This window comes from Colossoma macropomum, unplaced genomic scaffold (assembly GCF_904425465.1).
Source record: "Colossoma macropomum unplaced genomic scaffold, Colossoma_macropomum, whole genome shotgun sequence".
Classification (NCBI taxonomy): Eukaryota; Metazoa; Chordata; class Actinopteri; order Characiformes; family Serrasalmidae; genus Colossoma; species Colossoma macropomum.
Genome location: NW_023494794.1, coordinates 29,950,525 through 30,087,241, shown reverse-complemented (window position 1 = coordinate 30,087,241; position 136,717 = coordinate 29,950,525). Strand labels below are relative to the sequence as shown.

The 136,717-nt window shown below is 40.9% G+C and overlaps 10 protein-coding genes across 12 annotated transcripts; 6 read left to right on the top strand and 4 right to left on the bottom strand.

Annotated features, from left to right (window-relative positions):
- Positions 1-1,486: 1,486 nt before the first annotated feature.
- Positions 1,487-8,525, bottom strand: LOC118814952 (thiosulfate:glutathione sulfurtransferase). The gene is made up of 4 exons (XM_036580864.1): positions 8,226-8,525; positions 4,194-4,316; positions 3,233-3,395; positions 1,487-1,903 (listed from the first exon to the last, which is right to left on the bottom strand). The coding sequence occupies exons 1-4, from the start codon at positions 8,350-8,352 to the stop codon at positions 1,849-1,851; spliced, it is 468 nt and encodes a 155-aa protein (XP_036436757.1). The 5' UTR covers positions 8,353-8,525; the 3' UTR covers positions 1,487-1,848.
- A 4,875-nt stretch (positions 8,526-13,400) lies between these two features.
- Positions 13,401-17,391, top strand: LOC118814958 (cystatin-B-like). Its single transcript, XM_036580870.1, has 3 exons — positions 13,401-13,544; positions 16,272-16,373; positions 17,068-17,391. Exons 1-3 carry the CDS (start codon positions 13,473-13,475, stop codon positions 17,194-17,196), a joined length of 303 nt encoding a protein of 100 aa, XP_036436763.1. The 5' UTR covers positions 13,401-13,472; the 3' UTR covers positions 17,197-17,391.
- Positions 17,392-22,794: 5,403 nt separating this feature from the next.
- LOC118814960 (cystatin-B-like) lies at positions 22,795-25,632 on the top strand. 2 transcript variants are annotated; one of them, XM_036580873.1, is made up of 3 exons: positions 22,795-22,927; positions 23,901-24,002; positions 25,447-25,632. In XM_036580873.1, exons 1-3 carry the CDS (start codon positions 22,865-22,867, stop codon positions 25,504-25,506), a joined length of 225 nt encoding a protein of 74 aa, XP_036436766.1. In that variant the 5' UTR covers positions 22,795-22,864; the 3' UTR covers positions 25,507-25,632. The 2 variants fall into 2 exon arrangements, with proteins under 2 accessions (XP_036436766.1, XP_036436765.1); XM_036580872.1 differs by having other exon boundaries at positions 25,381-25,632.
- Positions 25,633-26,690: 1,058 nt separating this feature from the next.
- On the top strand, positions 26,691-31,372 carry LOC118814959 (cystatin-B-like). The gene is made up of 3 exons (XM_036580871.1): positions 26,691-26,853; positions 29,188-29,289; positions 31,063-31,372. The coding sequence occupies exons 1-3, from the start codon at positions 26,785-26,787 to the stop codon at positions 31,189-31,191; spliced, it is 300 nt and encodes a 99-aa protein (XP_036436764.1). The 5' UTR covers positions 26,691-26,784; the 3' UTR covers positions 31,192-31,372.
- A 19,028-nt stretch (positions 31,373-50,400) lies between these two features.
- LOC118814941 (lipocalin-like) lies at positions 50,401-54,822 on the top strand. Its single transcript, XM_036580847.1, has 6 exons — positions 50,401-50,557; positions 51,211-51,350; positions 51,738-51,817; positions 52,823-52,936; positions 53,161-53,262; positions 54,596-54,822. Exons 1-6 carry the CDS (start codon positions 50,462-50,464, stop codon positions 54,607-54,609), a joined length of 546 nt encoding a protein of 181 aa, XP_036436740.1. The 5' UTR covers positions 50,401-50,461; the 3' UTR covers positions 54,610-54,822.
- A 3,920-nt stretch (positions 54,823-58,742) lies between these two features.
- On the top strand, positions 58,743-64,612 carry zgc:153704 (uncharacterized protein LOC767759 homolog). Its single transcript, XM_036580858.1, has 6 exons — positions 58,743-58,916; positions 60,978-61,117; positions 61,438-61,517; positions 62,443-62,556; positions 63,274-63,375; positions 64,382-64,612. The coding sequence occupies exons 1-6, from the start codon at positions 58,821-58,823 to the stop codon at positions 64,393-64,395; spliced, it is 546 nt and encodes a 181-aa protein (XP_036436751.1). The 5' UTR covers positions 58,743-58,820; the 3' UTR covers positions 64,396-64,612.
- Positions 64,613-73,391: 8,779 nt separating this feature from the next.
- LOC118814907 (zinc finger Y-chromosomal protein 1) lies at positions 73,392-89,407 on the bottom strand. Its single transcript, XM_036580788.1, has 8 exons — positions 89,281-89,407; positions 85,645-85,742; positions 84,163-84,492; positions 82,533-82,682; positions 77,687-77,812; positions 77,219-77,353; positions 75,810-75,953; positions 73,392-75,257 (listed from the first exon to the last, which is right to left on the bottom strand). Exons 2-8 carry the CDS (start codon positions 85,709-85,711, stop codon positions 73,891-73,893), a joined length of 2,319 nt encoding a protein of 772 aa, XP_036436681.1. The 5' UTR covers positions 85,712-85,742; positions 89,281-89,407; the 3' UTR covers positions 73,392-73,890.
- A 2,020-nt stretch (positions 89,408-91,427) lies between these two features.
- Positions 91,428-98,917, bottom strand: cunhxorf58 (chromosome unknown CXorf58 homolog). The gene is made up of 8 exons (XM_036580317.1): positions 98,843-98,917; positions 97,858-97,966; positions 97,461-97,555; positions 96,810-96,915; positions 96,019-96,150; positions 93,653-93,810; positions 92,207-92,315; positions 91,428-91,652 (listed from the first exon to the last, which is right to left on the bottom strand). The coding sequence occupies exons 1-8, from the start codon at positions 98,851-98,853 to the stop codon at positions 91,428-91,430; spliced, it is 945 nt and encodes a 314-aa protein (XP_036436210.1). The 5' UTR covers positions 98,854-98,917.
- A 173-nt stretch (positions 98,918-99,090) lies between these two features.
- Positions 99,091-120,060, top strand: apooa (apolipoprotein O, a). Of its 2 annotated transcripts, XM_036580849.1 has the most exons (10): positions 99,091-99,174; positions 100,678-100,779; positions 102,652-102,771; positions 106,523-106,555; positions 109,275-109,329; positions 110,199-110,294; positions 112,246-112,337; positions 117,276-117,365; positions 118,486-118,533; positions 119,776-120,060. In XM_036580849.1, the coding sequence occupies exons 1-9, from the start codon at positions 99,166-99,168 to the stop codon at positions 118,531-118,533; spliced, it is 645 nt and encodes a 214-aa protein (XP_036436742.1). In that variant the 5' UTR covers positions 99,091-99,165; the 3' UTR covers positions 119,776-120,060. The 2 variants fall into 2 exon arrangements, with proteins under 2 accessions (XP_036436742.1, XP_036436743.1); XM_036580850.1 differs by lacking the exon at positions 106,523-106,555.
- Positions 120,061-122,702: 2,642 nt separating this feature from the next.
- sat1a.2 (spermidine/spermine N1-acetyltransferase 1a, duplicate 2) lies at positions 122,703-125,567 on the bottom strand. Its single transcript, XM_036580862.1, has 6 exons — positions 125,350-125,567; positions 124,962-125,013; positions 124,358-124,441; positions 123,674-123,775; positions 123,490-123,530; positions 122,703-123,057 (listed from the first exon to the last, which is right to left on the bottom strand). Exons 1-6 carry the CDS (start codon positions 125,413-125,415, stop codon positions 122,890-122,892), a joined length of 513 nt encoding a protein of 170 aa, XP_036436755.1. The 5' UTR covers positions 125,416-125,567; the 3' UTR covers positions 122,703-122,889.
- Between the last annotated feature and the right edge of the window lie 11,150 nt (positions 125,568-136,717).

The following is a 136,717-nucleotide window of genomic DNA, read 5'->3' as shown; positions in this document are numbered from 1 at the left end:
GAACCTTCTTTTTAAGAGTGTATAATTAGAGGATTATTAATGCGATAAAAGCTTTCATTTCCATAAAAACTCATCCAGAGGAGAAAATCACTTCTCCAGAATATTTATCTAATTATGTAATACAGTAAAAGAACATTGGGCCTCGTTCACCAACCAGTCTAAAGAAGAAGCTTAATCTTAAAACCCACTTACGCAGTTCTGACGAAGACTCTGACTCTCCAACGTTCTCTTATGTGGGTTTGTTCTTAGGTAAGAACAGAATCAACACACTCAAGAGAACAGAGGTGAGAACAGTTCTGCACTTTAAGAACACGTCATGAATCTGACGGAGACTTTTTCTTAGGATCTTTCTCAAGAACTCACTTAAGAACAGACTTAGGAAGATACTGGTGAATGAGGCCCAGTGTTCTTTTCTTAAATTATTTAACCCCTTAAAATCTCAGTCTTATTACACACTAAGGCTTATTATTCAGTAACTACAGGGACTATTCTTAGATATAATATATAATATATAATACATATAATAAAACTTTGGGTCCTGGTTATTTAAGGGGTTAAACTGTAATGTAAATATTGTTTTTCAAATCATTATTATATCCCATTCTCAATGCAGTGACGATGCAAACAGCATTGCAAAACAAAACTGCTTTATTTTGATGCAAAAATACAGACAGCACCGAAACAGAAACTTTACCTGAATTGTTTCTGTGCACTGAATTTACAGTTTCTCCTGAAATTCTTAAATAGTAATCTCCAATAAATTACAGTGTTCTGTAAACTAGTTTACCTGTAAACATTGCAGGCTCCCTGACCGATGTCCAAAATAGCAGCTCTTAAAAACATTTATATCTTACATTATATATTATATGCACCTTATATTTTTATAAATAATAATAAATCCAGGTTTCTTTCTGGTTAGGGTTAGGGGGAAAGTTTCTCAGAAGTGCCCAAATCATTCACACTGGTGCAGCACGAAACCTTGCATGCAACTGTTTGACAGTTTTATTCACTATTTATTTTTATTTACTGCTTTATTAATTATTAATTATTGCTGTCATGCATTACTTCCATTTCACTTGGAGTTGAGGGCAGTGGGGTGTTCTAAAGCTGAATGTCAGTGTTTAACCCTCTGAGGTCCACAAACTCGCCCATGTGTCAGATTCTCTATTATTATATCTGTGTCTGTATCTTTGTGATGATCCAGCTCAGAAATCCAGTTCAGACACTTCCTGAATCTGTAGAGTCGCCCTTTCCATTCCATCTTATCACGAGATCATACGAGACTCACATCCGGAGTTATGAGCCTATGAAGAGGGGCTGAGATACACGTCATCTGCCTCTCACCGTGTGGAGCTGGTGGATTGGTGTGTCCGTCTACATTCTGTGTGAAACTGACCAATGGACACTCAGGAAATCACTAAGGACTGACCATCACGCCGGAAACCCTTCATTCTTCATTCAGTCCACATCGGAGACTCATGTGAAACGGCGTGCAGAGAGTTTACAGCTGCTGAAGCTGCTGCAGCGGTTTTGGAAAGTAGTGATGAAGATAACGGAGCATTTAGATATGAAACATATGAGGATCATGATATATGAAGAGCCTTTAAAGGACAGTTTATCGAGAGAATGAGCTCAGACCCCCCAGAGGGGTAAAAAGTCCCTACATGCAAGTTTTCATGCTTCTTCACCACAGTGAATGATTCAGTTGCTGATCTGGACTCTTGTTCTGTTTTCACTCCTCATCTGACCCAAACACTGAACTCTGAAACTAAATCACTGGCCTGTCCTTTTATATCATCAGTAAACAACGTGAGTCTGATCCCAGAACAGCTGATGTTACAGCCGCTGTCACTGCGCCTCGAGCTCGGCCCACTCACTGTAACCTCCGGCATAGTGACGAGCTCTAAAAGAGAGACAGAGAGAGAGAGATACTCACTTAGTGGGGCTTAACTGACCTAAAAGGTATCAATTAACATTTAGTGATTATTAAACCTGTCACAATTATTACATAATGGCCACAACGATTTTCCACAGCTGTTACATTTCACAGCAGTGCAGCAGCACAACACCAACACAGAGAGCTCATATCACCCCGTTCACACACCGCACTGACCGCCTGGGTCTTTTAGAGAGAGTTTAAAGCTCTGCTGCTGGCTTTTAAAGCTCTACACTGTAAAAAATTAGGTCAGCTCAACTTAAAATGATACAGTAACTGATTTCATGTTCACACAACTCAAACTTCTTAGTTGAGCCTAAAATTCTCTCAGCTACTGTTTCCACATCTGCATCTCAGTTAGATAAACAAAACTGAACTTGTGTTTTTTACTCAGTTTCCCCACTAGCTGGCGCTCCTTCTATCACACAGTCAAGTCTGGCATATTTTCCTCTTGGGCTTCCAGATATGGATAGCTGTGGTATTGCTGGGATTCAAACTCATGATCTCCTGATGTTGGGATGAATTATTAGATAGATGCACTACATGAAACTGTGCTCTGCTTTAAAGTTAAAATATTTTCTCCAGTGTTTTAAACATGTGTAGACACAAAATCTGAGCTGCTTCATGTGTTCCTGAGTGGTGCAGTGGACGAAGCTGTCACCCCAACAGGGGGTTGTGAGTTTGAGCCCCAGTGATGCCACAGCCATATGTAAGTGAGTACCCAAGAGGAAAAATGAGTCCTGTCAGGTGGGGAAGTTAAGTATAAAAAACAAGTTAATTTTATTACCAAACTGAGATACAGAACCAAAAAATTAAGAGAGCTTTTGACTCAACTAAGAAGTTTGAGCTGTGTGAACTCTAAGAAAAGCCATGGTATCAGTTGAACACTCAAAGAACCCTTTGCCTGATTAAAGGGTTAATTGCATCATGAAATGGTTCTTCAGATTGATTGAGAATGTGCTGTAGATGGCTCTAAATAGAACCTTTTTGAAAAGGGTTCTATATAGCACCAAAAGGGTTCTTCTGTTGTTACAATGCCAGGCTTGTCACAATAGAAGAACCCTTTTTGGTGCTATATAGAACCGCATACAACACATTCTCCATCAAACTGATGCAAAGAACTCTTTAATCATGCAAAGGGTTCTTTGAGTGTTCAAAGTTCTATATAGAACCATTTTCTTTTGTAAAGAACCCTTGAAGTACCATAATTTTTAAGGGTGCAGGCTTATACTGTACTCAAGGCACATCATGAAAACAGAAGACAGTCATAATGATTTGATTGCACACGTTGTGTACCTGCTGTAGCCCAGACCCTGAACAATCTCCAGTGCAGTGAGACTGCGGCGCCCCCTCTGGCAGTACAGGATAAAGTGTGGGTCATCTTTCCCCGGCATGGAGACTCCGTACAGCTCTCTGAACTGATCCGGGGGCAGCGTGAAGGCCTGCTCCAGCTCTGACACTGCACACATTACACACAGTCTCAGGCCCGAAACACACACAACGCAAGTACACAAAGAAAAACACTACAGTACAGCCTCCACACGGGGGAGCTAGTTCAACACACTGAGTGTGTTTACTTAATAATCTGATAACTGCAGAAAATCAGATTTTGTCAGTAATCCAATCAATACGTTTACATGCTCTTGGGCAATCAGATAATGGGGAAACTCTGGGTCTACATGAGTCAGACAGTAATCAGATTTCTGCTTTACAACCAGCCAATAAACACACAGAAGAAGACGTGACGTAAACGTAATGTAAAATTAAAACTTCACGAGCGGCTTTTTTAAACTTTACATGAAAAATATGAACATACATCATCTAGAAGATGAAAAAAAATTGGTCATCATTGAAGTGTTTTGCTGTGTCTCGCGGCAACACTGCTTGTTTATTTCTGGTACCGCCAACTGTCCTCACGCACACGCAGACTGAGAAACCCGAAAGAAATCAGAGTAAGAGTTTACAACACTGAGAAATCTGATTACTGAATTTCTTACTCACATTTCTAGATCGGAGCATGGTGTTTACGTGACCATTTGAATAATCGGATAACTGCAGAAATCTGATTATGATCGGATTATTGAGAGCATGTAAACACACTCATTGTTACAGCTGAGACCCTGAGAGAACTACATATAATATCCCCCCATAATCACAACAGGACATTTTACTGATATATTCATTTTGTTAGTGTGTGTGTGTGAGTGTGTGTGTGTGTGTGTGTGTGTGTGTGTGAGTGTGTGTGTGTGTTACTCACAGGGAGTGTTAGTAGCTCCTGCAATCGCTCCTTCTTCAAACTCATCTGGCTCACGAACGTCAAACAGCTGCACGTTTCCAGACTCCAACATCTGTTTCAGCTGCTCATACGATACTACAGTGTCTGAAACACACACAAGTACAGAGGAATGTGAGGAATATGAGCTGATTCACGTTTAACACACACACACACACACACACACACACACACACACACACACACACACACAGACGTATAGCACTGTAGTCAGAGACCCCGTCATTTATTTAATCTCCATTCAAAAGAGCCATTTAGTACAAGGCACTGATTTTCAGTAGGCATTTCTGAGGAGATGAGATCTGATATAATGAAATGAAGGACTCTGCAAACCATGACTACAACCATCAGACAACATGGTGGAGGATCTGAGCAGGTTTTGGCATGTAGAACAACATCTGGAGTTCTTAATGGACACTGATACTGAATAATTCATAACAGATACTGAATAATTCAGAACAGATACTGAATAATTCATAAAACATATTGAACAATTCATAGTATTTACTGAATAATTCTGTATTTGGAAACTAACCTATAAGAACACCTCATTTTATTGGAATGAATAAATTGGAAACCAACTAATTTACATATTTTCTCTTGTTCAGCCTGCAGCAGTTTAGCCCCGCCCACTCACACTGAAGTTATAAGGAGTCATCAAGTCACAAAACAGGGCAGCTAATCAGAACAGAACTTATTCACATATATCAGTCTTACAGGTGCAGTAATAGAAACAGTCTGTTTAAATGTAAATGATACAGAGAGGTTTAAAATGATCATAAATTATGAATTATGACAGATTAAGCATGTTTCTTGTGAAACTGTAGCACTTTTAGATGAATAGTTATCATTTTTTCTCTCAGGAACACGTAGGAGCGAATGAATATATTTATTCATACTCTGAGGAGAAGATCAAACTTGTTCTCAGAACAATGCACTGACCACCCCAGAGTCCAGAAAATTACTTCAGAAAATGACCAACCAACTACTTAGACTGAACTTTGGAGGTGTGTCTGCAGATTCTTTGATAGACAGACTTTAATGTTATAAAAACCTGATATTATATTTAGTTGTTGAGGCTTCTGTGTGATTTTGGTGTGTTTTCTGCTGTTTTTCCCGACACTGAAAAATGAAAAACTTGTACTTTATGACTGTTTTGACTGGAAATTAAACAAATGAAGGGGGTCTCTGACTTTTGCACAGTGCTGAACACACATACACTACTGTGTGACACTTGTAACCGCAGAGCGTGAAAGACGTGACACAGCTTTCACAACACTGAGGTCACACCCATCCCACCGGTCACACTCACACACAGGTCATACAGGATGCAGCAGTCATACACTGGGATCTATTTGCTTTTATTTATTTATGAATTTCTAATTAATAGAGCTGGCATCTCGTCACTCTTACTTTTCCTGATTCCAATACTGATTCCATAAAAACTTATAAATTATTAAATAATAATAACTACTAATATTTAAAATGATGTTTTTAACTGAAGCACATAAAGGGAAATTACACCTATTTCAAAATCAATTAAACAGTTAAGATGTAAACAGAGCGGTTCAGAGCGGTTCAGAGTGTTTTGGTGTGAAACGCTCTGTTCTAGATAAACTTACCGAGTCAGAACTGTTCACAGTGGTGGTGATAGGAACCAGACGTCCACCTCTAAAAGCTCCCTCACAGAAAGTTCCTACATGAAATGGTTATGAATTCACTGCCTGATGACTGAGACACTGTTTTATGATAGTTTAGAGAACTTAAACTCCATTCATGGTGGAGGGATACATGCAGGGCGCTGTGAGGCAAAATAGTCCCCAAAGAAAACTTATTATTTCAGATTTTCCACTATTTTCCATCATCAACATTCCATATAAACTCAGAAGACTCGTGTAGGTTCACTGGTGGTTCTGGATAGTAAATAAAATGTCTATATTTGTGTTGTAGTCATGGCGACCCCTGGTTCCCATCACCACCACTGTAAAGACATCTGAACCATTTCACACCAAACCTCTCTGACTTCCCCTTTAAGATCTCGTCTCTGATGCTGAAACTCTCTCTACAGGAAGACACAGCTAACATTACATCACACACTGTGAGTGAGTGATACTGTGGGATAGAGCTGTTAAAACAGGGGTGCCCAAACTTTTCACCTTGGTAAGGGGGCAAAGTACAGTGGGCCGAGGGCCGAAAAGATCAAACATTATACTAATAAAGAAGATTGAAAAATGCATTTTATAAAATTGCACTGTAGTTTGTTACTAAAATACTTCACAAATAAAGTTTTAAAAATAAAATAACATTCATATCACAATAACAATGATATGGTATTGTCCATAGTATACAGTATATAAAGTCCCTGTTTTCTCATTGGGTGAGGGGAGTTAGGGTTGCTTTCTGGCAACCAACTTTGGCCCGTGGGCTGCACTATTTCTGCTGATATCAGCTCCACACCAGCTATACCAATACACCTTCTCTAATCATTAACATGACGTTTAATAATACAACGGACACTGTATTATTAATATATAATTACACCAGTGCATTAATGACATTAAAAACAGCTTAATATTATTTACAATTATTATCAATATCTTAATATAAACATAGTTTACTATTGTCAATCACATAAACTACAGTGTTTAATCTTTAAAGCCTCTATTTTAACCTCGTGAAGGGCTTTAATGAGCTTCCTTGGTTGCACTGGAGACGACAAAACCACCAAAATGTGCAGAAACAGCTGAAAATTCGAAGTTTTAGAGAGGTCTAAACAATCAACAGGCACTACTTGCCAAGATATAATGTTTCCAGTGTAGTCGACCAGCTTGGTTGTACGGTTCGTCTCTAATAATGAACACAGTGTTTAGGCCTACTATTAAAAACAACACTGTATTATTAACATATAATTAAACCAGAACATTAATAATAACACTTATTATACTGTAACAGCTCACCATTATGGTTGATTGACCTTCACTTTCAGTGCGAAGACAAATTCACTGGATAATTTTTGTCTATAAAGCGATTATTGGTCAGCATCCGTCATATTTGTCTGCATTCATATCAACAAACAAGTCTTGATAGTTCTGATAGTTTGGTCTGAATATGGTGAGGCAGCTTTAGTTACAGATCAGCGTGGAATGATCCGCAAAATTGGAAAAAAAAATTGGAGCAGCTTATTTCAAAGAGTGATTTAAAGATAACGGTTAAAGAGCTGAATCATTCTATTTGCTCTTATTTTTAATTTGGTTTCGACTCTGATTTGATGTTGGTTTGCTGGTGTTTCTTTGTTGATTGTTTTGTGTGCTGCCTTCTTAGTCAGGGCTCACTTGTAAAAGAGATTTTAATGTTAATGTGACTACCCTGGTTAAATAAAGGCAAAATAAAATAAAAAATGAAAAAATAGAAATATGTATAGAGATATATATAGAAATATAATGGCAATTATTATTCATATGCATACATCATAATCTAATCACACTTTACTGTAGTTATTAACATACATTACAGTGTTTTCAACCTTGAAAACCTCTAATTTAAGCTGGTTTAATGAGCTGATTGGTTCTAACAGATGTGCTGAAATAAGACAAAAACACTAAAACGTTTTAAAAGGGTTAAAACTCTGAGTTTAAGAGGGTTTTAAACCTAAAACAGACACTATATCTGTTCTACTGACCTCACTCTGCCTGAAAACCCTTATTAGTTTAATTAGACATATAGAGTTTAATACGTGTCTCTATGAGGGAGAGATTTCCTGACTCGCTGGCTCCACCTGCTGTTTCCTGTGTGAATGACTCACAGCAGATACGTGCAGACCCACATGTGTTTGGGAAGTAGAGACTCTGCTGCTGAAACTAAACCACATTCGCTCTGTTCTGAATAAGCGCAGGGCAGAGTGAAGCGTCTGGGAGATGTAGAGGAGGAAATATTCATAAAGACAGAGTTTATGACCGTTTAAAACTTCATAAGGATGGAATATATGGGCACACTTACCTGAGCCGACGGGCTCCTTGTAAGGGTTTTGTTTACACGAGCTGTCGAGATCATCTGGACAGAGTCCTTCAGCCCAGCTCCCCAAACTCAGCAGCAGCACCAGGTGCACAGCGGTGTGGGACAGCATCGTTGGTCCGGTCAGTCTTCTCCTCTTAAAGCGCGGTTTAATTCACTGTAAGTTCACTTTTACAGCTAAACAGACGCTGCTTCTCCTGTGTCGCCTCTGAGGTGAGTCAGCCTGCTGAACCTCTCCGTATCGATCCTGTTCGCGGTCTCAGGTCATTCATAAGTGACCGACAGCACACTTATCAGCAAACCGGGGTGGGCGGGGCTTACGTGTGGTGCATTATCATTGGCTGAGAGGCAAAACGACACAAGCACAGTCACTTCAGCCTCAGCAACGTCAACAAAATAGAGGAGAAAACGCACCACGGGAAATATTTAGTCATTAATTTCTCAGAACAGGTTTTTTTCCCCGATAGATTAAAGTTAGAAAATAGAAACTGCCCATAAGATGAGGTCAGGCTCATTAAAAGTGGTCAGTTTTCCACTTTTGTTTTGTCCTAAGTTATAAGGTTTCAAACTTTTGGATCATATTACAGGTGGAAAGACTTATAAGGAGATATTGTGCAAAGATTTGGCAGACAGACATTTAAAAATCAAATAGGATTGGAGTTTTTATAATGATTCATAGTTATAATGCATCCTGCCTGATCAGGTTTCACTGTCCAGTCTCACAATGATCAATAGTTTTCACTGTTCATCTCTAATAATGAACATAATGTTTTATTAATAATAACAATAGCAGTTTACTATATTATTGTCATTCATATTGAACAGTTACAGTAAGACAGTCTTGTTTTGTGAAAGTAATAATATTATTATTATTATTATTATTATTATTAATAATAATAATAATGATACATCCCTGCTGAAATGCTTGTTAAACTGTAAGATTAGATGGTCATACTGGTCACGCAGTTTGACTAGCTTGGTCTTTCTCCCAAAACAATGGCAGATAATTCTACTTGTTTCCAGCATATTTAAAAAAATAAGCAAACTTTTCTGCCAATGTGGATCATTTTGCTTAATAACATGACAACAAACAAGTAGGAATATGTCAAATAACCATAATATTCCCACAGCCGTCTCAAAACTAAAATACTAGACATACAGATTTAAGATGTCCATAGTATATATTATATAATATGCCTGTTTTCTCATTGGGTGAGGGGGATTAGGTTTACTTTCTGGCAACCAACTTTGGCCGTGTCTGCTGACATCAGCTCCACACCCAGCTATACCAACATACCTTCTCTAATGATTAACACGACATTTACTATTACAATGAATGCTGTAATATTAATATATAATTACAGTAATTACATTAATCACAGTAGAAACATCTTCATATTACTGGCAATTATTATTAATATCTTATAATATCATAATATTAACACAGTTTACTATTGTCATTAACATAACTACAGTGTTTTCAGTCTTTAAAGCCTCTATTTCAGCTCATGAAAGGGCTTTAATGAGCTGATGGGCTCTATCAGATGCAAAAAACCACTAAAATGTGCAGAAACAGCTGGAAACTCTGAGTTTAATGAGAGTCGTAAACCTGTAACAGACACTACCTCAATACCTCATATTTCCAGTGTATTTGACTAGTCTGGTCATACTGGTCATGTAGGCTGCACTATTTCTGCGGATATTGTTCCCAAACCCTCCACATCAACACGCCATCTCTAATAATCAACACAGTGTTTAGGCCTAATATTAAAAACAACACTGTTTTGTTAGTATATAATCATACCAGTGCATTAATAATAACAGATATTATAATGAAACAGCTTACTGTTAATGACATTCATTTTTAATAATCATATCATAATATAATCACACTTTACTGCAGTTATTAACATACATTAAAGTGTTTTCAATCTTTAAAACCTGTGTTTAAGCTCGTTTAATGAGCTGATGGGCTGTCAGATCAGACAAAAACACCAAAACATGCAGAAAAGGCTAAAAACGTTTAAGAGAGTTTTAAAGAGTTTAAAGAGTTTAATACGTGTCTCTGTGAGGGAGAGATTTCCTGAATCACTGGCTCCACCTGCTGTTTCCTGTGTGAATGACTCACAACAGATACGTGCAGACCCACATGTGTCTGGGAAGTGAAGACTCTGCTGATGCAACTATATATATATATATATATATATATATATATATATATATATATATATGTACATATATACATATACACATATATACTGTACATATATATGTACAGTATACATATATATATAGGGTTACAATTTATTTAGATTTTAAAATAAAACAATAAGTTATTTTAACAATTACACATTCCTGAGCCTCAGTTTAGCAATATTGGTTTATAAATCAATGATCTAGAATTCCAGGCACCACAGAAGAGCTCGTCCCCACAGTCGTGTGTGAAGGCTGAGGCCATATTTTGAGGTAAAAACATGTTTTTCTGCAATTGTAACTGCAATAATCTATACATGACTATGAAATATGTGATTTAAATGACATAAAGAAAACAAAAGCCAAATAAATATTATAAAATATATAATCAAAGTTGTTCCACTGGTGTTATGACCTATGAAGAAAAGCTCATGGTGAGTCCACTGTGTCTATCAGTTATCAGAGATTTTCTCATTTAGCTCATGATTTCATATGAAGCTTTTAGCTGAAGTCACTGGTGTGACCGACTTTATTCTGAGGTAATTGTGAAAAAATAGAATACAAATGGATTAAATTACATATTTATTGCAATTCTTTGAGTGTTCATGGCTCTTTACTAAACCCTTAAGTATGTGATATGTATGTATATATATATATATATATATGTGTATATATGTATGTATGTATGTATGGACACCTGACATCTTTTCTTCGCTGAAGTTCATCCTTGTAATCAGTGTCTGAGCTGCTGAGTGTTTATGTTGGTTGAACCTTGGCTGAAACACAGCCAGTGTGTTTGGTGATGTGACTGGTGTGGTGGAATTGTGGTGGAACCAGAGCTGGTTTATGAGGAGCCTGGCCACTTCCTATGTCTCCCGTTATATCAAAAACAGGACTGCTAAACGCCAGAGGGCGCCTGCGAGCAAGTCCTCAATGAAAGGGGGGAAATAGAGATGAGGTAACGTATTTCCTGACCTGCTGTCCTGGACTGTCCTTTCATTTTAGACAGTAGAAATAGAGTTTCACTAAAAAAGCAAAGAAATCTCACCTGTATGTTTCCTTTACTACAGCAAACAGGTTTTGGGCAGCAGGACGCTAACATTACTGTACTGAGTGCTGATTGGTTAACATTACTGCTACTGAGAGCTGATTGGTTAGCATTACTGCTACTGAGAGCTGATTGGTTAACATCACTGCTACCGAGAGCTGATTGGTTAACATTACTGCTACTGAGAGCTGATTGGTTAACATTACTGCTACTGAGAGCTGATTGGTTAGCATTACTGCTACTGAGAGCTGATTGGTTAACATTACTGCTACTGAGAGCTGATTGGTTAGCATTACTGCTACTGAGTGCTGATTGGTTAACATCACTGCTACCGAGAGCTGATTGGTTAACATTACTGCTCCTGAGAGCTGATTGCTTAGCATTACTGCTACTGAGAGCTGATTGGTCAACATTACTGCTACTGAGAGCTGATTGGTTAGCATTACTGCTACTGAGCGCTGATTGGTTAGCATTACTGCTACTCAGCGCTGATTGGTTAGCATTACTGCTACTGAGCGCTGATTGGTTATCATTACTGCTACCGAGCGCTGATTGGTTAGCATTACTGCTACCGAGCGCTGATTGGTTATCATTACTGCTACTGAGTGCTGATTGGTTAGCATTACTGCTACTGAGAGCTGATTGGTTAGCATTACAGCTACTGAGCGCTGATTGGTTAGCATTACTGCTACCGAGCGCTGATTGGTTATCATTACTGCTACCGAGTGCTGATTGGTTAGCATTACTGCTACTGAGAGCTGATTGGTTAGCATTACTGCTACCGAGCACTGATTGGTTAGCAGTACAGCTGCTGAGTGCTGATTGGTTAGCATTACAGCTACTGAGTGCTGATTGGTTAGCATTACTGCTACTGAGAGCTGATTGGTTAGCATTACTGCTACCGAGCGCTGATTGGTTAGCAGTACAGCTGCTGAGTGCTGATTGGTTAGCATTACAGCTACTGAGTGCTGATTGGTTAGCATTACTGCTACTGAGTGCTGATTGGTTAGCATTACTGCTACCGAGCGCTGATTGGTTAGCAGTACAGCTGCTGAGTGCTGATTGGTTAGCATTACAGCTACTGAGTGCTGATTGGTTAGCATTACTGCTACCGAGCGCTGATTGGTTATCATTACTGCTACTGAGCGCTGATTGGTTAGCATTACAGCTACTGAGCGCTGATTGGTTAGCATTACTGCTACTGAGCGCTGATTGGTTATCATTACTGCTACTGAGTGCTGATTGGTTAACATTACTGCTACTGAGTGCTGATTGGTTAACATTACTGCTACCGAGCGCTGATTGGTTGGCGAGCTGAGCAGCATTAGCTGAATGAAGCAGTTTGCGCTCATGAATGTGAATGAGGTGTTATGAAGTCCTATAGCTGTAATTTTTAATATAATTTTTTATCTCTTCATTATTGGACATTATTGGACCATTCCTGGAACGCCAAGTGTTGCTTCCTGCCCCCTTGGATAAACAAGAGCTCAACAACAAAACATAGACTCTAAAAAACAGCCTCAAGCAGATGAGCACTAATACTTAAGCAGATCTCATAAAGCATTAAGTTATACCTGTAGAACATTAGGTGTAATTTCTCACACGCCCACCAGGTGGCACTGCTGAGGCGGCCACTCCTCAGAATGTACCACTATATAGCTAAGTAGGAGAGGAGCAGAGAGACTGTAAAGCTCTACATTAGAAATAAGCATTTCAGAGAGTTTACAGTCGACTCTTTTGTTGTGAGTTCAGTTCTGCTTTAGGCCTGATTTGCTAAAATGTGTCTGTGTGTGTTTTTACTGTAATTAAACCCTCCTAACACTGGAGAATCCCCTTTTTGGGAGAACCTGAGCCAGTTTTCATGCTAATGAGATGATTCAGGTCTGTAGAAATGGGGAAGTGGAGCTGCAGCTGGAGGGTATTTAAGGTGGAGCTGTGAGGGCACATGTAGTTGTAGGCATAGTTGTCGGTAGTAGCTGTAGTCGACCATCATGGCCCAAGTTGTTGGAGGAACCGGATCGGTGCAGATTGCCTCCCCTGAGATCCAGAAGATCTGTGATGAGGTGAATCAGTGAAGATCTGCTTTTCATTCATTCAGACTCTGTTTTGTCTTTTGAATATAACTATATTAATTATTCTAACTTATCTTTATGTTTATGTAATTTTAATTAACTCTCCAGTAAAAGTATTGAAAAAATAACTACATTCTCAAAAAAGATGGTTCTTCAAGGGTTCTTTACTAAAGAAAATATATAAAATATACATTCTATATAGAACCATGAACGCTAAGAGGACACTTTGCATGCTTTCGTGTTCTTTGCGTGGTGAAATTGATGTAGGATGTGTTGTATGTGTGTAAATTTCTATAGAAAACCTTTTTGAAAAGGGTTCTACATAGCACCAAAAAGGGTTCTGCTGTAGTTACTATAGTTACAGTGCCAAGCTTGCCACAATAGAAGAGCCCTTTCTGGTGCTATGTAGAACCCTTTTCTAAAAGGTTTTATATAGAAATATCTACAGCACGTTCTCCATTCCACCATGCAGAGAACGCTTTGATCATGCAGAGGGTTCCGTGAGTGTTCATGGTTCTACATAGTACCGTTTCCTTCACTAAAGAACCCTTGAAGAACCGGCTTTTTAAGTGTGTAGGTCAGCCTTTTCTCTCATTAGGTTCCCTTATACAGTGCAGTCTGGCTGGTGTTCTAATCAATAGACTCATATACACTCACTGAGAACTTTATTTCATGATGCAAAGAACCATTTAATCATGCAAAGGGTTCTTTGAGTGTTCATGGTTCTACATAGTACCGTTTCCTTCACTAAAGAACCCTTGAAGAACCATCTTTTTTAAGAGTACAAGTTCCTTTCCAAAAACAAAGTAGCGACAGTGATATACATCATTTTAGATATTCTGAATTCTAGACGTTATAAATAAATTTAAAAAATTAAACTGTTGATATTTAATATTTACAATTTTCAACATGTTATGATTTTAACATGCCAAACATCATTCATTCAGAGTTTATATGACCTTTTTAAAAACTTGTGCATATATAGATTTGGAAAATGGTAATGAAAACATGAGAGTTTTGGCAAATAAAACAACACAAACATTATAAGTGAACCTCAAATGCAGGGAGAACAGTCTGTACTTGATTTATAAAAATTCTATCTATAACTCAGTGTGTGAGATGTAGTCAGAGAGATTCAGAGAGGTTTGGTGTGAAATGGTTCAGATGTCTTTACAGTGGTGGTGATAGGAACCAGGGGTCGCCATGACTACAACACAGATATAGACATTTCATTTACTATCCAGAACCACCAGTGAACCTACACGAGTCTTCTGAGTTTATATGGAATGTTCATGATGGAAAATAGTGGAAAATCTGAAATAATACGTTTTCTTTGGGGACTATTTTGCCTCACAGCGCCCTGCATGTATCCCTCCACCATGAATGGAGTTTAAGTTCTCTAAACTATCATAAAACAGTGTCTCAGTCATCAGGCAGTGAATTCATAACCATTTCATGTAGGAACTTTCTGTGAGGGAGCTTTTAGAGGTGGACGTCTGGTTCCTATCACCACCACTGTGAACAGTTCTGATGATCTAGAACGAAAAATTTTGGTGGAATTCCCCTTCAACACAACGAAGGCAGACAGGTTGCTGACTTAAGTAGACGGTGCTGTTCAAGCTCAGTTCTCACACTGTACTGATCACTCTGCCTCCTCCTTCAGGGTTCTAGATGAACTATTGTAAGTCTGTCAGCTCGTCTTAAGCAGGTCCATGCAGTTCAAATGTACAAACACTGCTGGAATGCTGCTGATCCGGGCGTGTCGGGTCGTTCCGAGTGTGTTGGGCGTGTTCCTTATTTCACCACCTTTGCATACACTGCCCACCCAAACACTCTCACTGCACACTTTTCAAAGCTTTTAAATATATAAACGAGCAGAGACTAGCATTGTTTATGTTACAGAACATGATTGAAAAACAGGAACAAAACCTCCATGTGAGGTGACTAATGCACTCCTGACTGACCACAGCAGATTTGCTTAAAAGGGAATTTTTCATCATAATCAGCATAAATTAATGGCTGAGATGTAAACATGATGAAGAACTTAAGAAATTAGAGAGCTTACAAATAATGAGTTTCTTGTTTTGTTCCTGTTTTTTGATCATGTTCTGTAAAATAAATTCTAATTTCAATCCCAATTTTAAACCTAAACTCAGTGAATAAAATCTACAAATGTTCCCACATTTTCATAGTTCTTTAGTTATTTACACCATAATAAAGTGGCTGCTGCTCCTTTTAAGGTTTCATGAAATTTTAAGAAAGGAATTCAGTCAGCAGTTTGTTTGTTACACTGTTAGAAATAAAGGTTCTGTGCAGGAACGTTCTTCACTCATCAAGGTAGAAACAGTGTAAATGTTCCCTCAAAGCTCCAACAGTGGTTTTAAGGTCTGATTGTGAACCTTAAATAAGTGTTTCCAGGTGAAAAGTTCGTATTTGTACATTTTCATAACCGAATGTTTTAAACAGAACAGTAAAATAAAAGCCTGGAGGCGAGACGGGGTGTGTGGAGTCAGTACAGCTTAGAACATATCATTTCAGTGGATTATGGTTCAGTTATGTTCCCTGACTGAAGGTACTGAGATGGAGCCTTGAGGGTTCCACCCCAGTGACAATAGGGGAACCGCCCCAGTGCCAGTCTAGTACCTTTATTTCTGAGAGTCTACAGTGTTTGTTTATTACAGACGTGTGTTACTGAACCTGTTTGGTTCTTTGGTACAGGTGAAGCCGCAGGTGGAGCAAAAGGCCGAGAAGAAGTTTGCAGTGTTTGTGGCTAAATCTTTCACCACTCAGGTTGTGGCAGGAACCAACTACTTCATCAAGGTGTGGCTTTAACTCTGACACTGTGTCCTTCAGACATTTCAGTCTCCACAGACTACAGTATTTACATTATTTAGGACTGTGAGTTTCTGTCTCTGTTTATTTTAAACTATCGGAATATAAAAATAACAGTTACAATATAAATATATAATTGCTGCTGCCATTAATATGAGTTACAAAAATGTTTAGCCCCTTAAAATCAGCAGCGGCCAAGTTTTTATTACTTTTAAGTCCCTCTGAAAATTACAAAACCTAAATGTGGTTTGTCAATTCATAGTCATTGAAAAATTCATAGTAGATACTGAATAATTCATAGTAGTTACTGAATAATTCATAGAAGATACTGAATAATTCTGTATTTAGAAACTAAGCTATAAAAACATCTAATTTTAAATGAAATAAATAAATCGGATACCAACTCATTTACCAATGTCTTTCTATTCAGCGTACAGCAGTTTAGCCCGGCCACTCACAATGAGGTCATAAAGGGTGATCAAGTCACAAAACAGGGCAGCCAATCAGAACAGAGCTCATTTACATATATCAGTCTTAAAGGCACAGTAAGAGAAACAGTCTGTTTAGCTGTAAATGATAAAGAAAGGTTTAATATGATCGTGTATGAATGAATTGTGACTGAGCACATTTTTGGTGAAGCTGTAGCACCTTTAGATGAACAGTGTGCTGTTTTGTTTCTCAGGTGGACGTAGGTGGGAATCAATACATTCACCTGAGGGTGTTCAGGTCTCTCCCACATGCTGGACACAAACTGCAGCTGCATGGAATCCAAACCGGGAAGAAACTCAACGATCCCATCGGCCACTTCTGACCAGTGTGCAAGTGGAACACACACTGTTAGTGTTAGCAGCTGTTAGTGATCTCGTCCTGCAGCAGCACTCCACTCTGACACACAGCCTCAGATCTGACAAACAGCCTCAGATCGGACACAGATTTTTAAAATGTATAATAACAATAACAGCTGAATTTTCTTACAAAGGAAAATAAAAAGATCTCTGAGCTGTAAGATGCTGGATTTTGTTTGTTTGTTTTTTTATGGTGGTGGATTTACAGTTAGTTCACATTTTTCATGTGAAAATGTTTCCTTGCAGTAAAGTTGATAACAGCCTGCAGATAAAGGATTTTAATAATTTACTGTGAAAAATTTCCTGAAAGGTTTCCATGCAGAGAAGCTGCCTTTAAAGCTGGCATTAACAGATATTCTGCGTTATTTGACCAGAAGTGGGCAGCATTAATTCCAGGTGTGATGGAGGTGCAGTGTGTCTCAGAGACGGTCATTCAAACCACTTTCAGAGGCCGTCAGAATCACTCATATGACCACTGGACATCAACGATAAATATGTAAATTTAATCAATTATTTACTTCATTTTTCATTTTTCTACCTTTGTGTAAAACTGACCGATCCTTAACTGACCCTTTAAAATGCTGGAAACCCATTTTTAAGAGTGTACATTGGGAAATTTTCCCTCGACCAGCACCCTCAAAAATCAATGTCTGGCCCTGATATTAATAACAGGTGTCATATCTGTTTTATAGAGTCTCAATAAGCCAGCCTGGATTATTGGTAACACTTTACCCTATATAAATGTTTATTAATGTGTATTACAATAGATGTCATCTGTCATAAAGGTTACTTTGATCAAAATTGGCAAATGTAACATTTATAACAAATAATGCCTATTGGAATAAGCATTTATAAACATTCATGAAGGGTTATATCTGTTATCATGATCAGCTTATGAGCTTATGTAGGTGTCATGTAGCCTTATGAACTGTACCCTACAGTAAAGTGTTACTGGATTATAATAGATAATGGCTCTCAGACCTATTAAAATGACATTAAGGCTTCAAAAGTATAGCTTGTTATAGCACAACAGCGCCTCCTTTAGTGAGGAACACTCAATACAGCACTGTCTCACCCACCAACATCATTATACAGACAATTATCAGCACAGTGTTTAAATCTTACACTCTCAAATGTGCTTTTAGGCCATTTTCAACCTCATGACTGAGTCACTGTTGGACTCAGAAAGCAGGATCAACCATTTAACTCATATTTTGGTGCATATTGACTAGAATGCTGGGTTCATTTTACCCATACTTGGTTTATTATCATCATAATGTTCCCTTCTACAGTAATTTGTGTAAAAATAGGATTTATATATAAATATATAAATATGCTCATTCCTAAATACATATAAGACGTAGTAAAACGAATCTAACATTTTTAATGTTATCTAACACTAAGTAGGCCAAACTGTTTTACTCATATTGTTAGCACCTGATCACAAGTGACTGTAACGGTGGCAGATGGAACCAGACGCTCACAGACAAGGCTAGTTTTAAGAGCTTTGTTAACAAAGGGGTGATCCAGAAACACAGTCAAGAACAAGGTAAGTTCAAATAACAAAGATCCAAAACAGAACAAAAGGACGAGGAAAAAAACAGAGTCAAAAACGGAAAACAGGTCATACACGGAAACAGACCTGCTAACATGGAGAAAGGCTCGGTACGCACAGCAAACGGTGACGATACTTCACAACGAACTGATACAAACAGAAAGGCTAAATACACAAGAGAACAGGTGGAGATGATAAGAAGTCCGGAGAGGATGACTGGTGATAGGTGAGGTGGATCTGGTTGAGTCCTGAGTCATATGATTAAGCAGGGGATGCTGGGAAATGCAGTTCGAGGCTGTAGTTCCAGCAGGGCTGGAGGAAGGCGTGACAGTGACCTGCATCCGTTTTAGAGAAGCAGATCATACATGCATTTCATCAGCCATTAAACAAAACAGTTAACTTGGAGTATAACGTGAGGTCAGTGAGAGACGTTATAAAGGAGGAGGAGACGGTTACTGGTTAAAATATGAGTGGGAAAGCTTCTAACGCTAAACATGGTGTCTGTTCGAGGAAAAAAGTCCCGCCCTTCAATAAAAAGAGAGATCTCTGCAAAGGCAGCAGCCAGAACAACCTGAAAACAGACATTTTCTGTGCATTAATGAGCCAAACGCTACAAACTATTTATGGTTTTATCAGGGATTTGAAATCTGTTCTTGAACAGTAGTTTCACCATCAGTTTGGAGTATTTTGGTCTCTCTCCATTCACAAAGATTCCCATGAGGACTTTGGTTCAGTTAACAGTGAGCTATGCTATGCCAAGCTATCACTTCACTGAAGCTTTGTTGTTATGTCATTACGAAAGCAGAAGACACTTTCTTCTACCACACCTTGTTTTTTTATTGAGATCTCAGTAAACAAACACAGACTCCATACAGCACAGTAAACTCGCACAGCGCTGTGATCCTTCTTCCCTACGATTTCACATTAATGCAATGGAAAATAAGAGTAGCATGGGAAAAAGTTGTTTGCAAACAGTTAAATGAGGATCTAATTTCAAACGACTTATATGGAAGGTTTTCATTCTAACCATAGTACTGAAACAGCACTGGGTCGCATTGTGAATGACCTCAAGCTCAGTGCTGATGCTCAAATTCCTTCTGTTCTGGTCTTATTGGATCTTAGTGCAGCTTTTGATACCGTTGATCACAAGACTCTAATCCACCATCTTGAATTCTGGATAGGACTCTCAGGCACAGTTTTAGTTTTTTTGATCATTCATCAAAAAACATTTTTGTGGAGTCCCACAGGGTTCAGTTTTAGGGCCTTAGCTTTTTTATTTGTACGTTACCTCTAAGTGATGTCTGTAACACACAAACACAAACACAAACACACACATCATCTCAACCGCTTATCCTTCTGGGTTGCGGTGGTCATTGGGCGGAAGGCAGGAAACACCCTGGACAGGTCGCCAGTCCATCGCAGGGCAGCCAGACAGACATACACATTTCTGTAACATAACATTTTTTCGTAGCTATGCTGATGACACAATTTCTTAAACTAAATAACGAAAAAATGAAATATTGATTGTTGGTACAGATTCTTTTCCTCATCTACTCTTCTGTACTGATCTGGATTTATGCTGTGCTCTCTTAGAAAATCAACAAGGCTTCTGTTATTGTTCAGGGCTGTTCAAATGTTTGCATATCTCTGTACATCATAAGATTTGAATGTGTTCAGAGCACAGCAGGCCTGAGGAAATGAGCCCCACAGTGCAAGACAGAGCTGTACTTATGAAAATATTTCTCTGCATGATATTATGAGCGCGGAGTCTGTTAGGTCCTGGAGTGCCGACGCTCTGAGGCGTTCACACGGATCTGACTGGAGCAGATGACGATGAGGAGCTGGTGGGTTTATTTACTGTATATACACTGCAGCTTTCACAGAGCACTTTACAGCTACTGAGTGTTTACAGGACAGACTGTACATCATCATCATCATAATGAGGGGCTAAATGAGTCGATATGGAGTGTTTTTGAATGTTTTACTGAGTCAAAGTAACAGCACTTTATAATGACCATTTATGACCAGGCTCATAAATATGGAGTTTTTAATCAACGTTTTAAAGGGTCCACAAACTAGACAATGTGTTAAACAGGTTTAATGGATTTTTTTATAATTATTCACAATAACAATATACAATCCCAATTCCAAAAAAGTTGGGATGCTGTGTAAAATGTAAATAAATGTAAATAAAAACAGAATGCAATGATTTGTAAATCTCATAGACCCGTATTTTATTTACAATAGAACACAGAACACATATCAGATGTTGAAAGTGAGATATTTTACCATTTCGTGAAAAACATTAACTCATTTAGAACTTGATGGCAGCAGTCTGTAAACGTCTGGGAAGTGAGGAGACCAGTTGCTGCAGTTTTGGGAGAGGAATGTTGTCCAACTCTTGTCTCATGTAGGATTCTAGCTGCTAAACAGTTCTGGGTCTTCTTTGGGTCTTCTTTGCCGGATTTTTCATTTCATCACCAAATGTTTTCTATTGGTGAAAGGTCTGGACTGCAGGCAGGTCAGTTCAGCACCCAGACTCTGCCTCTGTGAAGCCATGCTGTTGTGATGGATGCAGTATGTGGTTTATTGTTCTGCTGAAATATGAAGGCCTTCCCTGAAAGAGACGCTGTCTGGATGGCAGCATATGTTGTTCTAAAACCTCCATATACTGTTCAGCATTGATAGAGCCTTTCCAGATGTGTAAGCTGCCCACTCCATAGGCACTAATGCAACTGTGCGCTGATAACAAGCTGGACAGTCCCTCTCCTTTTGAGTCCATAGGATACAGCGTTCATGGCTTCCAAAAAGAATTTCAGATTTTGATCCATTTGACCACAGAACAGTTTTCCATTTTAAATGAGCTTTGGCCCAGAGAAGACGGCAGTGTTTCTGGATAGTGTTGACATATGGCTTCTTCTTTGGCTTTGTGGATTGTACAGCGAACTGTGTTCACAGACAGTGATTTCTGGAAGTGTTCTTGATCCCTTGCAGTGATTTCCAGTACAGAATCATGTCTGTTTTCAATGCAGTGACACCTGAGAGCCCGAAGATCACGAGCATCCAATACTGACCATTGGCCTTGTCCCTTGCGTACAGGGATTTCTCCAGATGCTCTGAATCTTTTGATGATATTATGTACTGTCGATGGTCGGATTTCCAAAGTCTTTGCAATTTTATGATGAGGAGCATTTTTCCAAAATTGTTCCACAATTTTTAGACACCGTTATTTACAGGTTGGTGAACCTCTGCCCATCTTTGCTTCTGAGAGACTCTGCCTCTCTAAAATGTTCTTTTTATACTCAGTAATGTGAGTTAGTTACAAATTGCTCCTCCAGCTGTTTTTTATTAGTACCACTTACTTTTCCAGCCTTTTGTTGCCCCTGTCCAACTTTTTACAGATGCGTTGCTGCCATGAAGTTCTAACTGAGTCACTGTTTTTCATGAAATGGTAAAATGTCTCACTTTCAACATCTGATATGTGTTCTATGTTCTATTGTGGATAAAATATGGGTCTATGAGATTTGCAAATCATTGCATAATGTTTTTGTTTACATTTTACACAGCGTCCCAACTTCTTGGGAATTGGGGTTATAAAAAAATACAGAAATACAGAAAAATAAAATCCTATCTGACCACATGGTGACTCGACTCCCCAGCCTGCTAGCTTCTAGCGTATACAGCATAAGAGAAAATGAATAAAATGATGAATACAGCAAAATACAGTCTAGCTCACCAGAATAGCAGCCACAGAACACAGTTTCACTCATAATGTGGTCTAGAAAAGCTTCATATAACACCAGTTTCTTTAAAGATGAGTATATGAACCTGTGGTTTAGCTGGATGTCTGGTCATGAGCTTTTACAGACACTCAGATATCAAAATCAATCTGAATGCACATCCCTAAAGTACAGCTTTGTTTATAACACCTTATCAGCTCATTTTAATGTGATTAATTTGTTCAATCTCATTTGTGTGAGAGTATCATGCCCTGGTGCCGGAGGGCGAGAGGCGATCATTTAAGGTGGATCTAGCTGTGTGGAGGTTGTAGTTGATGTGCTGGTAGCTGTAAGTGAGAAATGTCCACAATCGCTATGAGGCCGCAGGCTGCCACCGCCGAGATCCAGTCTTACTGTGAGATGGTAACGTTTCCCTCCTTTATGTTCTTTTGGGCATGTATGTGTGTGGGTATTTAGCTCTTTGTGGGGACCTTGAATGATAAAAAAACCAGCATTTGGTGCTTGTTGGGGACATTATCCTTACTGCTAGATAAACTGTGGCAGCTCAGTGTCTTTCTGCTACTGCATCCACAACTTCTTGTCCAACAGAAAACAGTGTGTCCACATTTTGGGCCTGTTGGCAGACCTGGTTATTTAAACAGTTAATTTGCTCTATAGTTTGTGTGAAGTTGCTGTCATTCATTTGCTCATACGCTCGTCTGAGCAGCTTGTTATTGCAAGTCATCCATCCTGCTGACTATTTTGAAGTCCTTTAGAGTTTGGAGCATAAACTTTGTTTGGAGCTTAAACTTTGAACGGTATAAACTTTCACTATGATGCGACACACATGCAGAATGGACTTAAACTTTCCGATAGGGAATGTAATCAGATGCAGGCGTTTACACGGATATTATTCTTCTATAAATAATTCTAACGGATTATTTACAGGTTTACCCACCTCGATCAATCGGATAGAGACTGTATTCCTATTGGCTTCAATCAGGCGAGTCTATCCCAACTGAGGTGTTTACATGGACGTATTCTATTCTGATTGAGCTATTAGTCAGATTATTAATGAATTATCAGTAATATTGAGTCTATCTACTGGGAGGAAGTAACATGACTGGTGTCAAAACGCATGAAAAACTGTGGAAAAACTGTGATTTCAAAGGAGCCTCCTTACATCCCTATGCCTTCATTCTGATTGGATTGTTGAGTGTATGTAAACACACTCAGTGAAAGAAGAGCAGAACTGTAATATCTGCAGAGTTTAAATACAATCATGATTCTATTAACTAAATGTAGAAATTCTCTGAGGGCCTAAAGCCCCGAGTGTTCCCCTCTGGAGAGGCAGGGGTTGTTGTGTGTTTCTGACCTGTGTGCTTTTTCATTAAAGCTGAAGCCGAAAGCGGAGGCAAAGGCCGAGAGAACCTTTGGGGTCTACGTCGCCAAAACGTTCATCACTAAAGTTTGGGAAGGAACCACCTACCTGGTTAAGGTGATGTTTTATGCTTTGTCTTCATAAACCAGAAAATCTAGAAAGCAGATCTCAGCTTTTTTAGTTAAAGACAAACAGACTCAACTAGATTTTTATGTATTCAGATTGATTGATTGATTTGGGATGCCGGCTCGTTGGGATGCAGGTTTGAGCGCTAAATAGAGTCAAATGAATTGTAAAACGGAAATACACCAAAACACCAAAGCCATCACATTTCACAGTTTCTACAACAAGGTCACCAGATTCCTGAACTTAGGTTTCCATGATTGGTGGTCAGTATATCCAAATATCCGATATCTTTATCTGTGATTAAAAAAAGGGTGTGGGGGGGGGGGCAGTACCAGTTGTATTTTGTCTCTGGTAACTGTTGTACTGTAATAAACTCTGGTGAAGCCCGACTGATAAAACTGCGTACTGACTAAGTAACTTTGTATACTGTGTCAGAAAATCATACAGTGGCTACCATAGTGAGTGAAGCTGGTCAAATATGGAACACCCAGTAATGGTCAGCATGCATGGAAATAAATTACAATGGTCTTAAAAAACATTTTCTATTTCTTGCTTTCCCCTTTTAGAGATTTGTTGTTGGTCGTATTTTAGAAATATAGCTGGTGATGTCAAGCGGCTCAGTCAGGGATGAGGCAGAGACATGTTTACAACAAATAATTCAGTGGTTGTATGAGCCCATAATTCAAATTCATATTAAATATTTTGGCAGTAAAATGAGACCCCTGTCTATAGAAAAAGCCCTGTATCTGTAGCCCAATATCCAGACCCTAAACTCACCCCTGGGCAGCTCCAGTTCTGGACAGACAGAGACGCTATCAGCATACGCCATATGTCAGATATGGAGGCTGAAAAAGTGACGCAGTTTAAAATGATGCTCTGTTTGTATCTCATAGTAGCTAAACTCTAGTAGACTGTCTGTCTGTACCAATCAGAGTCCACCAATCACCTGATCATTCAGTGCCGTCACTCCACCCCTGCTTTAACCCCTGGGTCACCTCGAGTCCTGAAAATATGTTTGTGGTGATGCTGTGGACTCACTGGACACTTGTGAGCTTCTGGTGGAGTTTTACACAGCAGTGTTCTCTAAAACTAGGCAAGTGAGCGGTAGAAGTGGTCAGTAGATAGCAGCAGCAGCAGCGCCCTCTGCTGGCCAAAACAAGACATCTGCCCATCTGCTCTGCTCCAGGTCTTTCTAGGACTTTCTGGTGTGTTTTATAATTCACAGAAAAAATAGGGACAGTCCCAGCCAGGGACTTCCAAAAACAGAGGCTGTCCCTGGAAGACAGGGACATCTGATCACCCTGTTCTACAAGGACAATCAGCACATGACGGCTTTGTTTACTGTCTTTCCTCTCTGTTTCTCTCTCAGGTGCATGTAGGTGGAGAAGAATACGTTCATCTGAATGTGTTTAAGAACCCCTTTACTTCTCCACAGAAACTAGGACTGCTGTCCATCCAAACTGGAAAGAAGCTGAATGATCCACTTCAGTTCTGAGATACGGGACGTCGTGTCCAGCTCTATCAGCTGCTGCACCCAAACATGCTCTGCTTTCAAATCAATCTGTAAATAATAATACTTGTCTTTAAAGGCAAAGGAAAATAAAAAACTTGTAAAATTCTGCTTTTCCTCTCTTTCTGAAGGAATATCACAGGTTATGTTCACATTTCCCTTTGGCAGTGTTTCTCAGCCCTGGTCCTGGAGGCTCACCGCCCGGCATGTTTTAGTGCTTTTCCTGCTTGAAGACAGCCACTCTAACCTAATATTGAATTGATAATGAGCTGATTGGTTGGATCAGGTGTGTTGGAAGCAGAGAAAAGGCGGTGAGCCGCCAGGACCAGGTTTGAGAAACACTGCTCTTTGACTGTGTTCAGACTGCCAGCCCAAATCTGATTTTTGATAGTCTGGACGGAAAAGAAATACATGAAATCTGATTTTTGCAAATCAGATCCAAACCACATGGTGGTCGAAAAGCGACTCCAGTCAGATTTGTACACATGCGTCTCAGTCTGGAGGCTCAAACAGGATTTTTTCGTCACTCACAACACGACGAACAGCGACGCTGTCCAATCCAGAGTGATGAAGTGCTGGGATTCAGGAAGAGCTGCAAAGATTCATGATGAACAGAGTTGTGAGTTCGGAGGGCGAGATGATGCTCCTCCATCTCTCCTGCATCCACGTTTGAAATCCACAACAACAGCGTAGCTACGTAGTTACTGACCCCTACAGTGTTACCACGGCAACACATGCAGATAGACTGGTGATGTCTGGGCACAAAAAGGAATCGGATGGAGCTCCGTCACTCTAGAGAACCAGTTTTTCTACCTGTGTATAAAACCAAAATCTGAATTGTTGATCTCTCAGCAAAAAAGTCTTTAGGAATCTCTCCAAGCAGAAGATACTAAAATGAGAGGGATGAATTAAGCATTGTAATTACTCACACATCCACCAGATGGTGCCGACTAAATGGGTGCTCTTCAGTATAAAAACACATATACATATTTTTAAACTACATTTTTGCAATATTAAAGATATTTACAACATATTCAGTGTTGCACCGTCTGATTATTCACGTTTTTACTTTATTTTTTAAATTGCTTTGTGTCTGTTTCTTACAACACTCATGAGGACGTGGCATTTTTGACTCTGATGATTCAGATCAAATGATGCTCAGCAGATCAGCAGAAATGAGGAAGTGGTGGCTTATTTAAGCCGGAGCTGATCCTGTTTAGTTGTAGTTGTTAGTAGTTGTAGTTGAGACCTGTGCTGACCACCATGTCCAAAGTTGGAGGTATTGGACCGGAGAAGCCTGCGACCCCTGAGGTCCAGAAGATCTGCGATGAGGTGAGTATGAGACGTTTCTCTGCTCTCTGTTTGTTGGGATGTGTGTGTGAATGTGTGTGTTTAGATGTTGTACAGCCTCATTTCTCCACAATGTTGCGAAACAGGAACGTTCTGCTGTAAATGACTTCATATTAGGGCTGTTAAATGATTAAAATAACTAATCACATTATTTTGTGCAGTTAATCACAGTCTTATTTGCTTAAATATCACCATAAACCGAGATCTGTTTCCATTTATAGAGCCGTGCATTGTATTATAGCTTTGTGAGTAATGAATGTATTTATTACTTTCAGAAAGTCAACTTGAACCTGAATATAAAATCGTGTGAACTGTGTTATGAACACGTTAACCTTAACACCACTACTTTATATCTGAATCCTGTCTTTTATCAATTAAATCATCCTCAAAACAGCATTTTATGTCTAAATGGCCATCATAAAATCACTAAAGACTGCTCATAAATTGGCCATGGCTGAGCTGTCCAGCAACCACTCTGAATTATTTAGTAACTACTATGAATTATGCAGTATCCATTATGAATTATTCAGTGTATACTATGAATTAATCAGTATCTAGTATGAATTTTTCAGTGTCCACTATGAATTATTCAGTATCTACTACAAATTATTCAGTATCTACTATGAATTATTCAGCATCCACTGTGAAGTCCTCAGTCAGTGCTTTGACAGTAGTGTGTGAGGAGCAGCTGAAGAGTGATCTTGCTCTTGTGTCCTTCATCATATCAGAGGTTAAATAACTGTGGTTTGTTGTGTGTCAGCAGTTCTGTGTTTGACCTGTTATCAGCTCCTGTGTGAGGAGAGTGAGTGAGCCACGGTCAGGAATGTTCGACTGGGCTGTGTGAGCTCAGTTCTCACACTGACTGTGTTCATCACTCTCTCTTCTTACTCAGACTCATCTAGAGATGAACAGATCACTGCTGTTCACACACCTAAACACTGTGCTGATCTGGGTGTGTCGGGTCAGTGAGAGTGTGTGAGTGGATGGGAACTCAGGGAGCTTCTCAAACCACAGATGGTCATGTTTTTGTTGGTTTGCAGTAACTGACCGTTTTAAAACCTGTTCAAGTGGCTTATTGCTTTTATAAAACGGTGGCCAACATAAAATATGATAAAACACACAAAATTTCACTTATCATTAATAATAGTAAACATAAGCAAGCATTCTGTCCAGAAATCTAGTTCTTTTAGAGTGCGGTATCGTTGGCAAGCCACCATGGACGCTGAGGAGAACGTTCGGTCACCCATTGCGGTCATTTCATCAACTTTTTAACTTTTTGTCATATAATGATGAACATATGAAATCACAGCACTGTTTACTGCAAAAACGTTCACTTTATAAGTACTTTTTGTCACTAAATCACCACCACGAGTCTTATTTAGCACCAGTCCAGCAGTGCCCTCTCCTGACACTGGGGCTGAATCTCAAACAGCTCCCTGCTCCCTACATAGTGCACTACGTAGGAGTTTAAATACTGGATCCTGCAGCAAAACAGTGTTACAGTAATACAGCTAACAGTCATGCATTGACCATGTACATCTACAGTGAGACTCTCACACACTATGTATTTCACATAAACAAGATATCAGATCATAACTGCATTTTCACACAGTATCAATGAAGATACTGGAACACAGATTCATCAGGTATCAGACAGGGAAGAGCATCAGACAGGATTTTGGCTACTTTCATACATTTTCAGATGGATTTGATAAAAACATTTACATTACTTTTTGTCTATGTGAAATATTTCCACAAACATTTTAAAATAAACGCATTTTAAAATATATTTGGTTAATATGGCAAAATATTCTGAAATACATTTTACAGTTTGGAATGTATTTCAGCATCGACTGCAGAGTGTTTGAAATGTATTGCAAATATATAAAAATACATATCTCTATATTTTTTCCACATGAGAACAATGGAAAGAAGCTCAATTCTTCAGAATGTGCTTTTCATAAAAGTTTGGAAAAGAAAACTGTCAAATCTTTATTCAGACAAAACCTGCCCTTCATAGCAAGACGACGCACTGATGAACATGAAGCTGAGTGTTGAAGAAAATGCATCAACACAGCGATTTTATGATAAACTAAACCTTTATGGGGAGGTTTAGTGAGACGGGTGCTGAAATGCAGGTTAACCCCTTAAATTCTCAGTCTTATTACATACTGAGGCTTATTATTCAGTAACTACAGGGACTTCAGTACAAACAGGCTGAGCTGTTCTCAGATTACAGACGTGTGTAATAAAACTTTTGACCTGCTGGCAAACCCTGGCCTTTAAGGGGTTAATGTTATCCTATTGCTGTTTCAGGTGAAGCAGCAGGTGGAGCAGAAGACTTTGAGGACCTTTGAGGTTTTTGTCGCCAAATCGTTCGCCACCCAAGTTGTGTCTGGAACAAACTACTTCATCAAGGTGAAGCTTCTAAGTCTTAGAGGCAGATTTACTAAGAGAGAGACGCTAAATACTGACAGTCTACCCAAAACACTGTGCTGGTGGGTGTGGCCAGTTCACCGGGCTGTCTCCTGACTTCCACAGAAATTAATACAGGCACACATTCATAATTAACATAAAGTTTGAACACCTGATCTGAATTTTGTGTTCTCACTGCTGTGAAATCAGATGTGTTGTTGTATTATACAACCCATTTCCAAAAGACGCTGTGCAAAATGTAATTAAAAATACAATGCAATGATATGCAAATCATGCAAACCCCATATTTCATTGAAAATAGTACAAAGACAACATATCAAATGTTGAAACTGAGAAATGTTATTGTTTTTTGAAAAAAATATGCCCATTTTGAATGTAATGCCAAAAACATGTTCCAAAAACACCTGGTGGTTAATGGGCAACAGGTCAGTAACATGATTAGGTATAAAAGAGAGGCGGAGTCTTTCAGAAGTAAAGATGAGGAGGGGGTCACCACTCTGTGAAAGACTGCACCATCAAATAATGCAACAATTCAAGAATAACGTTTCTCAACATAAAATAACAAAGAACTTCTGCTTTTTATCATCTACGGTACATAATATCATTAAAAGATTCAGAGAATCTGGAGAAATCTCTGTATGTAAGGGTCAAGGCCAAAAAGCAGTATTAGCTGGCCGTGATCTTTGGGCCCTCAGGCAGCACTGCATTAAAAACAGACATGATTCTGTAGTGGAAATCACTGCATGGGCTCAGAAACACTTCTGAAAACCACTGTCTGTGAACACAGTTCATGACTGAGTCCACAAATGCAAAGTAAAACTCTAAAATGCAAAGAAGAAACCAAATATAAACAGGATCCAGAAATGCTGCCACCTTCTCTGGGCCTGAGCTCATTTAAAATGGACTGAGGGGAAGTGGAAATGTGTCCTGTGGTCCAACGAATCAACATTTGAAATTCTTTTTTTCAAAATCATGGACACTGTGTCCTCTGGGCTAAAGACCCCTCAGCTTGTTATCAGTGCACAGTTCAAAAGCCAGTATTCATGATGGTATAGGGGGCATTAGTGCAAGCTCCATTAATGCTGAATGATATATACATGTTTTGGCAACATATGCTGCATCCAGATGACGTCTTTTTCAGGGAAGGCCTTGATTATTTCAGCAAGACAATGTCAAACCACATTCTGCATGTATTATAGCAGCATTACTTCATATTAAAAGAGTCCAGGTGCTAAACTGGCCTACCTGCAGTCCAGACCTGTCACCACTGAAAACATTTGGCACATTATGAAATGAAAAATACGACAAAGGAGAACTGATGAGCAGCTGAAATCCTGTATCAAACTTCTTTTATCAACGCTTACAGAGTGCTGTTAAAAGAAGAGGTGATAAAACACAGTGGTAAACATGACCCGTCCCAACTTTTTTGAACGTGTTGTTGGCATCAAATTCAAAATGGGCAAATATTTTTCAAAAAACAATAAAATTTCTCAGTTTCAACATTTGATATGTTGTCTTTGGAGTTTTTCCCTAAAAATAAGGTTTACATGATTTGCACATCATTGCATTTTATTTTTGATTACTTTCTGTACAACGTCCCAACTTTTTTGGAAATGGGGTTGTATTACCCACTTCTATAATCTAAGAATAGCTCAGCCAGTTTGCACTGAAGTCCCTGTGGTTACTGAATAATCAGCTTTAGTATGTAATAAGCCTGGATTTGAAGGGGTTAATGTTGTTCTCTCTCTCTCTCAGATGCATGTAGGTGGGGAGGAGTACGTTCACCTGAGGGTGTTCCAGTGTCTCCCTCACGCTGGACACAAACTGGAACTGCACAGTGTCCAAACGGGAAAGGCTCTCAATGAGCCCATCGTCTACTTCTGAAGCAGAGAGAACAGTTCTAGTACAAATCAGCTAAAACATGTTCCTCCTTTATATGCAAATGTAGACATGCTTTTTACGCCTCCATTTCACAGATTACGAGGCCAAAGTTAACATGATTCACTGTTCATGTGTGAAATGGACCTGATTATTAAAATTAAAAAACAATTTTAAAAAAAAAATTGTGTGAGGGGGTCCTTTTGGGATACGCTGCCCTGAGGCAACATTGTGTGACATTGGAAAGAAATGATAAAATAGGATTATTTTCATACAACAAAACTGAGTAACTACACAATTTGTTATCTTTATTCCGAAAGTTGGGACAGTGTGTGAAATACTAATAAAAACAGAAAGCGCTGATTAATAAATTCCATTTGACCTGAATTAAACTTAAAATGATATAAAAAAAAACACAATGTTTAATGTTTCACTTTATTAACTTTTTTTTATTGAAATTTTTTGTAAATACACACTCATTCCAAATATGATGCCTGCAACACACTCCAAAAAAGGTGGATACAGGAGCGTGTTTATCTCTGTGTTACATCTCTTTTCATTTCAGCCTTCATTTTCATATTCTGAGCTCAATACGATGGGCTTTTTCAGTGTGAGACAGTTCTGGACTGCAGACAGGTTAGTCTAGCACTCAAACTCTCTGACCACGCAGCCCTGCTGCTGTGCAGAATGTGTGCTGTGTTGAGATAATCATGGATGTCCCTGAAAAAGACGGTGTCTAAAAGGCAGCATGTGTTGCTCCAAAACGTGTTCAGTGCAAACTCAGTAAAGCTGATTGTTTATCTGCTTCCCCCACAATCAGCTTCTGTCTTTGGTGTTCTAAACTAACTAGAGCTGCAGCACTGCTCTGCCTCAGGGTGGCGCTGTAGCAGACTGGTTCACCCAGTTGGTCCTTCATAGCCTAGAAACTGTAACTCTGCCTGGATTCCTCTGAAAAACTTTACAATGAGCTGCAGCAGATCTGTAAATCTGAAAACTCGCCCAGTTTCCCAAGAGTTTGGAGTGAAGAGTGACTGTTCCTCATTTCTCACACTGAAGACAGAAGAGGAGACGAGGAAGATCTCAGTTACTGTGAGGAAGAGCGCAGAACCGCACTAGAACAGAGACTCTACAGAAGAGGAGACGAGGAAGATCTCAGTTACTGTGAGGAAGAGCGCAGAACCGCACTAGAACAGAGACTCTACAGAAGAGGAGACGAGGAAGATCTCAGTTACTGTGAGGAAGAGCGCAGAACCGCACTAGAACAGAGACTTTACAGAAGAACAGCTGATAAAACAAACATTTACTGACACTGAAGCATCAGCGCTGCTATGGTGGGTGTGGCTCCTGGCTACTATTAATACTGGACTCCCATGAGGACGGGTTTGGAAGTAATTAAACAAACACACTGTAAAAATGAGAGGTCAGCTCAACTTAAAATGATCTAGTAACTGATTCCATGGCTTTTCTTGAGTTGACTCAACTTAAGGACACCAGAGTTCACACAACTCAAACTTCTTAGCTGAGTCAAAACTTCTCCCAGCTACTGTTTCTAAGTCTGCATCTCAGTTAGATAAACAAAATCAAAGTGGTGTGTTTAACTCAGTTTCCCCACTAGCTGGCGCTCCTTCTATCACACAGTTTTCCTTCTAGGCTTCAGATATGAACAGCTGTGATGTTGCTGGGATTCAAACTCACAAGCTCCTGATGTTGGGATGAACTGTTAGACAGCTGCACCACATGAAACTGTGCTCTGCCTTAAAGTCAAAACAACAAATATTTTCTCCAGTGTTTTAAACATTTGTAGACTGAGCTGCTTCATGTGTTCCTGAGTGGTGCACTGGACTAAGCTGTCACCCCAACAGGAGGTTGTGAGTTTGAGCCCCAGCGATGCCATAGCCATAAGTAAGTTTGTACTTAAGAGGAAAAATGTCCAGCAGGACTGTGTGATGGAGTCCTGGCTGGTAAGGAAGCTGAGTATAAAAACCAAGCTCATTTTATTTTCCTAACTCAGATGCAGAACTAAAAAAATAAAGGGAACCTCTAGAAGTTTGAGTTGTGTGAATTCTGGTGTCCTCAAGCTGAGTCAACTCAGCAAAAGCCATGTAATCAGTTACTCTATCATCTTGATTTGAGCTGACCTCTCATTTTTAACAGTGCACATTGAACCCTGCTGAAAAAACCCATGGAGATGATTAAGTGTTTCTGTCGGTTCCTGATGGTTTTGTACTGTGTTTTGTCTCTTATTTAATGAGTTGATATCACAGTGTAAAAGATCCTGATGGTTTAACAGGTGACCAATCTCTGATTCTAAATGCATTTGATGGTTTCCTAACTGGATCTAAAGGAGTTCTACAGGAAAATGGTGGTCTCTACTGGAAACCATTGAGCCAATTCCCAGTAGAAAGCAAAACTATTATGTTTTAATCCTAAATATTTTATTAACATAGTTTCGCTGTCAGAACAAAACCTTGTATCCTCGTAAATGGAAACTTTACAGGAGAAGAACAAACACACTTTACTTTTAATGTAAGTGAATGGAACCAGACGTCTTTTAAAGTCATTTTGGGCTGTTTCTTTTGATCCGTGCATCATGAAATTTACGCACAACATAAAGGCTAACATGCATTTTCAAATTATGTCAAAAACTGAAAAACAACAAAAATGTTGATACAGGGTTTTGTTCCAACAGCAGCAATTTAATTGTGTTTATTCTAATATTGGTGTTGTTTTCTGAGTAAATAAACACCTGCTGCCACCTGGATAAACAGCTTTTTCACTCTACTATGTGAAGTAAACTTTCCCACAGTGCTGTATGAAAGGTGTCATCTTCCATGGATGACGGCGTCATATTACTCACCATTGGAGGTAGAATTGCTGTAATCGAGCTCGCTCTGCGCTCTGTAGGTGTCGTCTGCTGCAGAGTTTACCATAACAGTAATATTCATAATGATAATCAGGGTAATAACAAGGCTGAGGACGGTGTTTACGAGCTGTGGTGTGTTTGTAAAGCGGTCAGCGAGGCTCACAGCACAGAGAAAGCAGAGCTAAACAGAGAGAGAGCAGCATGACAGCGAGGACTTTACTGATCTGCACGCTGACCGTCGGCCTGCTGGTGTCCGTCTGCGGTGAGTGACCTTTACACTCGTTCAGGGATTTCAGACAAGGACGTAAGAGTTTTGGGTCTGATCTCAGCTCAGTCACTCTCTACTGGAACTCTACACTCTTTAAAAAGATGGTTCTTCAAGAGTTCTTTAGTATATTTAAAATTTATTTAAATATTGTGAAGCATTTTCTGTCTTTCGTCAGGAAATCAGCTCACTGACAAAAACAGCGCTTTGAATTGACTCAATTCCACATGAATTAAACATTTAATAAGATTTTACTTGAAATTTGACATTAGCAGGTCTTAAACATGTCATTGTGGTGTAATTACACAGTTATAAGCTGTAATAACAGGTTTTATTCAGTAATATTACAGTGTTATGTTACCATTACTGTGAAAGATGACACAACGTTTGACTTTATGACGGCTAACTAGAGTACACAAGTGGTTCTATAAATAACCATGAATACTCAAAGAATCCTTTGCTTCATGAAAGTGTTCCTCAGATTGATGGAGAACGTACTGTGGATGGTTCTACATAGAACATTTTTGAAAAGGGCTCTATATAGCACCCAAAAGAGGGTTCTTTAAGGGTTCTTTAGTAAAGACGTTTACAAAGCATCTCCGAGTAAGAGCACTGATCTGAGATCAGGTCTCATAAGGTCATGGAATTTATTTAGGGTTATATAATAAGCATAAGCTGATCACAGATCCGTTTTAGTACTCTAAGAACTTCGCCATTGGTTCTATGTAGAACCACGGACACTGAAAGAACCCTCTACATGCTTAAAGCGCTCTTTACATGGTGAAATGTTTCTTCAGATTGATGGAGAATGTGTTGTATGTGGTTCTATGTAGAACATTTTGAAAAGCGCTCTATACAGCACCAAAAAGGGTTCTTGTACTGTTATGATGTCAACCTTGTAACAATAGAAGAACCCTTTCTGGTTCTGTGTAGAATGTGAATGGCATCTTTGCATGGTGAAATTGTTCTTCAGATTGATGGAGAATATGCTTTATGTTGTTCTATGTAGAACCTTTTTGAAAAGGGTTCCATAGAGCACTAAAAGGGTTCTGCTATTGTTGTGACATCAAGCTTGTAGCCCAGATGCCTTTTTGGTGCTGTACAGAGCACAACACATGCCATACCTATCTGAAGAACCACTTCACCATGCAGAGAATCTTAAAGCATGAAATGGTTCTTTTAGTGTTCATGGTTATATATAGAACCATTGTCTTTACTGAAGAATCCTTGAAGAACCATCTGTGTACTCTAATAAGCCATCGGAACATCAAACGTCTGGTCATCTTTCACAGTAATGGTAACATGACACTGTAATATTACTGAAGAAACCAGTTATTACAGTTTATAACTGTGTAATTACATCTGCTATGACATCTTTAAGACCTGCTAATGTCAGATTTCAAGTGAGGTCTCATTAAATATTTAATTCATATGGAATTGAGTCAAGTTAAAGCTCTGTTTTTTCAGTGAGCTCAATTCCAGACGAAAGCCATTAAGCGCTTATTTAAATAAAATACACAGAACTAAAGACAAAATAGTAAAAATAATGAAAAATAATAACAGTAATAAGAGCAAAACAAACATGCACATAAAACAAGACTTAAGGCTTAATGTGACAATTCAAATATTAAACAAACAAAAAGCCGAGAGTAAGAAGGCTCCGTGTGTTCTAGATAGTAAACAAGGGAGCAAAAGCAGGAGACAGAAAAGCAGCTCTCTGATCCAAACAGCAGAGAACATACAGGACGCCTTGGGTAAGTCTCTCTCTCTCTCTCTCTCTCTCTCTCTCTCTCTGTCTGTGTCTCTCTGTGTCTCTCGCTCGCTCTTTTTTTGCTCCCACGTTTACCGTCTATAACACAGAACAGTTAATTCAGCTCACTTAGAACAGAGCTTTACACTGAGTCCACCCCACAGGACCCTCTCTCTCTCTCTCCTTTTTCTTCCTCTCTCTCTCTTCTTTCTATCATTTTTCTCTCTCTCTTCTCTCTTTGTCTCTCTCTGTCTATCTCTCTTTCTTTCTCTAACTCTATTCCCTTTTCCCTCTCTGTCTGTCTCTTTCTTTTTCTCTCTCTTGCTCTCCTCTTTCTCTGTCTTTCTCTCCTCTATCTCCTTTTCTCTTTTTCTCTCTCTGTTCTTTCTCTCTCTTTGTCTCTCTCCCTCTTCTCTCCAAACTCCACTTTATTGCTCTTTTTTCTTTGTCTCTCCTTTCTTCTCTCTCTCTCTCTCTCTCTCTCGCTCTCTCCTCTTTCTTCTTCCTCTATCACACATTATTCACTCTTCAGCTTGTTTCTGTTGTTAAGAATGTAAATTGTGTGTGTGATATTGTTTCTGAGTACACTAGGTGTTAATGTGTACAGTGTAGTTAACTGTGCATGTGTGTGTTTGTGTGTGTGTTTGTGTGTTTGCGTGTGTTTGCATGTGTGTGTGTTTGTGTGTGTGTTTGTGTTTGTGTGTGTGTGTGTGTGCATGTGTGTGTTCGTGTGTGTGTTCGTGTGTGTGTGTGTGTGTGTGTGTGTGTGTGTTCGTGTGTGTGTGTGTGTGTGTGTGTGTGTGTGTGTGTTTCAGATCCTGCTCAGATTATTCACCCCTCCAAGAAGTTTAGAAATGTGGACGTGGGTGAGTGAAGATAAACACTCATTAACTTCCCCTCATAAACAGTGTTTACAGTGAGGTGGAGCTGCTGGAACATCTGATCATCTCAGCTCTGCTGCTCCACCAGAACCTCACCTGAACAGATTAGATCAGAGACGCGTTCACGCTGCTGAGCTCCGAGCTCCACCAGAACCTCACCTGAACAGATTAGACCAGAGACGCGTTCACGCTGCTGAGCTCCGAGCTCCACCAGAACCTCACCTGAACAGATTAGACCAGAGACGCGTTCACGCTGCTGAGCTCCGAGCTCCACCAGAACCTCACCTGAACAGATTAGACCAGAGACGCGTTCACGCTGCTGAGCTCCGAGCTCCACCAGAACCTCACCTGAACAGATTAGATCAGAGACGCGTTCACGCTGCTGAGCTCCGAACTCCACCAGAACCTCACCTGAACAGATTAGATCAGAGACGCGTTCACGCTGCTGAGCTCCGAACTCCACCAGAACCTCACCTGAACAGATTAGATCAGAGACGCGTTCACGCTGCTGAGCTCCGAACTCCACCAGAACCTCACCTGAACAGATTAGATCAGAGACGCGTTCACGCTGCTGAGCTCCGAACTCCACCAGAACCTCACCTGAACAGATTAGATCAGAGACGCGTTCACGCTGCTGAGCTCCGAACTCCACCAGCGCCCGACTGCATCTCCTACAGCATCTAGAACAGAATAACACAGAGTGGAATTATTTAAAATGAATAAATAAAAGTAAAATAACATTAAAATGAAATCTCTGCAAATGCAACAAAAGGGTTCTCTGAGTGATGCTATAGGAGAACCACTTTTAGTTCCTTAAAGAACCATGTTGGAAAAGAAGTCTGAGTGTGAAGAACATTTTTGAAACTTTACTTGATAAAACCCAGAAGGATAAGCGGTTTAGATGATGTGTGTGTGTGTGTGTGTGTGTGTGAGTGTGTACTTAATTTAAAGGTTCTTGAGCTATTTAAGGGTTCTTCCTAGAACATTAACACTATGTGGAGATTCTTAAATCTTTAGTGAGGTTCTTCATTCTCACACACCTGCTTCACCAAAAGGGTTCTCTGATCAAAATAGTGAATTTTAGAGTTCAGCATTATGTATCCGTTCTAGATCTCGCATTGTTGCTTATTATTGTTTATTACTGTTTATTGTTGTTTATTATTGTTTATTGTTGTTTATTGTTGTTTATTATTGTACTCTGAACCACATAATCCGTCTGCGTTGACCTTTTTCCACAGCTAAGTTAACAGAGGACAGCATCGTCAACGAGAACATGAGACGTGAGTACTACACCCTTAAAAAGACGGTTCTTCAAGGGTTCTTTAGTAAAGGCAATGGTTCTATATTACTATATAACGAAATGGTTCTTTACGTGGTGAAACTGCTCTTCAGACTGATGGACAATGTGCTATATTTTCTCTACTAAAGAACCCTGGTTTGGATGCACAGTTAGCTGTGGGAACGAGATCCTAATGTGTGGCCGTGACTTAGTAAGGCATGATCTCGTCCCCACGCCTTACTAAGTGGTGGCCACAACTTAATTGTTTCATTCACATGACTCACTAAGTGGTGGTCAAGCATTATATTTATTTATATAGGATGTCACCAGCAGGGCTCCACATAATACTACTACTGATGATGATTGACCACCACTAACAATACTACTAACAGTAATAATAATAATAATAATAATAATAACGATTTTTGTTTGTGTTTTCTGCTTCTCTCTTTACAGTGTCCACTCAGCGTAAGACCCATTTTAATGTCTTTGCTCTCAGATTGGTTCTGTTGTTAGTTGAGTATGAGGTGAACATGCTGTGGTCACTAACAGTCCAGCTATGAAACTGCTGCTCTGTCTCAACACTCTGCTTTACTCAACTGACCACCTTTCACAACCTGGACACTCTTTTACAGTTTACAGTCTTTTCTGCTCCTCCAGCATCTGTAAGGATGACGAGCTGATCTCAGCAGATCCTCTCAGTGCTCAGAACGGGAACACTGAAACAGCTGGAATTTCCCATCACGCTGATGTTCCCCTTTCTGGTCTAACCTCCATCTACAGAATCTGTTTCAACACCTTTTCCTTCCTGAGCACTCAGAGGAACCTTTGCAAAACAATGAAATTCTGGTGTGTCAGAAACTTTTAAGTGTGCGCAGTACGTTCTCTTTCGCAATATCTGGAGAACACTCTCCTGTAAATATAGTACACACAGCCTGAGGACTCATCTGCTGCACCTGTGAACGGTTCTTGTGTTCACCTGAAAGTTTTGGTGCTGCTTTCTTAATACTTAAGTTCTAGATATTAACTAAGTGTGAAAAATAGACTCCAAAGTACTAGGTAATTATATTAGGTAACATGATGGTAAGTTCCAGTGCAGTCAAACTAAATTACACTGAAATGCCCAACAGGTTCTAGATATTATCTGAGTAAGTGTGAGACATATATTCCACAGTTCTAGGTAATTATATTGGGTAACATTGTGGTAAGTTCCAATGCAGTCAAACTAAATTGCACTGAAATGTCCAATAGGTTCTAGATATTAACTGGTATTACTGGATATGAAGTCTGTTGAACTCCACAGGACTGGTGATTATTATTATTGTGGTAGTTATATGCGGTATGAATATTGTACATTAATAAAGTACAGAGTCATATACAGTCTGTATCTGTTTATAGGCTATAAATAAACTGAATCTGGGCTGTAAAAGGAAGCAGTGATTCTTAATGTGGTTCTACTGGGTTCTTACCGTTTACTTTTCATAACTGTCTTTGTATTCTGTGCGTCATTTTACTCCTTCTAACTCAGCGGCTTCTCGGAGGAGTTTCTGATTTACTTTAGTGCTTAAACTGTGACATTACAGTCAAAATTAGTGTTTGTATTTATTACTTTATACTGCAAGTACTTATGAGATGTTTCACTGTGCACTTTATCAGCATAATATCTAGAACCTGTCAGGCATTTGAGTGTAATTTAGATAGACTGTCTTAGTACTTATCATCATTTTACCAAACATAAGTACACAGCGCTGTGGAGACTGTACCTCACACTTATTCAGTTAATGTCCGGAATATCTAGAACCTGCTTTGCATTTAGAATCTAGAATATCTAGAACCTGTTTTGCATTTCAGTGTAATTTAGATAAGCTATCTTGGAATGCACCACCATGTTACCCAAAGTAATTGTTAAGTGCATTGGAGTTCGTACCTCACACTTACTCATGTAATATCTAGAACCTCATTGACTTTTCAGTAATTTAGGATAACTGTTTTGGATCTTATTATCATGTTACCTAGAGTAATTATCTAGTACTTTGAAGTTTGTACCACTGACCTACTCACTTAAAATCTAGAATTTCTGACATTTTAATGTAGTTTTGATAAACTGTCTTGGAATGTACCACCAGGTTACCCAAAGTAATGATCTAGTACTTTGGAGTTTGTACCAAACACTTACTCAGTTGATATCTAGTGCCTCTTTAATATTTCGGTGTAACTTAGATAAACTGTCTTGGAACTTACTATCATGTTATCCATTACTTTGTAGTTGTGGCCCCCTTTAATATCTAGAACTTGAACTGTAACAGAAAGTGTTACTGGAGTTTCTGTAACTCCCTTGAAAAGTTCCGTTTATTAATGGGCGTTAAAGGAACAGTTTCTAGACTCAAATGATTTAAAATGCTTTCTAAGAATATAAAATGACATTTTATTTGTTAAAATGTTGATTTTCTTAATGGATTAAGATGCACTGGAGTGCCTGGAATGGGACGCAATACAGGGCAGCCAGTCAGAGCAGAGCTCATTTACATATGTCAGTCTTAAAGGCACAGGTCTGCTTAACTGTGAGGGATGAAGAGAGGCTGGAAAACGGTCATGTACACAATGATGGATGTTTTTGATGAGGTTCTAAGTGCACTATATGTTGTTGTCTGTGCTGCAGTGGTGAACTGGCTGAACAGAGTGGTGGACGTGGGTCAGTAAACTTCCTCATTCATTTGTTTTCAACGTTTTCTTTACAAACTAACACACTGATTATTTCATTGTTTTTTCTAATATCTAAACGTTTCTAATATTTCCCTGCAGGTAAAGGTATCGCAAATGGAGTCTGTCGAACAGGTAACAACAACAGCAACGACCACAACAACAACAACAACAACAACAACTGTAATGTCTGTATATGAATTTTTCAGATTCTATTGAAAATAACAGGACTTTCATTTTCCTTGATTTAAATGCACACATGATAAAATACATCACATAAACACTAATTTACCTTCACTGTGTTTGCTTTCTGTAATAACTGTACTAATATATTTTGTAGAACCAATTTGCACAATTTTTCACTATACAGTCCATTCACTGTGACTTGCTACCAGTAGCCAACAAAAACAACAACAACAACAAACAACAACAACAACAATAATAATAATAATAATAATAATAATAATAATAGTCCAAAATTTATCAGTTCTTGATCTTTTCCATTCTTTCTACAGTCAAACTCATCTAAACCTGACCAGATGGAGGTGAGCTGAACCAACCAATAGAAAGCATCCTTGCCTCAGTGTAGACACCTCACTGGCTGATCTGATGCTCCACCCACACTGTACACTGGTGCATTCAGATGGTCCTCATTAACTTTGTTTACTACTTGAAAGTTGCTCTCGGACAGCTCGGACAAAGTCCGACTCAGGGTGCCCAGCTGTGACGAATCACCAGCCAATATGTTCTCAGTTACCATGGCAACACATTTTACAGTATCATAAAATGTGTAAATGATTATAATGTTAAGCCTGTTGGTCACAATTTGGTCAGGTGATGAGAACCGCCTGAGCGCGCTCAGTGTTCTCTTCTGAACATTAATAATCTACACCAGGTGTAGCCTCTGACCAAAAGGGGAATTCCACCAAATTTCAGCACAGTTTCTGCACAAGTAAATGGTTAAGATGCATTCAGAGCAGTTCAGAACAGTTCAGAGTGGTTTGGTATGAAATGCTCTGTTCTAGATAAACTTACCGAGTCAGAACTGTTCACAGTGGCGGTGATAGGAACCAGGCGTCCACCTCTAAAAGCTCCCTCACAGAAAGTTCCTACATGAAATGGTTATGAATTCACTGCCTGATGACTGAGACACTGTTTTATGATGGTTTTGAGAACTTAAACTCCATTCATGGTGGAGGGATACATGCAGGGCACTGTGAGGCAAAATAGTCCCAAAGAAAACTTATTATTTCAGATTTTCCACTATTTTCCATCATCAACATTCATATAAACTCAGAAGACTCGTGTAGGTTTACTGGTGGTTCTGGATAGTAAATAAAATGTCTATATTTGTGTTGTAGTCATGGCGACCCCTGGTTCCTATCACCACCACTGTAAAGACATCTGAACCATTTCACACCAAACCGCTCTGCCTATGAACACCTCTTACAGAACATGACGTGGTGTCTGAGATTATAAACAGATATATTAGGGACTGAGCTGAAGTCCTGGTTAATTACCTCAAGACTGAAGACTTTTTCTGTGCTTTCATCACCAGGGGGCGCTGGTGACTCATGCTGGAAAACGATGATGCATTGTGTTGTGTAGAAGCTCATCTTTATGCTGAAGCAGGACCCCAAACCAGAGTTCACTGTTAATATAAGAAAGATCTGCTCTCAGATCAGCCTGAAGGGAAACATCACCTGTTCTAACCTGTCCTGATGTTTAGTGATGAACATGAAGGAATCATTTTGTTAGGAACATCCTGAACTAACTAGAACTAACTCAGAACACCACTGCACTAAAACCGAAAGCAAATAAAATGTCTTTAAAATTATCTACACGCCTCAGTGTGTCAGAGTAATGCAGCATTTCACACATTATTACTAGACTACGCTCTTAAAACCAATGGTTCCATACAGAGAATGGCACAGTGGCGCTGTCGCCTCACTGCAAGAAGGGTCTGGGTTCAATTCCCCGGCCAGGCAACCAGGGTGCTCTCTGTTTTTGCAAATGAACTCATTTCATGCTTAAATCGTTCTTCACATGGTGAAATTGCTCTTCAGACTGATGGAGAATGTGTTGCGTACAGGGCTGGAGTTGGGACTTTTTAATGGGAATTGGATTAATGGTTTCCAATGGACACCACTAGTTTCCTGTAGATCCCATTCCTTTAGATCCCATTAGGAAACCATCAAATATATTTAGAATCAGCCACTGGTCACCTGTTGAACCATTAGGATCCTTTACACTGTGATATAAACCCTTTAAAAAAGACAAAACACCTACAACACAATTACAAAACCACCAGGAGCCAACAGAAATACTTAATGGTTTCTATGGATTTTTCAGTTTTTTTGTGGCAGCCAAGGGGAGCGAATGAAAATGAAATAAAGTAGGCTCCAGGATTGAGCCCTGTGGTATGCCACGAGCTGCTGCATACTGCTTACCATACATTCACATATAAGTACTTAAAGATATAATACATATAAATATATTTTTTTTATATATCGCTGGTGTCAGAAGAAAACCTGGTATCTCCATTGTTGTCATTTTACAGTCCTAAACTGACTAGAACTAAGTCAGAATACCATCACACTTAAACAGAAAGCAAATTAAAAGCTTTAATGTCATCTACGAGCAAGAGCAAAGTGAGAAATATAAAAGTCCTTAAATGAGTTGAGTTGGAAATGTGACAGCAGATTAAGCCAATAAAAGTATATTTATAAAATTGCCTTATTTTACTTAGTGTGGAAACACTTTCCATAATTTATCATGTTCAGATAAAAATATTGTTTGTGCGTAGATCAGCCTCATAGCTCCAGTGCTAAAACTAAAGAAGCAAGGAGGCACAGAACACGTCTTAAAACTAAACTACATTTGAGGTTAAGGTGGGGGGGGCAGTAAATTTGATTTTTTATATTGCTTTAAACATGATGTAAAATACAGGGGGTCCTGGGGGGTTTGGGACCCCCTAATGAACCCCTTGGACCCCCTGAGCATGTCAAAATTCTGGGGGGTCCCTGAAAATTAACGTACCATGATGTAAAACATATGCTCAAATCTTCGCTGCCCAAAGAAAAAGAAGTGTCTTCAAAATTGTAAAATTTTAATGTAAGTTAACGTAAAAAGATTTTATCTTTTATCTTTAATCTCCAAATTATTTTGGAGCATTTCTGTTGGTTCATTCATCATTAAATTTTCACACAATATCAAGTACAGCTGCCACATTCAAATGATGTAGAAAACTAAAATCTGACAGAAATGGAGATGCATGGTTTTCTTTGGACAGCGACAAAATACAGATTCAGTGAAAGCTCATTGATTGAAGCTGACTGAATCTTGTCTTTGGTGTTCTTAACTAACTATAGCTACAGCACTGCTCTGCCTCAGGGCGGCGCTGTAGCAGACTGGTTCACCCAGTTTGTCCTTCATAGCCTAGAAACTGTAACTCTGCCCGGATTCCTCTGAAACACTTTACAATGAGCTGCAGCAGATCTGTAAATCTGAAAACTCGCCCAGTTTCCCAAGAGTTTGGAGTGAAGAGTGACTGTTCCTCATTTCTCACACTGAAGACAGAAGAGGAGACGAGGAAGATCTCAGTTACTGTGAGGAAGAGCGCAGAACCTCACTAGAACAGAGACTCTACAGAAGAGGAGACGAGGAAGATCTCAGTTACTGTGAGGAAGAGCGCAGAACCGCACTAGAACAGAGACTCTACAGAAGAGGAGACGAGGAAGATCTCAGTTACTGTGAGGAAGAGCGCAGAACCGCACTAGAACAGAGACTTTACAGAAGAGGAGACGAGGAAGATCTCAGTTACTGTGAGGAAGAGCGCAGAACCGCACTAGAACAGAGACTCTACAGAAGAGGAGACGAGGAAGATCTCAGTTACTGTGAGGAAGAGCGCAGAACCGCACTAGAACAGAGACTCTACAGAAGAGGAGACGAGGAAGATCTCAGTTACTGTGAGGAAGAGCGCAGAACCGCACTAGAACAGAGACTTTACAGAAGAGGAGACGAGGAAGATCTCAGTTACTGTGAGGAAGAGCGCAGAACCGCACTAGAACAGAGACTCTACAGAAGAGGAGACGAGGAAGATCTCAGTTACTGTGAGGAAGAGCGCAGAACCGCACTAGAACAGAGACTCTACAGAAGAGGAGACGAGGAAGATCTCAGTTACTGTGAGGAAGAGCGCAGAACCGCACTAGAACAGAGACTTTACAGAAGAGGAGACGAGGAAGATCTCAGTTACTGTGAGGAAGAGCGCAGAACCGCACTAGAACAGAGACTCTACAGAAGAGGAGACGAGGAAGATCTCAGTTACTGTGAGGAAGAGCGCAGAACCGCACTAGAACAGAGACTTTACAGGAGAACAGCTGATAAAACAAACATTTACTGACACTGAAGCATCAGCGCCGCTATGATGGGTGAGTTAGCAGCCAGAAAACATGGGACCCCCGAATACCAGGGGGGATTTCACACACTGGCTATAAATGATGTTGCATACAGAACTGGATGGAGTGAGGCGTATGAACTCAGCTGAAGTGAAGATGAACTCAGCTGAAGTGAAGATGAACTCAGCTGAACTGAAGATGAACTCAGCTGAACTGGAGATAGAAATCTCTTCCACAGCGTTCCTCACACACCACAGCGTTCCTCACACACCGCAGTGCTCACCACACTGCAGTAAACCTGCCTGTTATTCTCCAGGGTGATTTATCTTTGTGTTTACAATGATTTCTGTGAGCCCTGATGTAATATGCTTTTAAATCACTGCCACTGCCACACGAACAACACTGCACAAACTATTCAACTAGTCGACTCCACTGCTCAGAGATGGCGCTTTAAGATTGATGTTGACGAGTCTCTGATCTTGTGATTATGAAACTAACAACATGGAGGCCTCAGAGAAGATAGCAGATGAGGAGTCTGGTGATTTCAGGATATGTTTTTCCGAAGGTTTTCTCTGGGTCTCCGCCACAGGCAAGCGTCCCTGAAAGGCCGCCTAGGGTGCGCCTAAGTAGGACACTAATTTGTGAGATTTTGGGGCCCGTATCTCTGTTATCCTGAAGGCTAGCAATGAGATCCATGAATTTCTCATTAGAAAGGGCGCATCATGCTCTACTGACCTGTGGAGCTTGGCTTCATCACAGATTTTTAAAGTCAGATTTTTAAAGAAACGTTTAACCTTTATTTAACCAGGGTAATCACAATGAGATTAAAAACCTCTTTTACAAGTTGTTGCAAATCATTCCCTTATTCTGTGTTTTTTTTCATGACATCATCCGCAATTAGTCAACATCGACTCAACTTTCATCACATAACTGTTGCATCACATTGCTGTTGTGCAGCCCCAGTACACATACAGTGCTGCCTAAAGGTTATCTACTTAATTTCCATTCAAAACAGCCATTAAATTATTAATTTGTCACAGCCAGAAGCCTCAACAACTAAATCTCCTCTCAGCTGTGTGAGTCAGTGAGTCACTCTTTCCCTTCATTCCAGCTTCCATTCTTTTCAGGAGACTCACTTTCAGTTCCTCAAAGAATCTGCAGACACACCTCCAAAGTTCAGTCTCAGAAGCTGGTTGATGATTTTCTGAAGTAATCAAACACATTCAGTGGTGTTGAGGTCTGGACTCTGGGGTGGTCAGTCCATTGTTCTGAGAACACCATGAGCTTCTTTGTTTGAAATTGAATAAATACAGGCATTTGCAAAAGTTTGTGCACCCCTGGTCAAATTCCATGCTGTTGTTGATTTTGTAATTGAAAATAAGTCAACACATCCTCTACAGAGACACCTTCAAATGTGGCATTGTCCTGCAAATGTTTTTGTTCCTGTTTATATGATGAGTATAATGTATTATATAACTTTTGCAGAGGACATATTTAATGTTTTATTCTTCCCCCCAGTATGGTAAACTCACCCAATAACAGTAACTGTGTATTGAAATGTGCAGAAGTGTATGGAGCCCCACTGGTGACATCCTGCTTTAATAGAAATAATGTGTGGCCGCGACTTAGTAAGATGTGGGAACAAGATAACTATGTCATGGCCACGACTTAATCATCTCTTACCAGGAAACCAACTGCGCTGCTTATAAATGCGAATAATGCATCGCTGCTATGTGACCTGCAGTCTGCACGCAATCGGCGTGTCACAGGGCTTTCGCACAATGCTGCACACGACCCGTCTCAAAGATACTTTACTGACACAGCGACCCCCTGTGACTGACCCCCCCCGTCTCTACAATGAGACCAAAACCGAAGTTATAAAATCACTGAATTAAACCGGTAGGACAGCTGTAACATGTGCTGCGTGGTCATCCATCACCACTGGATCTTATTTCACCATAACTGTACATTTTATCACAGATGAGTAGCAGCAGCTTCTCGTGCTCCAAACAAGAGCACTGAATGAGAGCCTTCTAGTTCACCTGCCACATCACTTCCATTTGATTTATTAAAAAAGAAATTGGAAGTAAATTCATTATGGATCATTACAAATACTTTGCTTTAAAAGCACCAAGTCACTTTAAATAACAACACCGAGTCACTTAGTCACTTTAAAATGTATATTGTCTCTATATTCTGTATATATGCTGTGTATATTTTGTGTATATTTAATATATTTCAGTTTTCTTTTATTTTTATTTATTTACTTTCTGTAGAGTGACTATCTGAGCCTCACCACAAGCATTTCAATGCATAAATGTCCTGACATGTTGTGCAAATGACAAATAAACTTGAAACTTGAACTCGAAAGTTGAGAAAATATAAATGCTATATAGAAAAAAAAGATGTATCGAGATGCGTCAATAATCATTTTATAATCGCATCGCAGCCTTCTGAATCATAATCGAATCAAATCGTGAGGTGCCTAGAGATTATATATATATATATATATGTGTGTGTGTGTGTGTGTGTGTGTGTGTGTGTGTGTGTGTGTGCGTGTGTGTGTGTGTGTATATGATTGGACCAAAAGAAACAGCCCAAAATGACTTGGAAAAAACTCTGGTTCCATTGACTTACATTAAAAGTAAAGCATGCTTTTTTCTTCTCCTGTAAAGTTACCACTTCAGAGATACAAGGTTTTGTTCCGACAACAGCCATATATAATAATACATATGGGACATATTATGATTACAAGTATGGGACATATGTTTGACCACATGTCCTGGCATGGTATGAAAACAGATGCTTGCTTGTTTGTGTCTGTGAGTGATGAAGTGCTGACAGTGGTCTCTGGCTGAGGGTCATGTGGTCAGAGAAAATCCCAGATGGACAGTGTGGCTGAGTTTAGTGTTGTTTTCTTTCTGCCGCTCTGTTTGGACTTTCTGATTCTGCTCCCCTCATCAACAGCCCTCACTCCTGCTGGAGCTTTCTGTTAACACCCCCCCACACACACACACACACACACACTCACACACACACACACACACACACACACACACACATGCAAACACACACACACTCTCAGACAGACACACAAGCAAACTTCAACATATTATTTATGATTGTTTTTATTTTTCATTGCTTCTGCTGTTACAGCAAGTTTGTTTTTGTTTGTTTGTTTGAGCATGCCAATAAGGGAAACTTTCTCACTCTTTCATCTGCTTTTTATGGCCTTGTTTACAAGCACTGTGCAATTACAGCTTCACAACATCAGCTGAAATTCTCCTGTGCTCTGTTGTGTCTGTTGTTCAGTAGCCGTGTGTTATTAAAGGGACCGTCTGGTGTTTTCAGCCTGATCTCAGTCTGCCGTGTCTGTAAGGTGGCGCTGACTACCACAATCACTTCAGCATACTTAATAAAGAACAAAAAACACACTTATAATAGAAGACAATGAGCAGAGGCTGAGTGTACACTGTAAACAATATCATCACCACCATCATCATCAGTTTTATTTATAGATTTCCACAGCTGCCTTTCTAAATGATCAGCCACCCACAGAGGCAGGGTTAGAATTGAGCTGTATATATGCATATATACACCGATCAGGCATAACATTATGACCTTGAACTTGTTTTGACGCTCCATTTTATCAGCTACTATTTGGGTGGTGGGTCATTCTCAGCACTGCAGTGACACTGACGTGGTGATGGTGTGTTAGTGTGTGTTGTGCTGGTGCGAGTAGATCAGACACAGCAGTGCTGCTGGAGTTTTTAAACACTGTGTCCACTCACTGTCCACTCTTAGACACTCCTACCTTGTCAGTCCACCTTGCAGATGTAAAGTCAGAGACGATAGCTCATCTGCTGCTGCACAGTTTGTGTTGGTCATCCTCTAGTCCTTCATCAGTGGTCACAGGACGCTGCCCACAGGACGCTGTTGGCTGGATATTTTTGGTTGGTGGACTATTCTCAGTCCAGCAGTGACACTGAGGTGTTTAAAAACTCCAGCAGCACTGCTGTGTCTGATCCACTCAGACCAGCGCAACACACACTAACACACCACCACCACGTCAGTGTTACTGCAGTGCTGAGAATGATCCACCACCCAAATAGTACCTGCTCTGTGAGGGTCCATGGGGGTCCTGACCACTGAAGAACAGGGTAAAAGGAGGCTAACAAAGTATCAGAGAAACAGATGGACTACAGTCTGTAACTGTAGAACTACAAAGTGCACCTATATAGTAAGTGGAGCTGATAAAATGGACAATGAGTGTAGAAACAAGGAGGTGGTCAGAATGTTACGCCTGGTCGGTATATATTTATATATATATATATATATGCGATGGCCTTAAGTGAAAATAAGTTAACACAGACTTAAATATGGCATTATTTTGCAAGTGTTATTGCACACTTTCCTCTAATTACTTCTTTTTAAAGAACCGGCGGGCAACCTTTGTGTCTTTAGATAAAGGTGGGGGTGGGGGGCAACAGAGTAATTCAAACTGTATCCTAAACCACGTCTACAAGTCTGCGCCAGCTTCATGAAGCTGAGAGGAGCTTTTGGGGGTGTATTCTTAGAAAACATTTGGATGACTATTGACTTCTAGTGTAAGATTATTGACTTGTAAGAAGCGAACTCTGGAGACCGAACATGTCCTGGCTGATCGACCATATCTGCCTCAATTACCGAAGTATTTTCCACCGTGGGCCATGTTTCATTGTTATGATAGATTATGAATTACTGTAAATTCCAAAGTGGATGAACATAAATCGATCCAGTGTTGACATCCGTGCTCATCACCGTGCTGATGTGAGAGTCGTCCTGCTGACTGCAGTTAAACTGTCTCCAGCTCCGTCCTGCCTCAACAGGTTCCAGCTGCAGGGTTCTGCTGTGCGTGACTAGAACAAGGCATCATGCATACCACCTTATATGCTCCACTGCCAGCAGTTATACAACAAAGCGTGTGAACAGGCTGATGTAAAGGAAAACATCGCACCGTTGTGTAACCGTGATTATGGGGTATGTACATTTTGTGCAGTGTGGGGGGGTCTACTGTACTCTATATAAACACGCCAGCGCTCGGACACAACTCACCCTCAATCTCCACACGTGCTGACTCTGAGACTCGCTCCGCAGTAGCCATGGCAACCACCATGCTGGGAATGCTGGGAGTTTTCCTGTGCGCTCTGGCCGTGAGGGCCGACGTGATGCCTCAGGCCGACTTTGACCTTCAGAAGGTAAGAAGAGCGAGCTGATCAGCTTTATTGACTAAAATTATTGATTTAAATAAGGAACAGAAGGTCAGTTCCTCAGTACAGTGCACAAGCACAGATTATGAAATAATTAATGATAAAATGCTAAAAATGTATGTAAAAACTGATATATGCAGATGTGTTTAATCTGTTTCATTATTTTAAATATATCCATTTTTCCATTTTATCACTTAAAATATTACACATTTATTTAAATGTGTTTATCTACATTTAAGCACTTTTAAAATTTACCCCATAAAATAATATAAAGCAAGGGTAAACAAAAACATATATAAATATGGAGTAAACAGTGACAATGACAGAAAATACAACCAGCTGTTCTTGTGAGAAATTAACTAAAACACCTCATCATAATAAATTCTCAAGGAAATTATTAAAGTTTTGTAATATATATATATATATATATATATATACATATATATATATATATATATATATATATATATATATATATATACACATTTACGTTAGAATTGATTACTATTAGGTTACTATGTTTTGGCCCGAGAACACTGTATCTCATCACTATGTGTTTATTTGGTTTATTCACACATAATCATCACTCAGAAACATGTGGTCAGCTCCAGGTGGTTGTTAAGGCTTTGTTTCTGCTCCAGGTCAGAGGAACGTGGTACCTGGTCGGCTTCGCCACCAACGCAGACTGGTTTGTGAGCCGTAAAGCAAGCATGAAGATGGGGATGGCCACTCTGACCCCACGGCCCAACGGTGACCTGGAGATGGACTACTCCAGCCTCAAGTACGGCTCCACTCAGTCAGTCAAACACTTCCTGCTGCTGCTGTGTTTAGCTTTGCTAACGTACTTTAGTCCATGTTTATAGATCACAGTGAGTCACAGAGTCAGAAACCACAGAATCAAGTCTACTAGAGAGACTGAAAAGCAACATATGGTTTGAGGCATTTAGGCGTGCGGTTAGCACCATGCTAATTAGCGAGCTATAAGCTATATAGCTTATCCATTACTTCTTAGTTCCATTAGCCTCGTAGCTCCAGTGCTAAGACTAAACGTCAAGCATCAAACAGGTGATGTTTGATGGCTGATCAGCTACATCTGTGTTAAGGAGGGGAGCAGTTATTTTTCAGCTAATGTTCCAGTGTTAGCTGTAATGCTAATGTCTGTGTGCAGGTCTGATGGCAGCTGTAAGAAGATGAACCATCTGGCTAAAAAGACGGACGTTCCTGGGAAATTTGCCTACCGCAGTCAGCGTGAGTCTCCTATCTAACTATATCTATCTATCTAGCTATCTATATATATATATATATATATATATATATATATATATATATATATATATCACTCACTGTGCACTTCAATAAGTCCACCTCCTTGTTTCTACACTCATTGTCCACTTTATCAGCTCCACTGACCATATAGTTTCACTTTGTAGTTCTACAGTTACAGACTGTAGTCCATCTGTTTCTCTGCATGCTTTGTTAGCCCCCTTTTACCCTGTTCTTCAGTGGTCAGGACCCCCATGGACCCTCACAGAGCAGGTACTATTTGGGTGGTGGATCATTCTCAGCACTGCAGTAACACTGACGTGGTGGTGGTGTGTTAGTGTGTGTTGTGCTGGTACGAGTGGATCAGACACAGCAGTGCTGCTGGAGTTTTTAAACACCGTGTCCACTCACTGTCCACTCTATTAGACACTCCTACCTTGTCGGTCCACCTTGTAGATGTAAAGTCAGAGACGATAGCTCATCTGCTGCTGCCCAGTTTGTGTTGGTCATCCTCTAGTCCTTCATCAGTGGTCACAGGACGCTGCCCACAGGACGCTGTTGGCTGGATATTTTTGGTTGGTGGACTATTCTCAGTCCAGCAGTGACACTTTAAAAACTCCAGCAGCACTGCTGTGTCTGATCCACTCAGACCAGTGCAACACACACTAACACACCATCACCACGTCAGTGTTACTGCAGTGCTGAGAATGACCCACCACCCAAATAGTACCTGCTCTGTGAGGGTCCATGGGGGTCCTGACCACTGAAGAACAGGGGAACAAAGTATGCAGAGAAACAGATGGACTACAGTCTGTAACTGTAGAACTACAGAGTGAAACTATGTGGTCAGAGGAGCTGATAAAATGGACAGCGAGTGTAGAAACAAGGTGGAGGTGGCTTTAATGTTACATTTTTTTTCACACAAATATAACTCTCTCTCTCTCTCTCTCCCTCTGTCTCTCTCTCTCTCTCTCTCTGTCTGTGTGTCAGTCTGGGGCAGTGATAATGACATGCGCATGGTGGATGTGAAGTATGATGAATACGCCCTCATTCATGCCATCAAGACCAAGAATGGACACTCCTACGTCCTCAACAAGCTCTACAGTAAGAAAGAAGCTCTTTAATTCAGTCACATTTACAGTATGATACAATAATCTCAGTCCTACAATTAAGTCATCTATTATTATCATTAACTTTCTATACTGTTGCAGTTCTAGATATCAGCCGTATTCAGCGCTGTATCTGCCGTGCTGTGTCAGAGAGAACACGCACCGCTGTGTCTGTGTGTTCAGCTGCTCAGTGTGAGTTCATACCGGTTTGTTTTTCAGGCCGCACTGAGGATCCGAGTCAGGCTGTTCTAGATAAGTTCACTCAGTTCTCTCTGGAGCAGGGAATCCTGAAGGGGAACATCGCCATCCTGCCCAAAAACGGTCAGTGTGTGAGAGAAAGAGATGTTCATTCATGTTCTTATTCATTTATTCATTATTTGTTTATTCAAAGGTGCTTTTAACATAATATTAATAATAAAAGTGTTTGCATTTATAGGATTTATATTTATTTTTGATGTTGGTGTTCTGTATATACCTTTACATGTTTTTAAACACATTTGTTTCTCACCATTAATACTATAACACATAGTAAAGGAGATAATTATTATTATTATTACTATCAATATTATTATACATCATAGGGTTATATGAGAGCACATAAGGAAACTGTTTAAGTAGTTTTTGTCAGTAAAACATGAAATATCGGCAGAATAAACACACAAATAAACAGAAATGCAGTAAAATGTAACAAATATCTTGTGTTCATAAAGTAGTTGAGATGTTGTGAGCTGCTTAGAACAACACAGGTTTGGTGCCTGAGTTCTTGCTGCCCTGCAGCCATCGCATGGGTTTATTAGGTTCCATCAGGAGCACCTGGTTTAATTTACCTGTTTATCAATGTTATTTTCATTGATTTTATTATTAGTGTATTTCTGAGTAAATAAACACTCAAATCACATCAATCTTTAAACCAGGTGTCTAAAACTTTCACTCAGTACTACATATATATGTGTGTGTGTGTGTGTGTGTGTGTGTGTGTGTGTGTGTGTGTGTGTACCAGGTTTATGCCATGTTGTGGGGACCAAAACCTGTTCATGTCCTCACATTTTAAATGCTTATATTTTAAGGTGAAGACATGTTTTCAGATTAGGGTACACTCTTAAAATGGTTCTTCAAAGGTTCCCTAGTAAAGACAACAGTTTTATGTAGATCCAGGAACACTGAAATAACCATCTGCATGCTTAAAAGGTTCTCTGCATGGTCGATTGATGGAAAACGTGTTGGTTCTATATAGCACCAAAAAGGGTTCTGCTATTGTATACAAGCTTAACATCGTAACAATAGCAGAACCCTTTTACACACATTCTCCATCAATCTGAAGAACCATTTCACCATTTAAGCATGCAAATGGTCATTTGGGTGTTCGTGGTTGTCCTTACTAAAGAACCCTTAGAGAACCATCTTCATTAAGAGTGTAAGGTTAGTATTAGACTAGTATTAGTAATGGTTAAAGTTTGGGTGAGTCTCCAGGAAATGAATGGAAGTCTATGTAATGTCCCCACAATTCACAGAAACAGATGTGTGTGTGTAAACGTGAGGTGTATATATATATATATATATATATATATATATATATATATATATATATATATATACAAATATATTAGTTATAATAACATTCTGAATAATTAGCTTCTCCTCCGTCTCTCTGCAGAACCGTGCTCTTAAACTGCTGACGCTCACTCCAGATTCACATTAATGAAATATTCTGCTGAAGCTGGAACGTCATCATCATCATCGTTATTACTATGATTATTATCTCTGCTGCTGCTGCTGCTTTCGGGCCTCGACTGGCCGTGACTGTGCACTGCTTCCCTGTGCTCTAATAAACTCAGTCTGGAGTGATGTTCGCTCCTCACTCTCAGACTCTTCATCACTCTGCACTGTTTATTATCAGTGTTTACAAACAATCATCACCGTTACAGACGAAAACAACACTGAACCAGTCAGTAAACACGCTGGGTCTGACTTATAAAGAGTAAAGATGAATCAGAGGAAAACCTTACAGGTGTTTACACACCTGAGATTAATGTATGATCACAGTACATTACCATACAGTACACACACACACACTGAGCGTGAACTAGTGAGCTATGAAAAATGAGAAATATGCCCAAACAAATGGGAAATAATGTCAAATAAATTAATGAAAAAAGCAAAAATTCATAGAAATACCATCATAAACGAGGAACACTCACTCAAAAAACAACCCCCAAATTATTCAAAAATGAACTGAAAATAGCTTAAAGAATATTCTCTTTACAATTAAATAAATATTTTCCAAATAACTGAAAAATATCTGAGAAACAGCTCAAAAATAAAGGAAAAACATTCTCAAATAAAAAAATAATACTCCACAAATAAATGAAAAATAAATGGGAAGCAGCTCAAAAATAAATGAGAAATATTTCCAAATTTCCAAATAAAAATGTTCACAAAATGAGTTACAGAATATTCCTCAAATAAAGAGAAACATCCCCCAAAATAAATGAAGGATATTCCCCAAATAAAAATACAACAGTAAATATTATTAGTGCAGTCTTCATCTCAGCACAGTAACAGTGGGTCTGCTGGAGGAGGGGCTTAGTGGACTCTGGTGTGAAGGGGGAGCTGCGCTAAACACCCCCTACAGTGAGCTAGAGGGACTGTGGGGAAAAAAAAAACTGTCCCCAGTGTTACCAAAGATACTGCAAAACAAAGGAGATACAGGTGAGTGTGTTTACCTGTGTACTGACAGAGAGGATGTGGGAGATATAGAGGGGGAGGGGGGAGATACAGAGATGGGGGAAGAGAGAGAGAGAGAGAGAGAGAGAGATACAGATAGAGGGGGGAGATACAGAGAGAGGGGAGAGAGAGACTTTTCAAGCACTTTTATTTAACATACCATAACAAAAACACAAAAAACCTTTGTTATCCAGATTAAACCGTTAACAAAACCTAAGTTTTCCAAACACACCACAAACTGTCTCCTTCACAAAGTTATTACAAACCCACCCTGATCGTCAGGCTCACAGATGAAACCCCCCCACACACAGCAAAAAACGTGTCTACATCATCAGTGAGGGTGTAGTAGGCATATTCCAACAGGAGTCGCCTTGACACCAAACCCCTCACCATTAAAACTGGATCAGTTCCTCCGCGCCCTTTGATCCTGTTCTTCCTGCCACACCAAATAGCCAGTTTCGCTGCTCCATATAAAAAGTTTAAAAGTATGACCTCGTCCCTCCTCGAGACAGAATACTTTGGTCCGTAGAGAAATAAGCTCTGGTCAAAGACACCCAAAATCGCTAAACCCCAGTTTCTAACTAAGTTTAGAATCTGGCGTAGGCGAGAGCACTGTACGAAAACATGAGACAACGTCTCAGAAACCCCACAAAAAGGACACCCGTCCCCAGCTAAAGGATCAAGTCATGCCACGTGCCTGTTTGTGGCTAGCATCCCAAGTACAATCCTCCACTGGAGGTCTCCCACTCTCTTTTCAATGGGCCTTTTGTACAGAGACCGCCAGCTACCTTTAGGTGACGAGTCTGCCCCCACAACCTCAGTCCATTTGGTTTCCCGCATATCCATGAGAGACCGAAAATTCAAGACTTTAGTGCAGGCAAAATATAATGACCGTTTGTTTAGTCCACTAAAGTTCCCAAGAACTGGGGTCCCTAGTGAAAGGAGCTTCCCTTGACCATCCTGCCAGTCCTCCTGTTCCACTCTGACCACCAGCTCTGGAAAATCCACCATTTCACTCCAGCACTCTGGAGTGGATATCCATCAGCCCTTGTCCACCCTCCTGCACAGGAAGATACAACACTGCAGCTCTCAACCAGTGCTGACCACTCCAGAAAAAGTCCACCAGCGCCCTCCGAATGGCATTAATCAGTTCTCCAGGTGGATTTAGCACAGTGAACTTAGGCCACAACGTTGATGCTATAAGGTTGTTGGCGACAAGAACTCGCTCCCTATATGATAACTGGGGTGGCAACCATGACTATTTAAGCAACCTGGCACGCACTTTCTCCATTAGCCCCTCCCAGTTCTTAGCCTTAACTTCCTCAGTTCCTAACCAGACCCCTAAAAACTTCAACCCCTTCCTACCCCACTGTACACCACCTGGAAGTAGTGGCAGAGAGCTATTCCCACTCGGACCACACCATAAAGCTTCTGTCTTATCCCAGTTTAGTCTCGCAGAGGAGGCTTGTTCATAAGTCACATAAGAACAGAGAGAGAGACAGAGAGAGAGAGACAGAGAGAGAGAGAGAGAGAGAGAAAGAGAGAGAGACAGAGAGAGAGAGAGAGACAGAGAGAGAGACAGAGAGAGAGAGAGAGAGAGAGAAAGAGAGAGAGAGAGAGAGACAGAGAGAGAGAGAGAGAGAGAGAGAAAGAGAGAGAGAGAGAGAGAGAGAGAGCACAGTCATGTTTCACTGCAGCTTTTAAAACTTTTACAAATAGAACAGTTTTAAAATGAGATAAACCAAAGTAAACCAGTAAAAAGTACTCTAAAGAACCCGTCTACAAGAAGGAAAAAAGAGATCAACTTATTTAGCAGAAAAAAGCTCAGTGGTACAAAGAGAAAAGCAAAGGGTAAGAGAAGCTAACTCAGCTAGCGAAAACTGAGCCGGAGCCGCAAAACTACAGACCAAAACAACAAGAAAAGAAGAGCCTTGAACTCAGGAGGCTGATCTTCACTCATGCCATCGAGGAAGATTGAGGTAAGAACCTCCAACTCAACAAAACAGTTGAAGAAATACATATTTTTAATTTTCAGCAGTTACTGTAGCTCCAGCGCTACTCCAGCTAGCCTGAGTGTGTGTGATGGCTAATGCAGCAGCAGGAAAGCTCCGCCCCCTCGCTATAAACTACCCACCTGAACTGAAAACCGCACAGACAAAGAAAACATACAGACACAAACTACTGAGAGAAAACCCAGTGTCTCCTGGCAGATTCCAGTCAATCAGGACAGACAACTACTGTCACAAACCTCCTGCTACACACTGACCGCACAGACGCCTGGCACAGGGCTATCTACGCCCACTACCCGCAGCACAGAAAGAGGGGCATCTGTAACGGGAGACAGATAACCATAGACAGCCAGGACGGCGACGCCAGCTTCCTGACTGTAAATGTTTATCACAATGGGACCATTATGTTTCAGGGCAGTGAGGATAGTCTCAGCTCTGTCCAGCAGGACGTTACCTTCATCAGAGCCCTGACAGAGGCTGAGACTGAGAGAGGGACTGGGGGGGGGGAGTGAAGCCCAGCGACCGGGAGAGGGGAGAGAGGAGCAGACGCACCCCACAGAACCCAGCCCAGTACAGGACAGCACAGAACCCAGCCCAGTACAGGACAGCACAGAACCCAGCCCAGTACAGGACAGCACAGAACTCAGCCCAGTACAGGACAGCACAGAACCACACAGACTGGAGAGCACAATGAACCAGTTGAGAGAGAGCCTTTCTCTCCAAGAGGTGGAACTGGTAGAACTCAAACAGCTGCTGATTTCCAACCCACTATCCAGTGATCCCTGCCAGCAGCTCAGAGACCAGCTGAACCTGTTGGAGAGAGAGGGACAGAGAGAGAGAGAGAGAGAGACAGAGAGACAGAGAGACAGAGAGGAGAGAGAGAGAGAGAGATTGAGATTGAGATACAGTGCAGAAAGTTTCGCCTCTAACTTAACCCCAGACCGTGCAGCCAGGCTGCAGCGGCGCCGCTCCGTTGTGTAACCGTGATTACGGGGTTTGGAGCTGCACACGTGCGTGTTTGTGTAATGCGGGGGGGGGCGGGTGTTTGTGGGGGGGTCTCTACACTATATAAACACGCCAGCGCTCGGACACAACTCACCCTCAACCTCCACACGCGCTGACTCTGAGACTCGCTCCGCAGTAGCCATGGCGACCACCATGCTGGGAATGCTGGGAGTTTTCCTGTGTGCTCTGGCCGTGAGGGCCGACGTGATGCCTCAGGCCGACTTCGACCTGCTGAAGGTAAGAAGAGCGAGCTGATCAGCTTTATTGACTAAAATTATTGATTTAAATAAGGAACAGAAGGTCAGTTCCTCAGTACAGTGCACAAGCAAAGATTATGAAATAATTAATGATAAAATGTTTTTTAACTGACAGATGTGTATTTAATCCGTTCTATTATTTTGATTATCAAACGGATAGTTCCGGTCCTGAAACCTGATTGGCTGAGCTGTGTATGACCGCATCACAGTGACTGAATTCTGTATCACTGCGCCACAGAAGGAAAACTCCCTTGTGCTGTTAATGAATAATCTCTGACTCTAATGCTGCTGGCATGGAGCACCGAGTGAACTGATGAAGTATTAGTAATATACTTATTATAGACTTTCTTATCTAGAACCAGGCTGGTCAGCTAGCTAACAGGCTAAAAGATAGACAACAGCCTAAACAACTCCAACATTAATATCACAGGCTTGAATTAAAGGGCTCACGATATGATTCGCTGAAAAACGGCAATATAAAAGCCTAGAAATGTCACTTGAACGTCTTACACGCTTCAAATGTTCGTGTTTCAGTCAGAAGTCGCGTCAAACCCAGGCTGAATCCCAAACGGCTCCGTCCTCCCTAAATAGTGTTCTAGCTATGAAAGTTTAGAAATTCTAGCCTCTACAGTCAAACAGTGCATCATGTATCGAGTGTGGATGTGTCTGAGTCCCAAATGACTGTTTCTTAGCTGTATTTTGCTCTGTTGGGCTGCAGGATCCAGTATTTAAACTCCTACGTAGTGCACTATGTAGGGAGCAGGGAGCTGTTTGAGATTCAGCCCCAGTGTGAGAAGAGGGCGCCGCTGGATTGGTGCTAAATAAGACACGGTGGTAATTTGGTGACCGAAAAGTACTAATAAAGCGAAAGTTTCTGCATTAAACAGTGCTGTGATATCACATGTTCATTATTATACGACACAATTATAAAATGACCCCAATATACAGTGATGAGCGGGCTATTCAGTGGTCCATGATTGCTCTGCAACATACCGCACTGTAATGGAACTACATTTCTTGGCGGAATACTTGTTTATGTCAAATATTATCAATAATAACAAATTATTTTCCTCTCCTGGCTTATTGCTTTAATAAACACAGTATAAAACAATAGTTTTACATTTTATTGTTTGTAATATTATACATTTACATTAAGTATTTTTAAAAGTATCCTGTAAAATAATATGTTTACCATTTATGTTTACCATTGTTTTCCATTCTATAATAATAGAATATAAAGCAATGCTAAACTTAAAATACGTATAAATATGTACTAAATAATGACAATGACAGACAATGCAACCTGATGTTCTTACAAGAAATGAACTGAAACATCTCATCATATTAAATTCTCAAGGAAATTATTTAAGTTTTTTTTTTAAAAATATATATTTTTACATTAGATTGATTAATATGAGGTTACTATGTTTTGCTCCTAGAATAAAGTGTATTTTATGACTGTATTTCTGTATTTTTGTTTATATATTTTTTGTTAATACCCCCTCACACTCACACTCACACAGACACACACACACACACACACACAGACACAGACATACACTCCTTTTTTGATGCTCTACTCTGGTTGCTGCTAACACTGTGTTTACACTGTTTACTCAAGTACTGCCTCAGTAACTGCTGTGCTCACATATGTTATCTGACTGTGTAACTCACAGATCACAGCATGTTAAATAATCTTTGAACCCTCCCTCGTGTCCAGAAATGAGTGCTGTGTCGGCGCTGCACTGTCCTGTCTGTTTACCGTGTCTAATGTCTGTTTGATTTATCGTATTTATTGTGTTGTTTCTAGTCTAATTCTTTTTGCACACTCACGTCTGCACGTTTGCACTTGGTACTGTCTGTTGTTCCATGCTGCACCGTGTTGCGTCTGGAGGAATGCAGTTTCACTCCACTGTGTACTGTACATAGATGGAATGACAATAAAAGCCTCTTGACTTGAAAAAAACAATCTGCACATAATCATCACTCAGAAACATGTGGTCAGCTCCAGGTGGTTGTTAAGGCTTTGTTTCTACTCCAGGTCAGAGGAACGTGGTACCTGGTCGGCTTCGCCACCAACGCAGACTGGTTTGTGAGCCATAAGGCAAGCATGAAGATGGGGACGGCCACTCTGACCCCACAGCCCAACGGTGACCTGGAGATGGACTACTCCAGCCTCAAGTACGGCTCCACTCAGTCAGTCAAACACTTCCTGCTGCTGCTGTGTTTAGCTTTGCTAACGTACTTTAGTCCAAGTTTATAGATCACAGTGAGTCACAGAGTCAGAAACCACAGAATCAAGACTACTAGAGAGACTGAACGGACATATTTTGAAAGTGCCTGTGTCCCTTTACATTGTGTGTCAATTTCATGAACAATGAAATTGGGGGGAGGGGGGGGGTAATCTGGGTACATTTTTGGTCAAACTATCACTTTTAAAGCTCTCTGCTTCAATAGCGAATGTTCCAGTAGTTGCTTAAATGCTAAAAATCTGTGTGCAGGCCTGACGGCAGCTGCTGGACGATGAGCCATCTGGCAAAAAAGACGGACATTCCTGGGAAATTCACATTCCACAGCCAGCGTGAGTATGCAGAACACGAACACACACAGAAACAAAGCTGGTGGCCAATTCACAGCTGGTCAGCTCACAGACTGTATGGCTTTATCAATCCCAGAGTTTCTCAGTGCGACTCAGTTTGCTCCACAAAACATGCTTAGCTTGTCCTGGCAGTGTTACAGTGGTCCCCAGAAAGTATCTGGACACTTTAACCCAGCGTCTGTCGGAACAAAAACTCGTATCTCCATTTTTCTGTTTTTGATAATTTAAAAGTGTCTGTTGCTCTTTACATTGTATGTAAATTTCATGATGAATGGATCAAAAGAAACGACCCAAAATGACTTGGAAAGACGTCTGGTTCCATTGACTTACATTAAAAGTAAGGGATGTTTTTTCCTTCTCCTGCAAAGTTACCATTTTGGAGATACGAGGTTTTGTTCCGACAACAGCGACATACATTGATCTAGACTGTTTTCACCATTTTTGTAGTTTACAGCTGTATATTTTTACAAATTCCAGTCATATACTGGCTGAAGTGAACGTCACCCATCAAAAATGAAAACATAAAAAAAGAAGATGGTCACCCGGCGTGAGGGCGTTTGATCTCTCAGAAAATTCATATTTCATTCAAGGAAACCACACCGGACCCCTCAAACCTCTGTTTTGTTTTTCTTTCTCTTTACTCTTGGGAAAAAAGATGTTCTTGACTTTAAATATAAGATAATGTAACTATATTTTATTTATATTTATATGTTATTTTGTACCATTTATATTATTATAGTACTTAAACGTCTTTTAAAGCGAAACCTTCAGCACCTTCAGCAGACCACGCTGGACAGCCACTCACGGGCATTAACACCATGAATTATTGAGTTATTGAAAATAATGGATACATTCTAATGAAGCTCGTTTTATTCACTCTTAATAAATCTCTCTCTCTTTTTATTAGATTGGGACAACGAAAATGACATGCGCGTGGTGGATGTGAAGTATGACGAATACTCCCTCGTTCACACCATCAAGACCAAGGCTGGATCCTCCTACATCCTCAACAAGCTCTACAGTAAGAAAGGACCTCTTTTATCACAGATTTCAGGCACATTTTCCATCATTACAGTGTAGAAATTACAGTTTAGTGAGTAGCTGAGCAGCTTTTTGGATCCAGAGCAAGAAGATTCTTCAAGGGTTCTTTAGTAAAGATAATGGATATACATACAACCATGAGCACTGCGTGCCTAAATGGTTCTCTGCATGGTGAAATGGTTCTTCAGATTGTTGGAGAATGTGCTGTATATGGTTCTGTATAGAAGCACCAAAAAGGGTTCTGCTTTTGTGTACGATGTTAAGCTTAGGACCCTTTTTGGTGCTGTATAGAACCATATAAACACATCCTCCATCAATCTGAAGAACCATTTCACCAAGCAGAGGACGATTTAAGCATGCAAAGGGTTCTTTGAGTGTTCATGGTTCTATATAGAACTGTTGTCTTTACTAAAGAACCCTTGAAGAACCCTCTTTTTTATGAGTGTGGGTTTACTGTAACATGCTGCATACTAAACGATTGCTTTTGGCTTTGATGAGTTCTACCCTGTTCATATTAAGTTAATAACACTGTCTATTGTTGTTATTACTATCTGTAATGTCATCCTGTACATCCAGGCCTATTTCAGTCAGCCGTATTCAGCGCTGTATCTGCCGTGCTGTGTCAGAGAGAACACGCACCGCTGTGTCTGTGTGTTCAGCTGCTCAGCGTGAGTTCATACCGCTGTTTCTTTTTCAGGCCGCACTCAGGATCCGAGTCAGGCTGTTCTAGATAAGTTCACTCAGTTCTCTCTGGAGCAGGGAATCCTGAAGGAGAACATCGCCATCCTGCCCAAAAACGGTCAGTGTGTGAGAGAAAGAGTAAATAAAATAAATCTGAGTAATAAACACTTAAATCACATGAAGCTTTAAACAATCCCAGGTGTCTAAAACTTTCGCACAGTGCTTTATATACATATATTTACGTGTGTGTGTGTGTGTGTGTGTATATAGGTGTGTGTGTGTGTGTGTGTATAGGTGTAGGTGTGTGTGTGTGTGTGTAGGTGTAGGTGTGTGTGTGTGTGTGTGTGTAGGTGTGTGTGTGTAGGTGTGTGTATATAGGTGTGTGTGTGTGTAGGTGTAGGGGTGTGTGTGTGTGTGTGTGTGTGTGTGTGTAAGTGTAGGGGGTGTGTGTGTGTGTGTGCGTGTAGGTGTGTGTGTGTATAGGTGTGTGTGTGTGTGTGTGTGTGTGTAGGTGTGTGTGTGTGTGTGTGTGTGTGTGTGTGTGTGTGTAGGTGTAGGTGTGTGTGTGTGTAGGTGTGTGTGTGTGTGTAGGTGTGTGTGTGTGTGTGTGTGTAGGTGTGTGTGTGTGTGTGTGTGTGTGTATAGGTGTAGGTGTGTGTGTGTGTGTGTGTGTGTGTGTGTATAGGTGTAGGTGTGTGTGTGTGTGTGTGTAGGTGTGTGTAGGTGTGTGTGTGTGTAGGTGTGTGTGTGTGTGTGTGTGTAGGTGTGTGTGTGTGTGTGTGTGTGTGTATAGGTGTAGGTGTGTGTGTGTGTGTGTGTGTGTGTGTGTGTATAGGTGTAGGTGTGTGTGTGTGTGTGTGTGTGTGTAGGTGTGTGTAGGTGTGTGTGTGTATAGGTGTGTGTGTGTGTATAGGTGTAGGTGTGTGTATAGGTGTAGGTGAGAGTGTGTGTGTGTGTGTGTGTGTGTGTGTGTGTGTGTGTGTGTGTGTGTGTGTAGGTGTAGGTGTGTGTGTAGGTGTAGGTGTGTGTGTGTAGGTGTGTGTGTGTGTGTGTGTGTGTGTGTAGGTGTAGGTGTGTGTGTGGTTATAACATTCTGAATGATGTGTGTCTCCGTCTCTCTGCAGGTCAGTGCTCTTAAACTGCTGACACTCCACATTAACCCGCTCTGACAGATTCTGCTGAAGCTGGAACGTCATCATCATTATTATGATTATTATGATTATCTCTGCTGCTGCTGCTTTCAGCCTTTAACAACAGCGCCCTCCACTGGCTGTGACTATGCACTGCTCCTCTGTGCTCTAATAAACTCAGTCTGGAGTGATGTTCACTCCTCACTCTCAGACTCTTCATCACTCTGCACTGTTTATTATCACTGTTTACAAACAATCATCACCGTTACAGACGAAAACAACACTGAACCAGCCAGTAAACACGCTGACTGGAGTTTCTAAATCTGAAATTAATGTATGATCACTGTACGTTACCATACAGTGCACACACACACACACACACACACTGAGCGTGAACTCATGGGCTATAATGAATGAGAAATACGCCCAAACAAATGGGAAATAATGTCAAATAAAAGAAAAAAGCAATATTTCTCATAGAAATAAGCCATAAATGAGGAATAGCCCCTCAAATAAAAAAAATCCCAAATAAATTAAAAATGAATTGAAAATAGCTAAAAAAAGAAATATCCTCTTTAAAATTAAATAAATATTTCCCAAATAAATGAAAAATATATAGTACATAGCTCAAAAGAATACATGAAAATATTCTCATATATAAAAAATAATATTCCCCAAATAAGTGAAAAATAAATGAGGAAACTGCTTCAAAATTATTGAGAAATATTTCCAAATAAAATGAGACATATTTACCAAATACGTTATACAATATTCCTCAAATAAAAGAGCAGCATTCCCCAAAATAAGTGGTAAATAAAGATATTCCCCAAATAAAAAATAAAACAGTAAATACTGTACAGCACAGTCATTTTTCAGTGCAGTAACAGCGCGTCTGCTTAGCAGAGCACTCTGTAGTTCTACAGTTACAGACTGTAGTCCATCTGTTTCTCTGATACTTACCCTGTTACCGTGTTCTTCAGTGGTCAGGACCCCCATGGACCCTCACAGAGCAGGTACTATTTGGGTGGTGGGTCATTCTCAGCACTGCAGTAACACTGACGTGGTGGAGGTGTGTTAGTGTGTGTTGCGCTGGTCTGAGTGGATCAGACACAGCGGTGCTGCTGGAGTTTTAAACCCTGTGTCTGGGTTCATCACAGCTGTTACACAACAGTGTTGCGTAGAGGAGGTGAAACTCCTCAGGATGGGGCTGTGGTGAGTCTGTGTGCCGGCGGGTTTGAGCTTATGACTGATTGTGCAACTGTGGTTATGTGTTTTGACACTTATAATTAGAGGATAAATCCACTTTTATAAGAAAAGCAAACCGCAAGAAAAAAAAAACAGCAACACTTTAGTTGAAGGGCTTCTACATAACACACCCATAACAACTTACACACTTCATAACACTTCGTAACATGTTTAAATCAACATTTTAAAGTATACATGTTTTACAGGACATTGATATGGACTACGTCATTTTACTGAGATACACTTTTTAATACAAAAGTCCTCGTTTTTTATTTTTTTATATTTTTATCTTATTTTCAGTAAAATGCCTCATTTCTGGACAGCCAAAATAAAAATGACCTCACTTTACCCCTTTGGTCATGAAGTGTTTTGACACTTAGACACATTTCACCTTTACTTTCAACTTCTTTTTAATTCTGAGCTGCTGCACCATTTAAGGTGGAACAGGAAGATCTGAACAAGCAGCCGGAGAAAAAGAAGCTGATTCAGCTTCATGGAGGGCTGAAAGGCCTGATATGAGCAGGTTTCTCTATTTCCGCTGAACAGCTGAGTGACATTAACTTATTATTGCTGTTTCTCAGAACCGACAGGTTAGTATTTTGTCTCGTTTGCTGATTTTTGTGATAGCTAATCACAGCTGCTGCACCATTTAAGGTGGAACGGGAACATTCGAACAAGAAGCTGTGAAAAAAAGAAGCTGAATTCAGCCTCGTAGTTTAACACGGGGAGTATTTTGATAGTTAAGTAGTTTTAGCCTCAAAATATCCCACCTAGAGGTTTTATTAACAGGTTTACCTGTAATTCTGCGCTATGGTAGAACATTTTGATAAGGTAGCACAGCTTGTCAGAGCTCCGCCACAGCCGGCCTGAGTTTAGTGTAGCTTAGTGACATCAAATTGATGCGCAGTAGCTTTAGCTCGCATGTAGCAATATTAGCATTAAGTATTAGCATTAAGACTCTTTAACGACCTCGTAATTCAGAGGAACCAGTGATGTTCGGGAGAAGAATGTTCACAGGACAGAACGTATCAGTTTCTGAACACGTTTATTTAACACAGGGGGCGCTAGAGGCGCCTTTTGAAAACCCTATTCATTCTGGCCATAGAGAAATGGAGCTCAGACCCGGAGCTCCTAATATGGGCTTAACGAGGACTACAGAATGACGCAGGACTACAGTGGACTATTACAGTGTTAGCCTTGAGCAGACACACCCACACGCTAATGTCAGCCCTGATCTGATGTGCTGGCCATAGAGATCCATACCTGGATGCTGAGGCGATGTGTCTGTGCGTCCGCCATGCTGGAGAGGTCAAGACCCGCTTGTGAACAAATTCACTTGCTGAGAGACGAAGAGTCTCAGGATTAAATCAGCCACAACTTCCTTATTACTCAACCGATTTTCACCAAATCTGTTTAGTTATAATCCTCAGACACAGATTAATCCAGGCTGCTCGGATCTGCTCTCGGTAGCTTTTATTACTTTAATAACTGATCGTGATAATTATCCGTCCAGACCAGCAGGAGAGTATTCAGTCTGGACCTGACATTAAAAACCGAGTTTAGCGCGAGAAACACAATCAGACAAGAAGCTGGCGAATAATAAGCTGACTTCAGCTTTGTGTAAGAAGGTCTAATGTTAATCTTATGAATATCTACACGGGTTAAGGAATGCTGTAATTTACCGCTACAAAGCTTTAACCATCACTGTAAATAAATAACTACTACATAAAGTTAAGATCCTGAATAGACTATTAAATGAAATGAGCTTCAAATAAAACCAGAGGAAAAACAATCACATCAACAGGTTCTCTGTGCCTCATTAACCACACGGCCATATCTACACAAACACCACACAGACAACACACATCACACAGACATGAGTGTGGATCACTGCGTTCCCTCCGTTATATAATCCTGTCCCTCTTTCTGAGAGTGATATTCCTGAAATAGTGTAATTTTGGACAGTATCTTTATTAAACTGCCGCTCTGTAATGGTACTGAATGCAGTCCAGCAGCGATGTTGACCGCCCCAAAATGGCAGCGCTGTTGACGTGCTTGACTGGACCCAACGCAGCATCTAGGTATGTATCTATGGTGCTGTCCATGATAATAAGAGGATAGTGGACCACTGTCGGCCCACTGATGGCAAAGCTGGCAGTCCACTGGCATTTTGCTCAGCATTGTCTGGGCAGCCGACCGGCGTTTAAGCAGCATAGTGGACAAAATTCCACTTATCACCACTCATTTTACACTCACAGTCCAATTTACTGATTTTTTCATCTTTCCTTTAGTTACACTTTGTAAATTAGTTTAGTAAATAATATTCACAGCAACAACATTTTCTACAAAATCATTTTATTTTAGGCCTTTTATTTTCTCTCAGTTGTTTGTGATATTTGTCTCAGTTTATTTTCTAAAATAAAAGTCTCTGTGCATTTAAAATCTGTTTGAGCAGATTAAAAACTAGATAGAGCTTGTATGCAGGACAGTAATCTGGGTGGTCCGAGGGTGGACCAGTCAGTGGGGGGCCTCCTTAGCAACCATATATTGGTCCACTGGCTTGATATCTGGGGTCTTACACACCAAATAAATAGACAGAAATAGGACCACAGATCCGGCACAGAGCATGGCTCACCGTAAGAACGAGACTAAAAATGCAGGAAAATACTTTGCCTTTTATTTCCTTTTTAACTCTTTTTTTTCTTAAACAAATGTCAAGATACACCCATGACAACACAAAGTTCTGATCCGTTTTTAAGAAGTGTTTACATCTTCGTTCTCTCTTTACAGATGTGTGTACAAAACAATAAGTTACAGTCCCATAGAATCCAAGTTACACTGAACTATACAACAAAGTTTAAATGGTGACCAAATAAATAATCTTACTATAAAATGACCACAGGGGTGGGAGGGGCTTCGCGGGGGGGGGAAATGGCATTGATCAAATCGAGATGGACACTACGCCATTGACCAATGGTGTCACACAAGTAACTCAGTGCTTTATCCGGCCTTCATCCGATCACACAGTGGACGCTGATGTGACAGAATCACAAGAGCTCCGTGATCTGAATTCACAAAGAACATGGATTTATCCGCATTAAGATCAAAGGACAAAAAAAAACTGTTGGCCAACCATGTTTTCCTTAAAGTTCATGTTGTGCGCTCCTGAAAGTGCCATCAGAAAGTTTTACAGAGCAATTTTCCACACAGGACACAGCGCGTACAGAAACCGGCTAACGTGGCTAACAATGAGCAGGCGATTCCATTCACTTTTGGCCAAATTAGCATTTTTAGCCACATTATCCAATGAAAATACAGACAATTTCATTGTAAAGGAGAAGTCTGCGAACCCTGCTAACATGGCTCGGAGGGGACGTTCCATTCAATTTTAGGCCAAATTAGCATTTTTTAATCCCTTTAAACACTCAAGCACACACAGGGTACTACATCAGGCCAAACGCTGGCACTTCTGCCCGCAAAAACCAGCCAGCTGGTACCGTCGCCATGGTAACGGGGGTCCCTCCGAGAGGTGGGGTATCAGCGACAAAGGAAAGCATGCGTTCAGCGTGTCTTCTACACACACACACACACACACACACACACACACAGATATGAGTCGTGTGTAAGTGGTTCGTTGCTGCACACTGTGCGATGTGGATACTGTTCAATGAGGCGAGCTAGTGTTGACGGTGATACTGAGGTTGGTGACCAACAGGTTCTAAGAAAAAACACACAAACACTGACCGTGCAGGTGTGTTTGGCACCATAATGGAGTTCGTTTCAGACGCTCGGTCATGTGCATCAGACATAATTCATAAAACATAATAATCAGCCGTTACAGACTCTGACCACAAAGGAAAAAAACCAAACCAAAAACAAACAGAAACTGAGAAAAAGGCTTCTCTGACCCATGATGCTCTGCAGAGATGCCCCCTGCAGTGACCCAGGATGATGTTTTATGCCAGCATAATATGTTAACCTGTATAACTCGCCTTAGATTAGCGTGAACTGGCTAATCCCCCAACACTGACGTGAACAGACGGTGACAAACACAATCTGAGACCGTAAACAACAGAAAACGGTCTAAACAAACATCCGCGCCTGTTAAAGTTAACGTGAAAGCTATGCTAACGCTAACACGGTTAACAATGAACTCAACCCTATCTAGACCAGTTAGCATAATCTCATCCGAGCACAAAGCTAAATGACGCGCCGTAGCCAGAGAACTTGTAGAGAGGAGAATTACCCTCTACAGTGTCTTCTGGGTTTCTCAGACGCTAGAGGGCGCTGCCGAGTGAGTCCAAAATGAATGGGTTGATATGGAGCATTTGAGCAAAACCATAGTTTATAAATGATTAAACATTTTAATGTAATAGAATTCATTCATTTCCTGAACACAGAGCAGCATAAAACATTTTAACACTGCTGTTATATTTTTAAGAGCTTTTAAACTCGAGTTACAGGAGTTTAAAACGGCGCCTCATGTACATTCATGACGTCAGCGAGCGCGAACAGCCAATGAGCTGCTCCGCTCGCCAACCAATCATCACGCTCTAGCAGTAATGCTAACCAATCAGCACTCAGTAGCAGTAATGCCGCCTCATGCTGCCCAAAACCCGTTTGCTGTAGTAAAAGAAACACACAGGAGAGATTTCTGTGTTTTTTTAGTGAAACTCTACTTCTACTGTCTAAAACTAAAGGAAAGTTCTGGTTCAGTGATTAGAAACTATTTTAACTTTCCGTTTTTAGCCGTTGAACCATTCACTCCCATTCATTGAGGACTCACTCGTGGGCGCCCCCTGCTGTTTGGCAGTCCTGTTTTGATATAACGGGAGGAAGAGGGAGTGGCCAGGCTCCTCATTAATCGGCTCTGCCGTAGCCTCCGATCATGATGTTAGCATTAGCATGCTAACCACTCAGCGCTTTTTAAACACCCACATAGAGAGTATCCAGCAAGCGCAAAGCATCATGGGTGAGAGAGTTCAGAAAACCTTTTCATCTTCGACAGCCTCACACCTCGCGCACTTCCTGATCACCTGGCGAGTTCTCAAATTACCGGTAAAGTGCCAGAAGTTATTAGTAGCAATTAGCAGAAGTAGCTGGGGTGGCAACTGATTATCGATCCTGATGGGGAACAACACAACATACAAAATACAGGCCTAACAAACATGCTAACGTGGCTAACAGTGAACAGAAACTACACACTAAAGATGGTTCTTTAAGGGTTCTGCAGTAAAGGCAGTGGTTCTGAATATGCTTAAATGGTTCTTTGCATGGTGAAATGGCTCTTCAGATTGATGGAGAATGCGGCTCTATATAGAAGCTTTTTGAAAATGGTTCTATGTAGCACCAAAAAGTGTTCTTTTATTGCTAAAAGCTTGGCATCGGACACAATAGAAGAACCCTTTTTGGTTCCATTTTGAAAAAATCCACCAACCAAAAAATTCTCCATCAACCTGAAGAACCATTTCACCATGCAAAAAATGTTTAAGAACTCGTGGTTCTAAACAGAACCATCCCTTTGTTTAGAAAGGAACCCTTGAAGAACCAAGGAAGTGTGAGGAGGCAACAATTAGCATCATTTACACGACGCTAACTGGTGGCTCTGTTTGGCTAAACTATGCATTTAATATAGAACCAAGTTTGAGGAACACTGTTGGAGATACTGGAGAACCCTCTGAACGTCCACTGCAGGTGGTCAGAGGCAGCATGTGTGGAGATTAAGGCTGAACTTGTATTGATAAAGTAGGACAGTGAATCCACAACCAGCCAGCCTGGCTCTGTACAGCTCTTTCGTCAGTCAGGGTACGTTTACAGATCCACACTGCAAAATATGGTACCATCAAGTACAATTATCTCAAATATAGTCAATAAATCTAATATTCCTCCTGTTGAGATTGCTGTAAGCTTCATTTAAGATTATTTTCCCTATTAAGATTATTATCTCACTATATTGACAGTTTTGCTTGTTTTAAAAATTGTGCTTGAAACCAGCAAAATGATTTGCCAGTACAGTGAGAAACTTTTACTGAATAAAAATACCTAAAATAAGTAGATAATGTATAGAAATGGGAAATTTCAGATATATGGACTAGATTTAATTTAGCTATTTTTGCAGTGAATTGAAACAGGTTACTCTTTTTAGCCAATCAGATGCAAACGTCTGGACCAGGTATCGTCCATGGATGACCTGGTTAAGTTGCTTTATCACTACGAATATCAGAATTGAGAGAAATGCTGAAAGAATTGGAAAAGAAATTATGAAATCTGCCCGTTTCCTGTTTGGACTTTAAGGAAAAGATCACATAACAAGAAGAAGTGAACTTGACATACGAAAAAAGGGCCTATCTGGATTAAAATTATTATTATTATTATTAATAATAATAATAATAATAATATTGTCACTGTCATAGACATTATACTCCCATCTCACCTTTTTAAACCATTTGAAAGCAGCATATTAACAGATGTTAAGAATCTGTACTTTCTCCTATAATTACCATTTCAAAGATACAAGCTATGTTTTTTTTGTTATTGAAATATATTTCCTTAAGGTGATAAACAATATGCATTTCTGAGTATATCCTGGAAATCATCAGTACTTAGAACAGCGACCAAATGCACGCCGATCGAAAAGAACCTAATAAGTCCTGTTTAAGTGAATTCGGTGCAGCACAGAGTGTGAAACGTTGAATAATAAGCATTGTGTTATAATTTTTCACAGCAGTTCTTCAGTGTGACACTACTGCATTGTCATGTTTTGTGAAAAACAGAATAATGGTCAGAAATTTAAACACTTAAGACCGGCTTCCTGAATGAATTAAGCCTATATTTAGACTTACAGTTTCAGGTGACTCACCACTAAAATCACTTTTTAGCCTTTAATCTCTGCATTACAGTCCTGATCTGCATGGATACTGTCCTACTTTGCTTAGTTGCTTTGAAATTATGGCACCTTATTTCAGTGTCTGAGTGTCTGCGGTTTAGAGCTGAGTTCTTTATGATTTCTTACAAAAGAAAAAACAAAACAACCACAAAAACGTCCGAGAACAGTCTGACTGTTTCAACAACAAATATACCAGCACATACTGACCCACATACACACACTGAGTTGTTCACAACAGGCCCTGTTAAAGCGATAGTTTGGCAAAAAATCTGATTTAGACAGCGCCCTCCCCCAAATCCCTCACTCATAGGTAGATGTTCAGCCAAGACATGTTTGGTGTCTTCTTTAGTTTTAGCCCTGGAGCCAGAGAACTTGTAGAGAGGAGAATTACCACTCTGTAATGTCTGGGTTTCTCAAACGCTAGAGGGCGCTACTGAGCAAGTGCAAAATGAATGGGTTAAGATGGAGCATTTTAGCAAAATCATAGTTTATAAATGCTGAAACATTTTTAATGTAAAAGAATTCATTCATTTCCTGATCAGCATAAAACATTTTAACACTGCTGTTATGTTTTTAAGAGCTTTTAAACTCGAGTTATAGGAGTTTAAAACGTCAGTGAGTGCAAACAGCCAATGAGCTGCTCCGCTCACCAACCAATCAGCACTCAGTAGCAGTAATGTTAGCGTCCTGCTGCCCAAAACCAGTTTTCTGTGGTAAAAATGAAACATACAGGTGAGATTTCTTTGCTTTTTTAGTGAAATCCATCCTTCAACTTTCTAAAACTAAAGGAAAGTTCTGGTTCAGTGATTAGAAACTATTTAACTTTTCATTTTTAGCTGTTTAGCTCCATTCACTCCCATTCACTGAGGACTCACTCGTGGGCGCCCTCTGCTGTTTTGCAGTCCTGTTTTTGATATAATGGTGGAAATAAGAAGAGGCCAGGCTCCTCATAAACCGGCTCTGGTGGAACTACGAGGCTAATGTAGCTAAACAGCAACAACAGAAGTTAGCATCATTAATGGAAGCTGCTACTGTTTTTAGCTATGCTAATGTTCTTTACTCCATGGTTGTAGATAGTCAGAAACCACAAAAGCGAGTTTCTTTGGCATGCAGGTGATGCTAAGGCCATTACTTGCTGGTTACATTAGCCCTGTAGCGCCACATTCCGACACTAAACATGTGAAACTGATCTTTGCCAAAACTACCGCCTTTAACGGGCGACCTTGTGCAGAGGTTTGCCACGAGTTGAGAGTGATGTCACTAGTGAGTCATTGGCCATTTAGCATTATAATGGAAGCAAGTGGAGAGGAATTAAGAGGCACGGCCGGGAGGAGGGGGTGGGAGCGGCATGAAGGTGATGAAGAGTCCGGCTTCACTCAGCCGGCACCATGTCTTTGTGGTGGCGCATGATGTGCTGGTTCTTCTCGGAGGGCCTCCGGAAGCCCTTGGAGCAGAACTGGCAGCGGTGCGGGTAGTCCTTGGTGTGGATGGAGATGACGTGTCTTTTGAAGCCAGAAGCATCTCCAGTGCTGTAATCACAGTACTGACACTGATAGACCCGCCGCTCTCGCGGCCCCTTCCCACCCACAACCTTTTTAATCATAGCCGCGCCACCTAGCGCTAGCTGCGCCGCACCTATAGTCCTCTTGGGGGCGATTTTCTCCTGCGACGGCACCGGCGGTGAAGGGGTTTGTATTGAAGGCTGCTGTTGCTGCTGTTGTGGTGGTGGCGGCTGTGGTTGTTGTGGCGATTGTGGTGGTGACTGTTGTTGTTGCTGTTCTTTAGTGTGGACCGACAGAATGTGGCGGCTAAGCACGAACGGATCTGCGATTTTAAAGTTGCAGTGGCGGCACTGGTGCATTTTCTTGGCCTTGTGGGACGCCGAGTGCTTTTTAAGCTCCGATGGACGATGGAAGCCCTTTCCGCACACCGCGCACTTGTGAGGGTAGTCTTTAGTGTGTACGGAGATGACGTGGCGCTTGAGGTCGCTGGAGTTCGAGCTGCGGTGCTCACAGTGGCCGCACTGGTGGTTGCCGCGGCCTTCCTCGTGCGTGGCGGAGTGCTGCGTTAGCTCGTCCTCCTCGCCGAAAGTCTGGCCGCAGCGCTCGCACCGGAACGGAAGCTCACGGCTGTGTTTCGTCTTCACATGCGTCTTCAGGTTGGACGAGTCGGCCGACTTGTAGTCGCAGTACATGCACGAGTAGGGCTTCTCGCCCGTGTGCGTGCGCATGTGCTTCTTGAGCTCCGACGGGTGTCTGAAACCCTTACCGCACTCCACGCAAATGTGCGGAAAGCTTTTGCTGTGGACGGCCAGCAGGTGGCGATTCAGCAAGCCCTGCTCCGCCGTCTCGTACTCGCAAAACTTGCACTTGTGCATTTTCGTGGTGGCGCCGGCAGGGGGCGGCGGAGAGGCGACGGACGCCGGAGGTTTCTGTTCGCGGTGGTGGTGCTGGAGCCGGTGGGAAAACAGCGCCGCCTGCTGGTGGAAGTCTTTCCCGCACGTCTCACACTCGAACGGCGCCTTGGTGCTGAGGGCGTGGACCTCCATGTGGTTGTGCAGGCTGGCCTTCTTGTTGGTGGTGAAGTCGCAGTCCGTGCACTGGTACTTCTTGCGGGTCAGGACGTCCTGGTGGTGGTTTCGGGTGTGGCGCTTCAGGAAACCGCGAGACTTGAACTTCTTGCCACACAGCATGCAGGGGTAGACGGTCAGCGGCTGACCGTACGGACCAATAATGATCGCTGGAAGAGATAATATGAAAAAAGGAAGAGGAACAAGATGAAGTAAAATGAAAAAGCATAATAATCATACCACTACTATTACTACTAATAATAGTAACAACAGCAATAACAATAATATAACCGGCTGTATTGATGTAGCACCTTTCATACATTAAAAAAAAAATATCAAGAAAAAATGCATATATATAGAACAAAATACTGTAAATGAAACAATGCACAATGAAAAAAAAGAAATTTACAGGCAAGTTTAAAGTGCTTCAGAGTAAAAAATTAAAATTAAAACATAGAAAACAAAAAAAAAGGAAAAAAGAGCAAAAGAAATGGAATAAAAATGCTAAAATGATAATAATTGGAAATATAAAGTCCAAATACGCAAAATAAAAAGGTTAAATAGGAGACTAAAGATAAAGTGGGTATGTGTTATTAAAATTAGCTTAATAAAGATGCCTTTCTAAAAATAAAATAAGGAAGAAATGCCTGTTTGTTAAAAGTGAAACTAAAGCGCTTTAAATTGAAAACAAAGCCATTAGTTAAACACGTTTTGATGCATACCTGTCTGCACCTGTCTTGGTTCCGCTCGTCTCCGGTTCTTTCCGTGCTGTCGGTTCAGTTTATCCAGAGCATCGGACTCGTCTATGTGCAGCAAAGCACTCGCAGCACCGTTTCTGTTCTCACAGCCCTCATGATCATCTGCTCCTACAACACAACACAAACTGCGTTACATTTATGACAGAAATGATGCAGTGAAATCAAGACTCCTCTATAATGTTCATATGATCCACACAGTCATTCTGACAGACTGTAATACACTACAGGAAGTGTAGGGGGCGATATGGCTTCTACTGTTTCATTTAAAAAGCTCTATAATGTTCATATGATCCACACCGTCACTCTGACAGACTGTAATACACTACAGGAAGTGTAGGGGGCGATATGGCTTCTACTGTTTCATTTAAAAAGCTCTATAATGTTCATATGATCCACACAGTCACTCTGACAGACTGTAATACAGGAAGTTATCTTTTAATGTGTATAATGTTTTATGTGATGTCATAAAAACCAATGCATTTACATATATCTGCCTATTTAGCCTACAGCAGTTTAGCCCCACCCACTCACACTGAAACTTACAAGGATGTATTCGCTCTCAAAAAACATGGCTCTTCAAGGTTTCTTTAGTAAAGGGAATGATTCTGTTTAGAACCATGAGTTCTATATGGAACCATCTGCATGCTTAATTGGTTCTCTGCATGGTGAAATGGTTCTTCAGATTGATGGAGAACGTGTTGTATATGGTTCTATATAGGACCAAAAAGGGTTCTTCTTGTTTGTAAAAATAGAAGATATATATGACGCTATACGGAACCCTTTTCAAAAATGTTCTATATAGAACCATATACTTCTGAAGCAGGCAATGTCCTGTGGGCAGCGTCCTCTGGCCACTGATGAAGGACTAGAGGATGACCAACACAAACTGTGCAGCAGCAGATGAGCTATCGTCTCTGACTTTACAAGGTAGGAGTGTCTAATAGAGTGGACAGTGAGTGGACACAGTGTTTAAAAACTCCAGCAGCACTGCTGTGTCTGATCCACTCACACCAGCACAACACACACTAACACACCACCACCATGTCAGTGTTACTGCAGTGCTGAGAATGTCCCACCGCCCAACTACCTGCTCTGTGAAGGTCCATGGGGGTCCTGACCACTGAAGAACAGGGTAACAAAGTATCAGAGAAACAGATGGACTACAGTCTGTAACTGTAGAACTACAGAGTGAAACTGTGTGGTCAGTGGAGCTGATAAAGTGGACAGTGGTAGGTGGTTTAATAAAGTGCTCAGTGAGTCCACACAAATTATTCTTTGATCCATTATAGACTGTGAAGCTCTCAATCCTGCATGAACTCGTATAAACGTGTACAGGATGTAGAGGAAACTCAGTTTGTGTGTGAGTGTCTGACCGTAGGCGGCGGCCCAGGCCACAGGCATGAAGTCCTTGCTGAGTGCGGTGCTGTCGTACGGCCGGTCGTGAGGAACTGGCTCCTCCCCACCGACGACCACCTCCATATACACCTCATCAGAGGGCTTAGAACTTCCTGATAAACACACACACATCATATAAACGTCAGACAGAGGAACTTCATCAAAAAGACACCTCTGTACACAGCTCAGCAGAAAGAGGGACCTCCTAAACGGTTTACCAGAACATTTATTCCACAGTTCCATTAAAACCAGGGAAACACAGCACGACAGAGCGAATCAGCCCATCTGAGTGAGGCACAATAGACGACAGCCAATCAGAACAGAGCTCATTTACATATCGGTCTCTTTAACGAAAACAGCCTGTTTAAGTGTAAGAGATGGAAACACTGAACAATGCAGGATATGAGCTCTTTAAAAATGCTTTATTGATACAGATACTGACTGACCATCACTCTGAGTGTGATGACCATCTCCCACAGACATGTACACCATTTTCTCCCTCAGTGGCCGGCCCACTGAGTCCGTCAGAGCCAGGGTCTCAGAGTCACCTTCACCTATATCCACCGGCTCACCTAAACAAGGAGAGAGAGAGAGAGAGAGAGAGAGAGAGAGAGAGAGAGAGAGAGAGAAACAGTTATGGACGCGTAACAGAAACAAGTTTATTGCATACAAGATGAACAAGACTGTTTCAGTGCCAAAACCAGCCAGGTGCTGCTTTCTGTCCTGAGCTTTGATCATTATGATCATTATGCCAGTCAAACCAGCGAATGACGTGAAGAGATCCTTGTTTTCCTCTCTACGGTCAGCCTGACTGAAGAGCTGAGGTTTGTTACTGTGGTCACTGAAGATCACCGCGCTGTAACGCCACCTGTTCAAAGCTGTGGTCGTGCTTTTAAATAAACCTTGTGGTTCTCAAGCCGGTCCTCAGGGACCCCAGACAGTCCATGTTTTTACTCCAACCCAACTCACAGTGACAGAGTGAAAATCTGGACCGTCTGAGGTCACAGAGGACCAGTCAGAGAACCACTGCTCAAAACGAGTCTCTCCCAGTGCAGAGTGAACCGTCTGCTGCTGTTGAAACTGACAACATGCTGGATAGAACAACCACATCCTTCTCAAAACCGCACTGCACCAAACTCGCACTGCACCAAACTCGCACTCCACCAAACTCGCACTGCACCAAAACTCGCACTGCACCAAACTCGCACTGCACCAAAACTCGCACTGCACCAAACTCGCACTCGCACTCCCCTAAACTCGCACTCCACCAAACTCGCACTGCACCAAAACTCGCACTCCACCAAACTCGCACTCGCACTCCCCTAAACTCGCACTCCACCAAAACTCGCACTGCACCAAACTCGCACTCCCCCAAAACTCGCACTGCACCAAAACTCGCACTGCACCAAAACTCGCACTGCACCAAAACTCGCACTCCCCCAAAACTCGCACTGCACCAAAACTCGCATTGCACCAAAACTCGCACTCCACCAAACTCGCACTCCACCAAACTCGCACTCGCACTCCACCAAACTCGCACTCCACAAAACTCGCACTCGCACTCCACAAAACTCACTCCACAAAACTCGCACTCCACCAAACTCGCACTGCACCAAACTCGCACTGCACCAAACTCGCACTCCACAAAACTCACACTCCACAAAACTCACACTCCACAAAACTCGCACTGCACCAAACTCGCACTGCACCAAACTCGCACTCCCCCCAAACTCGCACTCCACAAAACTCACACTCCACAAAACTCACACTCCACAAAACTCGCACTGCACCAAACTCGCACTGCACCAAACTCGCACTGCACCAAACTCGCACTGCACCAAACTCGCACTCCACAAAACTCACACTCCACAAAACTCACACTCCACAAAACTCGCACTGCACCAAACTCGCACTGCACCAAACTCGCACTCCACAAAACTCACACTCCACAAAACTCACACTCCACCAAACTCGCACTCGCACTCCACAAAACTCGCACTCCACCAAACTCACACTCCACAAAACTCACACTCCACCAAACTCGCATTCGCACTCCACAAAACTCGCACTCCACAAAACTCGCACTCCACCAAACTCACACTCCACAAAACTCACACTCCACCAAACTCGCATTCGCACTCCACAAAACTCGCACTCCACAAAACTCGCACTCCACCAAACTCGCACTCGCACTCCACAAAACTCGCACTCGCACTCCACAAAACTCGCACTCCACCAAACTCGCACTCCACCAAACTCGCACTGCACCAAACTCGCACTCCACAAAACTCACACTCCACACTCCACAAAACTCACACTCCACAAAACTCGCACTCCACAAAACTCGCACTGCACCAAACTCGCACTGCACCAAACTCACACTCCACAAAACTCACACTCCACACTCCACAAAACTCACACTCCACAAAACTCACACTCCACAAAACTCGCACTGCACCAAACTCGCACTGCACCAAACTCGCACTCCACAAAACTCACACTCCACAAAACTCACACTCCACAAAACTCACACTCCACCAAACTCGCACTCCACCAAACTCGCACTCGCACTCCACAAAACTCGCACTCGCACTCCACAAAACTCGCACTCCACCAAACTCGCACTCCACCAAACTCGCATTCGCACTCCACAAAACTCGCACTCCACCAAACTCGCACTCCACCAAACTCGCATTCGCACTCCACAAAACTCGCACTCCACCAAACTCGCACTCCACCAAACTCGCATTCGCACTCCACAAAACTCGCACTCCACCAAACTCGCACTCCACCAAACTCGCACTCCACCAAACTCGCACTCGCACTCCACCAAACTCGCACTCGCACTCCACAAAACTCGCACTCCACAAAACTTGCACTCCACCAAACTCACACTCACACTCCCCCAAAACTCACACTCACACCTCACCAAACTCGCACTCCCCTAAACTCACACTCCACCAAAACTCGCACTCCACCAAAACTCGCACTCACACTCCCCTAAACTCGCACTGCACCAAAACTCGCACTCCCCCAAAACTCGCACTGCACCAAAACTCGCACCGCACCAAAACTCGCACTCCCCCAAAACTCGCATTGCACCAAAACTCGCATTGCACCAAAACTCGCACTCCACCAAACTCGCACTCCACCAAACTCGCACTCCACCAAACTCACACTCCACCAAACTCGCACTCGCACTCCACAAAACTCACACTCCACAAAACTTGCACTCCACAAAACTCGCACTCCACAAAACTCACTCCACAAAACTCGCACTCCACCAAACTCGCACTGCACCAAACTCGCACTGCACCAAACTCGCACTCCACCAAACTCGCACTCCACCAAACTCGCACTGCACCAAACTCGCACTGCACCAAACTCGCACTCCACAAAACTCGCACTCCACCAAACTCGCACTCCACCAAACTCGCACTGCACCAAACTCGCACTCCCCCCAAACTCGCACTCCACCAAACTCGCACTCGCACTCCACAAAACTCACACTCCACCAAACTCGCATTCGCACTCCACAAAACTCGCACTCCACCAAACTCGCACTCCACCAAACTCGCACTCCACCAAACTCGCACTCCACCAAACTCGCACTCGCACTCCACCAAACTCGCACTCCACCAAACTCGCACTCCACAAAACTCGCACTCCACCAAACCCGCACTGCACCAAACTCGCACTGCACCAAACTCGCACTGCACCAAACTCGCACTCGCACTCCACCAAACTCGCACTGCACCAAACTCGCACTCGCACTCCACCAAACTCGCACTCCACCAAACTCGCACTCCACCAAACTCGCACTCCACCAAACTCGCACTCGCACTCCACCAAACTCGCACTCCACAAAACTCGCACTCCACCAAACCCGCACTGCACCAAACTCGCACTGCACCAAACTCGCACTCGCACTCCACCAAACTCGCACTCCACCAAACTCGCACTCGCACTCCACCAAACTCGCACTCCACAAAACTCGCACTCTACAAAACTCGCACTCTACAAAACTCGCACTCCACAAAACTCGCACTGCACCAAACTCGCACTGCACCAAACTCGCACTCGCACTCCACCAAACTCGCACTGCACCAAACTCGCACTCCACAAAACTCACACTCCACAAAACTCACACTCCACAAAACTCACACTCCACAAAACTCACACTCGCACTCCACCAAACTCGCACTCCACAAAACTCGCACTCCACAAAACTCGCACTCCACAAAACTCGCACTCGCACTCCACCAAACTCGCACTCCACCAAACTCGCACTCCACAAAACTCGCACTCCACCAAACTCGCACTCCACAAAACTCGCACTCCACAAAACTCGCACTCCACAAAACTCGCACTCCACAAAACTCGCACTCGCACTCCACAAAACTCGCACTCCACAAAACTCGCACTCCACCAAACTCGCACTGCACCAAACTCGCACTCCACCAAACTTGCACTCCACCAAACTCACACTCACACTCCCCCAAAACTCACACTCACACCTCACCAAACTCGCACTCCCCTAAACTCACACTCCACCAAAACTCGCACTCCACCAAAACTCGCACTCCACCAAAACTCGCACTCGCACTCCACCAAACTCGCACTCCACAAAAACTCGCACTCCACAAAAACTCGCACTCCACCAAACTCGCACTCCACCAAAACTCGCACTCCACAAAAACTCACACTCCTCCAAACTCGCACTCCACCAAAATTCGCACCCGCACTCCACCAAACTCGCACTCGCACTCCACCAAACTCGCACTCACACTCCACCAAACTCGCACTCCCCTAAACTCACACTCCACCAAAACTCGCACTCCACCAAAACCCGCAATCGCATTTCACCAAAATCACAGTCCATCCCACCAAAATCACTCTGCAGCCACACAAATTCTTTGTACCGCTCCACTCTGTGATTTTTTCAGCCATTATTATTTTCAGCACTGCCACTGAGAGTACGACGCTTTATAACAGCTGTATAGGCTGTGACGTTGTTACGTTAGCTGTGGTGAAGGTTACGCTAACAGCTGGTGAATTCTGACAAAAAGTAGAAAAGCTGTTTTCTAGTTATTCATGATGAATATCTGTGAATGTGAACATTGGTGAAAAATCTCAAAGGCATTTCTAGTGGCCTAAATGTGGAAAGCTGACCGGGGCAGTCGGCACTGTCGTGAAGTGTCACTGCAGTGAACTGATCTTGAAAAAAGAACTACTGCTTATAGAGCTTCATAAACAAAGCAGACCAAAGCAGTAAAACAGACACGGGCTCACCGAGGTCGTCCTCCCCAGAGTCGGCTTTGAAGATGTAAACTTTAATGACCTCCTGTCCGTCCTCGTCTTTCTCCACTTCCTGATCACCTAGCGCTCCTTCCACCGTCACTTCCTCTCCATCAGCAGAAACCATCTTCCCCGCCTCGTCCACTGGGGGGAGACAGAGAGCGAGAGACACTGAGTCACATTGAAACCTGAACGATATGAGGGTTTTGTGGGCAACACTGATACCAGACAGGTACCAGGACAGTGTGTCCACCTGTCGGCCATCTCTTGGCCACGCCCCCCGGGCAGTTCTTTCCAGTCATACAAGACTTTAAACGTAGAGAGACTTTTAAAACTGAAAATAAAAGCCATGATAACTTTCAAAAGCACATTTGAACTCAATAATAAAATCTGACAAAAACACAAATAATTTGCACCATTTGGTTCAAATAATGCACAACACGTATGATTTTCCAGCTTGTTCTGGCTGCTGCGCATATCTCCACTATCAGGGGGGCTTTTTCCACTTGCAGCTAAAACAGCAAGCTGATTGGCTCTTTTTATTGAAGGGTGGGGCTTTCCTCATAAACAGAGGACAGTTTCCATCCAGTGACCGTCTCCTCCTTCTCTCACTGGATCCTCTGAATTACGAGGTCGTTAAAAAATCAAAATCTAATGCTACAAACAAGATGAAAGTAAGTTTACTATTAAACTTCAACACTGTTATATTCCAACTCCAGCTACTCAAACTGCAGCCTGCAGTTTTGGTCCTTTTGGTGGGGTCAGTTCAGTGGGCAGCAGTGCTGACATGTTGCAAAACTCAGATTTCAGCTACTAAACGACCTCATAATTCAGGGGTTTGAACTAAACTAATATCAATAATGTTTCCCCATTAAAAACCTCCTGTGGTTCGGGCTTAGGCCTGATCTCAGTCTAGGAATCCAGATGCTGGTCACATGAATGAATGAATGAACTTTGCAGTCAATCACCAGGTAACCTCCTCAGGGTGGAGCGATGAGTGAGTAGGAATTAGTGAATGAACGAAAGAATGAATGAATGAATTCATTAATTAAAAATGTGTGAATGCATGGATGCATAAATGAATTAATGTATGGATTAAGTAACTAATTAATTATGAATAAGTGAATGAATGAATGAATGGATGTATAAATAAATGAATGATTAAATTGACTGAGTAACTAATTATTTGAGAATGAGTAAATGAATGGATGCGTAAATGAATGACTTTGTTAATATATAATAAAGAATGAGTGAATGAGTGAATGAATGGATGCATTAATGAATGAATGACTGAATGTCTCTTACAGGACATCATCAGATAATCGCCAGAAAATGGGGATGCAAGAGAGCAAGCTAGAGTGAACAAATGAACGAATGAGTGAAGTCCTGAATGAATGAGTAATCTCTGCAGGTCGGGGGCGTGGGAGTAAGAATGAGAGAATGAGTCTTGCAGCACATCACTGGTTAATCTCCACAGGATGGAAGTGTATGTGAGTATGAACGAGTGAGTGAGGAAATGAGTGAATGAATGAATATAGGAAATTACTATAGGAAATCATCAGGTACTCCCCGCAGGATTGGAGGTGTGTGAAGAAGAATGAGTGAACGAATGAATGAATCTTACAGGAAATCATCAGGTAATCTCCGCAGGTGTCCGAGTCGTTCTCTCTCTCCTCTACCAGCATGTCCTCAGTCATCTCCGCCATGGCAACGCCCTCCTCTTCCTCCTCCTCGCCCTCCAGAGACATCACGCACGTCTCCACGGCAACGCCCTCGTCGTCATCGGCGACCACGTCCTCCACGGCATCCTGGATGACGAGTTCATCTGAGGAGAACCCTCTCACAGCGTCGGCCTCCACGTCTCCGTCTCCGTCTCCATCACCGTCTCCCTCGGATACCAACACCGTCTCCTGCAGCTCCACCACGTACTCCTCTCCACACAGCCCCCCATCATCTGATACACAGACCACCAGAGACAGAAATCAGAGCAGAGGAGGAATAAGGACCGCGATCGGAAATATAAACACACACAGACGAAAGACAAAAAGGAATAAGGAAATGATCAGAAACACATTAAAGACAAAAACAAAGAAAGAAAAAGAATCAGCAGCAAAAAGAAGAAGAGCAAGAATTAGAGACAAAAATGTGAAACAAAGCTTTAAAAAGACAATAAAACACCTGCTAGAGATAAAATAAAAACAAAACAAGGAAAAGAAAGAAAGAAAGAAAGAGAGAAAGAAAGAAAGAGAAAGGGGGAACCTTTTGAAGGCCTTCCACAGGGTAGTAATATGCAGACTGCAGAGTGATATGGTGTATTTATGACCCTTGTCACTTCTTATGACCACTTCTTCAGTGGTCAGCACCCCCATGGACCCTCACAGAGCAGGTACTATTTGGGTGGTGGATCATTCTCAGCACTGCAGTAACACTGACGTGGTGGTGGTGTGTTAGTGTGTGTTGTGCTGGTCTGAGTGGATCAGATACAGCAGTGCTGCTGGAGTTTTTAAACACCTCAGTGTCACTGCTGGACTGAGAATAGTCCACCAACCAAAAATATCCAGCCAACAGCATCCTGTGGGCAGCGTCCTGTGACCACTGATGAAGGACTAGAGGATGACCAACACAAACTGTGCAGCAGCAGATGAGCTATCGTCTCTGACTTTACATCTGCAAGGTGGACTGACAAGGTAGGAGTGTCTAAGAGTGGACAGGGAGTGGACACAGTGTTTAAAAACTCCAGCAGCACTGCTGTGTCTGATCCACTCAGACCAGCACAACACACACTAACACACCACCACCATGTCAGTGTTACTGCAGTGCTGAGAATGATCCACCACCCAAATAGTACCTGCTCTGTGAGGGTCCATGGGGGTCCTGACCACTGAAGAACAGGGGGCTAACAAAGTATCAGAGAAACAGATGGACTACAGTCTGTAACTGTAGAACTACAAAGTGCACCTATATAGTAAGTAGAGCTGATAAAATGGACAGTGAGTGGAGAAACAAGGAGGTGGTCAGAATGATATATATATATATATATATGCTACGACAAAAGTATAAAATAAAACTGCTGACCAGTCGACTGATCCTGGAGACCGTACTGTACCTGAGCCATGGAGGATGATCTTCGGCTCTTGGGAACGGAGTGCAAGTCTCGCCACATCTTCATCCATCGTCCTTACTCTTCATTGGCCTCCCTAAAACCTAGACCAGCAAAATCGACCAATCAAAGAGCTGCTCCACACACAGACAGCCAATCAAAACAGACTTAGCAAAGCAAGACAAAGGCTGCATTTGAAACCTCATAAATGTCGCCTACCCACACAGCACTCTGAGGCTGATCGATAAACGCTACCTGCGCTAAGTTCCTCCATTACATATCCCATAATCCTGTGCGCCCACGCTGATGCAGTTAGAAAAAAAATCAGAAAACACCAAAACCGACACAGCGGACAACGCTGCCTTATAAGGCACTGACTCACGACAGCTGCCTTCAAATAGAAGCTGATGGACGCACACTAACCCAACACTCAGGACTACAACTAACGATTATTTCTAAAAATCAATAATTTTTAATTCAATAAAAATTGAATAATTCAACTAACGAATCTCTCTGTTCTGCCTTCTTCAGGTGCTCCCTCTCTTTGGAGTTCACATCATTCAAAATTCTGTCTGTCCAACAGAAAATCACTACAGAAATGAAAAAGTGGAAGCCATATCGCCCCCTACACTTCCTGTAGTGTATTACAGTCTGTCAGAGTGACTGTGTGGATCATATGAACATTATAGAGCTTTTTAAATGAAACAGTAGAAGCCACATCGCCCCCTACGCTTCCTGTAGTGTACTACAGTCTGTCAGAGTGACTGTGTGGATCATATGAACATTATAGAGCTTTTTACAATAGTTTTAAGAAGACTTTGGGCAGAAACATTTCTGATTGAGAAGCAGAAAAGAATACGAATCAGAACATGAACCGAACATTAATAATGCTTATTATTAATGCTGTAAACGTAGACGACTGTAGATCCAGTGAGGATGAGAGAACCTTCAGGTTTAGTGAAGTCCTGCCTAAAACAATGTTTAATGCATGTCGTTTTAATCTGCAATGCAAAATCTACACCGATGTTATTACGTTACTATGTCCCTGTGTTCCTAGGGCCCTATGTTCCCAGGGTTCTATGTTCCTAGGTCCCTGTGTTCCTAAAGCCCTACATTCCCAGGCCACTATGTTTCCAAAGCCCTATGTTCCCAGGGTTCTATGTTACCAGGGCCCTATGTTCCCAGGGTTCTATGTTACTATGTCCCTGTGTTCCTAAACCCCTATGTTCCTAAAGCCCTATGTTCCCAGGGTTCTATGTTACTAGGTCCCTGTGTTCCTAAAGCCCTATGTTCCCAGGGTTCTATGTTACTATGTCCCTGTGTTCCTAAAGCCCTATGTTCCCAGGGTTCTATGTTACTAGGTCCTTGTGTTCCTAAAGCCCTATGTTCCTAATGCCCTTTGTTCTCAAGGTTCTATGTTACTAGGTCCCTGGGTTCCTAAAGCCCTACGTTCCCAAGGTTCTTTGTTACCAGGGCCTTATGTTCCTAAAGCCCTATATTCCTAAAGCCCTGTGTTCCCAGGGCCCTATGTTCCTTAAGTCCCATGTTCCCAGGGTTCTACGTGCCCCCAGCTCTTTATTTGCTCATTAAATGTCTATAACCCAGGGCCTTGTGTTCCCTCTTTGTAACTTTGTTTCCAGAGTCCAATGTTCATGTCTTCATTATGATCTACAGTCGTCTGGGTTTAAATGTACTGATGCCATCACTGCCTAATGCTAAGCTCCCTCACTGACTCTTTAGCTAACCTGGGCAGCTCACTCCCTCGTTAACCTCTGACAGAGACTTTCTGAAACGAGGAGAAGCCGGTTTACGGGGTTAAATTTGAATGAGATCGTAACACTGTGCTGCTGCCCTTCCGCACACGTTTCCGTGACGTCCCTTATCTAGAACACCTGATTCAACTCAATATGGGGCGGTTCAGCCTCAGGTTTCCATTTCAGGTCATTCACTGTTCTTTAATTTTATTTGTTTACTTCTATTTAATTGATTAGCTGCTGTGTTATTCTGTGTTCCATTCCTCCAACAACATTTCACACGGTGCCCCTCCCCCTTCAAAAGCTCTTTCAGAAGCTCCTCCCACCTTCAAGACGCATCATTAGAAGGGGGTTTTCCCAGTCTTTAAAGAGGACAGTCTCACTCACTACAGCACCGCTGCGAGGAGAGTAGGCATGTTCACAACTGACACAGTGACAGTTACATTTCTCATTTCGGCTCTTAAAAAAGATGGTTCTTTAAGGGTTCTTTAGAAAAGCCAGTGGTTCTATTTAAAGCCATGAGTTCTTTATTGAACCATTTCATACTTACCATGTACGACACATTCTCCATCGATCTGAAGAACCATTTTACCATGCAAAGAACCATGTATGCATGAAATGGTTCAACAGAACTCACGGCTCTAAACAGAACCATTGAAGAACCATTTTTTAAGAGTGTACACTTTTAAAAAAGATGGTTCTTCAGTAAAGGAAATGGTTCCATGTGGAACCATACACACTCACAGAACCCCTTGCATGATTAAAGGCTTCTCTGCATCACAAAAGTGTTCTTCAGACTGATGGAGAAGGTGCTGTAGATGGTTCTATATATAACCTTTTTGTAAAGGGTTCTGTATAGCACACAAAAGGGTTCTTCAATTGTTACAAGCTTGACATAATAACAGCAGAACCCTTTCACAATGCAAAGAACCCTTTAATCATGCAAATGGTATGTGAGTGTTCATGGTTCTGAACAGAACCACTTTCTTCACTAAAGAACCCTTGAAGAACCATCTTTTTTAAGAGGGTCAGGTGTGCACAATGACGTGCAGAGCACTGAGGTATCCAGGACTGACTGGGATCCGCGGCACTACAACAATGCATTCCTAATGCATTACTGCACCAAAGTGCCAGACACGCTGCATGTGCTGCACCACAGCCGGGCCCAGAGGAACACGGGTTCCTCTTGAGAGCCTTGGTTCCTCTCGGCGCTTTCCTGACACGATGCCTCCCTCGGCAACCCCCATCAGGGGGGCTGCACCTGCATGACTGGACCAGCTGGGAGGGACAATGCAGCAGAGATCACTGTACAAACAACTGAACGGCCGATGCACCTCGCACGAGCTCAACTGAGCATGCACTGTAAAGCTTTGCTGCGCGAGCGCGGAACATGGCGCCTCTCCCTCCCTCACTGCTGCACAAAAAAACAAAAACCTTCCCGCGAGCGCCATTTTGAAAGGGGGGGGCGGTGGAGGAGGTGGTCGAGGAGAAGGCGGCGGGTGGGGGGTTACAATAGCGAAAGCGCGCGTGCACGCACGCTCACAACACATATGCATGCACACACTCATGCATGCATCCATCTACACACAAATGCATGCATGCACCCCCATTACTGTAACACAAGCAGTGTTCTTAAGCCAGCGCGCGCTTCTCAAAACACAGTGTTTTTTTTTTTTCATTAACTCTCTCTCTCCCTCAGACACATGCACACCCCTCCCCCCGCTTTTTCCGAGGCCTCGCGCGCGGCCTTCTCGAGGCCTGGGCCCCGTTTAGGCCTCGCGCCTGTTCTCCGCGCGCGTTACTGAGCCAGAAAAACACCGACGCCTGCCGTGCGAACCTCGCCGCATGCGCGAGCCCAAAGCGAGGCGCCTCGCGCCCGTTTCCTTACCCCGTGTTTCGGCGTGGGTGCGTGCGGCCTCCGTCTCGAGCCGCAGGCCGCTCGGGCTCTGCGCTGTGTTAGCGCGCGCAGGGAGGAGGAGGAGGAGGAGCGCGAGGCTGCAGAAGGAGAGAAAGAAACACAGAGAGAGAGAGAGAGACAGAGAGAGGGAGGGGGAGAGAAAGAGAGAGAGAGAAGCCTGCAGCTCAGCCAGCGCGAGCGCCCGCCGTCAGCGCACCACGTCACAGCGCGAGAGGAGCAGGAAAACACGGAAGGAGTCGGCGCGCGAGAGAGAGCACGGACACAAGGCCACGAGAGAGAGAGAGAGCAACAGTGAAGCTGCTAATGCTAATGGTGTAAAAAAGCAAAGCCAGTAAAGCGGTGCATAAAAAAGAGAGGCCGAAAAAGAGAAAAGCAGCTAACAGCTAAAATACAGACTGCAAAAATAAACACAATGAACAAACACGTTAAAAATACAAGCAGAAATTTGGGAGCAGGTTTGTTCAGTTTCAGTTTAAAGACACTTTGCATGGCTGCTTTACAGACAGGGCGAATACAGGGAAACGAGCGATACAGTAATGCTGCCAGTAAAAACCCATGTCAGAGTGTGACAGGTACACCACCACCCACTGCCATGGTTACACTACAGCCATTTCCATGGCTACGCTGCTCCCATTTCCATGGTTGTGCCACACTGGTTTCCATGGTTACATTAGACCCATTTCCATGGTTATGCCACACCAGTTTCCATGGTTACACTACACCCATTTTCATGGTTACGCCACACTCATTCCCTGGTTATGCCACACTGGTTTCCATGGTTACACTACGCCCATTTCCATGGTTATGCCACACCGGTTTCCATGGTTACACTACACCCATTTCCATGGTTACACTACACCCGTTTCCCTTGTTACACTACACCCATTTCCATGGTTACACTACACCCGTTTCCCTTGTTACACTACACCCATTTCCATGGTTACACTAATCCCATTTCCATGGTTACACTACACCCAATTCCGTGGTTACACTGCACCCATTTCCATGGTTACACTTAGGAATGCATTGATACTCAAACTGGTATTGGGCCTTTACTGTTTTACGATTTATTCACTCAAAAAAATTTACAGACACCAACATTCTGATAGCAGCTGATACTGTGTAACGTAAACCGAATGCAGTGAAGAGAATAGTGAGGTGTAAATTATTATGGTGGTTTATTAAATTGTCTGTGTAAATCAGGCTGTAGACAGACTGAACTATCATACCGCGAACATCAGCACCTGCTTGTAGCTTCAGTGCTCAGTGTTAGCAGTGTGTTTGCTCAGTACTCGGTTATTCTGAATGAATCGGCTTTATTGATAACGGTCCATAGACAGAGCATCTGTAGAGGCTGTGTTTCCCGTAGCAGGTCAGTCAGACGGAGCGTTTCGTACAGTGTTAGTATATAAGCCGTGGCTTTGTCTGAACATGATGGTCTATTCAAACGTACAGTGAGAGTCACCAAAGAACAAGATCACTAAAATCACAGTGTCTGTCTGGCTTTAGAGGACATTCAGCTACAGCTCAACCAGCCAATCAAAAGACTCCAACAAGACGGAAAACTGGAAGCGTGAGCTCCTCGGATGCGTCAGCCTCGGACGTGATTCCTGCTGTCACTGTGCTGCTGCTGAAAGAGACCGATGAGGATCAAAACTATGAAACCTACTTTACTTACAGCTGTACAGAAGAGCTTTTCTGATGGGAAACTAAACCTCCACTGCAGCGCTGCTCGATCAGAGATCACTGATGTAGCAGAGCGAGATAACGACCTTCATTAACATCAGATAGATTTAATGATTTACCTGTTAAGGCACATTACACTCATTTACACTAACAACTACTTCATTCTAAGTAGGTAATTCATTATGGTATCAGACTCGGTATCAGCAAGTCCTAAAAGGTATGAACTCATACTCAGTCTGAAAAAACATTGTTATCTATGTAATATCATATTTTTAAACCTCAGTGAAGATTTATTCCTCATATTTAGGTCCAGCTTTGCTTAAAAAAACCAGCAGACAGTGTTTGAATTTCATCTGTGAAACAAGAGGAACAGATGTGGCCTTTAATTCTCATAATAACAGCTGGAGCTTTAATGTCAGATGTTTTAGTGGTCAGATGTAGTCCAGCTGGTCGATGGTGTCAATTGTAAGCTGACCGGTCCAGCAGCACAGTTTCTCAGCTTCTTCTTCCCACTGAGAGTCCTCGTCCAACTCCAGCAATGACGACGGGTCAGGATTAATCAGCTCCTCGTCAGCTCCGTCTTCATCATTCATCTGATTGATGTTTATACTGATTACACTGTGAGTCTGTTTCTCCTCCTGATCTTCACCCAAAGCCTACAAACACAGACAGACACACAGACAGATTAGACAGATTAGACAGATAAACAGAAAGACAGACAGATAGATAGATAGATAGATAGATAGATAGATAGATAGATAGAAAGATAGATAGATAGATAGATAGATAGATAGATCAATAAGTAGATAGATAGATAGATAGATAAACATATAGATAGATCAATAAGTGGATAGATAGATAGATAGATAGATAGATAGATAGATAGATAGATAGATCAATAAGTTGATAGATAGATAGATAGATAGATAAATAGATAGATAGATAGATCAATAAGTTGATAGATAGATAGATAGATAGATAAACATATAGATAGATAAACATATAGATAGATCAATAAGTAGATAGATAGATAGATAGATAGATAAACATATAGATAGATCAATAAGTAGATAGATAGATCAATAAGTTGATAGATAGATAGATAGATAGATAAACATATAGATAGATCAATAAGTAGATAGATAGATAGATAGATAGACACAGACAGACAGAGGGTGGGAAGAGGTTGATTAGCTGAACGTGTCCTCACCCTCTGCTCCTCTCTGCGGGTGTAGAGGAGTTTCCTGCGGGCGGAGATGCTCTGAGCCCGGGCTGACCGCCGGCTGGACACTGCTGAGGAGGGGGGGACAGCGGGGAACCTGAGGACAGCATGGAGGAATGATGGAGAGTTCATACAGAGACAGTCCAGTCTTGGAGTAATACAAGTGACATGAGACCTAAACATCGAGCCGGACCCTCTTTATGAGTGTGACGTTAATACGATAAGATGAATGACATGGTGTGAAAAGCTGAAGAGAGTAATTAATATATATATATATATATATATATGTGTGTGTGTGTGTGTGTGTGTGTGTGTGTGTGTGTGTGTGCATACATAACATTCTGACCACCTCCTTGCTTCTATGCTCATTGTCCATTTTATCAGCTCCACTTACTATATAGGTGCACTTTGTAGTTCTACAGTTACAGACTGTAGTCCATCTGTTTCTCTGATACTTTGTTAGCCCCCTTTTACCCTGTTCTTCAGTGATCAGGACCCCCATGGACCCTCACAGAGCAGGTACTATTTGGGTGGTGGATCATTCTCAGCACTGCAGTAACACTGACGTGGTGGTGGTGTGTTAGTGTGTGTTGCGCTGGTCTGAGTGGATCAGACACAGCAGTGCTGCTGGAGTTTTTAAATACCTCAGTGTCGCTGCTGGACTGAGAATAGTCCACCAACCAAAAATATCCAGCCCACAGCGTCCTGTGGGCAGCGTCCTGTGACCACTGATGAAGGACTAGAGGATGACCAACACAAACTGTGCAGCAGCAGATGAGCTATTGTTTTTTTTTTTCACTCAGTTTCTCCACCAGCTGAAACTCATTCTATCATGCTGTCCCACCAGGCATTTTCTTGTCTTGTGATTCCAGATGTGGACAGCTGTGGATCGATGGCCTTCAAACTCAGATTCTTCTGATATTGGGGTAAATTCTCAGTCCATTGCGCTGCATTACTTTCACAGTTAAAACAACAAAAACAGCAGATCGTGATGGTCTAGTGAGTGGTGCAATGGCTGAATCATTCACTTGGACAGGAATATCAAATTGGAGACCTTCTGGGGGGCCAACTGGGGGCCAACTGGGGGCCAAAGTGCTGGGGAGATGAGTGTTTACCCTCATCTGATGCCCTGAGTTCAGTTCATGAAGGCTTTGTTAATTAACTGATGAGCTGAGTGAGGTGTGTTTAATGAGGCAGTGAGCTGAAGTCTGCAGTGTTCTGATCCGCGAGGACTGGATCCTGACACGTGCACAAGGAGGTTGTGAGTTTGAACCCCAGTGATGCCATAGCCATCGGTAAGTGTGTTAGAGGGTTGGCGCTCTGTGTCTGAGATTAAAGCGATTTAAAGTCTAATATATCCAGTTTCCACAGTACCTCAAGGGTGAGTCTTCACTTCTGTCCATATTTACAGATGACCGTGTGTCAGTGTTCTACCTGAGGGGTCTAGATGGTCTTGAAAGTGCTTCCTTCTCGAGTTTGTCCACCACAGGGTCCGTTACTCTGTCCCGGGTCAGAACCTGCAGACTCAGACGCCTCCAGCCGTTCTCTCTCCCCCCAACACAGGCAGGTAACTCATCCAGGTGACTGGAGTACTGAAGGAGGTTCAGTTAAAAGTTCAGTTAAAAGTCCAACTCCACTACACTCTAAAAAAAGATACATGGTTCTATATAGAACCATGAACACTCAAAGAACCCTCTGCATGATTAAAGGGTTCTTTGCATCATGAAAGTGTTCTTCAGACTGATGGAGAATGTGTTGAGTCTGGTTCTATATATATATACACTCATAAAAAGATGGTTCTTCAAGTGTTCTTAGTTAAGAAAATGGTTCTGTGTACAACCATGAACACTCAAAGAACCCCTTGCATGATTAAAGGGTTCTTTGCATCATGAAAGTGTTCTTCAGACTGATGGAGAATGTGCCGTAGATGGTTCTACACAGCACCAAAAGGGCTCTTCTATTGTAACAAGCTTGACATTGTACCAATAGAAGAACCTTTTTTGGTGCTATATATTGAACGCTTTTCAAAAAGGTTCTACACTCTTAAAAAAGATGCTTCTTCAAGGTTCTTTAGTAAAGAAAATGGTTCTATATAGAACCATGAACACTCAGACTGGCCTGACTAAAAGTACTGAGATGGACCCTTGAGGGTCCCACCCCAGTGACAGGAGGGGTGCTGACCCAGTGACAGTCTAGTGCTTTATTTCTGAGAGGGTTTGACAGTTACTCTTAATTTAAAGGTGGTTAAAGTATTACTAAGGGGCCGAGAGGCTGATGTTACAAAGGTGAAACACCAAAGGAACAACTTAATAATATAAATCAACACATTTACACTGCGCAGCAAATAATTTAATAAACATATTAGAGTGAAACACAACTCCATCATTCAAGTTCATCATCGGTTCGGCCCAAATTCTGCCTCGACCATTACTAACTTGGCTAAGGCTCCCACAGCTGGTACTGTTGATCTAAATGGAGTCTCAAACCTATGACCTGTCAAAGCAGACGTTCATATCAGGTATTATTGGAACCAAATCAGCAAAGATGTGACAACTTGGTACCACTTTAAAATTAGATCACCCTTATAAAGCGTTTATTAATGGTTTAAAATTAGTTGGTAATGGTTATTATGTCTCAAATGCTTTGAAAACCATTAATAAGCGGTTATACCACATTCATAAAAAGAGCAGAAGTGTGCTGTGATATCTGATGATTATAAATATGTGATAAAGCTGATCAGTTTAATACTGACTGATGATGAAAACACAGTCAGACTGGTAAACATCGAAATCTGAGGTTTAACAGTGTATATATGAATGAAGAATCACAATTGGACCAACAGGTCACTACTGACCTTTTATTTATGTGTTGTAACTGCTTATTAATGGTTTTAAGGTCTTTAGGACCTGATTAGAGTCACCAGAGCTCCATCTCCATTGGCTGATCTGCACCGTTTTGACCACCATTGAGCTTCATGCTGTACAAAGCTGTGCAGACCTCACCCTCATGAACTGACCCTCCTGCTGCTGCAGCATAAACTCAATCTATCTAATTAACCGTTGCTCCACCTGTTTTTCCCTGTTTTTGTATTGGAATATTTTATTCTAAAGCTGTTTGCTATCCGGTGTTGACCAGAGGAGGATGGGTTCCCCTTTTGAGTCTTGGTTCCTCTCAGTGTTTCTTCCTCCTTCTCTTAAGGAGTTTTTCCTGCCACTGTCGTCATTGGCGACGCTCATGGGGGCTCAGACCTGGATTTTTCTGTAAAGCTATTTGTGACAACACCTGTTGTAAAAACTGTTACATAAATAAACTTTGACTTGATTAATAACCATTAATAAACACATTTCAAGCCCAAACCATTAATGAACGCTTTATAAGGGTGGTCTTATTTTAAAGTGGTACTGACAACTTTAATGTCTATTTTGCGCCTCATTTTGAGTTATTCAGAGCAGCGTTTTTCTCTAAAAAGAGAACTATAAATGCGCAGCTGTGGGTCAGTCTGCTCCGCCGGCACGATGACGCTGCAGTGATTGCTGGGTCTTTCTGTAAGTTCTTGTCGGCAAGTCACCAACCGATGCGTCCTCGGTTTTGGGGGCAGAGCAAGAACGCATCCGGGTACATTAACTTGGTAAATGTGTTCTTGAACACAAGGGAGCTAGAACACACAAGAACGCACGTTGATAAGTGGACCTCAGGGGGGAAAAACGCAAGAACAATGTATACAGACCCTTTAAAGCAGGAGGGGCTCCGTCAGAATAGCACTGTAACCTGCTGGGTGCGTCAGCAGTGTGTGTTCTCACCTGTACGTAGTCTCTCATGCAGGTGATGTCTATGGGGTCTGAGATCTCTCGGCCATGCCACTGATCCTCGTCCTCCATCAGCAGCTCCATAAACCTCCTGTTCCCCATCATCCTACAGGAGTCTGCAGTGGCCTGTGCAGACACATCCGGATCAGAACCAGAACCAGAGCCAGAGTCAGAATCAGATTCACTTTATTTCGGCAAATACGCTACACATATGAGGACGTGTAGCACAGTGACCAGAGCAGACAAACACACAGACTGATAACAAGCATTAAATTAAGAGATTCATTATTAGATACTGAATAATTCATAGTAGATACTGAATAATTCATAGTAGATACTAAATAAATCACAGTGGAAACTAAATAATTCAGTAGTTGATATTGAATACTAAAGAGATGTGCGAATATTTGTACATAACCATCCTCTTTACTAAAGAACCTTTGGAGAACCATCTTTTTAAGCATGCATACAGAACCATTCTCCTAACTAAAGAACCTTTGAAGAACAATGTTTTTAAAGCATGTATAGAGAACCATTCCCTTTAGTGAAGAACCTTTGAAGAACCACTGTTTTAAAACATTTATATAGAGCCACTGTCTTTACTAAAGAACCCTTAAAGAGCCATCTTTTTAGGATGTATACAGAACCATTCCCTTAGTAAAGAACCCTTGAAGAACCATCCTTTTAAAGCGTGGACATAGAACAATTCTCTTTACTAAAGAACCCTTGAAGAACCATCTTTCTAAGCGTGTATGGTCAGTACACCTGTCAGGTGAAGGACTCACCTGGTTGGACGGCCTGAAGAGTTTTTTCCCGGACAGGTAGCGCCGCCCTCGGCCCGTGTGGAAGATCTTAAACACGATAACAGGTGGGAACTGAGGCCCGGAGAACCTAAACAACAGAACACACTCTTAGCAAAAAAGGTTCTATATAATACCAAAAAGGTTCGAGACCTAACAACAACAGAACATTTTTGATACATATAGAACCATTTTAAAACGTTACTTCATAGAAGCCTGTACAACAGGTTCTCCATCATTCGCATCAATGATGCAAAAAAGTCAACCTGGTCCTGAGTTCTCATGGTTCTATACTTAACCATTACCTTTACTCAAGAACCCTTAAAGAACCCATTTTAAAGGGTGCAGAGTTGAAATTCAGAATATGTACTGAACTTTAAATATGAGGTCACAGAAAAAACACATAATCTGAGTTTATTTAACAACACAAATCCAGTTAGCATCATGCTAATCGGTGGGAATTAGCTTCCATTACCTGTGAGCTACATTAGCCTCGTAGCTCAAGAGCTAAAACTAGAGAGCAGCTGTGTTTGGGGGAGAAGAGACTCTCAATTTGTCTGAACTTTCATTTTAATGTCGGTTCCCTTTAAAACACGGAAGGTTCTGCAGAGCCGTCGAGTGACGGTGGGTCAGTACCTGAATCTGACCTTACACTGCAGACTGCGGTCAGTCAGCAGGTTCGCCTCCAGAGGACTGAACTGACGCAGAACTGCAGGAGTCACACACTGTTCCTGCACACACACACACACACACACACATACACACACACACACACACACACACACACAGATACACACACACACACACAGATACACACACACACACACAGATACACACACACACATAAATGAATTACAGACATAAATATGATATTCAGTATCTACTATGAATTATTCAGTATCTACTATGAATTATTCAGTATCTACCATGAATTATTCAGTATCTACTATGAATTATTCAGTATTCTGTTCACAGTGGTTCCTAAATACTTAGTTATCAGATGTTTTGGAGGGTGTTTTGGAGCTGAACTGACCGCTGAGCGTACTGTGTTCATCAGAAGGTGGAAGAGTTTTCGGTCCTGATAGGATCTCCAGAACTCCTGGATTCTCCGTGCCGATTTCTCACGTTTCTCACAGTCCAATCTGCACAAAAACAGATTCATTAATCAGTTAATTAATCAATATTGTTTATTTCAGCATGGTAGAACGTTCTGTTGTGCTTCTTCTTCCAAAATGCTTTAAATTGTAAATAACCATCACTTTACATTCTGACGTCTAGTTTATGATGTTTCACTCTTCACTGAGAAAAGACCCTCCTGAGAAAAGACCCTCCTGAGACAAGACCCTCCTGAGAAAGGACCCTGAGAAACCACCAGGCTTAAAACTTCATGGTTTTGCTTTCTAATGGGAATCGACTTAATGATTTCCAGTAGAGACCCTGTAGGACACCTTTAGATCCCATTAGGAAACCATCAGATGCATTTAGAATCAGCCACTGGTCTCCTGTTAAACCATCAACCCATTAAAAACCATTACAAAACCATCAGGAACCAACAGACACACTTAATGGTGTCCATGTTATTTTTTCAGCAGGGTAATGGCTGAGTAACAGTTATTAATATGACATATCAGTCAAATAAACGTTTAATTCAAATAAATAAAGTGGAAAAACTGATTTAGCCTGATTTAGTCTCTTTATATTCTCATGAATATGTTCCTGCTGGAGATTCGGTGGACTTTAAACCACATTACTGACTTTATTCAGACAAAACTTCTTCTTTTCACAGTGCTGGCCGAAGAAAAGAGGCAGAAAAGAGTCAATTCTCTTTGCTGAAGCCTCTAATACTGTAAAACCTGATTTAAGTTCAGTGCAGTTCAGTTTTGATATACTTTATAAAGTAGTTTAAATTTTCTCAAAGTGCTTTATACATGAGGAGCACATTGGAAAGATAAAACACTGACCTACCAAACTATTTTCCAGTGTGAAAACAATGCCAGGTTTTAAAATCTATAACTCACCCGTATTCCATTATTAGACCCTGCAGGTCTTGTTGAGCAGCAGGAGCTGGTTTGGGTTCGTCTCTGTTGCCAGGAAACGAGACATGTAGGTAGAAAATATGCCAAACATGAAAATAGAGTCTTATAATGCCTAAGTGGACCGTTTCGGTTCCAAATTAAACAAAAATACAGTCGGATGTGCAAAAACGATTATTTAATATGAATAATGTGAATTAAAACTCTTCCTCTGTGCTGGTGCTGCGCCGCAGTTCTCCAGCAGGTGGCGATAAGCGCCGCACTGCGCTCACCTTCAGCTCCAGCTGCTGCAGTGAGGAAGCCGGAACATGTACAAGGTGAGAAATGAAACTTTAGACCGTCTGTTTAATAAATCATAACTTATCAATCATATTATTGATCACTCTGCTGTTCGGAGAGCCCTGCGCTGTTTCCATTAAAGCGGTTATAATAAATACGCCCGTTTTTCCTCCGCGCCGGTTCTGCTTTGGGGGAAGTGGAGCAGTGAAGGACACTTTAAACCCTTTATGAGGAAAACAGCTTCACTTTCAGCCCATTTAGTCCTTTTTCAGCTTTATTTAATCCCAGAGGTTTATAAATGGTTATAATGCGAGTTTATGTCCCGCAATTTGGGGGAAATGTAGATTTGAACACGTGCTATGTCAGTTAAAGCGGCTAAATTTGAGTTTTTCTCTTTTTAAAATACAGATATAACTCTGTAAAATATATGGGATGCATTATTAAAGGAACGCTGTGCTGTAAACAAGTTTTCACCCTGTTAATTTTCCTTTTCTAGTATTTTTCCCCTCTAATTTGACACTAATCGGGTTAGCTGCACTTCCCGTCTGTGGCCACCAGATGTCGCCGCTGTGCTTTAAAAATGTACCTATCAGCCTGTAGGCTCGCTGTTTAACTTTCAGGGCTGGGCGATATGGAAAAGACAGTATATCACGATACTTAAAGACAGTTTGACGATTATGATGTGTGTAATGAAACGTGCGGTTGGTCAGTGATCTCAAATTACTTACAATGCACACGATATACTCAGAAAACCATATTATCACGATTACAAAGATAATCACGATAATCACACGATCATTGTATTGCTCATCCCTATTTTACTTACAGGGGCATTCCACCCGTTTTCCAGAATTTCTGCATAGTTCAGTGGTTGAGATGTAAACAGTCATTCAGAGTGATTTGCTGTGAAATGGTTCACTATAAATACCAGGAGCTTTTCCTCTACTGCAGTCAGTGCACTTAAACTTACTGCAGATATGCGTACTTTATAAACATATTCACATACATATTCATAGATTTTTAAAATATTTTTCAGATGACTTGCAGATTGTTTGTGTGCTCTCTATTTTATTAATATATAATATAGTTGAAAGCTTGGACAGCAAAGAAAACAAACAAGCGGATCCTCAAACAAATCGAGCGTCGCCTCTCACTCGAAGCCCAGATGGCCGAACTGAAGCTCTTACTCTGAGTGCTGAGAAGAACCGATTCACTGGAAAAAGAACATTGGGCCTCATTCACCAACCGTTCTTAAGATGAAATCTGAGTCATTTTTGTAAAACACTTTGAATAAATAAATATATTAATATTAATAAATCTTGTCTACAACACAAATATAGACATTTTATTTACCATCCCAAACCTCCACACCAAACCGCTCTGAATGACTTTGTTTACATCTTAATTGTTTAATGATGCAGAAAGAGATCAGTGATAAGGACACCGTGTCTCATCTGTTCATATTCAGTGTGGTAACTTGGCACATCAGTGTGATTGGCTGTGTCTGTTGTGTTTCCATGGCGACGGCGGATGTGGAGCAGGTGGGGGGTGTAGCCGGACTCTCGGGGGCTCTGGGCCTGTGGTCAGCGTCCGTTCTGGCTGCAGAAAGTGAGAAGCCGAGTGAAGGAATCAGCATAGACGAGGTAAAAACTCACACTGACAGTCTGAACTCTGACACTGATCAATAAGAACATCTTTAAAACGGATAAATCAGTTTTCTCCTTCATCAAAAACAGACTTGATTATGTGACTCACTGTCACTCACAAACACGGACTAGACTCAGTCTTACAGGTGGCTGCTACTGTTTAAGTTACACTCTTAAAAAAGATGGTTCTTCCAGGGTTCTTTAGTAAAGGGAATGGTTCTGTTTAGAGCCATGAGTTCTATATAGAACCATTGCATGCTTAAATGGTTCTCTGCCTGGTGAAATGGTTCTTCAGATCAATGGAGAATGTGTTGTACACTATACTGCCAAAAGTATTCACTCACCCATCCAAGTCATTGAATTCAGGTGTTCCAATCACTTCCATGGCCACAGGTGTATAAAACCGAGCACCTAGGCCTGCAGACTGCTTCTACAGACATTAGTGAAAGAATGGGGCTCTCAGGAGCTCAGTGAACTCCAGCGTGGTACCGTGATCGGATGCCACCTGTGCAACAAGTCCAGTCGTGAAACTTCCTCACTACTAAATATTCCACAGTCAACTGTCAGTGGTATTATAACAAAGTGGAAGCGATTGGGAACGACAGCAACTCAGCCACGAAGTGGTCGGCCACGTAAAATGACAGAGCGGGGTCAGCGGATGCTGAGGCGCATAGTGCAATCCGATGGACGAGTCTGGGTTTGGCGGTTGCCAGGAGACGGTACTTGTCTGACTGCATTGTGCCGAGTGTAAAGTTTGGTGGAGGAGGATTATGGTGTGGGGCTGTTTTTCAGGAGTTGGGCTCGGCCCCTTAGTTCCAGTGAAAGGAACTCTTAATGCTTCAGCACCAAGAGATTTTGGACAATTTCATGCTCCCAACTTTGTGGGAACAGTTTGGGGACGGTCCCTTCCTGTTCCAACATGACTGCTGCACAAAGCAGCTCCATAAAGACATGAATGAGCGAGTTTGGTGTGGAAGAACTTGACTGGCCTGCACAGAGTCCTGACCTCAACCTGATAGAACACCTTTGGGATGAATTAGAGTGGAGACTGCGAGCTGGGCCTTCTCGTCCAACATCAGTGTCTGACCTCACAAATGCGCTTCTGGTAGAATGGTCAAAAATTCCCAAAAACACTCCTAACCCTTGTGGAAAGCATTCCCAGAAGAGTTGAAGCTGTTATAGCTGCAAAGGGTGGGCCAACATCTTATTAAACCCTGTGGATTAAGAATGGGATGTCACTCAACTTCATATGCGTGTGAAGGCAGACGAGGGAACACTTTTGGCAGTGTAGTGTATATAGCACCAGAAAGGGTGACATTGCAACAATAGAAGAACACTTTTTGGTGCTACATAGAAAAACCATTTTCAAGAAGGTTCTATAATGCACCATGTACAACACATTCCCCATTAATCTGAAGAACCATTGCACCATGCAAAGAAGCATTTAAGCATGAAAATGGTTCTATATAGAACCATGAGTGCTATATAGAACCATTCCCTTTACCAAAGAACCCTTGAAGAACCATTTTTTTACAGAGTGTATGGTAATGCACTCCAGGCCAGGGTTTTTCAACCACATGTGGGCCCCAAAGTAACATTTGCCAATACAGAGGGGGTCCGGTGGTCCATTGTGGGCCTGTGATGGCACAAAAATTATTGACATTAATTCAGTTCAGAATTCACATATGAAGTTCATGAAGGTTAATTAAAACTGTAAACACACTACCTGAGTTTGGAATCTTCAGCTTTAATTGATTATTTTGATTGTTGGTCTTGAAAATCTAGACTAACAATAAATCGTCTGCTGATAAATCGTTCATCCCTGTGTAAGAGTGCTTGTGCAGTAACTGTAGCATCTCTGTTCTCCAGCTGTCTCTCTACACGACCCCCCCGCAGAATCTACACTATGTGGAGCCAGAGAAAGGGCAGGTGGAAGAGGGTGTGGCCACACTCAGGAAACTGGCAGAACCTTATACCTCCTGGGGACAGGTACACGCACACTCACCTGGGGGACAGGTACACACACAGTCACCTGGGGGACAGGTACACACACACTCCCCTGGGGACAGGTACACACACAGTTACCTGGGGGACAGGCACATGCTCACTCATCTGGGGACAGGTACACGCACACTCATCTGGGGACAGGTACACACGCAGTCACCTGGGGGACAGGCACATGCTCACTCATCTGGGGACAGGTACACGCACACTCCCCTGGGGGACAGGTACACACACACTCACCTGGGGACAGGTACACACACAGTTACCTGGGGGACAGGCACATGCTCACTCATCTGGGGACAGGCACACACACACTCACCTGGGGGACAGGTACACACACAGTTACCTGGGGACAGGCACATGCTCACTCATCTGGGGACAGGTACACGCACACTCATCTGGGGACAGGCACATGCTCACTCACCTGGGGGACAGGCACACACACACTCACCTGGGGGACAGGTACACGCACACTCACCTGGGGGACAGGCACACACACACTCACCTGGGGGACAGGCACACACACACTCACCTGGGGACAGGTACACACACACTCACCTGGGGGACAGGTACACACACACTCACCTGGGGGTCAGGTACACACACACTCACCTGGGGACAGGCACACACACACTCACCTGGGGGACAGGTACACACACACTCACCTGGGGGACAGGCACGCACACACTCACCTGGGGGACAGGTACACACACACTCACCTGGGGACAGGTACACACACAGTCACTTGGGGGACAGGTACACACACACTCACCTGGGGACAGGTACACACACACTCACCTGGGGACAGGTACACACACAGTCACTTGGGGGACAGGTACACACACACTCACCTGGGGGACAGGTACACACACACTCACCTGGGGACAGGTACACACACAGTCACTTGGGGGACAGGTACACGCACACTCACCTGGGGGACAGGTACACACACACTCACCTGGGGGACAGGTACACACACACTCACCTGGGGACAGGCACACACACACTCACCTGGGGACAGGTACACACACACTCACCTGGGGACAGGCACACACACACTCACCTGCAGACAGGTACACACACACTCACCTGGGGACAGGCACACACACACTCACCTGCAGACAGGTACACACACATTCACCTGGGGACATTTACATGCCTACTTACCTGGAGGACAGGTACATGCACACTCACCTGGGGGTGATTTCCATGTGTGGACAGGTGTGAGTCTGTATTTCTTCACTTTTTCCATCAAAAATGATAAAAAGAGCAGAATTTTTTTTTCTGCAAAACAAGACAACAATACTTTACACAACAGTAATTTTTCATCAAATTCAAATGATAATAAAATATCCCGTCTTCTACTTGCAAACATGAATGTGGTCTGGATTGAAAATTTAGAATCTATCGAGTCAGAATTTATTCAGAAAATTCCAGAATGACTTTATTATGGTTAATAACTGACATCTAATATTTTAAGGCAGAAGTTGCTCAGTGTTGAGTTTGGCTCTGCATGGGCTCCTGCTTTCTGATCTGGGATCAGTTTCTTCTGTCTGTCTGATCCTGAATCAGTGCTGCTCATCAGCTTCCTGCACTGCTACCCAAACACGCCTGACCTGGATCTCTGATACACACTAATAAAATCAGACAGCTTCAAATTTATCAGCATTGGGGAAGCATTGATAATGTACATATTGACAAAAACCAACACACAGTCGGCACTAGAGGGCGCTAATGACTCACTTTGAGAATACAGGACCATGACATGAACATATGGAGGCCTCACATACCATCAAGACAACATATATACAGTTTATATAATATCTTTTATAAAAATATTTTTTTCAAGCAAGTTTGAAACATTTTTATTAGTCCATTTATCATGAAAGTTTCATGCAATGTAAACAGTAATATATATATATATATATATATATATATATATATATATATATATATATATATATATGAATATTATATTTTGGATTATGGTATAATTACGTTTTATTTTTAAAAAATTGCTGTTCCAAGCCAACAGTTTCATCAGTCAGTGAAACAGTGTTTAACTAAAACTACTGGAGTTTATTTATTCTTGAACATAAAAGGTTTGATTGGTCATTATTGGTTATTAGAAATTCAGGCTCAGCCCTGAAGCTAAATTGTGTTTCTAGTGAACTTAATCATAGATATGAATACATACATACATACATACATCATCTAAACCGCTTATCCTTCTGGGTCGCGGTGGGGTGCTGGAGCCTATCCCAGCTGACATTGGGCGGAAGGCAGGATACACCCTGGACAGGTCGCCAGTCCATCGCAGGGCTAGATATGAATATGAAAGTTGATTTAGTGAGTGTGTTTTTTTAATCCACCTCCAAAACAGACACTCAGTTTGTAGAGTTTCTCAGAAACAGAGGAATTCCCAGCTGAACACCGACCCCAGAAACCTCCTCTCTGTTTACAGTACAGTTACTGTAAACTTACTGTCCATACCCCGTATGGATCTGTATGTAGTAAATACTGGAGATGTGAGCCGACCCCCACCCACCACCTCTACTCAAAGACACAAGGTCAAGATGTACCCCCCCACCCCCCACCCACCCCAGAACCTGAGTTCTTTAATATTGAGTGTGTTGATATGTATTTTTGTAAATAATACAGACACACAGAGTATAAACATCAATATTAATCTAATTAAGGTCAGACATTCTTACCTGATATTTACTTTATAATGCTGCAGTAAAATCACTGTTTTATGTGCAAACTAGTACAAATTAAACTGATTGAAGTTTAAATTATACTAACTGTTGAAAAATACTATCAGTTTAAATTATATCTGTTTAAATTACTGTCAGTTTAAATTATATTGTCTATTTAAATTATTTTTAGTTTAAAATGTAATATTTATTTAAATTCTATCAGTTTAAATTATATCTGTTAAAATGATTAGCAGTTTAAATTATTGTAATTATTAAAATTATTAGCAGTTTAAATTATACAATCTGTTTAAAAATACCCAGTTTAAATTGTATCTGTTCAAATTACTATCAGTTGAAATTATATCTGTTTAAATTATACTATCTACTTAAATTACTATTAGTTTATAATGTCTATTTAAATTATTGGCTTAAATTATACTATGTACTACTAATACTAATTTTTAACGTGTAACTAAAAAAATATAACAAAAAATATAAAATGTGCTATAACTTTTGCACAGGCCAGAACTTATGTTTTATTTTTTCCCCACTATTTTAAATTCAGTAAACAAACAGTAATTGTGCAGTAAAGTGTGCAGAAAGTTGTCTCTGTAACTTATTTTCACTTAGAACAACAACAAAAACATGGAATTTGACCAGCTGTATCCCGCAGTCAACAAATATGTACATGATAAATATTGGTTATTGGTGTATCAACCCAGAAAAACCATATCAGTGTTTCCCTAATAACAAGAGTAAATTTCACTTTGATACTGAAGTATATTAAAAAGTACATACTTTTGTACTTGAACTCAAGTAAAGAAAACTGTTTCAGAGTATTTCCACTTTGACTCGTTTACAGAAGTTTTGTACTTTGTGACTGATCTTCATCCTTAATCTTAAAGCCCAGTATTGATCTTCTGATTATTAATCGTCTACATGCTGTGATTTACTGATGTTTTAGTGTTTTCTCATTTTATTTTCAATCTCTTGGTCGTGGTTTTGCTGTGCCTGGTCCTCTGATGGTCGACTGTCAGCAAACGACCGACACGGCCAAAGAGAAAGTTCAGGTACACAAACACGCCTCACCTGCTCTGCTGCTCTGCTGCTCTGTTGCTCTGCTGCTCTGTTGCTCTGCTGCTCTGTTGCTCTGCTGCTCTGCTGCTGTGCTGCTTTCTGCCCTCATTACTGTTTTCTGTTGAGTTTTTCTGCATAAAAACTTTTCTGGCTGTTTGTCCAGGTGGGTCAGTTCACCTCAGGCCACCAGACTGACCATCTCAGATTTCCTTCATACTTTCAGGAAATTATGTCATCATATCCAAAAGATAGTACGCCAAATTTTAGACTTGTATCTTTATTAGATTTTGAGATATAAAACCTTTTATAAGTTGGCGTGACTAAAATTTTTACTTTAATTTGTTTTCTATATAAAAGATGCAAAATTTAAAAAGGCATAACTTTTGACCCGTTCATGCTACATGCGTGAAATTTACAGAGATTATTTCTTAAACATATTAAGCAAATCTGAGATGGTTTTATGGGAGAGAATTGTCTGAAATCTGCTGATTTGAAACAAATTGACCCAAATGTTAAAGCCGGATTTATGCAGAATTCAAGCTGAAGTTTCCCTGAGACTGAAGCAACTTCCTGTGTCAGTTCCAGGCTTGTGTTCCTCTCAGAGGAAGTACACAGTGTGACTTCTTACCTCCTGAGAGCTGAACAGTGAGTTTAGGGCAGAAATGGATTAAAGTCGTTCAGAGAAAACTCAGATTCCCTCAGATGTCATGCAGAAGGAACCAGTTACAGCATTCAGGCACTTTTTATTTTTGTTATTTAAGAAACTTCCATTGCAAATATATTTTGGGTGAGTTATGCGGCAAAAACATTATATTACGATACTTGAAGACGTTTTTATGTATTTATATATTATTTATTATTTATTACTTATTTCATTACATATTTAGTCTTTCGTCTTTTTTAGTAATTTGGAACAGACAAAATACTGTATTGCCGCATATAACAACACTTAAAAAAATATTAACAATAATACCATATTATTGTAATATTAATTGTAATTATATTTTATCATACGTTATGATATCAATTAGTAGTAGTAGTAATAATAATAATAATAATAAAAAAATTATTAATAAAATATTAATAAAACATTTTATAAAAATAATAATATTAAACGTACAACTGCTGCGATTTTTTGTTCAATGTTTTAAAAACTGCACTAAATCTAATTAAACAGGCCTAATTGTGCTCACTTTATAATGAAACGTGCTCAGTCTGTGATCTTCAAGCACTGATGATATACTCAGAAAAAAGTATTGTGACATAATTTATCACGATAACGATAAAATATCATCATATCAGCCCAGCATGAGCACATGTTCACTTCACATTTACACACATAATAATTTTTCATTTTGTGCCTAATTTTGTATTTTAATTTATACTTTGTGCTCATAAACATAATTAAAGACATGTCCAAAAATGATATTGGCAGGAAAAACGTACTCATTATTAATGCTGCAGAAATCAAAATAAAAGTATTCTTATTATTCCTGAATGAAATGGAAAAAGCCTTCAGTGTCACGATTGGTGTTTAATTGACCTGAAGCTGCATTAAGTTGCATCTGATTGGCTCATTGTCAGTCCTGCTCTGTCACTGATTGGCTGAGAGAAGAGTTGCTGATCTTTGCTTGTAGTGGTTTATGATTGTAGAACATGTGACGGAGCCACTAATATCAGCTCTTTGTGTCCCAGTTTACGAGCTCAGGATCTGTGTTTGTTTTATTGTTTATGGTGTTGGAGGGTAAATTTGCTATGAATTTCCTCTGAAAAGTTGATGTTTAAGCTGAGTCGTCCTGCGTCTCTCAGACTTTATGGTTTAAACTGAACCACTTTCTGACACTGAATGATAAATCTGACCTGATAAACCTTTGGAATAATAAACCGTTTGACCTTCCTGTTCTGGAGGAAAGCAGGACGTCTCAACTGGAATTAAGATCTCTGTATATGAGTTATTCCACGTTAACTCTCCCAGTACCTGGCAGGTCGTGTCATAAAATAATATGAAAAAATTCAAGAAAAAAAATTCTTTCAAATACGTAGAAGTGTGCAGAAATTCAAAATTCTGCTCCAGTTTGTTTCTCCTATCAGGTTATGAAATCCAGAGTTTAACTATTTACCAAACGACTGATCTGAGCTGAAATATTAACCGGGCTTAATTTCAACATTGACAGTAATATTTCATTTAAAATTTTTAAAGTTTTAAAGTTTAATGTGTATAAATTCCTACAGTATGTTAATTTTTCGATTTTATACTTTTTGTCAATTTTGCAAAATAATTTTAAACATTGAAAAACTGAAACACAAATATTGACCTGTCATGTGCATTTATGAATATGAATTCAGATGATTTAAAGTGAAATATTCTTCATGTTGCATTTACATTAATTCATAATTCAGCTCTGATTGGTCATTCTGTAAACAGTAAAATTCAGTATTTAATGTGCGATTTAGAACCTGCTGAGGTTAATTTTAAATTCATAACTAAAAAACTATTTGGAGCACAGTTTTGAAATTTTGCATGGTTGCATGAATTAAATAGAGATTTTTCCTGAATTTTTCTTGAATTTTGTGAAGTCCACAGTGGCCTGGCAGGCTGTCGGTGAGTTGGTGTGGAATGTCCCATTTCAGTGTTTTTGAGGTTACACTGAGTTTTTTTGGCTTTGTCTAAAAGAGTTTGGCCTCATTTTTCTGTTTTCCCTTTGAAACCAGGGCGTGTACGGAGCGGTCAAACCTAAAGTGGACAGTGCAGTTCAGTTTGGACAAGGTGAGGAAAAACACGCACTGAATTAGAGAAAAAACACTTAAAATACATTATTAACACCTAGAATACTTCATAATTTAAAAAGTGGTGGTAAAATCTTGAGACAGATATCTTGACAAAAATATTGTATATAAATAATTATGATTTTATTTACAGTTATAATTATAATTATTATATAATTATATAATACATTATATTACAATATATAGTAGCTCAAAATGCTTATTAAATATTGAGTAAGACATTGAAGAATTTTTTTGATGTGTAGTTTATAAGATTTACATTGTATAAGTTTTTACGATCTTAATATTTTCTTTTTGCCGGTAAAGAAATGATTCTAATATGATGTGAATTTATAATAAAATTAATATCCAGAATTAAGTTCTGATAAAATGATTATATTTGTATTAAAATTATATAATGAAAATAATATAATATAATATAATATAATCGAAAAAGACATTTAAAATATGAGAATGCCTCATATTTTAAAAGTGGTGATCAAATCAAGCAAAAAAATGTATAAAGAAATGACTATAAGTAGATAATTACAGTGTATTATGTGTCTTTTAATAACTTACTGAACTTCCCAAAAATTAGAAATATTGAATGTTGAATTTCAAAATACTTTCTGGTGTCCAGCTTACAGTTTTTACGCCTATGTTTTATGAGTTATTATAGAATAAAGTAACAGCGATTATTAGTAAAACCTTTAAACAGGAGTGTTTATCAGGACGTCTTTGATGTTGTGATAAACAGACTTGCTGCTGTAGAGGAACAGCTGTAGGAGCCGGTTCTGTAGATCAGCACTGCAGGGTTACTGATGGACAACAATTCAGAGCTTTGGATTCTGTTTCACTTTAATGTTCTAGACTCTTACACATACCTGAAGAACCCTCCGTCGGAGTTCTACCCCAGAGCCGGAGTGATCGGCTTCGCTGGAATCCTCGGACTCTTCCTGGCGAGAGGTAACGTTACACTTAAAGCCCAGTGAGCTTTAAAACGGTGATGCAGTTATTAAAGCAGAGACATGTACAGAACTATCAGTGTTCATTTTCATAGCTGTGCTGATGATGCAGTTATATTTCATTCTCATCATGAACTCCAGATAAGAAAACAGCATCACACAAACATCCTAACTAAACCAAACCTCCTAAATCCTGTCCTAACTTTAGGATGAACCCCAACAGGGTCCTCACTTCTGTTTAAGGTCCGTTTCTATGGTTTTTAGGCAGCTGAGTCAGCAGCATAGTTCACTACCAGCATAATGAGCTCCATTTATCTCTACTGTAAAACGCTGCTTTCACTGTGAGATGATTTTCTTTTCTAACTCTGCGTTTTAAAGATCTCAGACGCTGCAGACTCGATCTCCACCGCCCCTCTGATCACCTTCGTGTGTTAATGTTGATGATGAAATATTACAGTGATGGTGGTGAATAATGAGGAGACGGAGCTGAACGTGTGTCTGTTTATTAGGAGGAGTAACGTTAGCGCGCTCGGCTAAAGCGTTTGGGAAATGGAGACTGAAACTGGGGAGCGGCGACGCTCTGATAAACAGCAGGGGGCGCTCTCACATTAATAACTGTTATTAAATTTTAATAACGTTGACCAACTCTTAGGTTATAACACATTGTTTAACGCTTTGTTTACGTCGATGGCTGTGTAGCTGTGTCTCATTCTTTACGCTATTTTGGTAACGTGTTTACGTTTCAGCTGTGCGTTTATCGTCGGTTGTTTGGTAACAGATAACAATTGATATTGACCTCAGTCGAGTAGTTTAGGATTAGATAAGATGCTGAAAAGCACGAAGACCACAAAGTGCACTCAAATTTGGTTTGTCAGAATCCAGAATTCCTCATATTTGAAAAGGTTGTGATCAAATCTCAGGCAGAGAACTTACAGTACTACAAATAGGTAATTACAGTGTCCTGTATCTTCTAATCCTACAGTTTAATCATGACAAAACTGAGATACTGATTCTTGATTCTGAAGTTTATGGGAAGCCTTTTTGTATTTACCTTTTTTATTTTAATTAATGCTGTCTTTTTTTCTGTTGCTGTTACTGTACAGTATCTGTATTAGAAGAAAATCACTAAAATATCTTCTATGACTGTTATGCTTTATCAGCTGTCTTTAAAGCACTGTGAGCTGCTACTGAGATAAAAAGTGCTCTATAAATAAAAGTATTATTATTATTATTATTTTATTTATACAGCTGCAAATAATAAATACTGTAAGTGCTGATGACACACCAGAAGTTCATGAAGTGTTGGGGGTTATATTTTATATTTTAGCTGCAGCGACAGTGAGCTGGACTTTCTGGACTCACACGAACATTTTAAACTCTTAGTCTCTAAACAGCTCCACTCAGCCTGACACTGTTTATCTGATTCTAGTTAACTTTCTGTGTGATTTTAGTGTTTTAATTATCATTTCACTCTCATTGTTCCATTTACTGATTTTATTATTGCCAAGTTATTGTTTTACATCATCTATTCCTTTATTTATTTATGTTTTTACTTATCTGATTAAGTTACTATATTTTTGCAATTTTAATTTTTTTTATTTACTTTTTTACTATTAAATTTCATATTTTGATTATTATTACTTTTTTAGCATTTGGTATGTGTTTACAATCCAATTTTTCGATCCCTGTTTTCTGTATTGGCTGGGCTACACTGTAATTGAGGGTCCCCCTCAGTGTATGTGTTTAAATAAAGGTTGATTGATTGATTGATTGATTGATTATATTGATTGATATTGGTCTCTTAAAGCAGTGTGCTGTGTTTAGCTGTGTACTTTTGTACCTTTTTTTACAGAAACATTATGTGTGACAGTGTTTGCTGTGTAATGTTTTCTGTTCTGCTGTTTGTTTTGGGTCAGTTAGCTGTAGATGACCGTGTCCATATGTTCCTCCAGGTTCCAGGCTGAAGAAGCTGGTCTATCCCACAGGTCTGATGGCTGTAGGCGCCTCCCTGTACTACCCACAGCAAGCAGCCACCATCGCTAAGGTAGGAAGCGTTTCAGTGCTGAGTGTTGAGTCAGTGGGGCGTTTTTATTTAAACCGGACTGAACCGGTGAGTTACGTACACAGAGCTCATCATACGGCTCCTCATACCCTCACACTCAGACCCAGTGTGTGAAAACATGACTCCACATGTAAAAAAGGCAAGCAGTGACCAAAATGCTGTGTGTTTGTCTTAAAGAGCTCAAATTCTACATTTTTATTATTCTTTATTTTTAATCCCTGAACTTTACTCATGACATTTGTGTGGTTTTGTGAGCCAAAAACAGTCATAATTCAGCTCTACATGACCGTTTTCCAACCCATCTTTATCCTGAAGTATTAAACAGACTGTGCCTTTAAAGACCGATATATGTAAATAAGATCTGTTCTGATTGGCTGCCCTGAATTGAGCTGAACTCCTCAGCTTTCCTCTCTTCAGTCTAAAATTCAGCACTCAGTATCTACTAAATCAGCTTCTCATTAGGAGAGTCAGAAACAGATGATCTGATCACTTTAATGCGCCGAAGCCTTTGTGGTCGTTTGGGCCGACAGCTGTAAACGTTTTTGAACCCCTGATGCAGAGAAAGGACTGATTATTCTGTTTATTCTGGTTTTGTTGATATTCAATAATAATTCAGCTTCCAGTTTCCTCAGACGGAGGCATCGCTCTCAGCTGGTCTCCACACAATTTCCGAGTCCACCTCACCCTGAGACCGAGACAAGACCGAGGATCATGTGCCTGTAAACAGCTTTTTGATCAGACTTAACGAAAAATGGCGGTTATTTTTTAGAATAGTGTGTAAATGTGTGTGTAAAGTTCACTCCAGTTACATTATAACACAAGTACACTAGCAACATCCAATTAACCACCTGGGATACCATAGCAACTGCTTAGCAACATCCTAGCAACTACCTGGACTGCTATGGCAAAAACTTAGTAACCCCCAAGAAACCACCTGGGATAGCATAACAACCACCTACCAACAACTTAGCAACCATCTGGAATACAATAGCAACCCTTAGGCCCAGTCCCATTTCATATTTTTACCCCTGTCCCTTGTTTTCGAGTGTCTCTTTATACCTTGGAGCTGAGTTATTACAGGGTGGTGATAGCAAAACAAACCCTATTACAGCTGAAATCCTCCCTCTGAAATGGGATCCTCAAATAAAAAGAGCATCACTTCATTATCAGCTACCAGCACTGCTCTGTAGGCGACCCTGCCAGTCTGCAGTGACAGCAGAGGAGGGTAAAGTTCAGCTCCTCACTGCTGGGCTTTAGTTACATTTAGGGCATCATATGATCTTCAAAGAGGGGGGGGATTATTTATTATCACCCACCCTTAATTCTTCAGTGATATGAAGCTGAAGTCAGATATTCACCAGCTTCTTGTTTGAATTTACCCGTTCCACCTTAAATGGAGCAGCAGTTCTGGCATATAAGGCGCTGGAATGTAACTGCTGCACTATTTAAGGTGGAACGGGTAAATTAGCTACTGAGAAGTCAGCACTACTAGTGACTTCTTTTAATTTGGTGGAAGGAACTGCGAACATCAAATGACGGCGATGTGGAACTACATCCATATCGTACAGCACAAATACACATCCACACTGTTCCTTGGAACTCCTGCTGTGTTCACACACAGCCGCGCTGACCCGCAGGAACAGCGTGTGTCTGAGTTCCTGCTGAGTGTTTATTATTAACCTTTATTCCGTTATTAACCCAGCGGGCTGAGGGAGGAACGCTCAGGGCGCTCTCACCAACTATCCACCTGATCAGATTACAGCAGGAGATTAAACACTTCCTCTTTCTCACACTGACCCCCCTTTCTCACACTGACCCCCCCCCCACACCCCCCACTCAAAAGAGCAGAGACAGTTTCCCCTTCAGCACCACTGTTTCCCACAGATAACCGCCTTTTTCAGCACAGTGGACTTTAACCCTTATTATTACCGCTGATTCCCAGTGCTGTTTAAATCTAGTTACACACATGAAGGAGAATTCCACCAGTTTTTAGAAATGTATGCCTAACGTCAGCGTGTGAGATGTAAACAGAGTGATTCAGAGTGGTTTGGTGTGAAATGGTTCAGATGTCTTTACAGTGGTGGTGATAGGAACCAGGGGTCGCCATGACTACAACACAGATATAGACATTTTATTTACTATCCAGAACCACCAGTAAACCTACAGAGTCTTCTGAGTTTATATGGAATGTTGATGATGGAAAATAGTGGAAAATCTGAAATAATAAGTTTTCTTTGGGGACTATTTTGCCTCACAGCGCCTTGCATGTATCCCTCCACCATGAATGGAGTTTAAGTTCTCTAAACTATCATAAAACAGTGTCTCAGTCATCAGGCAGTGAATTCATAACCATTTCATGTAGGAACTTTCTGTGAGGAGCTTTTAGAGGTGGACGTCTGGTTCCTATCACCACCACTGTGAACAGTTCTGACTCGGTAAGTTTCTCTAGAACAGAGCGTTTCACACCAAACCACTCTGAACCACTCTGAACCACTCTGTTTACATCTTAACCAGTGAAATATGCAGAAATTTTGAAAAACTCGTGGAGTTCCCCTTTAACTACAATGAAGCTTATTGAATTAGAAGAGATTTTGTGAAGAAAGTGCAGCTTAAGCAGTTCCCAGGTGTTTGCTAGGGTGTTGCTAAGTGTTTGCGGTGGTGTCCCAGGTGGCTGCTAAGCTGTTGCTAGGTAGTTGCTGTGGTGTTCTATGAGCTTGCTGAGGTATTGCTAGGTGGTTGCCAGGGTGTGGCTAGGTGGTATTGTGGTGTTCCAGGTGTTTGCTAGGGTGTTGCTACGTGGTACTGTGATGTTCTAGGTGGTTGCTAAGGTGCTGCTATGGTTCACAATGCGCAGTTACTATTAATATATAATGAATAACAATAAAGTAACACATTGCGATCACTAACAACATCTACACTCAGCAGGTTCCATCCTTTCTCTTTGTTTAAATGTCAGAAAATTATAAAAGCACCACAGTTTTGACACCAAAATAAACAAAACTGCAACCATTTTCCATCCAATTCAAATCCTGTGAAGTACGTCCTCCTCTGCGTACAGACGCTGACGTGTTTGGGTTGAATGTTTAATCTGCACTTTCCACAGTTTCTCCACTCGTTTTGATGAACTGTGAGTCAAATGTCTCATTGAACTGCAGTGTGATTTTCACTGCGACTGCTGAGGGTCAAAGTCTGACTCGAGTCCACGTTTCTCCTGTCTTCCTGCTCACTGTGCCCTCCTGTGGTAAAGTGACCCTCACTGTGAGAGTCTCTATAAATAAAGAGAGTTTTTCCTTTTCCTGCCGCACCTGTTCAGGTGTGGCCTCACACACAGCGGCCGTCTGATGCTCTTTTTAGTGCGAGCGCTGACTGATTGATTGATTATATGCTGAAAAAGCAGCAGCAGGGGTTTGAAGAGCAGCCGCCCAGGACGGTGAGTCAGAGGTCACCACTGGGTGGGACTGTATGGAGGTGATGTGTAAAGCCGAATTTCCTTCTAAAAATAATTCAAAGCCCACTTTTTATTAGATTTTGAGTTAAAACAGCGATTCATGTTCCAGCTTCACGGAAAAAGCAGAAAACATTTAAAGGGCCTGTCGGCTGCGTTTTCTCTGTATTTTATTCTCCCCAGTTTTGGAAACTCGTTTATTTTTCTTCGCCTTTCTTCTTCTTTGTGCGAGTGAATTATCTGATATCTGATCTCACAAACATCTTTTTTTTGTGAACAATTTTTTTATTTTCAATACTAAACAAAAACAAAATGTACAATGACAACATAGATACAAATAAATGCTTTCCCCCCTGAATTCCCTTCCTCCACCCCCAATCTCCCATCCGCCCACCCCCAGTTGGAAAACCAACACAATTAACACAGAAACAAAAGATAAACACCATAAATCTACAATAACTTAGTATATGTGTCCATACATAGGCACATGCACTTGTATGCATGCATACCCGTTCTGACACACACAAAATAAATAAATAAAATAAATAAATAATGAACTAAAATAAATAAATAAATAAATTTTGCTGGAGCTAACAGTGTGAAAACAAAGACAATAATCTGCTGTCCTGTCTTTGCGTGCATTACAGTATGAGTACTCTATATCCCTAATTTACCATTCTCAAACCCTTTACTCATACATTAAGTAATCCACTAATGTTACTAGCCAGATTCTCCCATATTTGGATTGTTGGAGCCTTAGCGTTGTGAATTCTAGCAGTAGAAAGCTCCATCATAACTATATCATAAAAATAAAATAACCACTTTCTACTATGCAACATATAAGGGGGCATCCAACGCTGAACTGTCAGTTTTTTTGCTGCGGTCAAACCAGCAAACATAATTTTCCTCTGTTTCTCATTGAGCTGTAGTTGTGAATCGTCATTGGTTGAAGGGGAATGACCTTTCCTATAAGTTTAGAAAGTATAGAAGTCACCCTCTTCCAAAATGAATAGACCCCTGGACAGTCCCACCTCATATGTTTCAAAGAACCAGGTACCCCTAAAGAGCACAACTCACATTTAGAATTTGACGTCAGTTTAGCATGAAATCTTGATAGTGGTGTCCAGTTTGCCCTATGAGAGCTTAAAGTGAATCAGTTGATTAGGGTTTTTTGATGCCTTAAAGATATTTCTCCAAGCCACCTCCCAATCCACTGACCCAGCCTCAATTACCAAATCCTTTCCCCACTGATTTTGTATACCAAGACCAGAATCATATATTCCTTGCAGCCATGAGTATATATATGAAACAAAGCCCTTAGAAGGGCACTTTAGTATCTGTTCTATAACTGGATGAGTTACCAGTCCTGATCTCCAAGGAACCCCATATGCTCAGGATCTCACAAACATCTTCTGAAACGTCTACTTGTACTTACTGACTGTTCTGACTGGAGATTAAATCTGATTGTCCTGCAGAGCTCGGGTGATGCGCTGTACGACTGGGCCCTGCAGGCTTACGTAGCTGCAGAGAAGCTCACTAAAGGCAAACCTGCACCTGCACCGAAGGTACGTTCACACCTGCTTAGCCTCTACGCTTACATCTCATTTACATTTCCACTCAACCTGCTTTGCATAAACACAAATCTCTGCTCGAAAAGGAGAAGCTGAGATCACTGGATAACATTTACTCAGTGAAATGTGTCCAAAAGTATCTGGACAGCCTCTCTAGTGAGAGGAATTTATTCAGAAATTAGTCAAATATGTAAATATTGCATACTTAATTATTTTTAACACTTTTTTGTTTGAAGTAGGTTTATTATTATTATTATTTTTATTATTATTATTATTATTATTATTATACCTGAAACTGTTTATTTGGTTTTCACAATTATTGTCTGTTTCATTATTTTATCTATTCTATTTTTTCCCATTTATTTGTTTATTATTCTTATTCTTGTTTTAATCATGGTTATTTAATTATTTGTCATTTTAATTAATTTTAGTTCCCTTTTTTGATCTTGTTCTCTTTTGTTTTACATTTTTTGTTTTCCTTTTACATTTTAATTATTATTTTTTAATTATTACTTTACATTTTCCACTGTTTTTACGTATTTTATTATTATTGTTTAATTTTTATACTTACTTTGAGTCATTTTTATTATTAAATTGACCTTTATTATTTGATGTTCTTGCACATTAAATAAATAAAGTTTGATTAATTGATTATATTTTTTACTTTTTTGCTTCCTGTATTGGTCCATTTAGATTTTTCCCCCATTCTAGACACGCCTCTCCCTCAGGTTTACATTCCATTTATATTTTCATAATTTAAAATCTTTTTGTTTTCTAATCCATTGTTGAAATGGAAAAGTTTTATTATAAAATTAGCATATTGCTATAAATAATATGATATCTGACATCAGAGAGTTTTTGTTATTTTCTAGGCGCATCTGTCCCCAAATTATATAATCTTAAAATAATAAATAAATTAAATAAAAAATAAAACCATAGAAAAGGTGGAAGTGCAGTTTCTGCATGTGCTGTATTGTAATATTAATGCTGTATTTTCACTATAATACTACATATTTTTTGTAATTCTGTTATAAAAATAAATGCAATAGAAATAAAAACATAGATTGGAAAGCAGCCAAAGTGACCTCAAGTGACCTTTCGTTGTTTCCCGCAGACGGAGAAGGCCGAGGAGAAGCCGTCCAGCGGAGAGACCACAGCTTAGGTACAGAACAACAACATCTTCAGCAAAAACAGGATGAAAACAGCAAAACATGAGCTCCTCCACAGCAGGACGTTACATCACTGCCCGCTCAGATAAACAGCGGGTTTAGATCGCTCTCGCGTAGCTGCACGCCTGGTCACTCAGGTTCTGCTTTAGAACAAACTGGCCCTTACGAGTCTCCGCAGAACCGCTTTATGTAACTCCAGGTGGAGAACAGAACACTTACTGAGTCATATGAGCGAATAGTGAGTGATCAGGTTCATATTTGGCCTTTAAAGCGGTAGTTTAATCAAATGAACCCCATTTTACCCCAAATGTAGTCAGTCAGCCGGCATGTTTGGTGTAAAGTTTGCTTCGTTTGTTTTAGTGCTGGAGCTATGAGGCTAATGTAGCTAACAAGTAATGAAAGCTTATAGCCCACCAATTAGCATGGCGCTAACAGCATGCCTAAATTATCAGACATTCGCCTTGAACAAGTTGGTGAGGTTGAATCCCTATTAAGTAGCTTCTTATTCAAATTTTCCACTCCACCTTAAATATTGCTGCAGTTACATTGTAATAGCTGCACCATTTAAGGTGGAACGGAAAATTAAAATATATTGTTAGCCAATTTCCATGTTTATAGGATAAGATTTTAAACTGAATAAGATTTTAAGGTTGGCCTTTAAAGCGGTAGTTCAAATCAAATTTATCTCTTTAACCCAAATGTAGTCAGTCAGCTGGCATGTTTGGTGTAAAGTTTGCTTCTTTCGTTTTAGCGCTGAAGCTACGAGGCTAATGCAGCTAACATGTAATGAAAGCTTATAGCCCACCAATTAGCATGGTGCTAACAGCATGCCTTAATCATCAGACACTCACCTCAAAGTTGTTGGCGTTCTGTTCACCAGCTTCCTATTCAGATTTTCCATTCCACCTTAAATGATGCTGTACATTGTACCTGCTGCACCACTTAAGGTGGAACAGGAAATTCAAGTGTATTTTTAGCCAGTTTCCATGTTTACAGATAACAGTGAGTCATACAGAGTCAGAAACCCCCTGATCAAGTCTGTTAGAGATGCATAACAGTCTGACGTGGCTTAACGTGAGCTAACGATGCTAATTGGCTGGTTAAACGCTTCCATTACCTGTTAGCAATATTAGCCTCGTAGCTCCAGCGCTAAAACTAAAGAAGAACACACCAAACATTCCTTCCTCTCTGTGGAGGATCTGAATGAGAAGAATCTTCTCTCTTTTTTTTTGCAGGTATTGCGTCCGTCTGGGGTTGCCATGACGATGGTGTAGTGTTACCTGTGAGCTCAGGTGTGGCGGGTTGCATAACCCCCCTCCCCCTCTCTTTTTCCATCCATCTCTCTCTCTCTCTCTTGCTCGCTTCCTTCGGCGCGCCCTTTGTCCTGCTTTTGCACTAGCCTCCTCACCTGTCACTCACAGCAGAAGGGGGCGTGGCCTGTGTGACACGTTTTAAACTACTGCAGGGGTATTTTAATGTATATTTATGTACAAACCAAAATAAATATGATCTAGATTCAATTATGATTGCGATGTTTTTTTTGTGGAAGGACTGGATATCGATGAGGGTTTCAGGTCATTAGTTTAAACAGTGTATTAGTAGATTAATTAGTCTGATGACTATTTGATTAATCAGCTAATCTGTGATGCAGCAAAACGAAGCCGTTTTTTAAAAGAGAGTTTTTCTGCAAAGTGTTAATGCGCAGTTACTTGATTAAACTCGTTGTAAAGTCTGACACCGTGACTCGTCAGGCCTTAATTGACTCGTTAGGACTGGTTAGGAATTGTCAGCTGATGGTGATTCCAGAGTGCAGTAAATTTCCTGACTCTTCAGAGAATTTATTACATTCGACAACCATGAGCTCCTCTAAGCCGCTGGTTTATCATCTGAAAACGAAGCTAACTGATGCCTACAAAGCAGGAGAAAGCTATAAAAATATATTATTAATAACAGTAAATTAATGCCGGTGGCAGCTCAAAGTGCTTTACAGACAGGGGATAAAGCTTAACAGTAATACAAGAAATAATAAGTAATAATTTTGAATCATATAAGAAATCAAATTAAAAGATGAAGTGTTTGGAATGACCATAGTCTCCTCGCTGCTCTGCATGTAAGAATATTGCAGAACTCGAAGCGCTGTGTAAGGAAAAGCTGGTGAAAATTCCTAAAATAAGAACAGAAAAACTCTAAGCTGGATACAAAAAGCATTTACAGGCTGTGATCTCTGCTAAAGGGGGCCGGCACTGACTTAGTAGGGTGTCCAAACTTTTGCACATACCACACTTACTATTACCTTTAAAGTTAATCAAGCAAAGTTTTTTTTTTATACAGTTTGCTGCATGTCGCTGCTGTCGGAACAAAACCTCGTATCTGTAAAATGGTAACTTTACAGGAAAAGGAAAAAACCTACTCTACTTTTAATGTAAGTCAATGGAACCAGACGTTTTTTCCACATCTTTTTGGGTCGTTTCTTTGAGTCCATTCATATGAAATATACACACAATGTAAAGGACAACAGGCATTTTCAAATTCTCACAAAAACTCAAAATCGACCAAAATGGAGATAGAAAGTTTTGTTCCAACAGCAGCAAAATGTTTTGTTTACTTCCTTTCACTTCAAAGATCAACAAATGATGTGATTTGGCCTGTAAAACTGTAAATGTGTTGCTTTTTGTGGCAAAACAGAGAAAACAGGCTGTTTTTGCAGCTAAGTTTCTGTGTATGGGCTGAGCTGTGTACTACGTCAAACTCTTATTTTGAAAAGGAGAGTAAAGGTCAGTTTTCTGTTTTCTGGTCCACAGTGTGGGCTTTTCTGAGTCTGAGTCGTGCTGAGTTTAGAGAAGCGCTTCCTGTGTCAGGAGCAGACGGAGGCCTCAGACGCTCTGAGGCTGCTTAGTCATGGAAAAAGCGGAGTGAACCAGTTCAGTCCAGAAATGGACGTCCTGAGCTCATGAGGTTGTTGCAAAACAGTCTCACATCAAGAGAGTGAGAGAGTGAGAGAGTGAGAGAGTCAGACTGCTATAGTGAAAACACCACCTGCTCCAGTACAGTCACACTGCTCTGACCGCCGAGCTGTGTGAACAACACAAGAGTAACACAAGCTTTTATCAAGCTGTTCACAGCAGATTTGCCTTTTAGGTGATTTAAACTGAAAGTAGTGTCGTTACTGAGAGAGGAGAATAAAAACACTAAAATATGGTGAGCAGCACTGCTGTGAGTCGCCTGTAAAGCCTGAAATCATCATTTAACGGTCAACACGAGTTTTTCACACCACGTCGTACGTCTTTACGTATTAACGTCACACACAGACTCTAAAAGAAGGTCTGGCTCGATGTTTCGGCCTCAGATGATCTCAGAATCAACATCACACTGATGAAGATGATGACGGTTCACTCAGATCCTCAGAGACGCTTCACCAAATTTAGACTGAGTTCTCTCTGAATTCATCCACTCAGGGCCGAAGCACAACCCATGTGCAGTTACACATTTCTACCATAGAGGTCTCCAAATCCCCAAAACTTACACAGTGTAGCTTTAAACTAGAGCTTGTTTAATAGCTGTAGCTGGAATATAAAACCTTATTTATTTATTGATTGATTACATTATAGGAAGAATCCCACAGAAAACCAGTCAATGCAATTTGACTTGTCAGTTAATCTAATCTTCACACGCTAAAAAAAGTACAAATGAAGTTTTAAGAGTTTAAAAATGTATTGAAATAGAAAAAAATAATATATATATAATACAGTATATATAATATATAATGCAATATATATGTATAATATATAAGTAATAATAATAATAATAATATGATAAAATATGGTGGGTTTTTCATTTTCATTTTATATGTTGCTATATTCATCCTGCTCAAAATTTATCAGCTATAATTCTAACTTTCTCTATGCCCAAATATACAGTATATACAGTTTATATAGTGTGCAAAAGTTTGGGCACCCCATATATTCCATTATATTTATTATTACCACTGCTACTATTTTTCAGGTGAATTTTGCAGTCCATACATGTAATGTACGAAGTGCTACAGAAAATAGTTATTTTTGGAATTCAGAGGTTTTTTTTAAATGACAATTTGTTTTACAGTACAATAACAGAAATAATGGAAATACGTTACCAACACACAAGAAAATTAAATACAAGTCAGTTACTGTTAACACTTATTTATTACAGTAATAACAAGTTCACACACAAGTAAATAGTGAAGAATGAATCACAGTGAAGGATTAAATGTTTGCGTTATTGGTTTTGAACACAGAGAACAAGTAAAACTGAGCAGTAAACAGATGGAGGTCAAGCTGGGCAAGATTCGGTCACTGTCCGCTGCGGTCGCTCTACTTTGCGGACATTTTGAGCAGACTCTGCTTGCCAATCTCAAACAGTCTCCAGCCCTCCTCATGCGAGAGGTCAGCAGCTCCGCGCCGCTTATAAAACTCGATGGACTGTTTGTTCCACTCGGCCACAATGAAGTGCATACTGCTGCAGCGACACTTCACCGCCATCTGCAGGAAAAACACAGAAAACAAAGATCCATAATGTTGATATGATCCACACAGTCACTCTGACAGACTGTAATACACTACAGGAAGTGTAGGGGGCGATATGGCTTCTACTGTTTCATTTAAAAAGCTCTATAATGTTCATATGATCCACACAGTCACTCTGACAGACTGTAATACACTACAGGAAGTGTAGGGGGCGATATGGCTTCTACTGTTTCATTTAAAAAGGTCTATAATGTTCATATGATCCACACAGTCACTCTGACAGACTGTAATACTTTAATATTTTTAATGTGGTCTCAGATTTTTGGGCTCCAGTGTATCTATACATATATACACATATATCTAGAAAGTAGGAACAAAAATGGTCTTTATTTCTCTGTATATGTGAAGCTGATGCTAATGCTAAGGTAAGGAAGGTGTAAAACTCACCTCACTGAGCCGCTTCAGGATTTCAGAGCCGATTCCATAACCTGAAACACCAAAACAGGAGAGTAAACTCAGATATACAGACAAACTCCAGCTGTACAGAGATTTATCAGTAATGTGATGGAGAGCGGGCCTTTCATTAAAGGCCACAGAAGAGGTTCTGATATGACAGCAGAGCGTGGATTACCTCTGAACTCCTTCATGACGTAGAAATCTTCCAGGTAGAGCAGCTTCCCGATCCAGGGGTCGTAGGTGAAGTAGTACATGGCAAAGCCAACCACTCTGTAACCTGCACACACCAAGAACAACACAGTTCACATACGGATACCAAGCACAGCCTGGGGTACATTTAGAAAAGAAATGCTACAACAATTACTAAATGTGTGCACATTAAACACAAACCAGGTTTAACTATTATTTACATTGCTATTTATTATTTATTTATTATTTACAGTCACAAATGTACGTGTAATATTATTTTCTTCATAATAAAGTCATTAATATGCAAACCAACTAAGAAAATCTTCACTTTTATTATGAAAAACAGTGTCTGACTCAGAATTAGTCAGGTAAAGAGAAATTGTTTCGGTTGTCCTTTGTTTGACCCCTGAGTTGGAAAGGGAAACTTAAGACACTTAAAGGAAAAGTTCACTAAAAATACCCCCTATCCACCCCCGCCCCCGCCCCCAAGCCCAACCATTATTAGCCCTCTAGCTGCAGTGCTAACATGCTAACACATAATGAAGCAAACTTCAGACACCAAAACATGTCTTGGCTGATCTGTATTTGGGCTGCGGAGGAAATTCTGTAAATCTGATTTTTTTGGTGGACTATCCCTTTGAGTGTGGGTTGAGTACAGTAGCTGTGTTACCCTCTGGGGTCTGTTTCTCCTCAGGTACTTCTGCCACCACGCAGTGGTAGAATGGATGCTCTCCGAAGCCGTCCTCCAGCAGCTCTGCAGCGACAAACAGAATCCGTCAGCCTGAGTTTCACTACAGCAACATTTCAGACTGAAAATCCAGTGTTTTAATGGATCTCAAGAGAAAGTGGATCAGAAAAGGGTCTCCGCTGTTTTGCTTTACTTCCAATTTTGAGGAATAGTCTTTTTTTCACCCTTACAAACCAAAACAGGGCAAATGGGCAGATATTTATTTATTTTTTATTTATTTCCAGGCACGTCAAACTGATTCCAAACAGCATGAAAAGATTCATCTGTCGTTTCATTAACGTCCACCCGTTTTCAGTCAAGCTGGAGTTCTGGAGCCGCAAACAGACACTGAGGCTGAGCTACCAGCCAATCAGAGCGGAGGAGGGGCCGGGCTTGTCTGAATACAGGCGGTGGAAAAAAATCTTGCCTGATTACGGGTAGGGAAGCACGATCTGGTCTGAATACGGGTGGAGTAGAACGCTTGTCTGAATACGGGTAGAAAAAAAGCTGAATACGGGTGGAGGGAAAAAGCTAACTGTTATCTCACCTTTCTCGGTCAGAACGACCTGTTCTTCCATTTCCTCAAACTTGGCGAGTTCCTGGAGGAAGGAAGGAAAGAAAGAAAGACATTGTTTAAGAAATCATTAGTTTTAAATACAACATTCTAAATTAAATAGAAGAATATTTTATAGTCGTCTTCTAAAGCAGTAATAATAAATAATAAGTACAGTAATAAACACCTTTATGAGTCGCAATATGTCTGTGTCGTCTATTAAAGCGGTTATAATGAGTAATAAGCACCTTTATGAGTCGCAGTATGTCTGTGTCGTCTATTAAAGCGGTTATAATGAACAATAAGTACAGTAATAAGCACCTTTATGAGTCGCAGTATTTCTGTGTCGTCTATTAAAGCAGTTATAATGAGTAATAAGCACCTTTATGAGTCGCAGTATGTCTGAGACGTCCTTTGGTTCTGCGTTCCGTAATATAAACTGCTCCATTTTCTCCTCTTGCTCTTCTTTCCTTTCCTCTTCAGTCCTCTGTAGGTGAACAGAAGCAGGATGTGTTTCTTCATTCGGCCCCTGGGTTCCCCCGGCAGCGAGCTGACTGACCAACGCGGACTAGCCCGGAATACATGCAGACTGCACTGACCCTGAGCCACGCGCACCCTGACGACTTTATACACCGTGCTCGGTGACGTCACATCGCAGCAGCCCCGCCCCGCCCCGCCCCGCCTCACGCTCCTTCCCAGTTGTCGCGTGCGTGCGTGACGCCATTTCCGGTGCCCAACTCGGTCCGTTTCCCAGTGAGTCACTCAGGTCCGGCTCAGTCCAGCTTACAGAGATTATTACGTCATCTTTCACTTTCAGATCCATAATGTGGGTCAGATCACAGCGGTCAGTACAGTTACAGTCCCAGACAGACGATCAGAGTGCGGCTTTGTGTTGTTGAGGTGTGAATAAGTTAACACACCCTCTACAGAGAACACACGCCTGCGCTTTAATACACACTCACTGTTTATTTAATGAGCTTAACACACTGGAGGGAAATAAAACAGACAATGTGGCCTGAAGGTCACGGCAAAAAAGAGAGGAAGGCTGTGGAGGGCAGAGCTTTCTGTCTATATATACATACATACATACATACATACATATATACGTATGTGTGTGTGTGTGTGTGTGTGTGTGTGTGTGTGTGTAAATATATATACTTACAAACACACACACACACACACACACATACACTGATCAGGCATAACATTATGACCACCTCCTTGTTTCTATGCTCATTGTCCATTTTATCAGCTGCACTTACTATATAGGTGCACTTTGTAGTTCTACAGTTACAGACTGTAGTCCATCTGTTTCTCTGATACTTTGTTAGCCCCCTTTTACCCTGTTCTTCAGTGGTCAGGACCCCCATGGACCCTCACAGAGCAGGTACTATTTGGGTGGTGGATTATTCTCAGCGCTGCAGTAACACTGACCTGGTGGTGGTGGTGTGTTAGTGTGTGTTGTTGTGTGTTGACCAAAAGAAACGTCCCAAAATTACTTGGATGAAAAATTACTGTCTATCTATCTATCTATCTATCGCTCTCTCTCTATGTGTCTATATGTATATATATATATATATATATAGACAAAACCTCATATCTCCATTTTTGCCGTATATCATTTTTTTGGCATAATTTGAAAAAGCCAGTTGCCCTTTATGATGTTTCAAAATTTTATGATGAAAAAAATAAAATTTAATAAAAAAATAAAATAAAATTTACTTGGAAATTACTTGGAAAAAATTATTTATTCATTTACTTACATTAAAAGTTAGGAACATAATTCCTTCTCCTGTAAAGTTCCTTTCTGGAGAAATGAGTTTTTATTCTGATAACAGCGATACACATACGTGTGTGTGTGTGTGTGTGTGTGTGTGTGTGTGTGTGTGTGTGTGTGTGTGTGTGTTTGTGAGTGTGTGTGTTTGTGAGTGTGTGTGTGTGTGTGTGTGTGTGTGTGTGTGTAGCAATGATCATCTTCCAGTGAAGCTCGTGTTCAGACGACTCTCAGGTGGATCAGGTCTGCTGATCAGAGGCTTTGGTCACTGTTCGTGATCAGTGTCAGCTCGAGTGCACGCGGTCATCATTAAAGCAAACAGGTGACAAACAAACATCTGAAATTCATTTTGAACCTTCAAAGATTCTACTGCTCACTCAGATTGTTACGCTGTACAATTCGTAATGAAACACTTATCCTCAGACTTGTGGACCCCACTGTGTTTATGGACGTTTGATCATTTGTTTGATATTCTTTTCTGTTGTTTTATCTGTGGGTTTTTAGAGCTGTGGGTTTAAGAAAAGCACATCAACAGTGGAGCTGAATGGAACAGAAAGGAACTTCTGTTTATATATAACAGTGTGACCTCACTTCCTGTGTTTCCTCAGCACGGACGCCCCTTAAAGTGTCTCGGCCTCCAGACTGACCGGGACCCTTGGAGTAGCAATCATAATCAAAAGGTTTCCGCAGAAACGGAACAAAGTGAGATGATTTCATGGCCTAAGAAGCTGTTTTGTGTTTACAAGCTGGACAGCAGCTGTGCTGTGTTGTAGCAGACAGGGTGCAGGAAGATAACAGGACATATTTAGAATATGATTATGGCTGTATGGCTGTAAATGTGTCTCAGTGTGTGCTGATGTTCTAGTATAGGCTAAAAATTTGTATAAACAAAAACTCAGACTTACTTTGCTCTGCTTTGAGCTTCAGCTCAGCTGTAGCTGCTTCTCTCGCATCTCTGGCAGGAAACTTTTCTGCAAAAGTAAAGTAATATCTTGTCAAATGTCTCAACATTCGACCTTTTATGAGGCTGAAGTCGCTTCTCATTCGCCAGCTTCTTGTTCGTTTTTTTCTGTTCCCCCTTAAATGGTGCCTGAGGCACCAAAGTGTAACTGCTGCACCATTTAAGGTGGAACGGGAGAATTCAAACAAGAGGCTTTACTGCAGCTTCAGTTTTGTCAGTTTCTCATTGCAGATTAAACGTATCAGGAAACCAGCTGGAGAGATTATAAACACAAATAAATCCATTCATCTCTAAATTATCAATGTTCATCTTAAATCTCTCTCTTTGTCGTTTCGTTAGCTACTATCTAGGCGAGACTGTTGTTGAGACTGTTGTCTGCTATGATGACCAGCAGTCTGGGCTGATCTTCAGGGTTAAAGGGTGAATTAGCAGTTCTACATTAACTCCAGAGTTTAAGACCATTTATTGTTAAACTGTGTTGAACGATCAGCAGAGCTTTATTTTACTGTAAAGGAGGATTAATTTAATTTTACCTACTAATCTGATTCTGCTGTGGAGCCGCAACAGGGCAGTAAAACAGCCGCATGCAGCTCCGGAGCCACATGTTGCTGACCCCTAGCCTAGGAGAATTTTTAATGACTCCAAAATGTCTGTTCATCATGAAGTTTTAGAGTGACAGCCAGAATATTAATCACAAAATATCTGTTTGGTCAAACTGGCACACTAAAACACTCCACTCTATACATCCACTCACAACAGACACAGATCAAAGGTACTGAGGTCCAGCAGAGCTGTCTCCTCTCTTAGATCAGCTGTATAGCCCTAAATATGTTAATAAACACACAGATTATAGATCAGCTCAGTCTCAGGAAGAGTGTGACTTTGATCTGTAGGCGTTTTTTTAATTAACTTACTGTAAACAACAACGTACAACAAATACGGAAAAGAAATACAAAAACAAAGAACATAAAGAGCTGTGAAGTGTTATTTCTGTCTCTCTCGCCCGTTCACACTCCCTCACTCTCACACTCTCTCACTCTCTCACTCTCTCACTCTCACACTCTCTCACTCTCACTCTCACACTTTCTCATACTCTCTCACTCTCACACTATCTCACTCTCTCACTCTCTTACACTCTCTCACTCTCTCACACTCTCTTACACTCTCTCACACTCACTCTCTCACTCTCTCACTCTCACACTCTCACTCTCACACTCTCTCACTCTCACACTCTCACTCTCACACTCTCTCACACTCACACTCTCACACTCTCACTCTCTCACTCTCACACTCTCACACTTACTCTCAAACTCTCTCACTCTCACTATGAAGAACTTTCTTCAAATTCTCAAACTAGTTGGATTATCTGATAGCAGATAACCTACGAAGTCTGTTATGATTGGCTTACAACTTATGAGGTCTGAAATGATTGGCTTACAACCTACGAGGTCTGATTTGATTGGCTAATAACTTATGGGATCTGACATGATTGGCTTACAACTTATGAGGTCTGATGCGATTGGCTAACAACTTATGGGATCGGACATTGCAACTTACAAGGTCTGATGCGATTGGCTTACAACTTATGAGGTCTGATGTGATTGGCTCACAACCTACGAAGTCTATTATGATTGGCTTACAATTTATGAGGTCTGATAAGATTGGCTTACAACTTACGAGGTCTGATTTGATTGGCTAATAACTTATGGGATCTGACATGATTGGCTTACAACTTACGAGGTCTGATATGATTGGCTAATGGCTTATATCTGTTGTGGGTGGGACTAAACTGCTGTAGGCTCAAGTTTACCACATCATATTTAAAATAATATTATTATTTTAAGAAATGTGATTTTTTTTGTTATACAGGCCCTTTAGGTCATCTTAGACAGCCTTTGTGGTGAGTGTAGATTCTGATGCTGTACAGCAGAGTGGATTTTGGAATTGGTCTGCAGACGATCTGAGCTCCTCCTGAGTGAAGTCACTTCATTAGTGCTGAACTTTATTCTGCTGACCTCAGCTGTAATCAGAGCTCAGCTCAGCCTGCAGGACTGAACCTGATTTACCCAGCATGCCTGCAGTGCCATGTCATCTAACATGCTGTACAGCAGTGAGAGACTCTGTTATCTCAGCACTTACTGGACGTTCTAGCTCAGTTTATCAGGTGATAAGCTGATAGCAGACGAGTGAACTGAACGGAGGCGCCAGCGTCCCGAACATGCTGTTATAAATAACGCTGCAAAACAGAACCAAACACTGTTCTTTAGATTAGAGAAGAACCACTAGAGTCCTAGATGAATGGATTTTCCAACTGGTATTAACTGGTATTCTACTGGAATTTCCACAAGGGAACCCTTCAGTGGATTATTCTTTGTGAAGTGCCCAGTGTGTAAAGAACCTTTATAAAGTTTAAAGAACCTCTGCATAATGTAAAGGGGGTTTAAGGCTCTGCCACCACAAACCCTTATTAATATTATAATTATTGTTATTATTATTAGTAGTCGTCATACTATAAACACAGTGTTAAATATTTGTGTTCGGTTAAATCAAGTAAATGTACATTTAATAGAAATGTTATTATTTTTCTTCTCACTCTGAGTGAGACTCCCCAGTGAATTTAACAGTTCTTTGTAGCGCTAGCGCCTCTATGTGATTTCCTGTGTTGTATTAGCATTAAGCTAACAGTGCAACTTGATACTACTAAATCTGACTCTACTGAAGCTGCTTTTGATTTAGCAGTTTAACAATGAATAATTCAGTAAATATGTCAGTTCATTTATTATTGGAGGAGCAGATTAGCCTGTTTAGGCTGGAGTCGAGCTGTTTACGCTGTCGTTTAGTCTTTTAGCCTAGTTGTTAGCAACGTTGGGCAGAACACTTTGTAAAAGTAGTGACCCTCACAGAGCAGGTACTATTTGGGTGGTGGGTCATTCTCAGCACTGCAGTAACACTGACGTGGTGGTGGTGTGTTAGTGTGTGTTGCGCTGGTGCGAGTGGATCAGATACAGCAGTGCTGCTGGAGTACCAGCACAACACACACTAACACACCACCACCATGTCAGTGTTACTGCAGTGCTGAGAATGACCCACCACCCAAATAGTACCTGCTCTGTGAGGGTCCATGGGGGTCCTGACCACTGAAGAACAGGGTAAAAGGGGGCTATATATATATATATATATATATATGTATATATATATATATATATATATATATATATACATACATATATGGATTTCAAATATGGGACATATATTTCAGTCATATTTCAACATATACAAACATATATGTGAATATTTATGACAATATGTGATATAAAACATTGTTTATTTATATATTAGAGATGGAATATATTACTCAGCTGTGCTTGTTGTTTTATACGTTTTTGATTTTTTGGCTCTAAAAAATATGTTTTTGTATCTGACATGTCTGACATACAGAATATGTATGATCCATGTATTATGCATGTGTTTTCCACCTCCTCAGACATATATGTATGATGCATACACTGTGCATATGTCCAATATTTGATACTTACATATATATATATATATATATATACACACACACACTACACATATGACCGTATATTTTGAAATACATACCTGACCCTTTATGATATATGTGCATATATGGATATATCAGATTTCTGAATGGGATTTTACAACATGGCTCAGCTTATCAGACATTAGGACCATAAATATCCATTTTATAAACCAAACTTTACAGAAATGCAGCTGCAGGCTGAGGAAGATTACATCACACAGAGATCAGCATTGCTGTCAGATCAGCAGGAACAGAGAGAAGGAAATGATCCATGCTGACGCACTTCCTCTGAGGCTGAGGGAGTGTGAGGCAGGACTGACAAGCCTCCAGAGCAGCTGAACTTCAGTGAACATACGTCAGAGTGCCAGGAACTGTTTATCAAAACCCCTTTATAACTGAGAGGTTAAGATGTATACAGAGTCAGTCAGAGTGGCTTCAGTCAGCCTCTCATAATATAAAGGATCTTTACCAACCCAGAGCATCTCTGTTACGCGGAGGTTCTTCACACTCACACACGTCCTTTATAACAGCGGTTATCTTAAGAACCATCCACTGAAAGATTTCTCAGGGAACCAAAAGTTGTTCTTTTGTGTCACACAAAGAACCCATTCTGGTATCTTTACTTCTCTTAAGAAGATATTATTTGTTGCTCTAGTTTCAGATCCTGCAGTGTCACACTCGTGGCCATTTTGAAAGAAATAAAAACGATCACCACAAAAACTGTCACCGCCTGTCCAGGGTGTTTCCTGCCTTCCGCCCAGTGATTGCTGGGATAGGCTCCAGTTCCTCCTGCGACCCAGAAGGATAAGCAGTTTAGAAAATGTGTGTGTGTGTGTGTGTGTGTGTGTGTGTGTGTGTGTGTGTGTGGGTGTAAATAAACATGTAGAAATAAACAAGAAAGTAAGAAATAATTAATATTATTATTTATAGTAGTAGTGCACAGTTAAAAGATAGTTATTCAGGGGTTCTTTAGTGAAAACAGTGGTTCTGTATAGAACCATTGTTACGGCCCGGTCTAGGGTCAGGCCGTAACAGAGAATGAGAGTGGGTTCTCTCCCCAGACCTGCTGCCAGACCAAACACCTTTTAAATTAGCAAACTGCAGGTTTATTTAGACTTTGGTAAAAGTACTCGGCGACCTCTTATACCTCTGTGCGCCCCCGTCTGGCCAATCATGTACCTGCACATAAGGGGACACACAACAGGGAAAACACCAGCACAAGGCACACAAAAGGTATATTATGACCAGGGGTCATAACAACCATCAACATGAGGGTTCTTTGCATGGTGAAGTGGTTCTTCAGATTGATGGAGAATGTACTGTTGGTGATCATTCTTCATAGAACCTAAATTAGTTAAAAATAGTTCTTCTATAGTTACAATGACAAGCTTGTATACAGCAGCAGAACACTTTTCAACCATCATCAACAGCACATTCTCCATCAATCTGAAGAACCACTTCACCATGCAAAGAACACTTTAATCATGCAAAGAGTTCTTTGAGTGTTCATGGTTGTATATAGAACCATTGTCTTTACTAAAGAACCCTTGAAGAACCATCTTTTTAAGAGTGTAGCAGTAGTACAAATACACAGGTTGTTTAATCAACATTTTAGTGTTGAATTGTATTAAGTAAACTTACATTTAACATTTTTAAGAGCTTTTAAACTCGAGTTATAGGAGTTTAAAACGGCGCCTCATGTACGTTCATGACGTCAGTGAGTGCGAACAGCCAATAAGTTGCTCCGCTCACCAACCAGTCAGCACTCAGCAGCAGTAATGCTGACCAATCAGCACTCAGTACAGTAATGTCAGCGTCCTGCTGCCCAAAACCCGTTTGCTGTAGTAAAGGAAACATACAGGTGAGATTTCTTTACTGTTTTAGTGAAATCCATCCTTCTACTTTCTAAAATTAAAGGAAAGTTCTGATTAGAAACTATTTAACTTTTCATTTTTAGCCATTTAGCTCAATTTATTCCCATTCATTGAGGACTCGTTCGCAGGCGCCCTCTACTGTTTGCAGTCCTGTTTTTGATATAACAGGGGAAAGAGGAAGAGGCCAGACTCCTCATACACCAGCTCTGGTGAAGTGCTGAGCGATTCTCAGTGGATTAGTTTTCTAATTCCATTCATTTTCCCAAATAAAAATTAGCACCATTAATATTGTCTAATTATTTATTATCTGCTAGAATTAAACATGTAGAAGCAGCACAATAATATATACAAGCATACAAGTACAAAAAAATACATCTAATAATATCAAAACTGTACACAATGTTATAATATACAGTTATTTACAGTCTTTATACATCATTTACATTATCATCTCCACAGGTTCACCCTCTGAATCTTTAATGCTCCTCCTGGGCAAAACTGTTTTACACTATTTTGCTGTTTATGTAAAAAGTGTAAAACAGGACATGATTTAGACATGCAGTTAGCACCATGCTAATGCTATCACTTGTTAGCTACATTAGCCTCATAGTTTCAATGCTAAAACTAAAGAAGCAAACTTCAGACACAACGTGTCTTGGCTGATTGACGACATTTAGGGTAATTAAATTACTGCTTTAATGCTGCACTCTTAAAAAGGATGGTTTTTGAGGGTTCTTTAGTCAAGACAGTGGTTCTATATAGAACTATGAAGACTCAAAGAACCATTTGCATGCTTAAATGGTTCTTTACATGGTGAAATCGTTCTTTAGATTGATGGAGAATGTGTTGTATATGGTTCTATATAGCACCAAAAAGGGTTCTTTTTTGCTTGACATCGTAACAGAAGAACTGTTTTAGTGCTACATAGAACCATATACAACACATTCTCCATCAATCTGAAGAACCATTTCACCATGCAGACTATTTAAATGATGGAAGTGTAGGGGGCGATATGGCTTCTACTGTTTCATTTAAAAAGCTCTATAATGTTCATATGATCCACACAGTCACTCTGACAGACCGTAATACACTACAGGAAGTGTAGGGGGCGACATGGCTTCTACTGTTTCATTTAAAAAGTTCTATAATGTTCATATGATCCACACGGTCACTCTGACAGACTGTAATACACCACAGGAAGTGTAGGGGGCGATATGGCTTCTACTGTTTCATTTAAAAAGCGCTCTATAATGTTCATATGATCCACACAGTCAAAAAAGGCAAATGATGGGACATGAATTTCTCTACATGCGTGAACTTTTTATTACTATTATTATTAGTATTTATGTTTGTCTTGGAAAGAATAAATTGTATTTAAGATGAAAAATACATATTCAGTCATTTTTAGAGCAGTTCACACAACACTGCACCTGCACTTCTGTTTCTGAAGTTTTTTAAACCGACTGTGGGCTTTGAGTTTGCAGTTTCTGTGTGCAGCTCAGCTCACTGTTATCTATAAAAATAAGTAAAGGACAAAAGTACAGATAAAAACTAGGCTGCAGAGTCACTTTATCTCAGATACTCACATCACTGAGGTGTTTTAGGATTTCTGAGCCGATTCCAAAACCTGTGGGGATAAAATGTCCAGAGTAACAGAGGAACCACTTCATTCACCCCCCTCTGTTCTCTCAGTTCAGCGTTTACAGACTCATGATTGATCATCAGCTCCACTGTGTGACGCTCTGAGCCTGGATTCAAATAACTCTCACTTAAAACACACTGCAGTAGTAAGATTACCAGATCTGATCTGCAGTTTTCATCAGCAAGAACAAAATCATATGGAGCCCCTGAGGGGACGTGGGTTTTTTGGTGTGGTGAGCACCAGATACTTTTATGTGCATGTCAGATACTATCACATGAGCGCCATATCCTATGTGGTGAGCACCATTATGTATTAGGTGCACACCAGATACTATGTGGTGAGCACTAGATACTGTTAGGTCTGTACCAGATACTATCAGGTGCGCACTTGACACTGTGGTGCGCACCAGATACTATTATGTGTACACCAGATACTATCAGATGAGCACCTGATACTATGTGGTGTGCACAAGATACTATCAGATGATTACCAAATACTATCATGTGAGCACCAGTTACTTTGTAGTGCGCACAAGATACTATCAGATGAGCACGAGACACAGGTGAGCCCTGGCACTGTGTAGTAAGTACCTGATACTATGTGGTGTGCCCCAGATACTAACAGGTGAACAACGACCCTGTGTAGTGAGCACCCAATACTATCAGGTGAGCACCAGCTATACATAGAATCTAGTCTGCACCTGATAGTATCTGGTGAGCACCAGATTTTTACCTAAAAAAATACAACACGTCCCTCCAGGGGCTCCGTAAAATCATGCTGTAGTTTTACAATCTGTGTGAAATCGCCAAAGACATCTCGATCAATGAATCTAACGTTTGTTTATTTTCAGAAAATAATATTGTGCCAGGCTTTTAAACAGTGGAAACTTTGATGAGTCATAACTTTTGATCTATTGATGCCAGATGCGTAATATTTTCAGGGATTATTCCACAGTTTAATCTATAAATGTGCCCATGTGTCAAATTCTCTGTCTCTATATCTGTGTCTGTATCTTTGTGATGATCCAGCTGAGAAATCCAGTTCAAACACTTCCTGAATCTGTAGAGTCACCCTTTCCATTCCATCTTATCACGAGATCATACAACACTCACATCCGGAGTTATGAGCCTATGAAGAGGGACTGAGATACACGTCATCTGCCTCTCACCGTGTGGAACTGGTGGATTGGTGTGTCCGTCTACATTCTGTGTGAAACTGACCAATGGACACTCAGGAAATCACTAAGGACTGACCATCACGCCGGAAACCCTTAATTCTTCATTCAGTCCACATCGGAGACTCGTGAAACGGCGTGCAGAGAGTTTACAGCTGCTGAAGCTGCTGCAGCGGTTTTGGAAAGTAGTGATGAAGATAACGGAGCATTTAGATATGAAACATATGAGGATCATGATATATGAAGAGCCTTTAAAGGAGAGTTTAAGAAGATATCAACAAATTGAGAGAGAATGATAATTATTGAAAAATCAAATACATATTAGCTTCCTAGTCCAGCTTAGTGATTGATTTTTCACCAAATTATCGCTTTAACACCTCCTTCCTCGCCCCAGTGTGGTGGTGGGAGCGAATAGACTGTATAGATTTAATTTACCCTCCAGGCTCTGCTGCTCTCTGGGCACTTCAGCCACAACGCAGTGATAAAACAGCCGCTCCCCAAATCTGTCCTTCAGCAAATCTACAACCACGAATACAGACACAGCAGATACAACACATATTTCACAATCTAATGAAAAGGAATGAGCTGTTTTTTATATAATACAAAAGTTATAGCCACTAAAAATACAATATCTCACTGCTGCAACTGTTATTACTCTTAATAATAATAATTTACTATCGATAATAATAACTTTATAACATTATTAATACAGCAGTTTTCATACTTAAAAATGGAGCTTAATATTAATGAAAGTACAAGGTAAAAGTATTAAAATACAAAA

What these genes read in the sequence shown, in the direction of transcription:
- LOC118814959 (XM_036580871.1), top strand. Translation starts at nt 26,785, where the DNA reads ATGTCCAAAGTTGGAGGTATTGGACCGGAGAAGCCTGCGACCCCTGAG. An exon ending in TCCAGAAGATCTGCGATGAG is followed by an intron (nt 26,854 to 29,187) that starts GTGAGTATGAGA and finishes TTGCTGTTTCAG; the next exon opens with GTGAAGCAGCAGGTGGAGCA. An exon ending in GAACAAACTACTTCATCAAG is followed by an intron (nt 29,290 to 31,062) that starts GTGAAGCTTCTA and finishes TCTCTCTCTCAG; the next exon opens with ATGCATGTAGGTGGGGAGGA.
- apooa (XM_036580849.1), top strand. An exon ending in TGCAGTTCAGTTTGGACAAG is followed by an intron (nt 109,330 to 110,198) that starts GTGAGGAAAAAC and finishes TTAATGTTCTAG; the next exon opens with ACTCTTACACATACCTGAAG. An exon ending in AAGCAGCCACCATCGCTAAG is followed by an intron (nt 112,338 to 117,275) that starts GTAGGAAGCGTT and finishes ATTGTCCTGCAG; the next exon opens with AGCTCGGGTGATGCGCTGTA.
- sat1a.2 (XM_036580862.1), bottom strand. Translation starts at nt 125,415, where the DNA reads ATGGAGCAGTTTATATTACGGAACGCAGAACCAAAGGACGTCTCAGAC. An exon ending in GGTCGTTCTGACCGAGAAAG is followed by an intron (nt 124,442 to 124,961) that starts GTGAGATAACAG and finishes TTGTCGCTGCAG; the next exon opens with AGCTGCTGGAGGACGGCTTC. An exon ending in GGAGAAACAGACCCCAGAGG is followed by an intron (nt 123,776 to 124,357) that starts GTAACACAGCTA and finishes TGGTGTGTGCAG; the next exon opens with GTTACAGAGTGGTTGGCTTT.
- zgc:153704 (XM_036580858.1), top strand. Translation starts at nt 58,821, where the DNA reads ATGGCGACCACCATGCTGGGAATGCTGGGAGTTTTCCTGTGTGCTCTG. An exon ending in CCGACTTCGACCTGCTGAAG is followed by an intron (nt 58,917 to 60,977) that starts GTAAGAAGAGCG and finishes TTTCTACTCCAG; the next exon opens with GTCAGAGGAACGTGGTACCT. An exon ending in CATCCTCAACAAGCTCTACA is followed by an intron (nt 62,557 to 63,273) that starts GTAAGAAAGGAC and finishes TTTCTTTTTCAG; the next exon opens with GCCGCACTCAGGATCCGAGT.
- LOC118814958 (XM_036580870.1), top strand. Translation starts at nt 13,473, where the DNA reads ATGGCCCAAGTTGTTGGAGGAACCGGATCGGTGCAGATTGCCTCCCCT. An exon ending in TCCAGAAGATCTGTGATGAG is followed by an intron (nt 13,545 to 16,271) that starts GTGAATCAGTGA and finishes TCTTTGGTACAG; the next exon opens with GTGAAGCCGCAGGTGGAGCA. An exon ending in GAACCAACTACTTCATCAAG is followed by an intron (nt 16,374 to 17,067) that starts GTGTGGCTTTAA and finishes TTTGTTTCTCAG; the next exon opens with GTGGACGTAGGTGGGAATCA.
- cunhxorf58 (XM_036580317.1), bottom strand. An exon ending in TGAACACAGTACGCTCAGCG is followed by an intron (nt 97,556 to 97,857) that starts GTCAGTTCAGCT and finishes GTGTGTGTGCAG; the next exon opens with GAACAGTGTGTGACTCCTGC. An exon ending in CAGTGTAAGGTCAGATTCAG is followed by an intron (nt 96,916 to 97,460) that starts GTACTGACCCAC and finishes TCTGTTGTTTAG; the next exon opens with GTTCTCCGGGCCTCAGTTCC.
- LOC118814952 (XM_036580864.1), bottom strand. Translation starts at nt 8,352, where the DNA reads ATGCTGTCCCACACCGCTGTGCACCTGGTGCTGCTGCTGAGTTTGGGG. An exon ending in CAAGGAGCCCGTCGGCTCAG is followed by an intron (nt 4,317 to 8,225) that starts GTAAGTGTGCCC and finishes TGTGTGTTTCAG; the next exon opens with ACACTGTAGTATCGTATGAG. An exon ending in CAGGGTCTGGGCTACAGCAG is followed by an intron (nt 1,904 to 3,232) that starts GTACACAACGTG and finishes TCTCTCTTTTAG; the next exon opens with AGCTCGTCACTATGCCGGAG.
- LOC118814941 (XM_036580847.1), top strand. Translation starts at nt 50,462, where the DNA reads ATGGCAACCACCATGCTGGGAATGCTGGGAGTTTTCCTGTGCGCTCTG. An exon ending in CCGACTTTGACCTTCAGAAG is followed by an intron (nt 50,558 to 51,210) that starts GTAAGAAGAGCG and finishes TTTCTGCTCCAG; the next exon opens with GTCAGAGGAACGTGGTACCT. An exon ending in ATTTGCCTACCGCAGTCAGC is followed by an intron (nt 51,818 to 52,822) that starts GTGAGTCTCCTA and finishes TCTGTGTGTCAG; the next exon opens with TCTGGGGCAGTGATAATGAC.
- LOC118814960 (XM_036580872.1), top strand. Translation starts at nt 22,865, where the DNA reads ATGTCCACAATCGCTATGAGGCCGCAGGCTGCCACCGCCGAGATCCAG. An exon ending in TCCAGTCTTACTGTGAGATG is followed by an intron (nt 22,928 to 23,900) that starts GTAACGTTTCCC and finishes TTTTCATTAAAG; the next exon opens with CTGAAGCCGAAAGCGGAGGC. An exon ending in GAACCACCTACCTGGTTAAG is followed by an intron (nt 24,003 to 25,380) that starts GTGATGTTTTAT and finishes TTTCTCTCTCAG; the next exon opens with GTGCATGTAGGTGGAGAAGA.
- LOC118814907 (XM_036580788.1), bottom strand. Translation starts at nt 85,711, where the DNA reads ATGGATGAAGATGTGGCGAGACTTGCACTCCGTTCCCAAGAGCCGAAG. An exon ending in GATCATCCTCCATGGCTCAG is followed by an intron (nt 84,493 to 85,644) that starts GTACAGTACGGT and finishes TCTGTGTATCAG; the next exon opens with ATGATGGGGGGCTGTGTGGA. An exon ending in TCATCACACTCAGAGTGATG is followed by an intron (nt 77,354 to 77,686) that starts GTCAGTCAGTAT and finishes TGTGTTTATCAG; the next exon opens with GAAGTTCTAAGCCCTCTGAT.